We start from the raw sequence: 144,179 nt of genomic DNA, 5'->3' as shown, positions 1-144,179 counted from the left end.
GGACCACCGATGAGGTAGTTAGAATGTTGATTGGAAGAAGACTTCGTGAAGCTAGGGTTGCAAGGACACTAAGGGAGAGGAAGGAGTGTCAACAAGCAGGCTAGAGGGTCCTTGGCGCAGCTATTCCGACTCTCAACTTAGAGATGTGGAGGAAATGGGTTTGAAAAGTAGTAGAAACAAATAGGTTTTTCACTATGAGGAAGCATACCCGCGCCTAGGGGACGGGACCCTTTTATAACACTTTGTAATTCCCGTATTAAATAAATGACATGATTAAATGTCATATCAAAGGAAGATATTTTATCTATGTACTTTTGCATATTGAGCAATGACATCGCCCACATATTACCATTATTTTGTATCTATATCAATACATTATCCCGCATACTTCCAACAACATCACGTGCAACATTAATTTTAGAATTGGGCCGTAATCTACAAAGCCCTTTTGGGTTATAATCTACGGCCCGATCGGGGTCAAACTTGTTGACCCTTATGGACTTTGACCTCCACATCAACTGAAGATTTCAACCGTTTTATCCGACATTGGAGGTTGCCCTATATTCGTCGTATCACATGCCTCCCCTTCGAGTCTAATCGAAGGAGATGCAAGCCCGATTGAGAAAGCATCCATGTTTGCGGACTGGGTGATTCCCTTAGAGTCAATGCCTTCTTGCTAATTTTTCCGTCATTGGACAACCCTGCCTTGAAAGAATGCGCGTAAGGCGCTATTAATGCAAGACTCTTTTTATGTGAGTGATACGTGTGATGGCGTATCTGGGAGATGATTGGTTGTCACATCCGCCATAAATGCAAGCTAACGGGGAATTGTCATGTGTCGCTACTTTGTGCAATTGTCTTTTTCGAGACGACCGTTGGGATTTTGTTGATTTGACTTATGATTAAATGGTGGCGATGGAGATCCTGACCCTTCATCTTCTAGATCGGATGGCTGTGATCAGAGGACGATAGGGTTTATGAGAGCTAAGGTGGGGGTGGAGAACAAATGTGTTTGTCTTTGCTTAACAACTTTCGACGACAGTGATTTTTTAGTGATAGTGATTTCAACGACCCTTTTTCCAAGCCTTCCTCAGGCCCCTCTTTTTTCCGTAAGTCTCTCGCTTTCCTTTCTTCTACCTTCTCTAGCATGTTTCCTTCTTTTCCAATCAATGCACAAGAAGCTCTTGTATCCATTCCCATCCCGTGGTGTTTGTTAACTAACTCCAATATCAATGGTGGGGCATAGATCTTCTGCGACTGACTTTTGAAATTCCTAAAAAGCATCATATCATCATTCTGAATGGGCTAGATCGACCTCATCTCTCTCCATATGATTTCATTACCTTTTTCAAGGATCTTGGGTGGTCTTCAATTTCCCCTCCCTTCTTTTTTCTCAAAAATTTCACAATATTTTCACATTTCCCTACAGTAATTAGCATTCAACTCCTTCAGACTGCTATCCGAAGTATTTATTCTTTTTCGTCGATATAAAATCCCTCTCAACCTCGGCGCCTTCCATTATTTCTACTACCCTAAAAAAATATAACCGGGGTTTTTCATGTTCTAATCCCGCCTTAAAGTGCCTTTTTTTACGAGATGTCTACTTCTAATAAGGAGTGGAAATCTCACTATGTATATATCCGACTATTTCCTCCGGTGATTTAGTCGACTAGCTGGCAGATGGAATTGCCGAAGGCTCCTGATCTACGTAACTTTCATTGGAGACTACATTCGTGTTTGTTGTTGAAACCTTAGCCGGTCTAAAGTTTGACATCACTAAACTGCTTCAGGAGGGCCTTCTATACTTCAAGAGGGCCTTCTCTATATGTTCGAGACACAAGCCCTATCAAGGTTGGGCTACAGTTTCCTTTTGGTAAGAAGTTTGACTTAAGCTCCTCTGTTAGCTAATTATGATTCTTTTTCTTCATTTTACAACTCGGACAATGTGGAAAGCTTTAATAACCCATGTCCTAAAGTTGGATAATGCAGAGTTGAATAGTCATAGCGAGGCCATTTTGTAGAGACAGATATTCAACCGGTCAGCTCAGCAAGCAACACGGTTAAGGGAGCAGCGGCTGGCGGGGACGGCTGGTAGTGACACGGCAACGAGTGCAAGGGAGATGCCACTGCCATGGCCTTCTATGGTACTGGTGTGGGTTTCGTCAGAATTAGTGGCCTCTGACGAAGAAGCACTGCTAAGGATCTCCCGAAAGAGACGACGACCGGCCACTCCTGTACCTGCTCTTCCTACAAGCCACCTCCTGTTGGTTGCTACTCGGAAAACCTAATGGTTCCACTGTACAAAAATTTTGTACAAAGGTCTGAACCTTTTCCTAGCTACCATGTGTTCTTTTAAATTAAACTTGGATCGCCTGCGGAATTTAACACGTTTGATCCAAAGTTTAATCTATTTGTTCTTTTAGGTTTAGACTTGGAACTCCTGCGGAACTTAACACGTTCGATCCAAATCACCTAGGTTATTAATTTCATCAAATATTAGTTTCCAAAATTGGCTTCCAGGACTGCATGGCGAGGCACATGGCCTTCTTGGATATGGGAACAACCACCACCGCCTAGACAAAGCCTTTTAAGGAAAGTTAATATTTAATTTCCTTAAATAACTTTAGGTCAACCGAAAAGAACAATCAAATCACAAGGAAAAGAAAAAAAAAAGAACACAATATCGAAAACAAATTCGAAATACTAGAATCGCATGCCTCTTGTATTTGATATTTCTACATAAAGATAAAACTAGTATGATGCGGAAATTAAATACTAGTATACCTTTTATTTTGCAAGCAAAAACCTCTAGGTCTTCTACCGTATTCCTCTTCTAACCTCGGATGTTGTGTGGGCAACGATCTTCCGAGACGAGAAACCACCAAAGCACCTTCTTCTCCTCCTTGCAAGGTTTGGCCAAATCAAGTGCACCTCCAAGGAAGAAGAAAAACCACCACCAATGCTCCAAGGGATGAAAGCTTTCTCTCCTTCTTCTCCAAGCTAGAATCCGACCACCACTTGAACTCCAAGAAGATGATAGGTTCGGCCACAAGGATGGAGAGAAGAGAAAAGAGAAGGGTCGGCCACTCCAAGGAAGAAAAGAGGGAGAAAATAATAGAGGTTGTTCACCATGAAGGCTCCCAAAACCCCCTCTTTTATAATCCTTAGCTTTGGCAAATAAGGAAATTTAATTATAATAAAATTTCTTTAACTTTCCTTGACATGAATTAATTAATAAAAATAAAATAAAATTTCCCAATTAAACATGTAATGGCCGGCCACCTCATGGAGAGCAAACAAGACAATTTTCAATCAATAATTAAAAATTTCTTATTTGCCTTCGGAAATTTTAAAAAATAAAATTTCCCTTTAAAATCCCTTCATGGTTGATAAAAAGAAATTTCTATAATTTTAATTTTTCAACATGTGAATAATTTACAAAGAAGAAAAATAAAATATCTTTCCAATCTACAAATAAGGAAAGAGATCTAATCTCTTTCTTTAATCTTTTGTAGATCCTTTTAAAAGAGATATTTTAATTTTTAATCTCTCCAATAAATTATATCTATCACATAAGAAAATTTTAAAATTAAAATTCTTTTTAATTTAATGGGAGCCGACCACCTAAGCTTGGGTTCAAGCTAGGCCCGGCCACCCATGAATCAAGGCTTGGCCGGCCCTAGCTTGATCCACAAGCTAGCTTGGCCGACCCCTACATCATGGGTATAAAGGTGGGTATAGGTGGGTATAATACTCTATAGATAAGAGGCTACGATAGGGACCGAGAGGAGGAATTGATTTTTGGTCTCTCGATAAAATTAAGCATCCCGTGTTCACCCCGAACACACAACTTAATTTTATCAATAATAATTCATTCCACTAGAGAACTATTATTGAACTATCACACCAATCCCAAATTATATTTTTGGGCTCCTTCTTATTATGAGTGTGTTAGTCTTCCTGTGTTTAAGATATCGAATGTCCACTAATTAAGTCAGTTACTGACAACTCATTTAATTAATATCTTAGTCCAAGAGTAGTACCACTCAACCTTATCATCATGTCAGACTAAGTCCACCTGCAGGGTTTAACATGACAATCCTTATGAGCTCCTCTTGGGGACATTATCAACCTAGATCTTTAGGACACAGTTTCCTTCTATAATCAACGATACACACTATAAGTGATATCGTTTCCCAACTTATCGGACTTATTGATTTATCGAACTAAATCTCATCCATTGATAAATTAAAGAAATAAATATCAAATATATGTGCTTGTTATTATATTAGGATTAAGAGCACACACTTCCATAATAACTGAGGTCTTTGTTCCTTTATAAAGTCAGTATAAAAAAAACGACCTCTAATGGTCCTACTCAATACACTCTAAGTGTACTAGTGTAATTATATAGTCAAGATAAACTAATATCGAATTACACTACGACCTTCCAATGGTTTGTTCCTTTCCATTTTGGTCGTGAGCTACTATTTATAATTTATAAGGTACTGATAACATTATCTTCTGTATCTGACACCACATACTATGTTATCTACAATATAAATTAATTGAACAACTACAAATAAATGTAGACAATTTGACCAAATGTGATTTTTTATTCAAAATAAATGTTTACAAAAGCTTAGGCTTTCAGTATACACTCTAACACCCCCGACCGACCAAGAGCTCTCTCTCTAGCTTGTCGATTGCTCAAGGCCTCTCTACAACAATTCTGCCCTCATCTGATTTCATTTCCACTGAATTCCCGACTCGCCCCAGCTCTTCTTGTGCTCATATCAAGCTAAGCGCGATGGTCAGGGTTCCATCTCGCAAAGGGATCCGTATGCCGATCATTGACCCCTAGCCAATAGAAACCTAGTATACAGGCATGGACAAGCCCCAGGGTCGATTGTCAATAGGTTTGGTGGATGGCTTTTCACAAGACCTAACATCAGTAAGGATCTAGTTTCAAACATTAACATTTCTCTTTTGGAGATAATCATGATTTTCTGTTTTTTCTTAGTTTTGAACCACAAGCATGGTTGTTTGTCATACCTTCGTGGGCTTTCTTACTGCTAATTAAAGCCTAGAGAAGCGCATTGAGGAACTAGAGTCTTCTCGTGCTCTACCGAGTTCGGCTTTAGAGGCAGCTCGCTCGGAGAATGCCAAGCTGCTATCGGAAGTTACAGCCTAGATGGAGCTTCCGATTAAGGCTGTTGTGGAGGAGAAGAAAAAAGGTGCTGACCACGCACTGCAAAACCGTCTATCCTCAACTGATTCCAAGCTCCAACTAGCGCAAAAAAGGAAGCAACGAACGCTAGCCAATCTAGACAAGAAAACGGTGGAGGCTAAGATGCTTTCCAATGAATTGAATGAGAAGGAGAAGACCCATGAGGGCATAGTGAGGGGAATGAAGGTACAATTAGTGGTTAAGGAGGCGGTGATCCAAAATCAACAGAGTGCATTGGAGACTCAAAAGGCTGAGCTGGAAGATTTGAACGTTGAATTGGAAAGCTATAAGGCCGGCGAAAGTCGAACGTTGGGAGGCTAAAAGAGTAGAATATTTGCAATCGGCGGAATTTAACCATCTTCGGGGTACCCGCACTATAAAAATATTTTCCTATGGGGTTGAAAGAATGATAAAGAAACTCCGCGAGGCAAGACACCTAACTACCGATCTGCCTCAAGATTTCATAGGCCTCCAGAAGATCTATATAAATATCCCTATCAACGTCTTCCCCAACTTTGCTTAACTTGTAATTTTCGCTATGTTGGCGGGTTTCTTTTGTATTGCCTTCCAGTTGTTACTTTTCAATGAAGATCTATTTTTCTACTATATTTGGTGCCATACTAGCGATTTGGTTGTGTTGAGCTGGCAGTTTTGTTTGGATGCCGAGGAGCATTTGTGTTTTGCCGAGTGGGCAGTTGTGTTTTTTGTCAAGCGAGCGGTTGTGTTTTGCCGAGTGAGCGACTATGCTTTTTGTCAAGCGAGCAACTGTGTTTTACAGAGCAAGCTGCTATTTATTTTGATTGCCTGGAAACACGTTTATAACTCATAGTAGATGCAAGAGAGTTTGGTCATGTGAAAACACGCTTATAACTCGTAGTGGATGCGAGTCTGAATTTTTCGACCGGAGGGTCGCTGGGCATGTGGAAACACGCTTATTATAACTCGTAATAAATGTGAAAGTCTAGATTTTTTGACGGGAAGGTCATTGGACATGTGGGAACACACTTATAACTTGCAATAGATGCGAGAATTTGGATTTTCTGACCGAAAGGTTGTTGAGTACATTATTGTCAAGTTTCTCCTTTACTTTCACTGGCTCTATTTCTACAAGCAAGGACATCCTTCTGGCAGTCTATGCATACCAGTTCAACTTCTAAAGCATGTAGAGATTCTATAATTATTTCTTGATATGACGTCTCTTTATGTCCTTGATCTGACTAAACCTCATCCAAGTTAATGATCCTTGAGAGATCATGTCACGCCCCGGGTGTATAGTTTCTAGTACCCCACTCGGTGACAGTATAATAAGGAAATACTAAAAATCATATTTTTCGTAGACAACGACACTACACAGGTAACATGACATATGAAACAAAACCTAAATACAACGAAACCAAAGTAAAACAAAGCGAATCAGCACATAGAGATCTATGAGCAACTATATATAAAGTTGAGACCAACTATAATATCAAAAAGATCCCTATGCCTGCAAAACTAGAGGCCAAGGAATACATATAGTAAGTCAAATAGTTAAGTGGATAACCGAGAAAGATGTGTATGAATTTAATCTTATTTAATAAGTCAAGAAGTAGATTAAATCACAATTTCTAATTACAACTTTAAGTTCTTAAAATTTGCCATGTATACATAAATACATATGTATAATCATCTTCACTTTATCACCATTTGTTATCATCAATTAAAATCAATTTTTAAGTCTTATTATTTAATACAGATCATCATAGTATAATATCAACATGGGTAAATGCCATAAATAAGATGAATATCAACATGTATATCAATTGTTTAAATCTAATAAATTAACTAAAAAGTGTATCACCATAACCAATATCGTCAGAGTTTAATGTCATATATATAGGCTAAAAGCTTCCTTAGAGTATAATATTGTCGCATACGCCATCTAATGTATAGGCTACAAGCCCTCACCGTGGAAGACATAATAAGCATTGACTACGAGCGAACACACTACCACTAGTGTTGTTAGAGGCGCGAGGCGCACCGAGGCGCAAAGGGCTCCTAGAGCCCGAGGCGCGAGGAGCGCCTGCGGCGTGCGTCTCTAAACATGAGATTGATTACTACTAAACTACTGACACACTCATATAATATGTCAAATATGATAACTATTAATATTCCACACACACAAATATCAAATATGATAAGCAAAATAACACCGTGATAAATTTAATAAAAGTTTCAAGTTTTTAATCTAAACTAACAAAGTTCATCAAAACAAGCGCAGTCAAATTAACCATCAAACTCAAGATCATCCTCATGTATTCTTTTTCTTCTTTATCTTCATCTTCTTCAAATTCAATTTCTTCTTCTTCTTCTTCTTCTTCTTCATCTCTAAGTCTTAGAGATGAGTGTCTCATAGAGGAAGATGTATTTCCCTTCTCGACTTGTTTAGGCCTAGCATGTGAACTAGAGGTCATGGATACAATGTTTTTTCCTCTAGTGCAATATTCATGTTTTTCAACTCCACTAGCCCTAGCAATGACATCCCATGTCAAGTCATCACCTTCAAAAACTAACTCATCTTATTCATTATCACTTTCTACATCCATTCTACCCATCAACCATTCATTACTGTCATCAATATCTATCAAAGAGATGAGGTCAATCTTATCAAGTGCATCATACCGAAGTTTTAAGGCACGATTGTATTTCATAAATACCAAATCAATTAAGCGTTGCTGAGCTAGCCTATTCCTTTTTTTTGCTGTGAATCTACAAAATATCAAAAATCACAGTAAGTGTAATAAAATAGCAAAGAATATTTTCTACTTATAAAAGTAACATACTAATTGTCACGCCATGGGGGAGTCCCTGTCCGAAGAAATTTCGGCAACACCTCCCCTGTACGGGTGACAATCTGAAGTATTTATACAAAGCCCTCAGAGCCACATATACCTCGGCCAACACGGTCGGAACAATAACAGTAATAGAAATATCACACAAAATCATCCACGCAGTTTATATCATCAGCCCACTCGGCTGGAACACAAAAATCCAAAACACAGCAGAAAAATGATAGAAAACCAAATTACAAGACATGCTAGCTGGCTAGGCTTACACCACACCACAAAACAACACTCCGGACACAAAACCGAAACACAAAGCTAAGTACACAAATACATATACCAAAAATAACACTAAACAAAGGCAGAGACAGGTCTTCTGATGTGACGTGGGGACCGGCAAGCAGGATACTCCAAGCGACTCCATAAATAACCTGGTACCTGAAAAAGAGAGTGTCCACGGGGTGAGTTCAACAACTCAGCAGATACCTAATTGACATGTATAGTAAACTATAACAAATAGTAATAACTACGGAGTACAGTCTCCTGAACAAAAGAAGGTAATGCATAATAGAAAAGGCTGAAGAGTACTGTACTCACCAGGGCCACCTATCAGAATAATCAGGTCGTCAGACCGGAAGTGTCATAAATCCTGTATACATGTCAAACATACGATCATCCAAATGCAGATATAAGTGCAAGAAACATAAGCGATAAATGCGTATGATGCGATGATGCGTCTGGTCACCCCCGACGCTACCATCATCTCACACATGGTGAGACCGAGCGGGAGCTGTGACAACCGTGCACTCTACCATCACCATACGATGAGTGTCCGAGTGGACGGGATCTTTGTCGAGTACTCCTCCTCGACCCCAAATCATAAATGGGAGCTCGATGCTCTCATCTCCTAAGACGACGACGGAGAGTATCTCACGGCTACCACGTGAGTCACGACCAACGGAGCAAACGAGTCCACGTCTGCCGGCTACCACCTGCTACACTAAATGTCGAGCTAAACAGGCGGGCGCCGGCTACCACGTTGAGTCCTCGGACTGGAGCTAAACAAGAACCGCCACACACTGTCGATATACCACTAACCCGAGCGGTGGTGGTGTATGCGATACGTATGGCGATGTGCTCAATCATAGTGGAGCCGACAATCGCGCAGCATGCAATCATGATGCATGACACTAAGCATATCAATAACTGATCAGTATAACCATATCCATATATATAAAATGAGTACCGTAATATCGATGGTCAAATACGAAGATCTAAAGTACACAGGTCAGATAGGATATCAAAAACCTAGGTCCTGAACATAACAAGCATGGTATGTCACTACCTCACTGAGCATATATATAACCATATGGATACTAGCATAAAATACATAACAGGTGAGCAAACAAGCATGTAACGAGTATTCGGTAGTGACGTACCGAAACAAAGACGAACATAATTATTACTAAAGACAATAACCTACTAGACCTATCAACAAGACATATCAAAAAGATAAGTCAAGGTACCCGCCTCCGATATAGATCGAATCGAACCAATCCGATGTCGAGACGCCCGTCTCGAATCACAGTCCTGTAACAACACGATATACAGATTTAGCTAATTACATATTAATTAATTATATAAATCAAATTTCCGAGAAGCTAACCTAAATCCAAATCTAATTTTAAACCTTAATTGAATCATCAACTCCTCAATCATTACATAACTAATTTATACAAATTAGAACTTGCAACAATTATAATCCCTCACAACAACGTAATCATATAATCTAGATTACATCATGATCTATAACTAAAATCAAAACCCTATTCCTTACCTCAACACAAAAGTCTCTTCTGTTGGTCCACAACAGGTGGTTCCTGTCGGAATAAGGGCAGCCGCTGAAACCAAATACACCACCGTCGCAATGAATCTATAATTAGAAACCATAATCCGTAGTTAGCATAACCTTCCACCCAACCCAAGTGCTGCTCACGGCAAGACAAGAATCAGAGTACCAAATTTGAAAACCCAAACCTTAAGCCTTCACCTTCAACCCCTCTACCAGATGCACCTGCTGTTGGCGTCGGAGCTCTATGGCCAGCGGCTCTGAAGAGGGGCGGCACCAGGAACTAGGGCACGACCTGGAGGCTAGGGCAGAGGGGAAGAGAGGAAAGGAAAGTATGCGACGGTGGAGAGGCTAGGGCACGCGACAACTTGAGTGTCGGCGAGAAGAGGAGCGATCGGCTCCGGGGTTCCTATGGTCGGCGGTGGATCTAGGGCACACGAAAGGAGTGGCCGGAGAGGGCAGCGGCAGTGGCGTCGGTTGTTGGTTTTGGTGGCAGCACAAAGGAAAGAATAGCGTCGGCAATGGCAGTCTCCACAGCGAGGGTAATGGGCAGAGGAGTAAGGAAGAAGGGGGAAGAGATGAGGAATTCTGCGGCGGTTAGGGCAGATGATCGGGAGAATAAAACTTGGCTTGGCGCATGGATTCGGCGGGGAGGAAGGAAATAAGAAAAAAGAAAAGAAAATGTCTTTATAAATAAAACATTTCCTCACTTAAATGGATAACCTAAATAGGCTTCCCCAGGACCCATAATTGGTCCTCGTGAAACTCGTCATACGTGCTCCGAAAAATTCCGGAAAAATTTCCAAAAATCCCGAAAAATTCCCTTATCATTATTCGTCATTTTTCCGGTATTTTACACTAATAGTATTATACATTTATATTTATTACATACCTGCTCAAATACACTCCAATTGCGCTCACAACCAGAAGCACTACAAGTGAGGTTAAGCACTTTAATTGTAAGCTTTCGTAATTATGGGGTATTTGCTTCGTAGCATTCCCACCATTCTGTTGGAGATAATGCTCTTCTATGTCTAATTGCCACATTCCTCCCAATTAGCCCTTCCACCTTTCGATATATAGAGAGCTGGGTAGTGATTTTATCTTGCTCAGTAGCGCTTGAAACCAATCTCTCCATAGTTTCAAAGAAACCACTTGTGTATGAATAAAAATATCTGGATTCAAATAATGTCCTGCAACATTAGAGCCCGATGAAGTTGGTATTCTCATCTCGTATCAATGATCTCAAACACTTCTTTATATCTCTTCTTTCTCCTTAAAGATCTTCATAATTGTTTCTTTTGCCCTATCCATAGCCTCATAAATATAGCCCATTGCAGGTTTTTTTTCGCCATTAATCAGTCTCAGAACACGAACTAAAGGGCCATATGTCTTTAAAATATGCATAATACTACTTCAAAATCTAAGTGTCATGATGATTTTAGCTCACTTCTTCCCTGCCGTTTCTTTTGCTCATTTACTCTCTGTCCAATCCTTTGAAATGAACATTTTTCTTAAATTTTACTGTTGTAGGTGCATCCTTTAAAGAGTGAGAAAAGTAATAGCAAATCTTGTGACACTTGCCCGACAAAGCTCTTTTTTATCTTGTGAACTGTCTCAACATATTTACCATGCTGGGGCGAACAAAAATGTAAGCATTCACACTCATTGCCTTCTTTAATGTTGCTTTAAAATCAGGCAATTTCCCAATATCTTCTAAGATCAAGTCGACGCGGTGAGCAGCACATGGAGTCTAATACAAGTGTGGCCTTTTTGCTTCTAATAATTTTCTTACAAAAGAAGTTAGAAAACTAGATAAGCTTAACATATATAAGAAAAAAATATATTGATAAGAAAGAATTAAATATATTTAACTAGCAAGCATATTGTTACTTGCACTATCTGTAATAACTTGAACAACATTCCTTCTCCTACACACTCCACAAATCGATCAAGCAACTGAAATATTTTCTCTTCAGTCTTTGCATAATCAGAAGCATCAACCAATTCGATAAAAACTGAACCTTTAGGAGAATTCACTAAAAAAATTAATCAATGTCCTTTGCCTTTTGTCTGTCCACCCATCTGCCATCAAACTACAATCATACTTGGCACATTCCGTTTCACACGACTTAATGTAATCATTTATCACACTATCAACAACCTTTTTTAGAAAAGGAATCCACACCTCATGATAACTAGGTCCTTTTAGACCATACCATATTGGCCAACCAAGTCCAACATCTTTTTGAAGCTTGAATAGTTAACAGCATTAAAAGGAATTATCGCATCATACATCCACTCAGTTATGGTCATACAAGTTTTTTCCCTCGATTCTTTCTTGTATGCTGCATTTATCATAATTTGCCTCTCTTTACCCTTTCTACTTTCAACATTTTTTTGCACATTAGGAGCAAAATACATATCCATTGAATCTATTTGTCTTGTCATTTTTTGTATTGATCCTGTCCGAACCAGGGGTCAACGAACGCTGGGGACGTGGCGCTCCCTGCTGAATCCTCGAGTGCTCCGGCGAACCTGCAACAAAACCGAGCCGGGAGGGGTGTCCCGGCGACGGCCCTCCGACGCTCAAGTCAGACGAGGGAATAGATGAAGGAAGTGGCTCAAAGATGAAGACTCGTGTACCTCCGGTTGAAGAAGTGGAGGCCTTATATAGACTTCTGAGGAGGCTGATGTACATATACCGAGGCACACACACGTGTCCTCAACCCATACCCAGTATGGGCTTGTCAGAGGAGCTTGTCTGACTCCTTACTGCTACAGTACGAGCACGTCTTTGATGGGACAGTGAGCCCATGTCCTTGATGGGACAGTGAGCCTGTCTTTGATGGGACAGTGAGCCCATGTCCTTGATGGGACAGTGAGCCCATGTCCTAGGATCCTGCATATCATCTGCTGTCAGAAGATGTTTCTATCCTTGCCTTTTCTTACTCCCCGTCGATCGTCCGACCGGTCGGCAGTTTCCTCGCGTCCGGCCGATCGGGTGTTCTGATCCGCGCGGGAGTTTCCTGGTCATGTGCTCTGGACTGTTCGCAGCGTTGATGCTTTATTCCTTCTGCCGAGCAGGCCCTCTGCTCGACCTTTCCTACTGTTCATCATGAGCGTCGGAACCCCGACTCCGGCGAGGTGTATTGCTTCCGCTCGGAAGCTTCAGCTGGTCGTCGCCCTCCTTATCGGCTCGGCCAAGGCCTTTGGCCCTCCTCGCGGCGTTGACTCTGCTAAACGGGGTCCCCCATTCTTACTGCCGGATCACTTGCCTCCTCTTCAAGTCTAGTCGAAGGAGGCAGTGAGTCCGACTGACTGGACTATGTGTCCGAACGGGCGGTCGTCGTCTTACCGCCGCTTATGATATACCTAGAGCCGTTCGACCCTCATAACTCATCATCCGCTCGGCTCTTCGTTCTGAATGTCTTGGCCTCCAGCGTGGATGTTTGCTTGTCTAAATCTTCTCGAAAATCGCACAAATCTTTTCCATTAAGTCGAAGCATGCGCGGTATGGGCGCATTAATTGCGCCTGGTGACAGAGTGTCACGTGGCTCTTCTCGCGTGGCGGTGATGATCCGTACGATGGGACGCGATTACTTTGAAATGGACGGTTAGATGATAACCTCGTCTCTCGTGACCTGCATCCGACGGACGAGGTCGATCAGCCTCGTTCGCATAAAGCCTTCGTCTCCACCCTTACGCCGCATTTCTCTGTTTCATCGCTCGTCCTCCGTCGAAGGTGCCCGCGGCTGCTTCATTCCGGTTGTCCTAGCTTTCGCCTCTTGGTGGTTTTCGGCTTTCTGGTGATCTTCTCCGTTCACCTTTCCTTAGTAAGCTTCTCCCTTCCTTTCGTTCGGCCTTTCCTTTTCGCGTGGAACTCCTTTCGTTCCCCTACTTGCGAACTCTTGTCTGTCCTCCGTTTCCGAGTTTCCTTCGGCTTCCTTCTTTCTTTTTCTTGATACTTCAGTCATGGCAAGTACTTCCGTACCCACTGTGGATGTTCATGGCCCTTGGTATATGACCATGGAGAGTCGGTTTGATGAAGAGGGTGCTCGGCGTCTTGTTCGGACGTATGGGATCCCTGATGACCATAAAATAATTATAGCCGACCCGGCCGATCGGCCCCATAACCCGCCGATCGGTACCATTTGCTTTTTTCTGGACCAATTTCAGGGCGGCCTTAGATTTCCTACCCATCCCTTTATTTTGGAGGTTTGTAATTATTTCCGCATCCCGCTCGGCCAACTTGTGCCGAACTCCTTTAGGTTGCTGAGCGGGATGGTTGTCCTCTTTAAGCTGCACAGTATCCCACTTGACCCCAAAATATTCCACTTCTTCTTCTACCCCAAACAATCCGAGCTGGGCACTTTCATTTTCCAAAGTAGAATAGGCTTTAAATTTTTTGATAATATGCCAACTTCCAACAAGCACTGGAAGGAGTTTTTCTTCTATATCCGACTTCGGGCGGCCAGATTCGAACCAAATGGCAGACCGCTGGAGCTCGGCAAATTCAGAAGCAATCTGGCCTACCTTCATGCGGCGAACTGGTTGTCTGGTCAGCGGTACAAAATCGACCAGTTGCTTCTCAAGGGGGTGTTATACATTTTCGGATTATCTCCCGTTCGGGCAAATCTCCCCTACCGCATGAGTAAGGACTTTTTACTCTCTTTACCTTTTTTGTCTAACTGATTTTAATTTCTTCCATTGCAGCTGAAGTCATGTGGCGCTCCAAGGCCACCGATCATCTGAAGTTGAAGGCCGTGGAAATTGAGGCGGCGACTAAAAAAGAACTCGCCGAGCGGGGTCTTATTCCCAGCCGCCCGGCAGCTACCGGAGAGGGGGGGACGCAGTCCGCCCCTGAAACAGAAGTTACCCCGTCCGCTTCAACGGAAGTTGAGGCGGACCCTGTTTCCTCTGCCCCAGCCGAGCTGGGGGTCCCCCAGGTCGGGGATCCCCCACTGGAAGTTCGGCGAAAACGTCAAAGAGACTCCAGCCTTCCTCCGACCCAAGAGGGCGGACCACAGGCGCCGATCGGGGTAGCTTCGCCAGATCGCACGCCGTCGTAGATCGGGACTCCAGTGGCCTCGCCCACCGCACAGCCCTCTGGTTCTCCTCCACGAACTCGCCGTCGCTTACGACGGTTGGGCGAAACCTCTACCATAGGGGAGTCCTCGGGCAAGGCGAGTGCGGCCGAGGAAACGCCGTCCGGCCACCCGACCATCAAGACTACCCTCCGATTTCCATCGGAGGAATATTTGCTGTCCGCCGATCGGCCATCAAGCCCCGTACCTGAAATAACCCTGACGGGTCCGCTTGCCAAGCTCTTCGAGGATGCCCAGATTCAAGTGGCCCTCATGACGCCTAAGCAGCTCGGCGATAACAACATGCAGCAGGCCACTCAGGTGAATTCATTTTTCTTTCTGTGCCATGCTACTGTCCGGTTCCTCATTTTATTATTTTCCTTACAGCGCTGGGCTGAGGAAATCGCCACTAGCCATCGGCTAGCCGAGCTGGAGGATCTCCTGGAGAAACTCCAAAGTGTCGGGGGGTCCATCGGCCGAGCGGGAGAAACAAGCCCGCGAGGCCGAACAGAAGAAGGCCGCCGACCTGTCTACAGAGGTGGCTCGGCTAGAGGGCCAAATCAAGAAGCGCGAAGCGGATGCCAAACGCGCTACTGCCCGGAAGAAGCGAGCGATAGCTGATCTGGACAAGATGAAAGTAGATGTCCGTGCGGTAGATCAGCGATCCAAGGATCTGGAGGCCCAGCTGAACGCCGAACGGGAAGACCGTTCGGCAGAACGCACAAAGGCTGAAATGGACTTGAAGGCAGTCCAAGATTCCTTAACTGCTTCCCGGGCGGTACTCAGAAAATATAAGGAGGGAGAGCCGAGCCGCCTAGTAGCAGCGCGCCAAGACTACCTCCGCTCGGAACGATTCGGCGCAAAATTCGGCGGCAACGTCTCATCAACCTTCGCCGAGGCGGTCAAGGTCACCGTGGCGTACTTGAAGAAGGGTGGCCACCTTCCTGCGGGAATGCACATTCCCGCCTCCGACCTGGCGGCCATGATTGACGATATCCCGGATGCCTTTTTCAATTTTGAGGACCCGGAGTGAGGCGAGTTCTTCCAAGTACTTACTGTATTTCATCCGCTCGGCGGATGTAAAATTTTTGTACGTGCCGTTCGGCCTAATTGTATTCCTTTGCTTCCATTTTTGTCGGTCCTTTATTGCCCTCTTCTGTCTGTTTGGTGCTCATTTGTAGAGTCAGTTAAGCTATACGTGTCTCCCACTAGACAACCGATCAGGTTAATCAATTAACTCGTTTTCCTCGAAATCGTTTAGCGCTTGGCTATACTGTTTGCATTCAGTGAATGCTAAGTATTAACAAACCGACGGCCGATCGGACTTAAACAATTTAGTTTTTGCGAATGCTCGTTGCGCGGATGTTTATAGACAATCGGCGCGGTTCTCAATTTTTAACGACGGAGCTCGTTGGCCTTCCGCTCGGGGATTTATAGACGCCGGCTCGTCTCTCGATATTTAACGTCGGTGCTCGACGGCGCGGATATTTATAGCCGGTCGGCACGGCTCTCGATTTTTAACGACGGGGCTCGTCGATCTTCCGCTCGGGGGGTTTATAGACGCCGGCTCGTCTCTCGATATTTAACGACGGAGCTGGTCGGTCTCCCGCTCGGAGGGTTTATAGACGCCGCCTGCCTCGATCTTAAACGACTGGCTCGTCGGTAGCGGATATTTATAGCGGTCGTGGCTCTCGATGTTTAACGACGGGCTCGTCGGTCTTCCGCTCGGAGGGTTTATAGGCGTCGGCTTGTCTCTTCTCGTCGGCTCGGATATTTATAGCTGGTCGGTGCGGCTCTCGATGTTTAACGACGGGCTCGTCGGTCTTCCGCTCGGGGTTTATAAGCGGCTCGTCTCGATATTTAACGACGAGCTCGTCGGTCTTGACTCGAGGATTTATAGGCCTCGTCTCGATATTTAACGCTCGGTGCTCGACGGCGCGGATATTATAGCCGGTCGGGCGCGGCTCTCGATGTTTAACGACGAGGCTCGTCGGTCTTCCTTCGGGGTTTATACGGCCTCGTCTCGATATTTAACGACTGAGCTCGTCGGTCTCCCGTTCGGAGGGTTTATAGACGCCTCGTCTCGATCTTTAACGTCGGTAGCGGATATTTATAGCGGTCGGCGTCTCGATGTTTAATGACGGGGCTCGTCGGTCTTCCGCCGGAGGGTTTATAGACGCCGGCTCTCGATCTTTAACGACTGAGCTCGTCGGATATTTATAGCTGGTCGGCGCGACTCTCGATGTTTAACGACGGGGCTCGTCGGTCTTCCGCCGGGGTTTATCGACGCCGGCTCGTCTCGATATTTAACGTCGGTGTTGTCGGCGCGGATATTTATAGTCGGTCGGCGCGGCTCGATGTTTAACGGGCCTCGTCGGTCTTCCGCTTTAGACGCCGGCTCGTCTCGATCTTTAACAACGGAGCTCGTCGGCGCGGATATTTATCGGGGCGGCTCTCGATGTTTAACGACGGGCTCGTCGGTCTTCCGCTCGGGTTATATGCCGGCTCGTCTCGATCTTTAACGACGGAGCTGCGCGGATATTTATAGCCGGTCGGGCGGCTCTCGATGTTTAACGACGGGCTCATCGGTCTTCCGCTCGGGGGTTTATAGACGTCGGCTCGTCTCGATATTTAACGACGGAGCTCGTCGGCGCGGATATTTATAGTCGGTCGGCCTCTCGATTTTAACGACGGGGCTCGTCGGTCTCCCGCTCAGGTTTATAGACGCCTCTCAATCTCGACTTGAGCTCGTCGGTCTCCCGCCGAGGGTTTATAGACGCCGTCTCGATCTTTAACGACGGAGCTCGTCGGCGCGGATATTTATAGCCGCCCACGGCTCTCGATTTTTAACGACGGGCTCGTCGATCTTCCGCCGAGGATTTATAGGCGCCGTCCTCGATATTTAACGACGAGCTCGTCGGTCTCCCGCCTGAGGGTTTATGACGCCCTGCCTCGATCTTTAACGAGCTCGTCGGCGCGAATATTTATACGGCTCGGCTCTCGATGTTTAACGACCGGACTCGTCGGTCTTGGTAGCGGATATTTATAGCCTCGGCCTACTCTGATTAACGTCTGGCTAGACTGGCCTTGACGGATATTTATAGCCCATCGGTTACTCTGGTTTAACGTCCGGATAAAGCGGTCTTGGGATATTTATAGCCTGGCGGCTCTGATTTAACGTCTGGCTAGAACGGTCTTGGTATATTTATAGCCGGTCGGCGGCTCTACGGCTTAACGTCTGGGCTAGACGGTCTTGGCGGATATTTATAGTCCTGACGGGCCTACTCTGCTTAACGTCTGGCTAGACGGCCTTTAGGTTAACTCCTTACCAAGTCGAGCGACCTGGCCTTCATAACTTATCTAGCGCTTGAGCTCTTTGTGCTACCGAACGACACGTCATTTGCTTCAGCATCCAATCTACCGAGGCCTTCACTATTCGGGCACTTGGCTTGATAATCCATATGCCTTTCACCCACTGAGAACGACTCCCGCCAAACGGCTCAGTGCCGCCCGTCGAGCATTTTGGCTCGGATAATTTACCTCCGTCCGGAAGGTACTGGGTCTTCGATCCTCGAGCGCTTGGCTCGACCCATTTACCTCCGGCCAAGCGGCTCGGGGCCTTCGTCGTCGAGCCTCTGGCTGGCTAGTATATCAACTTCCCGGCCGAGCGGCTCGGGGGCCTTCAATCGGAAAATTACGATGAATTCTACGCCCGAAAGAAACTATATCTGAAAAACTAACCTGCCGATCAGCATAAGATCTAACGCAATTTCTCAACTCCCAAATACCCGTGGAGTGAGGTGGATACAATGTACTTCGTCGAAATTCATCCAAGGCCAGGAGGATGGCGAAACTTCCCGGTCGGTCCTCCATGGTCGTTCGGCCTACCAGAGGTGGAGGCGTCCTGCTGCATTATCCTTTTACTTGAGCCTTCTGCTCCCATTGCTCCATGAGCCTTCGTCAGCGAGCGCCTGGCTCGGATACTATACCTCCAGTCGAACGGCTCGAGGCCTTCTTCATCGATCCAAGAGCGCTTGGCTCGTATCTTATACACCATGAAGATAGGCCGCTCGGCCAATAATTTCAATTGCGCACATTATAATATTTTGCCTTCTACATTTCAAATATACAACCAAACGGAAAATATACAGCACATATTCTATTGGTGCACCTCTCGCCCTGCCCCGGACAGGCTAGAGATAACTTGTGCTTCATGGTGGATCCAAGTGTCAATCCCTCTTCATCCGCTCGGCGGCTCGTCCACCCAACTTCCTCGTATGCGGACGATTCATCGCCTGACATCAAACTCCCGCTCTTGAGGTTCCAGAAGGAGGGGCTTGCTATAAGTCGACGGAGATGAAGTATCCGCTGAGGAAATGGAATGGCATGGCAGGGCTTCCGCCGGGAGAAGCGCCCGGGAGGATTTTGCCTTTCCTATGATCCCGCACGGAGGCTCATCGATGAAGATCCTTGCCTCCGTGAGCGCGATTGGGAGTACTAAGAGTGCCCGAGGAACCCTCCGTTGAAACATATTCGGCGCGCCGCCTTACCGCTAAAGCCGAGGTTTATTGCGCCGCCACCGTGCTTTCTCCTTTGCGCCACTATCTGGTCGCTCTCATCTCGACCGAGCGCCGAGTTCTTCCGCGAAAGCGCCACCGCGTGTTGTCGCCCGGCCTCGCCCATCGCTCCGTCGGATGCGGAGCTGCCCCACAAACGCGCAAATTGATCCGTCCGAACCGGGGTCAATGAACGCTGGGACGTGGCGCCTCGCTGAATCTCGAGTGCTCTAACTGCAGCAATAAACCGAGCTGAGGGTGTCCTGCGACGGCCTCCGACGCCAAGTCGACGAGGAATAGATGAAGGAAGTGGCTCAAAGATGAAGACTCGTGTACCTCCGGTGAAGACTTATATAGACTTCGAGGAGGCCGATGTACATATACCGAGGCACACATGTGTCCTCAACCCATACCCAGTATGGGCTTATCGAGGAGCTTATCTGACTTCATCGCTAAAGACGAGCACGTCTTTGATGGGACAGTGAGCACATGTCCTTGATGGGACAGTGAGCCTGTCTTTGATGGGACAGTGAGCCCATGTCCTTGATGGGACAGTGAGCCCATGTCCTAGGATCCTGCATATCATCTGCTGTCAGAAGATGTTCCTATCCTTGCCTTTTCTTACTCCCCGTCAATCGTCCGACCGGTCGGCCGTTTCCTCGCGTCCGGCCGATCGGATGTTCTGATCCGCGCGGGAGCTTCCGGGTCATGTGCTCTGGACTGTTCGCAGCGTTGATGTTTTATTCCTTCGGCCGAGCAGGCCCTCTGCTTGGCCTTTCCTACTGTTCATCATGAGCGTCGGAACCCCGCCTCCGGCGGGGTATATTGCTTCCGCTCGGAAGCCTCAGCTGGTCGTCGCCCTCCTTATCCGCTCGGCCAAGGCCTTTGGCCCTCCTCGCGGCGTTGACTCTGCTAAATGGGGTCCCCCATTCTTACTGCCGGATCATGTATATTCACTGATTTATAACTTGTACTTGTACTCATAGTCGGTATAGCTTAAGCTCCAATATCATCTATATCAATATCATTACCAAGAGGGTCTACATCCTCAAAGTCCAATGTTGCATAGAAAGATTACTTTTCTCCATATTTTTCTCCGTGAAATTTTTAATTTCTTCACGTACATGAGGCGGACATCTTTTGCAAATTGTAGTATTCGAAACCCCCCAACAAGATGTTTCGTACGATAGATAACCCCTTTTGTAAATTTTTGACGAAAGTTACAAATCATTTATATTATCCGGATTAACTCTTTGAAAATAATTCCATGTCAGATCTTTTGATACATATGTTGGAGTATCACTACTAAGTTTCATGATAATTGAACAAGAAAATAATCTAAAAAATTAAAACAAAATAAAATAATATTGTACCAGTAATAGAAAAGTATTGTATCAATAATAGAAAATAGGAAAAAAGAAAAATAAAAATAGAATTAAAAATGGAAAAACAGGGAAAAAACAAAGCAGCACGAACGGACAACACAACATGAGGCAGCATAGCAAAAAAAAATTTTAAAAAAAAGGAGAAAAAAACAAAGCAGCACGAACCGACAGCACACAACATGAGGCTGCACGAACGACCAGCACAGCATGAGGCAGCACAACAAAAAAATTAAAAAAAAATAAGAGAAAAAAAATAAAGCAGCACGAACGAACAACACAGCAGGCAGCACAACAAAAAAATGGAAAAATATGGCCAAAAATACAGCAAAAATGGACAGCACGGCAAGAACAAAACCTGTGAAAATGAAAAATAGGGAAAAAAATAAAATTGGACAGTGTGTTCTACACGAACCAACAACTCAAAAAGAAGAAGAAGAAGAAGAAGAATAGAAAAAAAAAAAAAAAAAAGGAAAAAAGCACATACCTGGGTGACGGCGCGACTCAGCAACGGTGGCGACGGATGGAATTGGCTTGGGTTCAGGTTTCTTCTTGTTCTTGCGTTCTTTTCTTTCTTCCCTTTTATCCTTTTCTTCGTCTTCTTTTTGCATTCTCTTCTTGTGTTGTTTTCTTCTCCGTGCCCTAATTGCAAACCAATTTGGTTTGAAGTGGATTTTTTTGGGTTTAAAATCCAGAAATTATTCATGATCACGCCCGCGATCGCGCCTCAGTTGAGGTGCAAAGGTGAAAAGGTGCAAAGGCGCCCTAGGGGCGCTTAGGCGCGCGCCTGACGAACAACGCCTGCCTCGCGTAGGAAAAGGCATTTTTTTCGGCACCTTGTGTGCCTGACGCCTCGGGCGCGCGCCTTTAACAACACAGGCTACCACATATCATGTAGGCGATAAGGTACTCTGGACTACGAATGAACATGTACCACATATCATATAGGCAGTCTAATACTCTGGTATAAACTTAGACTCATTTTTTACTTTTTAGAATTTTCCATTTACCATCTTTGTTATTTCACTTTTAAAATTCCATTTTGTCCATTTATCATGAATGTTCTCTTTTCATATCAAATAATCACGCAAGTTACCATTTTCAGTATGGAAGGTCAAGTAATATAAAGACATGTATCAACGGAAGAGTAAGTCAGAATATCCATTTATTTTATAAAACGACTCTTCCCATCTTAATTCCCATATGAACTCACATGTGAATAGAAAATAACATCAATTATTTACCCTCTAACGATTTTATTATTTAAACCCATTGTGCTATTTGTAATATCATTTTAATCCCCTTTTTGAAAATGATTATACAAGTATATATAATCTCATTTATCTCTTAATTCATGCATAACGATAAATGTGTAAGAGTCCAAGGATAGATGTACCTATTTTATATACAGCAAAATCTTCAAGTGTCTAATCCCCTTTTTGAAAATGATTATACAAGTATATATAATCTCATTTATCTCTTAATTCATGCATAAGGATAAATGTGTAAGAGTCCAATGATAGATGTACCTATTTTATATACAACAAAATCTTCAAGTGTCTATAGATCATTGTGCTCCACTCGAGCTCATATCTACAAACATAATATAAAAACAACTCAAATAATCAAAATGATACTCAATAAAACTCAAAAATCTAGACATTATTGACTCGAAGCTAATAGATCATTATTTTTTATCTTTCTATCTCGTACCACTTCGCATTCCTAAATGAGACCTCCATTACTATCTAATTATTTACCTATCCTAATCACAAATACATTAAAATGAAATATACCTCAATGAACTGAGGCCGCTGTTAGTGGCACCAAAAGGGGTTGTTGCTATTGGTAGCTGTTGGCTAGAAAAGAAAACAAAAGGGCAACAATGATGATAATGCTCTTGCTGGAAGAAAAGAAGACTTATTGCTCTTGGAGACATAAGGGAGAAGAGATTACCTTTTGTAGTGGTTGGACAAGGGGAAAAAGGGTTGCTGGTGTTGGAACCCCAAGGTTGTTTTGGTGTGATCAACAAGTTAAATTAGGTCCTGTGTGTTTCTAATCTTGTGTCTAAGTATGCAGGAGCTTAGGAGCACAGGTTGTCGAGCGGAAGACGCAGCTAGCGAGAAGGACGGCATGCAGTGCGTTCGAGGTACGAGACGCTGCGGAAGAGTACACCGACGGACGAGAAGGAAGCGTGCGGTGGTTCAGAGGGACGAAAGCCGGAGTGGAAGATTGCTCGAGGAGCAAGAGACGCAGCTAGCGAGAAGGTCGGCATGGGGTGCGACCGAGGGACGAAGACTGCGGATGAGTACGCTGGCAGACGAGAAGGAAGCACGCAGCGATTCCGAGGGATAAGAAGCCAGAGCGGAAGCCTGCTTGAGAAGACCGGAACTTGAGTTCGGGTGAGCCCTTTTTCGGATGGTCGAGATCATCCAAGCGAGCGGAGCCGGAACAGAAGGACCCGGACCGAGGCAAGCTGAACCGGAGCAGAGGGTCCAGACCAAAAGTCAACTGGAGTTGACTTAGGGGTCCGGGCGCCTGGATTCATTCCGGGCGCTCGGAACCATTCCGAGCGCTCGAAAGTCAATATTTAACTGGATCACCTTTTACACGATCTAAACGTTGGGGGATAAAGTTTTATCCCCGCAGGGTGCCCGGAACCCTTCCAAGCGCCCCGACCAAGGCTATAAATATAGCCTTGGTCCAGAAGCTTTATAACGAACTCAGAAATTCTCTTCCAACGCTTGTGTGCTGTAATTTAGAGTTAAGCTTCTGTTTCCTGCGCTTCAACGTTGTAAGATGCTTCTCCGCCTGAAGGAGTATCTAGTGCTTCAACTTCCTTGGATTAACAATCACATCGGTTATAACCAAGTAAATACTTGTGCCTCTTATTTTAATACTCTATTTACTTTCTGCTTATTTCTTTATGCAAGTGTTAGTTTAAGAGTTCGAGAAGGGTTGTTTGTTTTGGTGTTTACAGTGCTATCCAAACCCCCTTTTAGCCGGTCGCAACAGTCTCACAGCTGGCTGCTCACTCCATTAGCAACCTTGGCTAGCCCCGATAAGCTCGACCACAACACTGAGAGAGCGAGGAGAGGAGAAAGGGTTGCCTACTCTTGTTGTTGGGAGAGGGCAGCAACTAGGTTGCATTTTCGTTCTCCGTTGGCGGCTTCGGCGACCGCTGCCCGGAAGAAGGGCTGGAAAAATAATGAGAGAAGGGCTTAGACTTCTCGAGATCTAGAAAGGTTCCAATCTGCTTGAGGACCTTGATGGTAGTCGCGATCTTCTCTACGCCTTCACTAGAGTGGGAGACAATGAGGGTGGTCTCGAGAACCGACTCAATGTGGTGTCCCCGAGCCAAGACGAAGGACGGGACTACAGATCTTAGTGGGGGCATACTGAAAGAAGAAGAAAAGGAAGAAGGAAAGAATACGAGAACAATAATAGAACTTATTATTTTCTATTGATGATTGTCCTAAACATAATACAATGTATAATGGTTAAAAAGGGCTCAGTCAATTAACTAATTAATAAATTACAGAATAATTCTAAGAATTATTCTGAGAATTATTCTAATAATTATAACAGAATTATTAGAATAATCCTAATATTATTTTAATTGAATTTGGTGATTTGATCCGGTCAATCTCGGAAATTCTCTTTTATCTCTTTTACCCCCCGACAAATTCAACGGGAGATCTCTGACGTTGAGTTTGCTTACCAACTTGTTGAAACGGTGTTTGGATAATGGCTTAGTAAAGATATCAGCAATTTGATTCTCCATAAAAACATAAGAAACTGATAATTGTTGAGTTGCCACACGTTCTCAAATAAAATGAAAATCAATTTCCACATGTTTTGTACGAGCATGAAAGATCGGATTTGCTGTGAGATATGTTGCTCCAATATTATCACACCAAATTTTGGGTGTGATATTTGATGCAAGATGAAGTTCAGATAGAAGTGATTGAAGCCAAATAATTTCAGACGTTGTATTTACTATAGCTTTCTATTCTGCCTCAGTGTTTGAACGAGAGACAGTAGGTTGCTTTTTCGAATTCCATGAGATAAGGTTTTGTCCAAGAAATATTGCATATCCACTCGTAGAGCATCTATCTTCAAGAGAACTTACACAATCCGCATCACTATAGGCATATAAATCTCGAGACGATTGCCGATATAAAAGAAGACCATGTAGAATAATACCTTTGAGATAGCGAAGTATTCTTTTTACATTATCCCAATTTTGTTCAGTTAGAGCATGCATGAATTGACAAGCATGATTTACTGCAAAGGTAATATCAGGGCGTGTGATAGTGACATATTGTAAGGCTCCAACAATACTTCGATAAATTTGTGGATCAGACAAAGCAGGAGAGGATGTAGTTGCAGAATTTCTTATAGTAATTGGTGTAGAGACCGGACGTGCTCCATCCATTTTAGCTCTTTGAAGAAACCCAGTTGATCCGACGGTGAGAATGGGGGACCCACTTCCTGAAGGGTCCCAGCCTGAGGACAGATAGAGGGCTGACTAAGCGGGTAAGGGCCGCGTCGAGCAGTTGAGCAGGTCCAAGCGGAGCCAGATATAACCCAGCCATAGGCTTGGGTTTCCGACGCCAAGGCGGGTGTCTGCCCGGCTGGAACCGAAGGGCCGAGCAGGTGTCTGCCCGGCTGGAACCGAAGGGCCGAGCGGGTGGTCCGTTCGGCCAGGATAAGGGCGAGGATACAAAGGTTAGCCGAACGGCCTATTCGTTCGGCTCGGGATATGGGATGTCAGCAAAGGCATGCCTAATGATTATGCCGTACACAAGATTTCACGATAGAGGATCTAGCCGTCACATCATGGAGAGGTTGATACAGTAGCGGTATGGCCTTATGGATGCCCTTCTGACAGACCCATACCTGGGCATGGTCGAAAGCAGGTGATTGCTTTGATTGGCGTGCCCAGGATCCTTCGAGAGGTCTATATAAGGTCTCCATTTCTTCACCGGAGGTACACGAGTCTTCTGTTTCTAAGCCACCTCTTTGTTATTCCTCGCCTGACTTGAGCGTCGGAGGGCCGTCGCCGGGACACCCCTCCCGGCTCGGTTTTGTTGCAGGTTCGCCGGAGCACTCGAGGATCTAGCAGGGAGCGCCACATCCCCAGCGTTCGTTGACCCCTAGTTCGGATAGGATCAATTTGGCGCCGTCTGTGGGAACGCACCTGCATCTGAGCAGAGGCAATGGACGAGGCTGGAAGACTACATACCGTGGTACTCTCACAAAAGGAGTTGGACGCTATAGTCGAGGCGAGGGCAGCCAAGATAGTGGCGCAGCAAAAGGAGAAAGCACAAGCTGAGCGAGCGCAACAGCAAATAACCTCGGCTTCAGCAGGCCGGGCGGCGCAAGCAAACCGCCCGGAATATGTTTCAACAGGAGGGTTCCCTCAAGCACTCTTCCGTACTCCCCCAGAAATCGCGCCCGCTCATGGGGAGCAAGGATCTTCATCTGATGAGCCTCCCGTTCGGGATCATAGGAAGGGCAAAACCCTCCGAGCGGACGCTTCTCCCGAGCGGAAGCACCGACTGCCACAGTTCCATTTCCCTCAAAAGTAGATACTTCATCTCCCGAATTCGACTTATAGCAAGCCCCTCCCTCTGGAACCTCAAGAGCGGGAGTTTGATGTCAGGCGATGAATCGACCGCATAAGAGGAAGTTGGGTGGACGAGCCGCCGAGCGGATGAAGAGGGATTGGCACTTGGATCCACCATGAAGCACAAATTATCTCCAGCCTGTCCGGGGCAGGGCGAGAGGTGCACCAATAGAATATGTGCTGTATATTTTCCGTTTGGTTGTATATTTGAAATGTAGAAGGCAAAATGTTATAATGTGCGCAATTGGAATTATTGGCCGAGCGGCCTATCTTCATGGTGTATAAGATACGAGCCAAGCGCTCTTGGCTCGACAAATGAAGCCCCGAGCCATTCGGCCGGAGGTATAATAACCGAGCCAAGCGCTCGACCAATGAAGGCCCCGAGCCGTTCGGCCGGAGGTATAATAACCGAGCCAAGCGCTCGACCAATGAAGGCCCCCGAGCCGCTCGGCCGGGAGGTTGATATACGAGCCAGCCAGAGGCTCGAAGACGAAGGCCCCCGAGCCGTACGGCCGGAGGTAAATGGGTCGAGCCAAGCGCTCGAGGATCGAAGACCCAGTACCTTCCGGACGGAGGTAAATTATCCGAGCCAAAATGCTCGACGAAGCAGACCCTGAGCCATTCGGCCAGGAGTACGTTCTCCAAGCTGGGTGAAAGGGGCATATGGATTATCCGAGCCAAGTGCCCGAATAGCGAAGGCCTCCTAGCCGATTGGATTCGCAAGCAAATGACCCGTGATGTTCGGCCGGGCACAAAGACTGTTCAAGCGCGAGATAAGTTATGAAGGCCAAGGTCGCTCGACCTGGTAAGGAGTTAGCCTTGAAGGCCGACGAGCCCCGTCGTTAAAAATCGAGAGCCACCGACCGCTATAATAACCGCGCCACGAGCACCGACGTTAAAGATCGAGAGACGAGCCGCCGTCTATAACCCCGAGCGGAAGACCGACGAGCCCCGACGTTAAAATCGAGAGCCGGCTATAATAACCGCGCCGTCGAGCACCGACGTTAAAGATCGAGAGACGAGCCGGCGCCTCTAGACGCCCGAGCGAAGACCGACGAGCCCCGTCGTTAAAAATCAAGAGCCGCACGACCAGCTATAAATAACCGCGCCTTAGCACCGACGTTAAAGATCGAGACGAGCCGACGCCTATAAACGCCCGAGCGTAAGACCGACGAGCCCCGTCGTTAAAAGCCGCACCGACCGGCTATAAATAACCGCGCCGCCGAGCACCGACGTTAAAGATCGAGACGAGCCGGCGTCTAAACGCCGAGCCCCGCCGTTAAAATCGAGAGCCGCGCCGACCGGCTATAATAACCGCGCCGACGAGCACCGACGTTAAAGATCGGGAGACGAGCCGTGTCTATAAACGTCCGAGCGAAGACCGACGAGCCCTCGCTGTAAAATCGAGAGCCGCTACCGACCGCTATAATAATCGCGCTACGAGCACCGACATTAAAGATCGAGAGACGAGCCGCCGTCTATACGACCGGAAGACCGACGAGCCCCGCCGTTAAAAATCGAGAGCCGCCGACCGGCTATAAATAACCGCGCCGTCGAGCACCGACGTTAAATATCGAGAGACGAGCCGACGCCTATAAACGTCCGAGTAGAAGACCGACGAGCCCCGCTTAAAAATCGAGCCGCTACCGACCGCTATAATAACCGCTACCGAGCACCGACGTTAAAGATCGAGAGCGAGCCGCCGTATAAACGCCCGAGCGTAAGATCGACGAGCCCCGCTGTAAAAATCGAGAGCCGCTACCGACCGGCTATAATAACCGCTGGCCGAGCACCGACGTTAAAGATCGAGAGACGAGCCGGCATCTATAAACGTCCGAGCGGAAGACCGACGAGCCCCGTTGTTAAAAATCGAGAGTCGCGCCGACCGGCTATAAATAACCGCGCCGTCGAGATCCGACGTTAAAGATCGAGAGTCAAACCCGCGACTGTGAGCTTACTGGACGAAACTAAGGACGCCAAATAACGAGCGTTCGCAAGTACTAAATTGATTAAGTCCGATCGGCCATCACTGAATGCAAAAAGCATAGCCAAGCGCTAAACGATTTCGAGGAAAACAAGTCAACTGATTAACCCGATCGGTCGTCTAGTGTGGAACACGTGGAGCTTAACTGATTCTACGAATAAGCACCAAACAGACAAAAAAGGGCAATGAAGGGCAAGCAAAAATAGAGACAAAAGAAGACAATTACGCCGATCGGCACATGCAAAAATTTTACATCAGCAGATGAAATACAGAAAGTACTGGGAAGAACTTGCTTCACTCCGGGTCCTCAAAATTAAAAAGGCGCCGGGATATCGCCAATCATAGCCGCCAGATCCGAAGAGGGAATGCTCAGTCCCGCAGGAAGGTGCCCCCCCTTCTTCAAATACGCCATGGTGACCTTGACCGCCTCGGCGAAAGTTGAGGAGACGTTGCCACCGAACTTTTCGCCGAACCGCTCCGAGCGGAGGTATTCTTGGCGCGCTGCTGCTAGGCAACTCGGCTCCCCTTCCTTGTACTTTCTGAAAGCCGCTCGGGAGGCAATTAGCGAGTCCTGAGAACTTTCTGGTCCACCTCCGCTTTAGTGCGTTCAGCGGAGCGCCCATCCTGTTCGGCAGCTAGCTGGGCTTCCAGATTCTTAGATTGCTGATCTAGGGCTCGGACTTCAACTTTCATCTTGTCCAGATCAGCAATCGCCCGCTTCTTCCGGCTACTGGCGCGCTTCACGTCTGCGTCGCGTTTCTTCACCAGGCCTTCAAGTCGAGCCACCTCTGTAGCCAGGTCGGCGGCCTTCTTCTGTTCGGCCTCACGGGCTTGTTTCTCCCGCTCGGCCGATGGACCCCCCGAGACTTGGAGTTTTTCCATGAGATCCTCCAGCTCGGCCAGCCGATGGCTAGTGGCGATTTGCTCTACCCAATGTCGTAAGGGAAACAATAAAATCGAAACCAAACAAAGAGCAGGACACAAGAAGAAAATGAACCTACCGAGTGGCTCACGCATGTGGTTATCACCAAGTCGCTTGGCGCCATGAGGGCCACCCTAACTGAAAGGCCCTCAAAAGCTCATGAGCGGACCCTCAAGGTTATCTCATGAACGGGCTTGAAGGCGACAGACAATAAATATTCCTCCGATGGGAATCAAGGGTAGTCTTGACGGCCGGTGGTCCGGCAAGACTTCCGCCTCACCGCCCGAGGACTCCCAATAGTCAAGCCACCAACCGTCAAGCGACGACGTTGAGAGGAGAGGGCTGTGCGGTGGGCGAGGCCACCGAGGTCCCGATCTGCGATGGCGGCGATCCGGCGAGCGACTCGATCGGCGCTCGTGGTTCGCGGTCGGCGGAAGGCTGGGGTCTCTTGACGCTTCCACGAACTTCCGTGGTGAATCCTACTGGGGACTCCCTACCACCGGGCAGAGACAGATCCGCCCAACCTCCGCTGGCGGATGGAGTAACTGCTTGCATGGCGATCCGCCCCTCTCCTCAGAGGCCGCCGGCGGGATTAGACCCGCCGACGAAGTTCTTTCGTAGCCAATTTCCACGGCCAATTTCGTATGATCAAGAGCTCTGAGCGCACATGACTTCAAATGCAGAGAGAAAAATTAAAACCGCTTAGACAAAAAGGCTAAGTGAGTAAAGAGTCCTTACTCATGCGGAGGAAGATTGGCCCGAACGGGAGATAATCCAAAATGTACAACACCCCTCGAGAAGCAATGGTCGATTTTGTACCACTGACCGGACAACCAGTTTGCCGCATGAAGGTAGGTCGGATTGCTTCGAATTTGCCGAGCTTCGGCACGACAGTCCGCCATTTGGTTCGGAATGCTGGCCACTCGGGGAGCCGTTTATAGAAGAAAAACTCCTTCCAGTGCTTGTTGGAGGTCGGCATATTATCAAAAAATTTGAAGCCTATTCTACTTTGGAAAATAAAAGTGCCCAACTCGGATTGTTTGGGGTAGAAGAAGAAGTGAAATATTTTGGGGTCAAGTGGAATACTATGCAGCCTAAAGAGGACGACCACCCCACTCAGCAGCCTAAAGGAATTCGGCACAAGTTGGCCGAGCGGAATGCGGAAATAATTACAAACTTCCAAAATAAATGGATGGGTAGGAAATCTAAGGCCGCCCTGGAATTGGTCTAGAAAAAAGCAAATGATACCGATCGGTCGGGTCGGCTATAACTATTTCATGGTCGTCCGGGATCCCGTACGTCCGAACAAGACGCCGAGCGCCCTCCTCGTCAAATTTACTTTCCATACTCATACACCATGGACCGTGAACATGGGTAGCGGGTTCGGAAGAGCTTGCCATCTCGAAGAGACAAAAGGATAGCAACGAAAGAGAGGTGAAACGATTAGGAAAGACCTGGTAAGCGAGGAAAGAAGGCTCACTAAGAAGGAGATGGGCGGAGAAGATCGCCGGTGAGATGATAGCCGCCGAAAAACGGGAACTGGATCGTCGAAGGCCGCAGCAACAGAGGAGTCAGAAGGACAAAGCACGAGCAAAGATGCGGCAGAGGAGGAGGACTAAGGCTTTATACGGCCGAAGTCGATTGGCCTCCATCGTCCGATCCAGGTCACGAGAAACAAGGACATCATCGGGCCGTCCATTTCAAAACAATCGACGTCCCATCGTACGGATCATCACCGCCACGCGAGAAGAGCCACGTGGCGTTATGTCACCGGGCGCAATTAATGCGCCCATACCGCGCATGCTTCGACTTAATGAAAAGGATTTGCGTGATTTTCGAGAAGATTTAGACAAGCAAACATCTACGTGGAGCGCCAAGACATTCAAAACGAAGAGTCGAGCGGCTGAATTTGGCATAAGGGCCGAATGGCTCAAGGGATATTATAAGCGACGGTAAGGCGACGACCGCCCGCTCGGACACATAGTCCAGTCAGTCGGACTCACTGCCTCCTTCGACTAGACTTGAAGGGGAGGCAAGTGATCCGGCGGTGAGAATGGGGGACCCACTCAAGGGTCCCACCGAGGATGTATGGAGGGACTAAGGTGCAGGGTTTCCGAAGCCAAGGCAGGAGGATTGAATGGCCGAGCGGGGCGTCTGCCCGGCTAGAACCGAGGGGCCGAGCGAGTGGTCCATTCGGCCAGGATAAGGGCGAGGATACAAAGGTTAGCCGAACGGCCTATTCGTTCGGCTCGGGATATGGGATGTCAGCAAAGGCATGCCTAATGATTATGCCGTACACAAGATTTCACGATAGAGGATCTAGCCGTCACATCATGGAGAGGTTGATACAGTAGCGGTATGGCCTTATGGATGCCCTTCTGACAGACCCATACCTGGGCATGGTCGAAAGCAGGTGATTGCTTTGATTGGCGTGCCCAGGCTCCTTCGAGAGGTCTATATAAGGTCTCCATTTCTTCACCGGAGGTACACGAGTCTTCTGTTTCTAAGCCACCTCTTTGTTATTCCTCGCCTGACTTGAGCGTCGGAGGGCCGTCGCCGGGACACCCCTCCCGGCTCGGTTTTGTTGCAGGTTCGCCGGAGCACTCGAGGATCTAGCAGGGAGCGCCACATCCCCAGCGTTCGTTGACCCCTAGTTCGGACAGGATCACCAGTAATATATTTGCTTTGAGAGAAAAGATAGCCTTCCTCATGTGGAATAAGTTCAATACCGAGAAAAAAACAAGCAATACCCAAATCTCAAGTAGGAAACTCTTGATTGAGAAGACTTAATAAAGTTGTGATACCCTTGTAATCATTACTGGTTATTAGGATATCATCCACATAAATAAGAAAAAATATCATATATCCATCATTATATTTGTGGAATAGAGATGAGTCAGTCTTTGATTCAGAAAATCCTTGAGCTTATAACCAACTAGATAATCGATGAAACCATGCACGAGGAGCTTGTTGAAGACCATATAAGGATTTCTTGAGTTGACAAACATGAGATGGAAATTGTGGATGAATGAACCCGGGCGGTTGCTCCATAAATACAGTTTTCTTAAGATGACCGTGAAGAAATGCATTTGAAATGTCTAATTGTCGTACAGGTCAATTATAACTAACAGCTACTGATAATAATAATCTGATGAACGTAATTTGACGATTGGGCTAAAGGTGTCATTAAAATCAATACCTGGTTGTTGACTAAATCCTTTAGCTACAAGTCGAGCTTTGTATCGTTCAAGAGAACCATCAGCTCGATGCTTAAGACGGAACACCCACTTAGAGCCTACAACATTCATGGAGAGAGTGCGCGGAACTAGACTCCATGTTTCATTGCGGAGAAGTGCATCAAATTCTGTAGCCATAGCACTACACCAATTTGGATCTTTGTTCGCTTGTGTAAAACAAGTTGGTTCAATAGATTTTGAAGAAACTACTAAAGCTCGTGGAAGGGGATGTCGAGTTGTTATTGGTGGGCAATGTGCATAGATGTCACTTAAGGGAAGCATGCGACGAGGAGCATTATCATTTGAATCACTTGTTGATGGCGACGAGGAAGTAGGCTGACATGGTGTTTTAGATGATGGATTTGTATTATCTGAGGATCCAGAACTAGAGAGCATATTATCTTCGATCGGCGATGCTTCCAAGGTTGGACACAGAATAGGTTTCATAACATCATTCCTTTTATCATTATGCACTGCTCTCGATGGAGTAGCCATTTGGGTTGATTCTGATGACCTAGGAGAATTTGTGGAAAGTTCTGGAGCAGTACCTTGGATGTCATCTCCTCTTTCACCTCCGATGGGTTTAATTGGATAAGCAACTTGTGGTAATTCAGATGGCATATTAGGTGGTGTCAAGAAGGTACCATCGTTTGAAGATGGAGTTGTCGTGGATGCTGCAAAAGGAAATAGAGATTCATCAAAAATAACGTGCCGAGAAATATATATGCGTCCTGTCGGTATATGTAGACAACGGTACCCATGGTGAGAATTACTATAACCAAGGAAAACACATTATTGGGAACGGGGATTTAGTTTATGCTTAGAGTAGGGTCGTAGCCATGGATAACATGCACAACCAAAGATACGTAAGAAGGTTTAATTAAGAGACTGATTATGGAGTTTTTCCATGGGACTTTTATGGTAAAGTAATGGAGTAGGTAAACGATTAATAAGATAAATTGCAGTTTGAACTGTGTCATCCCAAAATTTAAGTGGAACAGATGCATGATTGAGAAGAGCTAAGGTAGTTTCGATTATATGACAATGTTTCCTTTCTGCAGAGCCATTTTGTTCGGAAGTATGAGGACATGAGACTCGATGGAGATTGCCCAAAGAGCCTAGATGACGATGAAGTACTTGATATTCTCCATCCCAATCAGAGTGGAGAGAGAGTATTTTACGATCAAAGAAACGTTTTATGTGTCTTTGAACTTGACAAAAGATATCGAAAAGATCAAACTTTCGTTTCATGAGAAATACCCAAGTAAACTTACTAAAGTCATCAATAAAAATCACATAATAAAGGAAAGCTTAATTTGATAAAACAGGAGCAGGACCCCAAACATCAGAGTGAATTATTTCTAAAGGAAAACTAGGCATATGAGAAGAAGAAACAAAGGGCAATTTATGACTTTTTGCTTTCAAACATGTTTCACAAGAATGAGATGAGGATGACAGAGATGTCGGTAAATCAAACTGATTAATGATTCCTTAAACAAGACGTTGAGATGGATAATCAAGTCGTGCATGCTAAGAGGTTTTATCTGTGCGTTCTCCAATTAGAGCTTTGGCGGATGTAGGTTGAAGGTAGTAAAGACCATCTCTAATTTCTCCTCTGAGCAGGGTGGTTCTGGTTGTCGGATCCTTCAAAAGACAATAATGAGGGTGAAATTCAAAAAATACATTATTATCAAGAGCAAATTGACGGACTGAGAGTAAATTTTTAGTGATGGAAGGAACATGAAGTGTATTACGCATAGAAAAGAGTCGACCCGATGAATGTAAAAATGTGTTTCCAAGGTGAGCAATTTGCAAACCTGAACTGTTGCCTACTTGTATAGTGTCAGGACCATGATAGGAGGATGCCTCTGTAAGAATGTCATAATCTGATGTAACATGATGAGTTGCTCCAGAATCTGGATGTCATCCTGAGATTGTAGAATTTGTCATAGGTATATAAGGATTGCTTGCAAGAGAAAATGCTCCTGGGTGATACGATGGAGTTGAGGTTGATGCTTGAGTTGTGGATGCAAAACCTCCAGTAAAATTTAAATCATATCTCTTATAACATTGATGAGGAAAGTGACCATTCTTGAAACAAATCTGACAATGTCCTCGCCCTCGACCTTGTCCTTGACCTCATCCTCGACCTTGTCCTCGGCCTCGTCCACGCCCTCGTCCACTTTGATTTCCTTGATGGGTAATACTATTAATCTTGTGTGCCGAAAGAGCAAGAGAATCTGGTGTTGGTTGCTACTCGGAAAACCTAGAGGTTCCACTGTACAAAAATTTTGTATAAAGGTCTGAACCTTTTCATAGCTACCATGTGTTCTTTTAAATTAAATTTTGGATCGCCTGTGGAACTTAACACGTTTGATCCAAAACTTAATTTATTTGTTCCTTTTGATTTTGACTTGGATCTCCTATGGAACTTAACACGTTCGACCCAAATCACCTTAAGTTATTAATTCCATTAAATATTAATTTCCATAATTGGTTCCCAGTACTGACGTGGCGAGGCACATGACCTTCTTGGATATGGGAGCAACCACCACCGACTAGACAAAAACTTTTATGGAAAGCTAATATTTAATTTCCTAAAATAACTTTAGGTTAACCGAAAGGAACAATCAAATCACAATGAAAAGAAATAAACATAAGAACACTACATCGAAAATAAATTCGAAATACTAGAATCGTAAGCCTCTTGTATTTGGTATTATTTCTAAAAATAACTAGTATGATGCAGAAGGGAAAAATTACTAGTTATACCTTCTAGAAAGACCTCTTGATCTTCTACCGTATTCCTCTTCTAACCTCGGACATTGTGTGGGCAACAATCTTCCAAGATGAGAAACCACCAATGCACCTTCTTCTTCTTCTTCTCCAAGTAGTATCCGGCCACCACAAGAGCTCCAAGCCAAGGAGAGTTTCGGCCACCACAAAGAGGAAGAGGGGAAGAGAGGATGGCCGGCCACACCAAGGAATAAGAGAGGGAGAAAAATAATAGAGGTTGTACCTCTTGAAGGCACCCGAACCCCCTCTTTTATATTCCTTAGCCTTGGTAAATTAGGAAATTTAATTACAATAAAATTTCCTTAATTTTCCTTGACATGAATTAATTAAGAAAAATTAAACAAAATTTCTTAAAACTCCATGTCTTGGCCGGCCACATCAAAAGGGGCAAATTAGGAGAGTTTCAATCAACAAATTAAAACTTCCTAATTTATTTTCGAAAATTTTAAAATAAAATTTCTCTTCAAAAATCCCTTCATGGTTGATAAAAAAAAATTTCTATAATTTTATTTTTCAATATGTGAATAATTTACAAAGAGAAAAAATAAAATATCTTTCCAATCTACAAATAAGGAAAGAGATCTAATCTCTTTCTTTTAATCTTTTGTAGAAGAGATATTTTAATTTTAATTCTCTCCAATAAATTATATCTTCCACATAATAAAAAGTTAAAATTAAATTTTTTATTTCATTAGGCACCCCTTCTAGCTCGGGTTCAAGCTAGGCCGACCACCCATAAACCATGCTTAGCCGACCCTAGCTCGATTCCCAAGCTAGCTCGGCCCCTTTAGATGGGTATGTATGGTGGGTATAGGATAAGACTTATAAATAAGAGGCTAGATAGGATCAGAGGAGGAATTGTTTTGTCTCCGATAAAATTACATCCCGTGTTCGCCTAACACACAACTTAATTTTATCAATAATAATTCATTCCACTGAAGAACTATTATTGAACCACCGCACCAATCCCAAATTATATTTTGGCCTCCTTATTATGAGTGTCTCTCTGTTTAAGATATCGAATGTCCACTAATTAAATGAGTTACTGACAACTTATTTAATTAATATCTTAGTCCAAGAGTAGTACCACTCAACCTTATCATCATGTCGGACTTAGTCCACCTGCAGGGTTTAACATGACAATCCTTATGAGCTCCTCTTGGGGACATTATCAACCTAGTATCTCTAGGACACAGTTTCCTTCTATAATCAACAACACACACTATAAGTGATATCATTTCCCAACTTATCGGGCTTATTGATTCATCGAACTAAATCTCACCCATTGATAAATTAAAGAAATAAATATCAAATATATGTGCTTGTTATTATATTAGGATTAAGAGCACACACTTCCATAATAACTGAGGTCTTTGTTTCTTTATAAAGTCAGTATAAAAGAAACGACCTCTATCGGTCCTACTCAATACACCCTAAGTGTACTAGTGTAATTATATAGTTAAGATAAACTAATTCCTAATTACACTACGACTTTCCAATGGTTTGTTCCTTTCCATTTTGGTCGTGAGCTACTGTTTATAATTTATAAAGTACTGATAACATCATCTTCTGTATGTGACACCACATACTATGTTATCTACAATATAAATTATTTAAACAACTACAAACAAATGTAGATAATTTGACCAAATGTGATTCTTTATTCAAAACAAATGTTTACAAAAGCTTAGGCTTTCAGTATACACTCCAACAATCTCCCACTTATACTAATGACTAAGCGGCCATATCTTCTACCATACATCTGATTTCCATTCCCTCCACATGCCGATCGAAAGCTTTCACCGGAAGGGCCTTAGTGAAAGGATCTGCCAGGTTATCCGCTGATGCAATTTTGGCGATGACAACTTCTCCTCGCTTCACGATATCTCGTATCAGGTGGTACTTGCGCTCTATATGTTTACTTGCCTTATGAGCTCGTGATTCCTTCGAGTTTGCAACTGCACCGCTATTATCACAATAAATTGTGATGATTTTGGGCAAACCAGGAATCACATCTAAGTCCATTAGAAAGTTCTTGAGCCATTCTGCTTCTTTAGCTGCCTTAGAGGCTGCTACATACTCAGCTTCCATGGTTGAGTCTGAAACGCATTTCTGCTTAACACCCCTCCATGAAATGACTCCACCTCCTAAAGTAAACACATAGCCTGATGTAGACCTACTGTTGTCCCTATCTGATTGGAAATCTGAATCCGTATAACCCACCACTACAAGAAAAAAGCTAATAGACAACGCTTTTAAAGCGTTGTCTTTGTGCCTGAAAAAGCGTTGTTAAAGGCACTGCTGTTAAAAGTCTGCTCAACGACAACGCTTTTAAAGCGTTGTCGTTTGTAGCGAAGACAACACTTTTGCAACACTATTACAATGCTTAAAAAGCGTTGTTGTTTTTTTTACAAAGACAACACTTTTTGCAACGCTGTAAAAGCGTTGTCGTTTTAAAAAAAAAATAAAAAAAATATTTAAAAATCATTATTTTTTTATTTATGAAACTATTATTTTTCTTTTACCATGTCTAGATTCGAATTTTACATATAATCAACTCAGCTAATGATTTCAAACTCATACCAAAATAATAGAATTCTGACATTATAAAAGTATTCCTAAACGAAGTGTATAAATACAACACTACTTGCTTTTACAAAATGCTAATAGTAGTACACTGCAAAGTTTGAGGAGAAATATAGGCATTAAACAGCAAGAACAATCATTTGATAGCCAACCGATAATGGTTACATGTTTAGAAACACTCGATTTGAAGCCTTTTAAAGCTCTTTTATACTCGGCCTCATAGTTGGATCAAGTACCTAAAAGAACTCAAACATCAAAAATCAGTACATAAGCTGAAAAATAGTACCATGAATAAAAAACCATCAACTTGAATTGAGTCCATAAATGACACATGGAGTACTGAGAATTTCTTAATTTCATGGAATAAATTCATCACATCAATAGGAAACTAAGCAAGATAAGCTACAGAGATTAAACTCTTAGTTGTGATAATTCTACTTTGTCTTCCTCTTTGATCACTCCACTCTCATAACTTCAGAATCAACCTAAAATGGAGCCATTGTTAATGTGATACCAAACAGTAATTTCAGGACCATCATAAATTATTAATTGAACTTGAACTGGATTATATAAAGCATTGCATCATGTTAGGATCGATGGTCGCGGCTAGAGAGGGGGTGTGAATAGCCGACCCCAAATTCTTCGCGTTTCTTCCTACGATTAGGGTTAGCGCAACGGAAATAACTAAATAGAAACGCAAAAAGGAAAGATCAAACCTCAAACTCGAACTCGACGATGCAACGAGGTTCGGAGATGAAACTCCTACTCCTCGGCGTGTCCGTAAGGTGGACGAAGCCTATCAATCCGTCGGTGGATGAGTCCCCGGAAAACCGGCTAATAAGAACTCCTTCTGGGTGGAGAAACCTCACCACAAACTCTTGCAACAGCAAGATCAGAGTACAAGTACAAGAAGCACAGCAAGATACAAATATAAAGATGAATGTAACAACTCTTGCTTGCCTTCTCGTCGTCGACTGAAATCTGTAGATGAAGCACCAACTTACACATATAAAGATGAATGTAAGAAGTCGAGCTTGCCTTCTCGACGTCGCTCAATCAGCCTTGGTGATCGGAAGATCACGAAGAGCGTATTCCTAAGAAGAAACAAACAAACTCGAGCTCCTCACTCTCTCGTGATTCCAAGCTGATCGAAGAGCTTATGAGCCTGATTCTCAAGACGGACAGGACTCACTGAAGCTCTGATCCCCCTCCGATCAGCCCAACCCGATCGGACAGGTTATGGGACCGACAGGGCTGCGACCGATCCAAAAAAGTCTACCGTCGGTCCAGAGGAGTCCGATCGGTCCCGGATCGATTAGCCTTTCTCCTTCTTCTTCTTATTTCTCGACGGCCTGCACCGATCGATAATCCATGTACATTCTGTTGTTACCGATCGGCCACCGCACCGATCAACCGAACTACCGAGCTACCGAGCCCTCTAACCTAGTCCCGAGAACGAGCCGAGCCCTCTCCGACTCGTCCGGCCCAGAACGAGCACCGAGCTACCGAGCTACGAGTTACCGAGCCCTCTCGGACTCCATGCCCGAGAACGAGCCATCGAGCCCTCTCCGACCTAGTCCGGAGAGCGAGCTCGAGCCACGAGCTACCGAGCCACCGAGCTACCGAGCTACCAAGCCCTCTCCGACTCCATCCGGCCCGAGAACGAGCTACCGAGCCCTCTCCGACCTAGTCCCGAGAGCGAGCCCGAGCTACGAGCCACCGAGCCACCGAGCCCTCTCGACTTCCCATGCCAAGCTTCCATACTTGATTCTCCTGCCAAGCTCCTTGATTTCCGTGCCAAGTCTCCATACTTGACTTTTCTCGCAAGCTCCTCGCTGACTTTTCACTGATGTCCGTCAACCTCGACCTATCTCGATTTCCTCGCCTCGCTTCACTCACCAGACTTTTCCAACCGCCTGGCTTCACTCACCAGACTTTTCCAACCGCCTCGCTTCACTCACCAGACTTTTCCATCTGCCTGGCTTCACTCACCAGGACTTCCAAACTGCCTAGCTTCACTCACTAGGTCTTTCTCCTGCCTGGCTTCACTCACCATGACTTTCACTTTCACCTAGCTTCACTCACTAGGATTTTCACCTGGCTTTACTCACCAGGATTTCCCGACTGCCTGGCTTCACTCACCAGGACTTTCCGAACTGCCTGGCTTCACTCACCAGGACTTTCCGAACTGCCTGGTTTCACTCACCAGGACTTTCCGAACTGCCTAACATCCCAGTTAGGACTTCCCAGTCAAGTATCAGGTCAACGTTGACCTACTTGACTCTTCTTCATCCAACCTGATCAGACCCTGATCAGTATCTCTCCGTATGGACAACTGCACCTGCATTGTCCATGTCTACATGTCTTTCTATATTATCAAACATCGAAACCATGACCAAGGTTTACGCTTGGTCAACTAGGTCAACCTTGACCTACTGGAAATTGCACCAACACATCACAGAAATAGGATGAAACTCGTAGGAATTCTTAGTAGTTAATATAATGGAAGAGACATTTAATCAAACACTTGATGGGCATGAGTCAATAAAATCATAATGTGTGCAAATTGAAACATAGGATGTCAAATTAATACAAGCACTTAATATTCACATAAAACATTACTCAATATAAAAGACAACATGAAGAAAAACATAGAACGAAACGTAAGGCATGAAATGAAATCTACATGAAGCTCTAAAATAGCAAAGACTCAATCAGCTAACCTATCAACATCTAAAGGGTTTTCCTATGAACGATAGCAATTACAGCAACAAGTAGGAAGAGGAAAATGCTTCCTTCGGTGAAATGAAGAACATTACATTGTATGGTGTTTTGGAACATTTTATGGTGTTTTGGAACATTTTTTCTTGCAGAAGAACAGGGAGATGAAATGAATAAAAAGAATAGCAATCTTATTAATTGGCACAACTTGAACTCTTGGTTTTGGGAATGTTCCTAGTGCAACAATTTCTTATCTTGTGATCATATTGTTGGAATTTGTGTTATCGCATACTCATTGTTAGTTGCATAGCTAGAGTTCTCTTCTGTTTGCATTTATGTTCTGATATATCAAGATTAGGTCGATGCATGTTTTTAAATTTCAAGAAACATGATAGGTATGAACATTACTTACTTCATGTTCAATGTTGTCCTCTCCTGTTCAGTGATTCGATGCAGATCCACATAATCTTTTCGATGCTTAGTGATGAAGTGTTCCAATTCTGAAATACTTTCAAGCTAAAAATAAGAAAATTGTCAAAACATTTATCAAATATGATAGAGATATCACGTATCCAGAGAATATCAAAGCAAGAGACTCTACAGCTGATGTACCATCTTAATTGCAGCTTTTTCAAATGGAGGTTTCTCCAAGGGTTTGCGCAAAATGAAGGATGCCAAGAGCGCAGCCAATTTGGCCTGTCAAAGACAATGACAAGACAAAAAAATGTACTGTTATAACATGGTGCCATTAAAATCTTATGAATTACATGTATCATTGTAGCAGTTTCTAGCGTATGTTGAATTGTTCTCAATTGAAACAAACTCACAAACTGTAAAACTATGAAACAGAACAAACTTGGAATTCTTTACTGTTGAGAAATATCAATTACAATTTAAGATATGCATAGCCCAGAGTGAAGCAAGAAGAAAAACTCCCATGAATATTCAAATGAATGCAAGGAACACTAACACGTCAATAGGAAGAAGAAAATTAAGATACTTTCAATCCAATAACCAACCTCGTCGTAGCCAAAAGAGAGAGCTGTCGCACGGGTAGCTTCCCTAAAATCTTCGGTTCTGTCCCTACTCTTAGCCATCACATAACCTTATACCACCTAATCTCTACCTGCTCATCAACGGTTGGAAGCGGTTCGCAGGAGAAACGCTGCTTGCTGGGCTTCTGCTCAACCCGAATGGAGAGGAGGCCTACGGTGATGCTTCGACCTTTGATCAGCCCAAGACAAGAGCAGGTTGTAGATTGATGTGGCTTCTGCTCAACCCGAGAGGGGAGGAGACCGCAGGCGCTATCCTTGTACAAAACAGGGAAGATCCCGGAAGTAGATCCAGGTTGCAGTGTGCCGACCATAGTGAGCAGAAGCGTCGGTGATCAGCAGGGAGGAGGCCGCAGGCGCTTGCTTAGATCCTTGTGCCGAACTAGGAGAGATCGAGGAAAGAGATTGTCACTGACCTGGGATGCGCCGGAGACCGAGTCCGTAGGCAGTGTGAAAGGCTGCGGCGGGCGGCGGTGATCGGCCAGGGTCAATCTCATCTATGCTGCGTCAGAGAAGTGACGCCGCGGGTGGGGACAACATTCCCCCTTTCTCACGTGAGGCCGGAGGCGTCTATACGACAAGTGATCGAATTCCCCTTTCTGGCGTGAGGCTGCACTGGGGCGCCGGTCGGACAACCGCAGCACGGTGGAGGAGCGGTGTCCGATCGCAATCGAAACGTAGACCGAGGAAAGGAGGGGCATAAAAGAAAATGAGCGATCGCTAAAACATCACATTGAGCGCCGTCGAGGTAGCAGCAGCAACCCTTGAAGGAGGCGGCGGAGGAAGAGGAGGAGGAAGGGGTGGCGATGGGCGGGCCAAGGTAGTGGCACTGCCTCCTAGGGTCGGGCGGAGGGTGTGGGCGCTGGTGGTGGCCGTCGTTGGGAAGGTTGTTGGGCGTCGTCATCGACGGCGAAATCCACCACCGCACTTCCCGATTCTTGAGAGGGGTCTGTGCGGCAGTGAAGAGAAGAAAGAGCTGCCGGCCGATGGTGAGGAAGAAGAGATGGTCGGCGGTGGGAGGTCGCGTGCCCTAGCCGCGCGAGAGGAGATGTCGCGAACTGAAAGGAATCACCAGTACTGTGTTCGTCCCATGGGTAAAAGGAAACGAAGTTTTCTCATCCTTAAATCTGGGCCGTCCATATTGTGATGAAGATGGATGAAGATCCAGCCGTCAGATCTTGAGATAAGCGGTCTAGATCACTTAAGATTGAGATGATAACTTGACAGTAGACAACGCTTTTTAAAAATTGTTGTCGTAGACACTAAAAAAAAGGCTAATAGACAACGCTTTTTACGAAGCGTTGTCTTTGACCCGTAAAAATCACTAATAGACAACGCTTTTTTAAAAAGCGTTGTCTATTAATAAGAAAATAATGAAATAGACAACGCTTTTCACTAAAAGCGTTATTAAAAAAAAATAGACAACGTTTTTTATAAAAAGCGTTGTCGTTTAAGTGTTGTAGAATCCCAATTTTCTTGTAGTGCACAGGGAGCAAATCGTCTGCTTGGTAAACTAGCATATAATCTCTAGTCCTTCTCAGGTACTTTAATATATGCTTTACCGCAGTCCAATGTCCTTGTCCAGGGTTACTCTGATATCTGCTGACCATGCCCACGGCAAAGCAAATATTAGGTCTCGTACATAGCATTGCATACATAAGGCTTCCTACAGCCAAAGCATAAGGAACTGCTTTCATGTCTTCTATCTTCTTTGATGTCTTTAGAGACATCTCTTTTGATAGAGCTATTCCATGCCTAAAAGGTAAGAATCCTTTCTTGGAATCCTGCATGCTAAAACGAGTAAGGACTGTATCTATATATGAAGCTTGGGACAGACATAACATTCTTTTCTTGCGATCCCTTATAACTTTGATCCCAAGAATGTGTGCACAATCTCCTAAGTCCTTCATATCAAATTGTTTAGACAACTATACTCTTACGTCTGATAATACCTTGACATTGTTGTCAATTAACAAAATATCATCTACGTATAGTACAAGAAATACCACCACATTTCCGTTAAACTTCTTATATACACAAGACTCATCCGGACTCTGAATAAATCCATATGACTGGATTACTTCATTAAACCTGATGTTCCAAGACCTTGAAGCTTGCTTCAATCCATAAATGGACCGATTGAGCTTGCATACTAGATGCTCTTTGCCTTTTTCAATTAACCCTTCTGGTTGTTTCATATGGATGTTCTCTTCAAGACTTCCATTTAGGAAAGCTGTCTTGACATCCATTTGCCAAATCTCATAATACATATGAGCAGCAATGGATAAGAGTATCCGGATAGACTTAAGCATGTTCATCGGTGAAAGGTTCCTCATAATCGATTCCCTCTTTCCGAGTATACCCTTTCGCAACAAGCCTAGCTTCAAGGTTTCTACCTTCCCGCCCGTCCCTCTTTTCCTTTGTAGATCCACTTGCATCCAACGCCACACCATTAGGTGGTTCTACAAGCTCCTGGACCTTATTAGAGTACATAGACTCTATTTCGTAATTCATTGCCTTTTGTCAAGACGCTGCATCTATATCTTGGAGTGTTCCGTCATATGTCCGGGGATCATGTTTATCTGGGATCAAGTCCAAGACTCTCCCAAAAACATGAATCTATCAGCCTCACAACCTCCCACTACGACGAGGCATCGTCTGTGGTTGTGTATCATGTGTGACACGTGTTGCGGTCTCTTGTGGAACTTCATCTTGTACTGTTGTACTAAAGTAGACGTGTCCTCTTAGTTCTTCTAAAACAACTTTATTACTGGGTTGTGATCCATTATATAGTCTTATTCTAAAAACTGCATTGGTGCTAACAATGACCTTCTGCCTTTAGACTATAAAATAAATCACCTTTCATTCCTCTAGGATATCCCACAAACACGCGAACTTCAGACGAGATTCTAACTTATCAAGATCGTTTCAGACATGTGATGGACTACCCCAACCGAATATGTCTTAGACTGGGTTTCGCCATTCCACAATTCTATGGGAGTAGAAGAAACTGATTTAGAAGGTACTAAGTTCAAAACGATACTGCTGTTTCCAGAGCATATCCCCAAAACGAATTTGGTAATTCAATAACTCATCATCGATCTAACCATCTCCATAAGAGTTCTCGCTGGGTGTTCTGTGCATAATCGGGATTGAATCCCACCGATAAGTAATTCCTAAACTCTCCTAAGAGGTATTCGCCACCACGATCGCATCATAGTGTCTTGATACTTTTACCTAGTCGTTTCTCCACATCAGCCTTGTATTCTTTGAACTTATCAAAGCACTCGGACTTGCGGCGCATTAGGTAAATGTATCCGTATCTTGAATAATCATCTATAAAAGAGATAAAATATTCAAAACCACCTCTTGCCTGGACAGACATAGGACCACACAAATCAGAATGAACTAATTCTAACACTTCTTTGGCTCTACACCCCTTGGCCTTGAACGACCTCTTGGTCATTTTACCTTCCAAGCAAGATTCACAAGTTGGAAAATTTTCAAACTCTAATGAATCCAAAAGTCCATCGGCTATAAGCCTCTGAATCCTACTTAAGTTAATATGACCAAGCCTTAGATGCCAAAGATATGCTTGGTTCATTTCCGAAGGTTCTTTTCTCTTATTTGAGTTAGAAGATAAGTTATAAATTTCCATGTTTTGCTTTGTGGGAGAAATTGGATTTAAAGTATACAAATTGTCAACTAATGTACCAGAACAGATAATCACTTTATTTCTCTTAATAACTACATTGTTACTAAAGGAAACTGAATATCCATCTAAAAACAGTTTAGAAACTGAAATTAAATTCTTTCTAAAACTGGGTACATAAAGACAATTTTTTAAAACCAAATTTCTATTTCTACTAAAAGATAAGTAGACGTCTCCCACTGCAACAGCTGCCACCTTAGTAGCATTGCCCATGTAGACGGTAATCTCTCCTTCAGATAGTCGTCGGGTTTCCTAGAACCCCTGCAAGGAATTGCAGACATGATCAGTGGCTCCCATATCTACACACCAGGTGCTGGTAGATAACACCGCTAAACATGTTTCAACAACTAGAGCATGAGATATACCTTTGTTTTAGTTCCTACGAGGACAGCCCGCCTTCCAATGTCCTGACTGCTTGCAGATGAAGCACTTGCCCTTCGGCTTCTACTCTGAGTTTTATTCACTTTCTTTGCTGAGCCAGCTTGTTTCTTCTTCTTCTTTCCTCTCGATTTAGAAGTAGAACCATTTTCAGCATAGTGAATTTGAGAATTGTAACGAAATAATCCTTCTGCTGCTTGAAGTTCTGTCAGTAGTTCCGCTAATGAATATATCCTCTTATTCATATTATAGTTCAGGCGGAACTGCTCAAAACTTTTAGGTAGCGTTTGGAGGATCATATCAATCTGGGTTTCCCCATCAATTTCTCCTCCAAGGATCTGTATCTCGTTCAGATAAGCCATCATCTTTAGGATATGATCCCTCACAAGAGTACCCTCTTGCATGGTGGCTGTCATTATCTTTCTCATGGCTTCTTGCCTAGAAGCTCTATCCTGATGACCAAAGAGTTCCTTGAGATTGTTCATAATATCATAGGCTATTGGTAAATCTTGATGCTGATGTTGCAATACATTTGATATTGAAGCCAAAATGTAACACCGCGCCATCTCATCTGCTTTTACCCATTTCCTATGATATTCAATCTCCTCTTGGGTAGATTCACCAGTGGGTGCTTCAGGGCAAGGCTCAGTCAGTACAAATTTATAACTTTCAGCAGTAAGAACAATGTCCAGGTTCCTCTTCCAATCTATGTAATTAGGTCCAGTAAGTGTATTCTGTTGAAGTATGATGGACAGTGGGTTGAAAATCATCCTAAGAATCACAAATAACTTTTGGTCAGAACTCTAAATTTAGAATAATATTGATTCCTCAAACAATACTATTTTAAATTAACCAACACCTCAAAACACCGTGAATTTTGTATGCCACGATAGTGTGGACGTATACAAATTCAACATTTGTAAAAGGAGGGTTTTAACCCATTAATTTTATTATCTTGTCAACCTAACTTTTTGACAAATAAAATTAATAGTTGGTGTCTTTTGGTCACACAAATAACAGCAGTGACTCCGATGGGGAGGATACTATTAGATGTGCCTAAGTGTATACCATTACTTGACACTAAGTCCATTAATAAGATTATGCCCCTTCTGATGGGGAAGATCACACGCTCTTAATTAACTTCCTATAGTCATCCAAAATGGAAGTCTGTTCTAGTGATCCACAAACAAGCTCATCCGATATGGAGGAAGGCACTCAGAGCCAACGCGCAAGCTTGTTTGCATCACTTACAAACCAGTAATAGAGACCATGGGATTTACTTAAAAAATCCCTCTCCCACTTAGTTATTTATAAATGAGGAATTTTAACTATGCTAGCCTACTAAACATGTATACTAACATGCACACACAGCATAATATAAAAGCAATAAATAGAAAATCTAATTTTCAACTATTATGACTTTTATCTATAGTTGTCCTCCGTGTGTTGTCATCCCAAGCTACTGCCATATTTGGCCACCGCCACCAGATCTAGCTGTCGCATCCATCTTGCTCCTTGTTTCGCTGCGCCTTTGGTCCTCAGAAGGTTCCACGCTTTGCAAGATTCGATCCGCGACAAAAATAGAATTTTACATTTTTGATCCTATATTCCATAAAAGGAATGTACATGTATCTAGATCAAAAATAAAATCCTAATAAAACTAAATACAGCTCCTGCTATATTTTATAATACAATCATGCACACACTTATAAATGCCCTTGACATGTCCAAGGGTCCAATCACACACATAAAACTATAAGCCATAATAGTTGGATCCTGCATCCATAAAGTTAGCACATCCTACTATTATCCTGCCTAAATTATGTATGACATGTGCATAATTAAACTAATACCAAATACACAGAGGCAAAACCCTAGCTCTGATACCAATTGTTGGTTGCTACTTGGAAAACCTAGAGGTTCCACTGTACAAAAATTTTGTACAAAGGTCTGAACCTTTTCCTAGGTACCATGTGTTCTTTTAAATTAAATTTTGGATCGCCTGCGGAACTTAACACGTTTGATCCAAAACTTAATTTATTTGTTTCTTTTGGTTTTGACTTGGATCTCCTGCGGAACTTAACACGTTCGACCCAAATCACCTTAAGTTATTAATTCCATTAAATATTAATTTCCATAATTGGTTCCCAGTACTGACGTGGCGAGGCACATGGCCTTCTTGGATATGGAAGCAACCACCACCGACTAGACAAAACCTTTTATGGAAAGATAATATTTAATTTCCTAAAATAACTTTAGGTTAACCGAAAGGAACAATCAAATCACAAGGAAAAGAAATAAACATAAGAATACTACATCAAAAATAAATTTGAAATACTAGAATCGTAAGCCTCTTGTATTTGGTATTATTTCCAAAAGTAACTAGTATGATGCGGAAGGAAAAAATTACTAGTTATACCTTCTAGAAAGACCTCTTGATCTTCTACCGTATTCCTCTTCTAACCTCGGACGTTGTGTGGGCAACGATCTTCCGAGATGAGAAACCACCAATGCACCTTCTTCTCCTCCTAGCTAGGTTCGGCCAAAACAAAAGAGCTTCACCAAGGATGAAGAGAAAACCACCAACCAAGCTCCAAGGGATGCAAGCTTTCTCTCCTCCTTCTTCTTCTTCTCCAAGTAGTATCCGGCCACCACAAGAGTGATGGATCGAAAGCACTAGAGGGGGGGTGAATAGCGCTCGTGGCTATTTTAATGATTTTAAAACACAAAGTAGAAACGCAACGGAAAGTAAAAGCAAACACAACAGACGCAGATGTTTTACTTCGTTCGGAACCTATGGCGACTCCTACTCGAAGGCCCGCGGTCCTTGACCACTTTCGGTGGGCAACAACTATAATATCGGAAAGATTACAATTTGAATTACAATTAATGCAATAATTAAACTAATACCGACAACAAAAGATCGAAGAGTCTAAGCTTCGGGTCGTCGACGTCGAGTAGTAGCACTTCAAGGTCGTCTTCTTGGCAGCACTTCATAGAAGAAAGCTTAGAATATGTTGTTCTTTAGCTGCTCCCTCGACCCTCTTTTTATATGACATTCCGGGGGCCTGGATCCCTTCCGGGCGCCTGGAGTGTGACGTGGCCAACCAACCAGGATGCTCCACGTGGCGAAGGCCCGGACCTGTTCCGGGCGCCTGAACCTCCGGGCGCCCGGATCCATCCCGGGCGCCTGGACCACCTTTTTCCAGCAAGTTCCTTTCCTACAAAACAAGGTTAGTCCGAGCAAATACCCTGCAAGACAGTGTTAGAATTTGATAAATCATAGTAAAGAAGAACTGACAGTCTTCGGACTGTCCGAGTCTGACTTCGGATTTCCAACCGGAAACCCTAGGTCGGATTTCCAACCAGAAACCCTAGGTCGACCCGACGCCTACTCCCCTTTTTCCAGCAGGTCCTCCACGGGGACTGGACTTTCCGCCTAGGGTTACCACCCCTAAGACCTAGGGTTACCTCCCCCTAGGGTTTTTCTCCACCTAGGGTTACCACCCCCTAGGACCTAAGGTTGCCGCCCCTTAGGGTTTTCCTCCACCTAGGGTTACCGCCCCCTAGGACCTAAGGTCACCACCCCTTAGGATTTTCACCTGCCTAACCGCAGCTACGACTTTCCTGAAACACTCATTCAACATGTTAGATCACAAACTAACTTAACTTTGAATCCTTTGTCATTATCAAAACTAAGGTTCGATCGTCGGATGCTTCCCGCACCAACAATCTCCCCCTTTTTGATAATGGCAACCGAAATTCAACGTTAAGTAAAAAATATGCAATTACGTATAATCACAAGATAAGCATGATAGCAAGATAAGCATAAACATAGCTCCCCCTTAATATAAGCTCCCCCTTAATATAAGCTCCCCTTTTAAGTTTAAATTATTCTCTTTGAATTTCTAAATTATTCTCTTTGAATTTCTCTACTAATAAACATAGCTCCCCCATAATATAAGCTCCCCTTTTAAGTTTAAATTATTCTCTTTGAATTTCTCTACTCTCCCCCTTTGCCATATATCAAAAATAAGTTAGTTTTGAAAAAACTTAAATTTTCAAAACAAAATTTAGTAGAGTTTGTTTGAAAAACTTAGGTAAGAGGCAAAAAGGGGTAAGAATTCAACTTAACTAACAACTTAGTGATATTTGAGGAGTTTCCAAAAAAAATCTTCAAACAACTTCAGAAATTTTCCGATTTCAAAAATTTTCCAGCTTAAAAAAAAAATTTTCAAGGAAAATTTTCAACTTAAAGAAGTTAATTGCAGCTTAAAGAGTTTTCAAAAAAAATTCCAACTTAAAGAATTTTCTAACTTAAAGAATTTTCAAAAAAAATTTCAACTTAATGAATTTTCGAAAAAGTTTCAACTTAAATAATTTTCTAACAAAATTCCAAAAAAAAAATTTTCAAATAGAAGAGACTTGAAAGTTTTAAGTTTGAAAAAGTTTTTGAAAAGCTGCTTAAGAGAAATGAATTGCAAAGATACTTAAGGTAAAGGGAGAAGCATTAAATAACTTGAAAGTTTTAAGTTTGAAAAAGTTTTTGAAAAGTTGCTTAAGAGAAATGAATTGCAAAGATACTTAAGGTAAAGGGAGAAGCGTTAACCTTAGTGTTTAATAGTTTACAAATTTTGTTTTAGTAAGGTATCAGAGCCCTAAGATCCAAGCATGAGTTAAGATTTGTTTTGATCAGGTATCAGATCCCTTAAGTACAAGGATTCTTGAACTTATTATTTCCTTCACCAACTGTCTAACCTTTAGCTACTTGCTGATTGCCTAGACAACAACAGTGTTCACTTGGTTAGTCAAGTCAAGTCAATTGATCCAGTTAGATTTGACTAGGGCTGGAAGACTTGATTTGATTACTGTTAATAAAGTCTTTAACGCCCAGACTCATATTGATGCACAGAAATAAGCATTCTTGAGTCCAGGCTGTACCCTATGCATCTCATGCTGGTTGCTACTCGGAAAACCTAGAGGTTCCACTGTACAAAAGTTTTGTACAAAGGTCTGAACCTTTTCCTAGCTACCATGTGTTCTTTTAAATTAAATTTTGGATCGCCTGCGGAACTTAACACGTTTGATCCAAAACTTAATCTATTCGTTCTTTTAGGTTTTGACTTGGGTCTCCTGCGGAACTTAACACGTTCGACCCAAATCACCTTAAGTTATTAATTTCATTAAATATTAATTTCCATAATTTGTTCCCAGTACTGACGTGGCGAGGCACATGGCCTTCTTGGATATGGGAGCAACCACCACCGACTAGACAAAACCTTTTATAGAAAGCTAATATTTAATTTCCTAAAATAACTTTAGGTTAACCGAAAAGAACAATCAAATCACAAGGAAAAATAAAACAAAAGAACACTGTTAGGATCGATGATCGCGGCTAGAGAGGGGGGGTGTGAATAGCCGACCCCAAATTCTCGTTTCTTTCTACAATTAGAGTTAGCGCAGCGGAAATAAAACGAATAGAAACGAAAGCGGAAAGATCAAACCTCAAACTCGTCGATGTAACGAGGTTCGGAGATAAACTCCTACTCCTCGGCGTGTCCGTAAGGTGGACGAAGCCTATCAATCCGTCGGTGGATGAGTCCCCGGAAAACCGGCTAATAAGAACTCCTTCTGGGTGGAGAAACCTCACCACAATATCTCTTGCAACAGCAAGAATGAAGTACAGAAATACAGCAAGAAATACAGACAATATGAATGTAAAACACCTTGCTTGCCTTTGACTGGTTTCCGTTTACGAAGCAGCAACTTCACGGAAGAACAGCAGCAGCTGACCAGCCGGGGAAGCTCACACGAAGCTTCAGAAACAAAGAGCTCAGCAAAGCTCAGATCACAGCAGTGAAGAAGAAGAAGCAGTAGCTTCGAACCAGAAGTAGAAGAAGAAGAAAACTGACGCCTAGAAGCCCTCGATCTCCTTTTATAACCTGCACTGCAAAGAGGACATCGAAGAAGACGGAGATAGCCGTTGTCACTCACAACGGATAGTTCTGGACCGATCAGACTCCATCCAGATCGGTCCACAGAGCTCCTGATCGGTCATGGGGACCGATTAGGCTAAGCCCTCCTGGACCTTTCTGGACTTAAGGTCTGGACCGATCAGGCATGCTCCTGATCGGTCCAGCTTCATCCTGATCGGCCCCCAGGACCGATCAGATCTTTCTCTGATCGGTCCAGGGACCGATCCCCTTCCTTTTCTCCCGAGCTTCTTGCCTTCTGATCGTTGTTTCCTGATCGGTCTGCAGACCGATCAGATAACACTCAGTAGGCTACTGTTTGATTACTGATCGGTCACCAGACCGATCCAGATACCCAGTGTATCACTGGATCGATCCACTGATCGATCCAGAGCTTGGTTTTTGCCCAAACCAAGTCCCAAGCCTTCCAAACTAATATCCGGTCAACCTTGACCTATTGGTATCTCATGCTTAGCATCTGGTCACTCCCTTGACCTGCTAAGACTCCCTACCAAGTGTCCGGCCAACCTTGACCCACTTGGTCTTTCCACAGATGTCCGATCATCCTCGATCCATCTGGATTTTCCTGCCCGGCTTCACTCACCGGACTTTCACCTAGCTTCACTCACTAGGACTTTTACCGCCTTCACTCACTGTGTCTAGCTTCACTCACTGGGACTTCCCCGCCCAGCTTCACTCACTCACTAGGTCTTTCCCCTGCCTGGCTTCACTCACTGGGTCTTTCACTTTCACCTAGCTTCACTCACTAGGATTTTCTATCTGCCTTCCTGGTCTAGAGAACGAGCTACCGAGCCCTCTCTGACCTAGTCCGGAGAACGAGCTACCGAGCCCTCTCCGACTTCGTCCGGTCCAGAGAACGAGCTACCGAGCCCTCTCTGACCTAGTCCGGAGAACGAGCTGCCGAGCCCTCTCCGACTTCCACATGCCAAGCTCCCATACTTGGACTTCTCCGTGCCAAGTCTCCATACTTGGACTTTTCCCGTGCCAAGCTCCCTGCTTGGACCTTTCCGTGCCAAGTCTCCATACTTGGACTTTTCCCGTGCCAAGCTCCCTGCTTGGACTTTTCCGTGCCAAGTCTCCATACTTGGACTTTTCCCGTGCCAAGCTCCCTGCTTGGACTTTTCCGTGCCAAGTCTCCATACTTGGACTTTTCCCGTGCCAAGCTCCCTGCTTGGACTTCTCGAAATAGATCAACTCAAGTCGGGTCAACCAGGTCAACCTTGACCAAGGGTTGCACCCACAACCTCCCAAGTTTCTGTTCTTGTCAAACATCAAGATACAACTTGAGTCAGGTCAACCAGGTCAACCTTGACCTAATGTTGCACCAACAATCTCCCATCAAAGTACAACTCTCTTCTGTTCTCGTCAAACATCAAAATACAACTCGAGTCAGGTCAACTCGAGTCGGGTCAACCAGGTCAACCTTGACCTAAGGTTGCACCAACAATCTCCCCCTTTTTGATGTTTGACAAAACCATCACCCAACTTAGGTTTTCTAATGTTCTTCCTTGAACATTCTCCCCAAACCTACACTCTCCCCCTTTTTGACACACATCAAAAAGAGTGAATCAAGGTCAAGAGTTTCTTCCTAATAAAAGTCCCATATCTTTCATTGAAACCCTTAATTTCCCCCTTGATACTAAGGTCAACAATTAACTTAGTGATAATCTCATATCACTCAAGTCTTTAGGAGTAAAAACTCCCCCTAAAAGTCAACTCCCCTTGACTAATAGGTAAAATTCCCCCTAAAGGTCAACTCCCCCTTGACCATTGCACCAACAATGTCTTGGAGAGTTTCAACCCTTTAGAAATCCAAAACACCAACTTCATTGCTGAAATTTGGCACACCCTGATCGGTCACCAGACCGATCAGGTCTTCCTCTGGATCGGTCACAGTGACCGATCCAGGCTCCCCTGGACCGATCAGAAACCCTTCTGATCGGTCCACAAACCTAATAAAGGTCTGATAAGTTCTGATTTCTCTCCACGAAATTCAGAAACCTCTAGAAAATTACAGAAAATTTCAAAAATTGTGAAATTTTGAGGATACATTCCTCATAACATATACTATCAAGGAAAAATAGTTTTCTATGAAAATAACTTCCATTTTTCAATCTTGATACAAAGTTCACAAGTCTTTGAAATAGCTCAAAGTTAACTCATCTTTGTATCAACTTGTTCAATGATGAATGCTCTCACTAGAAAAGCTTTATCAAGGTTTTTCAAATCAATTTTGAAATGATTTTAAACCCTTTAATTTGGGATCACAATCTTAGGGCAAAATGTACATGACTCGTACACAAGCTTTCCCTATGATCCCCCAATTTCGAATTAGGCTCATCTAGGTACAAGAACTATGCACCTTGATCCTAACTCATAATCCTAATATCTCACACACATCTAAGGTGTATCAAACACATCCAAGTCAATTTTGATGTGAGATACGGGTTTAGGTTAGCTTAGGCTAAGTTCTCATGCATTTTCTAAACAACAATTTGATCTCCATATCAAATTGTGTTTTTGTCCTTAAATCAAATTAATTGATTTTAAATGCAAAAGATGATGACATGACATATAATGATATCATAAGTAAAAACATGTGCCGATGTCATGATGTCATGGCATAAAATGTGAAACTTAAACAAAGCATGACATTTAAACTAACCTAAGCATTATCATGACATTTTAAATGATCATAAAATAAGTATGATGTCATGACATGGCATATGGCAAGCAATATATGGCGAATAACACGTACAGGTATAGAAAATACCTAACTCTAGCCTTAGTTGCCATTTTTGATCATTTTGCCATAAAATCCATATTCCTAAGTGTATTAGACCTAAAATCATATACTAAGGATTTTTAGATCACTATGTGCCAATTAGATTGACCCTAGAAAACTCTTCAATTGTGATTGGCACATCCTAAACACCTTAGGAATGATTTTCCATTTCATTTCCAAGGCTTGATTACACCTTGAAAATTCCTAAAGTGCCACCTTTTGCCATGATTAGGTTAACTACCTATTCAAGTAAGGTTGGCACACTCTAACTCATCTAGCGTGATGAAATCACGCTCCTAGGAACCCAATACCTATTGGAGCTCATTGGGTTCACTAAATATTCACTAGGGATGACTTCCCTAGCAACCCTCCTAATGACCCTCCTAGGCTTTAAAGCCTTAGTCATTTGGGACTCATCAAGATCCACTCTAGGGGTGACTCCCCTTGTGACCTTGGTGATGGTCTTCCTAGCCCTAGATTTTGTTCCATAATCGAATGGAACATTATGATAAGTGGGCTTGACCACTTGGGACTTAGGTTTGTGACCCAAACCTTTCTTGTCCTTGGACTTGGGTTTTTGTCCCCTAGACCTTAGAGTCAAATCCTCAAGAGCCTTTTCTAGAGAGTCAAGTCTTGACCTCAAGACTTGATTTTCTTTCTCTAATACCTCAAGCTTTAATTTATCATTTTTCTTTGAGGTATTCCTAGACATATGTCTAGAAGTTTTGGGATTTCTACCTAGGTTCTCCTTAGCCTTAGATGAGTTAATTCTAGGGTTAGCATTTCTAGAATTGTCCTTATCTAGGTTAACATGTTTGGCTCCTAAGCTCATGTATTGATTTCTAAGGTTAACATGTTTATCATTATTGGCAATTGCAATAAGGCTACTAGCATATGTCTTATTATAATTGCAAAAATGAGCCTTAGAGGGTACCTTAGGGTTTGCCTTAGCTCCCCCTATTGATGTGCTTGATCTCTTGTCCTTGTGAGATTGCCTCCCCCTCGGACATTGGCTCCTATAGTGTCCCTTTCGCTTGCATTGGAAGCACACCACGTGCTCCTTGCCCTTGCGTATCGGGACTCCGGCTTCCTTGACCTTTGGCACCGGTGGAGTCTTCCTAATCCTCCTTGGACACTTACTCTTGTAGTGCCCAAATTCCCTACACTCAAAGCACATTATGTGTAATTTGCTAGAAGAGGATGGCCGGCCACTCCAAGGAATAAAAGAGGGAGAGAAAATAATAGAGGTTGTATCTCATGAAGGCACCCTCACCCCTTCTTTTATATTCCTTGGCCTAGGCAAATTAGGAAATTTAATTACAATAAAATTTTCTTAATTCCCTTGACATGATTTAATTGAGAAAAATAAAATAAAATTTCCCCAATTAATCTCTAATGGTCGGCCACATCAAAAGAGGTAAATTAGACAAGTTTTAATCAATAATTAAAACTTCCTAATTTGTTTCCGGAAATTTTAAAAATTAAAATTTCTCTTTAAAAATCTCTTCATGGTTGATAAAAAGAAATTTCTATAATTTTAATTTTATCAACATGTGGATAATTTTAAAGAGAAAATAAAATATCTCACCAATCTACAAATAAGGAAAGAGATCTAATCTCTTTCTTAAGTCTTTTATAGATCTTCAATAAGAGAGATATTTTAATTTTAATTCTCTTTAATAAATTATTTCTTCCACATAATAAAAATTAAAATTAAAATTTCTTTTTAATTTAATTTGGTCGGCCCCCACTAGCTTGGGTTCAAGCTAGGGCCAGCCACCCCAATTTTGAACCACAAGCTAGATTGGCCGACCCCTACATCATGGATATGAATGTGGGTATAGGTGGGTATAGTACTCTATAAATAAGAGGCTACGATAGGGACCGAGAGGAGGAATTGGTTTTGGTCTCCCGATAAAATTAAGCATCCCGTGTTCGCCCCGAACACACAACTTAATTTTATCAATAATAATTCATTCCACTAGAGAACTATTATTGAACTACCGCACCAATCCCAAATTACATTTTTGGGCTCCTTCTTATTATGAGTGTGTTAGTCTCCCTGTGTTTAAGATATCGAATGTCCACTAATTAAGTGAGTTACTGACAACTCATTTAATTAATATCTTAGTCCAAGAGTAGTACCACTCAACCTTATCATCATGTCGGACTAAGTCCACCTGCAGGGTTTAACATGACAATCCTTATGAGCTCCTCTTGGGGACATTATCAACCTAGTATCTCTAGGACATAGTTTCCTTCTATAATCAACAACACACACTATAAGTGATACCATTTCCCAACTTATCGGGCTTATTGATTCATCGAACTAAATCTCACCCATTGATAAATTAAAGAAATAAATATCAAATATATGTGCTTGTTATTATATTAGGATTAAGAGCACACACTTCCATAATAACCGAGGTCTTTGTTTCTTTATAAAATTAGTATAAAAGAAACGACCTCAAATGGTCCTACTCAATACACTCTAAGTGTACTAGTGTAATTATACAGTCAAGATAAACTGATACCTAATTACACTACGACCTTCTAATGGTTTGTTCCTTTCCATTTTGGTCGTGAGCTACTGTTTATAATTTATAAGGTATTGATAACATCATCTTCTGCATGTGACACCACATACTATGTTATCTACAGTATAAATTAATTGAACAACTACAACTAAATGTAGACAATTTGACCAAATGTGATTCTTTATTCATAATGAATGTTTACAAAGCTTAGGCTTTCAGTATACACTCCAACATCTCACACCGTTCTATGTTTTACAAACACAACCAAGGTAAACCTAGGTGTTTGTGAGATGCTCTGGCTGAGTCCTAGGGGAACATGATTTCTAGGGAAAAACCTAGGCTAAGTCCAAATTTAGAAAGTCTAGTAAAGTAGGGATTTTGAAAAATTAGAATTTTGCCTAGAATTTTAGAAATGTAATTTTAAACCAAAAAACATTAAAAGGACTGATTTGAAGATACCTATTCTTCCCTGATCTATTAACTTAAGGCAAAATCAATCAAGTCTGAAGTAATAGTCAACATAGATAAAAGGTGCTGCTATATGCTGTCATAATAGAGCTATAGTCGAGCTACTGAGATGATGAGGGAGGTGGTTCGGAACCCAGCGACCGGAGTAGTGTCAGGAGCTCAGTGTGACGAGCCCGATCATCCTCTCGTAGATCTCGGTGCAGGTCGGAGATCTCCTGCCATACGTCTCGTCGTAAGTCAGAGACCTCCTGTCGTACCTCTCATCGTAGATCGGAGACCTCTCGCCGTATGTCATGATGAAACTCGGAGCTCTCGTGCTGGAGGCTCGACAAAGCCCTCTCTAGTCCAGATACTCGCTCGGCTAGAGTGCGGGGAGCTGGGCGTGGTGCTCGAGCTGGTGGTGGGACAGGAGCGACGTCCTCAGGAAATAGTGCCAACATGAACTCATCCTGCTCTGCCTCCTCCTCCTGCTGGTGCTGTGCCCCCCTCTGCCAGGACATGGTACCCTCATCGTCTATATGGATACTAGCTAGGGAGAAGTTCCTGGCTCCTATAATGTCAAACTCGGTCATGTAGCGGATGTCACCTCTGGTAACATCAATGTGCAAGGAGGACATGTAAGCTGTCAGAATGTGACAGTAGGGCATATGAATCCGTCCACTGGTCACGTATCCAGCTGCGTAGATAATAGTGGAAAAGATGTGTAGGCTGATGTCTATGTCTAACCTATGACACAGGGCATAAAGAAGAAAGGAGTGGAATGGACGCATTACCGCAATGTCGCGGGTGGTTAGCGGTAGAATGCAACACACTAGGACCCTATAAAGGGCGTAGTCCTGAACTCTAAGGGTAACTGACCTAAACTGGGTCACAGTGGGATCACGCTGGTCCTCAAAAAAATACGAGTAGATTGTATCAAGGGTAATATGTGAGTAGGGATCTCCAAAAGGTAGCTCCCTGGGAGGATAGCACAAAAAGGTGCAGGGTGACTCTCGTAAACCTAGAAACTCACGAATGGTAGTGGGGGGTAGTGGGATATCCATCCCAGCTGCCCTAGTGGTATAAGTAAAGTCGTCTATTTTTACTAGGTTGTTGTAAAATTCGGCACACAAATTTATGTTTACCGAGCTGGTACACTCAACAAGGTTTCGCAACCTATAGTGGTTTATAGCCTTGACGGCTGGAACACAAGAGCGTAGAAAGAACACTCTATCTATACATTTAGTTCTAATGGTCATGTAAATTGTTGACTCAAACTTAAGCCTAAGTTCGTCGGTGGGAAACCTAGGGTCAATGTTAGGTGTAGAGGGCCCAGCACCAGATTTAGAACGCTTCCTAAATTTCAAACTAATATTATACTAAGAAATAAACAAGCATTATAAGTTTTGGAATAAAATTTAAGAAGGGATAGAAATTTTACCGAGGAGTCATCATAAGAAATTTTAGAACTGACGACCTCGGTTGAGTCGCGACTTCGTATCAACCGCGGAAAATTTTAATTTTGAAAGTTTTCGCAGTGAAGCCTGAAAAGCTTAAGGAAAACTTGGAGGTGCAAGGGTAGGGGGCGCCCCCTGCTCCCTATTTATAAGGGAGTCCGGGCGCCCGGACCTGTTCCGGGCGCCCGGGGTCGTGTTAGGCGGGGCGCCCGGGTCCTCTGCGGACGCCCCGGGTTCGTATACCGGGGGCGCCCGCCCCTGGTTTTTGACCCCTGTTTTGGTCGGTTTTTTTTTTTAAGGAGTTTAATTTTAAGAATAAATTTCTAAGTTACTTAATTAAGTTAATTAATTTGGAAAAATATTTAAATTTTAATTTGCTTAGTCATCTCACCCGATGTATGTTTTCAATCAGGGGATCCTATCATTTTGTGAGATGAATTAGTTCAATTTTTAGAGTTTAGTTTAACTTTATGTCACGCCCCAGAGGAGTCCCTGTCCGAGAAAATTTCGGCAGCATCTCCCCTGTACGGTGGACAATCTGAAACTTTTCTACATCTCACAAATACCTCAGCCACAGGCGGCTGGAATAATAACAACAAAATAAAACATCACCACGCAGTTATATATAATCAAACAAAGTAGTAATACTCTGACTCAAAAACCACCCTACTCAACTGTTGGTGCAATATCCCTCAGGTCAAGGTTGACCTGGGTAACCAAGCTGAGTCTTGGTTTGGGTTTAGATGTTTGACAATAAGATATTGATTGAAGAAGAGTCAAGTAGGTCAAGGTTGACTGGATACTTGACTGGGAAGTCCTAACTGGGATGTTAGGCAAAATGAAAGTCCTGGTGAGTGAAGCCAGGCAGAAGAAAAGTCCTGGTGAGTGAAGCCAGGCAGAAGGAAGTCCTGGTGAGTGAAGCCAGGCAGAAGGAAGTCCTGGTGAGTGAAGCCAGGCAGAAGGAAGTCCTAGTGAGTGAAGCTAGGCAGATGGAAATCCTGGTGAGTGAAGCCAGGTGAAAGTCCTAGTGAGTGAAGCTAGGCAGATGGAAGTCCTAGTGAGTGAAGCTAGGCAGATGGAAAACCCTAGTGAGTGAAGCTAGGTGAAAGTCCTGGTGAGTGAAGCCAGGCAAGGGAAAATCCAGATGGATCAAGGATGATCGGACATCTGGTGTTGGGAAGTCCAAGTAGGTCAAAGGATTGACTGGATACTTGGCATGAAAGAAAAGTCCAAGTAGGTCAAAGGATTGATACTTGGCACAGAGAAAAGTCCAAGTGGGTCAAAGGATTGACCGGACACTTGGTAAGGGAGTCCTAGCGGTCAAGGGAGTGACTAGATGCTAGGCATGACATACCAACAGTCAAGGTTGACCGGATGTTGGTTTGGGAGGTTTAGGACTTGGTTTTGGACAAAACCAACTCCGGATCGATCGATGGATCGATCCGGCGCTGATCGATCGATGGATCGATCCGGACATTCCAACCAAAAGATCCCGGATCGATCCGTGGATCGATCAGAGGTCCCAATCGATCGCTGGATCGATTGGGACGCCAGCGCGATAAGCGCCGGATCGATCCGTGGATCGATCCAGCGCTTTCGCAGAGGCGCTCTGGATCGATCCATGGATCGATCCAAAGCCTCCCCGATCGATTGGGAACATTCGAATCGATCGGGATCCGACCGTTGGCGTCGTTTATAGCTGCAGGCGTTCGATGGCTGCAGTATCTCTTCTCCGATTCACTCCAGACTACTCGCCAGCTCCTCCACAGCGCTCTCAAAGATCAGATCGCCAGTTCTTGAAGGATCTTGGAAGCTTTCCAAGTCAAGAGGCGGATCAAAGGCAAGAAGAGAAGCTAGGGTTAGGGTTTTATACTCATTGTAAGCTTGTAAGCTTGTATTTTGTTTCCCTTTCCTTTCTTCTTGTACTGAGAGTCTTGTAGGGCTTCTCCGCCCTCGGTAGTTACCGAAAAGGAGTGTTTCCATAGTGGAGGGTGCGTGCGTGGTGTGGATCCTTGGACTAGTCACCTCTTGTGAGGTGGATACCAAGTAAAACCAACCGTGTTAGCGTTGTGTGTTTGTTTCTGTATTTTTCGCTGCACATCTTTGAAGGAACAAGCAACGCCGAGCACCGAGCGAGCGCGACGAGCTATTCACCCCCCCCCCCCTCTAGCTACTTTTGGTCCTAACAAGTGGTATCAGAGCGAGGCCGCTCTTCACCGGAATCATCGCCGGAAGGGTCAAGCATAACAAGAAAAGCTAGAGGGTGAAGAAGTTGGAGCAAATTCTTCAAGTTCAAGATTTTATCAAGCTCAACTTCAAGATGCAATTCCAAGATGGACTTGGATTTGACACAAGGATGGCTCCACCATATTCATCTACAAGCTTCGATTCTTGGAAATCAAGAATCGAAAATTTTCTTATGATGGAGATAGAGCAATGGTTTGCTCTCATGGAAGGTTTTGAAGCTCCCACAAATTCCAAGGGCAAAGTACTCAAAAGGAGCAAGTGGAGCAAAGACCAAATCCAAAGATGTGAGGCAAATGACAAAGTGACCAAGCTTTTGGTCAATTTATTGCCAAGCAACATCTTGGAACAAATTGGAGAGTTTGAAGATGCCAAGGAGCTTTGGAGCAAATTGGCAAGAATTCATGAGATCCCCTCCACTGTATCAAATCAAGGAGAATCCAAAGAGGGCAACTCATTGGATCAAGACCAAGAGGAGGACTCCGAGGTTGAGAGATGCTCAACCTCCGAAGAAGAGGAAATCCAAGAAGCTTCATCCTCAAGGGAATGCACTGAAGGGAACAATGAGGGAGCATACTCCTTGTTTCATATTCGAGATGATGAAGCCTCCACCTCTAGGATTGAGGGGGAGCAATCCTTGGTGACATCGGATCAAGAAGAAGCTTCTACCTCCACAAGTCAAGAAAAATCAAATGGAGGAGAATCAAGGTCCGATCAAGAGGAAGCTTCTACCTCCGGATCCAAAGAAAAAGATGCCACCCCTGCAAGCAAAGGTATAAATATTTCAATTATTAATAAAAATCATATAATATGTTTTGAGTGTAGGGAACATGGGCACTATAAGAGCAAGTGTCCCAACTTGGCCAAGAAGAAGGGCCAAGTGGCACAAAAGGGCAAGGAGAAGCCAAAGGAGACCACCCCCGGGACAAAGAAGAGCAAGGAGCACATTGTGTGCTTCTTGTGTCAACAAAAAGGGCATTACCGAAGTCAATGCCCCAAGGGAAAGAAGATGATCAAGGCTCATGGAGGAAGCTCTAGTCAAGGGGGAGCCTCTAAGGTAAAGAAGAAGGTAACATTTATTGAGCCTACTCCTCTACATTATGGTAAAAAGCATGATAGTTCAAATTTATATCATTTTAATGCTATTTACCATGAAAATAGAAAGCATGATAGTGTTAAAGAAAAACATATAGCTTTTCATGCTAAAACTACTACACCTAAGGCTAGGATTGTAGGTAAAAATCTAGGCGAAAACTCTAAGGATTTTAGATACAAGCCTAGAAACAAAAATGCTCATGGGTCAAATGCTAAGGACTTAGTGAGAGAAAATCAAGTCTTGAGGTCAAGACTTGATAAAATGGAAAAGACCCTAAAAAGGATGGAAAATATCCTATTAGGGCAAAATGAGCATAACCTAGGTCTAGGAGCACAAAGGTCATCTAATGGCCATAGAGGTTTGGGATACAAACCAAAGGCTAAGAAGGATGTGCCCTCTTACCATAGAGTTCCATATAGTTATGGAACAAACCCTAGGTCTAGTGGTCAAGCCAAAAATGCTAGGGAAGTCATCCCTAAGAGTATTTTTGCAATAAATGTGACTAAGACTTCTAAGAAGTCTAAGAAAGTCACAAACAAGGTCACAAGGGAGGTTATCCCTAGAGTTGACCTAGAAAATGTGACCAAGGCTTCTAAGAAGCCCAACAAGGTCACTAGGAAGGTATCTAGGGAAGTTATCCCTAGTGAGTACCTAGAGCATCCAAGGAGCACCAATAGGTGTTGGGTTCCTAGGAGCATCTTCTCTACCCCATAGATGGGTTAGAGAGTGTCAACTCCGATTAGAAGGGTAGTTAACCCAACTTTGAGGAAATTGACACTCAAGGAGCATTTTCAAGGTTTTTGTTAACCTTTGAAAATGAAATGGAATTATTGATTACTCCTTGAAAGAGTAAAATGTGCCTAATGGTGGAAGAATTGATTTTAATCTTAAATGGCACATATTGGAAAATTAATAAGAACTATCAAGTTGGGTTTTTGGTATGTTCTTAGGCAATTTAAGGCAATCCGGGCCTTAAATTTAAAAGTGCTACTCTTGAGGAAAAATGGAATATGCCAACATTTGAGGACATGTTTATTTTAATTGGCATAAATTAATCAAGGGAATAAGAAATGCAAACTTAGGCTTTGGCATTTTCTTGAAGCACTTTAGGGCAATCTAGGTTTAAGGTGTGAGTTTAGCTAAGACTTTAAGGATACTTAGATAGTTAATCTAGGTATATTTTATTTATGCTAAATCTTGCCATGATTGTTTGCCCATCATATGCCATGACATCATGTCTATTTTTGCATTCATGTGTTATTATGAAAAATCCAAAAATACCATGTCATGACATTCATACATCATGTAGCAATAGGATATTTTCTTTTGAAAATTATTTTCTTTTGATGTATGCCATAACATAATCATGCATTAAGTTTAATTCCTAGTAATTAAGGACAAATGACATCTAATGACACTTATTGATAAGTGACATCCTGGGTGGATGTCTAATATCTCTAAAATGCCTAGATAGATATGCATGATCCCTAGAATAGGGCAAAACCAAATTTTACATCTCACAAAGAACTATAAGGTGACTTGTATGTGTTTTAGTGCATATTATATACAAGTGAGATGTTAGGATGATGAACAAAACTCAAGATGTTGATTCAGTGCATTCTTTTGAGTTTTAGGTTCATCAAAACACATAGTTATGTGTTTTCCCATCATTGGGAAAGCTAATGTACAAGTCATGTGCATTAAGCCCAAGGAATGTGATGGGATATTGGTTTTGAAAATGGTTTTAAAATGTTTTTGGAAAACCTTGGTGAAGGCTATCTTTTGATAGTAATCACCATTGAATAGTTAGACACAAACTCAAGAAAACACTAAAGTTTTTGCAAGTTTTCAAGTTTGTGTCAATCTTTGAAAATATGATGTATTTTCATAGAAAACTATTTTTCCAAGATTAAGTATGCCCTAAATAATGTCTACACGAAATTTCATAATTTTTGGATTTTTATAGAATTTTCTAGGGGTTTCTGAAGTTGACTGAAATGAAATTTCAGCAACTATCAGAGCTCCGATCGATCCATGGATCGATTGGAGTTCCATGAATCGATCCATGGATCGATTCAAACGGCAATTCCCGCGAGCTCACTGGATCGATCAGCCGATCGATCCAGGGAGTCTGAATCGATCCGTGGATCGATTCAGAAAGGTTCAATCGATTGGAACCCAACTCCAATCGATCCAAGTTGCTGATTTTGGCTGGGAAGGCCTGATTTCAGCATCTTTGAACCTCTTTGAGTCTAGGTAACCATTCCAAACCCCTTAAATACATTTGTATACATACAAAGGGTGTTTTCATGTTGAAAACAAGGATGGATTGGTTAACGAAGACTAAGTAGAAGTTTAGGTTGAGGTTGCTTCAAATTTTGAATAATTGAACCTCAAAACTTCTAAATTTGGGTTTCCTAATGGTTCAGGGATTCCAAGTCATTGTTGGTGCAATGACAGAAGTTACCACCATGTCTTTAGGGGGAGGGACTCTTTAAAGACATGAAAATTATTTTTCATGAACCTTGGAAGGTGGTTAACCTTCTGTTGTAAATTTGCTCAAGGTTGAGCATTTAAACTTGAAATGGGGAGAAATGGGGAGTGGATATCCTCATTATTTCAAGTGGACACTCAAGTAGTAGATAATGCTCAAGGTTGGGTAGTTGTCTACATTGAGGGAGAAGTTAAGGATAAATGAAGGGTATGAGACCTTCATTATCGTGTTGATCACAACGAGTGATGTTGTGAACAACGATGAGCAACTCTTCAGGGGGAGAGTCTTCAACAAATGGATTTGTTGAAGTGTGCCCAGGAGCATGGGTTGATGTGTGTCCAACGATGGGTTGATGTGTGCCAATAGGGGGAGAATGTATGGTTAAGCTTAGTCCTTCATTACCTATGGGAAGGTCATAGGGGGAGAATGAAAGGACTCATGAAAGGGAGTAAGTTAGGCTTTCATTACCTAGAGGGAGTTTGCCCTCTTAGGGGAGAATGAAGAGCTTAATTTATGCTTTCATTACCTAGTGGCATGAAGAAGGAGGCTATGGGATTAGCCTAACTTACATATGGGATTGTAAGTGCTATTGTGGTATTGTCAAACATCAAAGGGGAGATTGTTGGTGCAATATCCCTCAGGTCAAGGTTGACACAGGAACCAAGCTGAGTCTTGGTTTGGGTTTAGATGTTTGACAATAAGATATTGATTGAAGAAGAGTCAAGTAGGTCAAGGTTGACTGGATACTTGAGAAGTCCTAACTGGATGTTAGGCAAAATGAAAGTCCCGTGAGTGAAGCCGGAAGAAAAGTCCGTGAGTGAAGCCGAGGCGGAAGTCCGGTGAGTGAAGCCAGAGGAAGTCCCGTGAGTGAAGCCAGGTAAGGAAGTCCTAGTGAGTGAAGCTAGGCGGATGGAAATCGGTGAGTGAAGCCGGTGAAAGTCCTAGTGAGTGAAGCTAGGCGGATGGAAGTCCTAGTGAGTGAAGCTAGGCGGATGGAAAACCCTAGTGAGTGAAGCTAGGTGAAAGTCCCGGTGAGCCAGGCAAGGGAAAATCCAGATGGATCAAGGATGATCGGACATCCGGTGTTGGGAAGTCCAAGTAGGTCAAAGGATTGACTGGATACTTGGCATGAAAGAAAAGTCCAAGTAGGTCAAAGGGATTGACCGGATACTTGGCACAGAGAAAAGTCCAAGTGGGTCAAAGGGATTGACCTGACACTTGGTAAGGGAGTCCTAGCAGTCAAGGGAGTGACTAGATGCTAGGCATGACATACCAACAGTCAAGGTTGACCGGATGTTGGTTTGGGAGGTTTAGGACTTGGTTTTGGACAAAAACCGCGCGGATCGATCGCTGATCGATTCAGGGATCGATCGCGATCGATCCGCACTGTCAGAAGCTCGGATCGATCCGTGGATCGATCAGAGGTCCCAATCGATCGCTGGATCGATTGGGACGCCATCGCGATAAGCGCCGGATCGATCCGTGGATCGATCCAGCGCTTTCGAGCAAACGGCTTCGGATCGATCCATGGATCGATCCAAAGCCTCCCCGATCGATTGGGAACATTCGAATCGATCGGGATCCGACCGTTGGCGTCGTTTATAGCTGCAGGCGTTCGATGGCTGCAGTATCTCTTCTCCGATTCACTCCAGACTACTCGCCAGCTCCTCCACAGCGCTCTCAAAGATCAAATCGCCAGTTCTTGAAGGATCTTGGAAGCTTTCCAAGTCAAGAGGTGGATCAAAGGCAAGAAGAGAAGCTAGGGTTAGGGTTTTGTACTCATTGTAAGCTTGTAAGCTCGTATTTTGTTTCCCTTTCCTTTTTTTCTTGTACTGAGAGTCTTGTAGGGCTTCTCCGCCCTCGGTAGTTACCGAAAAGGAGTGTTTCCATAGTGGAGGGTGCGTGCGTGGTGTGGATCCTTGGACTAGTCACCTCTTGTGAGGTGGATACCAAGTAAAATCAACCGTGTTAGCGTTGTGTGTTTGTTTCTGTATTTTCCGCTGCACATCTTTGAAGGAACAAGCAACGCCGAGCACCGAGCGAGCGCGACGAGCTATTCACCCCCCTTCTAGCTACTTTTGGTCCTAACATTACACTCGTAAAGCTCAAAACCGACGAACTCACCTCTTCTGCCGTCCAGGCAGGCACGTAGTAAAAATACACATCAAATAAAAATCCATCATCATCACAAAAATCCATACAACAACCAAGTATCCAAACAAACCAAGTCCACACATAATCAATAAATGCAAAACAAAACTAAACGATATATAAACCATCGAGGTCTGCAGAGATCTAGCACTACGTGCTGTGGGGACTAGCGACTGGAACTCTCTCCTGACAGCATCAACCTGAAAATAACAACAATGGAGGCGGGGTGAGTCCAACACTCAGCAGGTACAGTTGATATGCAAAGTAAAGAAATAACACCTAGCACTAATCATGCGTACAGTCTCCTGATAAAGATAAAGGTAAATGCAAACCGAAGAAGACAGGAGAGAATCTGTACTAACCAGGACCCGGTATAAGGACAAACAGTCTGAAAGGTATAGAAGACATGTATACATAGGTATCCAAACAATATGCAGCATATAAATGCAGCAATCACAATCACAAACAATAAATGCATCATGCATATGATGCCAATGTCATGGTCACCCCGGCCGACTCACAACAAAAGTGGGACCAAGTGGGTAGGGTGACGACCGTGCACTCTGCAACACTACTCCGATGAGTGATCGAGTGGACGGGATGTTGAGTACACGCATACTCCTACCCCAAATCATAAATGGGGAGCGTAATGCTCTCATCTCCCGTACACTATGACGGGGAGGAATCTCTAACGTGCTACACGTCACACTACCCCCGAGGCGGATCAACGAGCACCGAAGAGTCAAATCAGGCGTACTTACTGTCACGCTACCCATGAAGCGTCACAACGGAGCACCGAATAGTTGGCAAAGTGCTCAACAATAATGGAGCAATCTATCGCACAGCATGCGATCATACAAATGATGCATGTCACTAAGCATGGTAATATACTAAACCAACCTCTGGACATATAACAATGGGCACCATAGTGAATAAATCATATCAAGGTATACTGATCAAATAAGGTATCAAACCTAGGTCCTGACATGGTAAAACATGGTTATATCACTACCCATGAGCATGATAGATCGATACAAGATCAATACGAAATGAAATCAAACAATCAATCAAACAGGTAACATGTGTTGGGCAGTGATTAACCGAAACAAATAGGAAACACAATTAATGCAACATATTATTTTCATTACTAAGCATATCAAAGACAATAAGTCAAAAGTACCCGCCTCCGATAAAATGGTCCAAATCTGACTCCGAGATACTCGTCTCGCGTCAAAGTCCTGTGATATCAAACATACATTTTTATTTAGCTACAAATTAAATGAATAGCTAAATAAAAATCCTTAAGAACAATTTTAGGGAAAAACCTTAAACCATAATCTCGACCTTCCTAAATTAAATCCAACAATTAACTAGGGTTAATTTCCTTTAACCCTAATCATAACATTAGATTAAAAGTCTAAAGCTAATCCAATCACCCTATTCCAAATATAAACATAATCAATCTACTCGAAGTTCAAAACCCTATAATATCACACATATACGGATTTTAGCTAATTCCCTTGTCTATTTAATTAGCTGACCAACCATTAATCCAAAGCCAACTAGGTTTAACCTAACCCATTTCACAATTACAATGGATTAGGTATCCCCAATTATTTACAATCAAATTGTGTCAGATTAATACATGAACTTGATACCTAACCACGTAATCTATCTTTATTCTAATAACAATGCTCTTACCTCAATCCAAAACTCACCCAAATTGAGGGATTTCACCGCTGATCGTTGTCGGAGGTACACGCTGCAATACCACTCAGATTTAGCAGCTCCAAAAGTTCTTACTCACTGTCGGAATAGAACTTAAACAGTGGGACAGTGTTGATTCCAGCAGCAAGCTACAGTTTTTTTTTTCCTCGGATCTGACCGGAAGTGACGAGATCCCTGCACAACTCAGTTTGGTTGGCAGATTTAGCAAGGATAACACCCTACTACTAAATCCAAATACAAGAGGAAAACATACCTCCAATCCGACCACCAGAAACTCTAAATCAGCACTATCACAGAAAACTTACGTGACTGAATCGAGAAAAGGGGAGAGATGTGCCACCGAACTCGAGCCCTAGGTCAAATCTGCACTGCTCGGAAGGAAAGATGCGCCGGAAAGGGGCGTCGGCGGCTAGCTAGGGCACGAGCACAGCGGAGAAGAAACTCGTCGTCAGTGCTGCTCCGTGCGGCGCCGGCGGTTGTGAACCCACAACTAGGGCACGGAAATCAGCCGGATGGGGCGGCGATGGTGGAGACGACTAGGAGGCGATCAGCGGCTTCACAGAGGTGCGGCCTCAAGTGGCGGCAGTGACGTCACAGAGGAGTTGAAGCTTGGCCGACGGTGAGCAGCGATTGTGCGGCTCGGAAGGGAAAGAAGGAGAGGCAAGGGGGAATAAGGAATCGTCGGGCCGGCGCCGGTTAGGGCAAGGAGAGTCGGGCGATGAAACGGGCACGCGCGGAGAAGAAAAATCGGTGAGGGAAAAAAGAAAAAAAATGAATTTAAAAAGGAAAAGGAAAAAAAATCAACTTTTCCTCACTTAAATGGGGTAGCCTAAACAGGCTTTTCCGGGCCCCGTTTTTGTCCCTGTTAACTCGTCCATACGAGCTCCGAAAAATTCTCGAAAAATTTCCAAAAATTCCGGAAAATTCCCTTATTAATATTCGCCTATTTTCCTATATTTTACACTTTATGTTAGATTCGGGTTTAGCTTTGGGTTCAACAAGTAAGCATTCTTTGGATAAACTTCTGGGCTATGGTGAGTCACAAGGAGCTCATTAAAGTAACCATGCCTTTGAGGTTTTCCAAATAGTCCTACCCATTGAACTTAATACTGAATCTTGGTCTAACTAGTTAGGATCCATTTAAGGGTAGCTTCGGTTAGTTCCACTTGGCCAAATGCACCAGGTCGAAGCCATATCTTCCTAGACATGCGATGCCCAAGCTTCCCCAACGTACTATCATCCAAAAACTTCACCAGTACTGTGTTTCAAGTTAAATCTAACCCTTTTTAATCTATCCTTACTTACCCTGTCGGGTAATCTATTCTTGCTTATCCATTTTGGGTATATTAAGTTCGGTTACCCAGTCGGGTAAATAGATTTCGGAGTTGCCAGCTATTCTTGACCCTCCTTCTATTTTGTTTTTGGGATTTTGAATAATTAATTTCAAGTTTGAATTTTGAATTTTAAGTTTAATAATTAATTTCGAATTTTAATAATTTTGAATTTTAATGATTAATTTTGAATTTTGATAATTTTGAATTTTAGGTTTAATAATTAATTTCGAATTTTGATAATTTTGAATTTTAAGTTTAATAATTAATTTCGAATTTTAATAATTTTGAATTTTAAGTTTAATAATTAATTTTGAATTTTAATAATTTTGAATTTTAAGTTGAATTTAATTTCGAATTTTAATAATTTTAAATTTTAAGTTGAATTTAATTTCGAATTTTAATAATTTTAATGATTAATTAATTAATTTCGAATTTTAATAATTTTGAATTTTAATGATTAATTTCGAATTTTGATAATTTTGAATTTTAGGTTTAATAATTAATTTCGAATTTTGATAATTTTGAATTTTAAGTTTAATAATTAATTTCGAATTTTAATAATTTTGAATTTTAAGTTTCATAATTAATTTCAAATTTTAATAATTTTGGCTCCCCCTGGATCATAGCCTCGATAAGGTCTATTGAGGTAATGTATTTGATCCTTAGGGACCCAATACTGTCCAAGTCCAACTTGATTGATCAGGTTGGACTTGGCAACTCATGCTTGGACCATTTTTCTATTGGTTCTTTGTATGAGAGATAGGTATGACCTATATTTGTTTTTCGTTTTGTATCCTAGTCCAGTTCGATTGTAGATTGCCCTTTGTGTTCCAAGAATTAAGTTAAGATTCTTGGACCCCAAGGAAAATCGTTCTAAGGTTGTCTTCAAATCTTTGACTTGACTTTTTAGGTTGGAATTCTCTTCCTCAAGTTTTTGAACTTGAGTTGAGGTTCCAATCTGAACTGGATCAGTCAAGGATTCGTTATTAGTCGTCTCTTTAAGGAGTGTCACCTCCTTTAGAAGCGACTTGATTCGAATTTTGGACTTAGCTACTTTATGCATTAAATAATTAATTATGCAATATAACCTATTTTGACTTACAGAGGGGTTTGGCCCTTCGGAAACGGATGCGGATCCGTAGCTTCTCTCGGACTCGGCTTCCGATTCGTCCTCGCTTCCGGATTCGTTGGTGTAGTCCCGGGCTGTCAATGCGAGAAGGTTAGTCTGCTCTAGTTCTTCGTCGTCGGATTCCTCGGAAGAAGACTCGTCCCATGTTGCCTTCAATGCCTTCTTTCTTTTTGGTTTCTTTGGATCCTTCTAGTTCGGGCAGTTTGCCTTGATGTGCCCCTTCTGATTGCACCCGTAGCAGGTCACTTCGAATTTAATCTTCGAGCTTGGTTGGGTTTCTTTCGACTGAATGGCCTTTCTGACATCCTTTCTGTTGAAGCCCTTCTTTTTGCAGAGCTTCTTTACCAAGTTAACTATTTCGATTGTAAGTTCATCGTCGTCTTCCGAATCTGGTTCTTCTTCTGACTCAGGTTCGGTTCTGCGCTTGATTTTTGATTCGCGCGTTCTCCCTGTTCCTGCAACCAAAGCCAACCCTTTCTCGGTCAGGCGTGCATTAGTCTGTTCGTGAAGTTCAAATTCTGCAAAAAGTTCATCTAACTTAATGGTAGATAAGTCCTTGGAGACCTTGTAGGCATCTACCATGGATGCCCACAAGGTGTTCCTTGGAAAAGCATTTAAAGAATACCTTATGATGTCCCGGTTGTCTACCTTCTGTCCAATTGCATGTCTACCTTCTCTCCACGAAATTCAGAAACCTCTAGAAAATTACAGAAAATTTCAAAAATTGTGAAATTTTGAGGATACATTCCTCATAACATATACTATCAAGGAAAAATAGTTTTATATGAAAATAACTTCCATTTTTCAATCTTGATACAAAGTTCACAAGTCTTTGAAATAGCTCAAAGTTAACTCATCTTTGTATCACTTTGCTCAATGATGAATGCTATCACTAGAAAAGCTTCATCAAGGTTTTTCAAATCAATTTTGAAATGATTTTAAACCCTTTAATTTGGGACCACAATCTTAGGGCTAAATGTACATGACCTGTACATAAGCTTTCCCTATGATCCCCAATTTAGAATTAGGCTCATCTAGGTACAAGAACTATGCACCTTGATCCTAACTCATCATCCTAATATCTCACACACATCTAAGGTGTATCAAACACATTCAAGTCAATTTTGATGTGAGATAGGGGTTTAGGTCATCTTAGGCTAAGTTCTCATGCATTTTCTAAACATCAATTTGATCTCCATATCAAATTGTGTTTTTAACCTTAAATCAATTTCATTAATTATAAATGCAAGAAATGATGACATGGCATAAAATGATATCATACATAATAACATGTGCCAATGTCATGATGTCATGGCATAAAGTATGAAACTTAAATAAAGCATGACATATAAATAACCTAAGCATTATCATGACGTTTTAAATGATCATAAGATAAATATGATGTCATGACATGGCATATGACAAACAATATATGGCAAATAGCACATAAAGGTATAGAAAATACCTAATTCTAGCCTTAGTTGCCATTTTTGATAATTTTGATCATTTTGTCATAAATTCTATATTCCTAAGTGTAATAGACCTAAAATCATATCCTCAAGACTTTTAGATCACTATGTGCCAACTAGATTGACTCTAGAAAAATTCCTCAAATGTGGTTGGCACATCCTAATTATCTTAGGAATAACTTTTCATTTCATTTTCAAGGCTTGATTACACCTTGAGAATTTCTAAAGTGCCACCTTTTGCCATGATTAGGTTAACTACCTATTCAAGTAAGGTTGGCACTCCCTAACTAATCTAGCGTGATGAAATCACGCTCCTAGGAACCCAATACCTATTGGAGCTCATTGGGTTCACTAAATATTCACTAGGGATGTCTTCCCTAGCAACCCTCCTAATGACCCTCCTAGGCTTTAAAGCCTTGGTCATTTGGGACTCATCAAGATCCACTCTAGGGGTGACTCCCCTTGTGACCTTGGTGATGGTCTTCCTTGCCCTAGATTTTGTTCCATAATCTAATGGAACATTGTGATAAGTGGGCTTGACCACTTGGGACTTAGGTTTGTGACCCAAACCTTTCATGTCCTTGGGCTTTGGTTTTTGCCCCTTAGACCCTATATTTGACTTTTCCAAATTTTTAAGGGTCTTTTCTAACATGTCAAGTCTTGACCTCAATACTTGATTTTCCTTCTTTAATACCTCAAGACTTGATTTGTCATTTTTCTTTGAGGCATTCCTAGGCATGTGTCTAGTTGCTTTGGGATTCCTACCTAGGTTTTCCTTAGCCTTAGATGGGTTAATTCTAGGGTTGGCTTTCCTAGTGTTATCATTATCTAGGCTCACATGTTTGGCACCTAAGCATGTGTATCGATTTCTAATGTTATCATGCTTACAATTATTAACAATAGCAATAAGGCTACTAGCATTTGTCTTATTATTATTGCAATAATGTGCCTTAGAGATTACCTTAGGGTTTGCCTTAGCTCCCCCTATCGATGTGCTCGTCTTCTTGTCCTTGTGAGGTTGCCTCCCCCTCGGACATTGGCTCCGATAATGTCCCCTTCGCTTGCATTGGAAGCACACCACGTGCTCCTTACTCTTGCGTATCGGGACTCCGGCTTCCTTGATCTTTGGCGCCGGTGGAGTCTTCCTAACCCTCTTTGGACACTTACTCTTGTAATGCCCAAATTCCCTACACTCAAAGCACATTATGTGTAATTTATTTGAAATTAAATGGCTTGAGTTACCTAGGGTTGAGGATGGATGTGAGCTCTCTTCTTCATCCCTTCCGGAGATAGAAGCTTCTTCTTCTTGCTCCGATCTTGAAGAGGAACTCTCCTCCTCTTCTTCCTTAGATGTTGAGTAGCCCTCAACCTCTAAATCCATGCCTCCATGATGTGAGCTACTTGGCTCACATGACTCCTCTTCATGACTTGAAGTGGGGTTCTCCTCATGGAACTTTGCCAAGTTATTCCACAACTCCTTGGCATCGTTATATCCACCTATCCTACACAAAACATCATTAGGTAAAGAAAATTCAATGATTTTCGTTACCTCATCATTGATGGTTGATTGGTGGATTTGCTCCTTCGTCCACTTATTCTTCTCTAGGGTTTTTCCGTCTTTATCCACCGGATGGGTAAACCCTACTTGCACACAACTCCAATGAACTAGGTTAGTCATAAGAAAGTACTTCATCCTTACCTTCCAAAACGCGAAGTCGTCGCGATCGTAGAAGGGTGGAATCGTGACGTCTTCTCCAAGTTGATCCATTCTCTAGCTTGTGCTCCCCCGGGTGTTAATCCGACGAAGAGCAACCTCGCTCTGATACCACTTGTTAGGATCGATGGTCGCGGCTAGAGAGGGGGTGTGAATAGCCGACCCCAAATTCTTCGCGTTTCTTCCTACGATTAGGGTTAGCGCAGCAGAAATAACTAAATAGAAACACAAAAAGGAAAGATCAAACCTCAAACTCGAACTCGAACTCGACGATGTAACGAGGTTCGGAGATGAAACTCCTACTCCTCGGCGTGTCCGTAAGGTGGACGAAGCCTATCAATCCGTCGGTGGATGAGTCCCCGGAAAACCGGCTAATAAGAACTCCTTCTGGGTGGAGAAACCTCACCACAAACTCTTGCAACAGCAAGATCAGAGTACAAGTACAAGAAGCACAGCAAGATACAAATATAAAGATGAATGTAATAACTCTTGCTTGCCTTCTCGTCGTCGACTGAAATCTGTAGATGAAGCACCAACTTCACAGAATCACAGCAGCAGCTGAAACCAGTCGAGGAAGCTCACGCGAAGCTTCGGAAGCGAGCTTAACAAAGCTCTAGAACAGCAGAAGCAATAACTTGCAGAAGCAAGAAGAAGATCAAGAAGAAGCAGAAGCTTCGGAGAAGAAGAAACAAACTGTAGCAGCCCTCGATCTCCTTTTATAACCTGCATCCACCTGTGAAGAAGAAGACAGAAGACCGTTGTGAGCCAACGGATAGTTCTGGACCGATCAGGCTCCAACCTGATCGGTCCACACTGTCCCTGATCGGTCTTGGGGACCGATCAGGCTATGTCCTGATCGGTCCAGGAGGAGTCTGATCGGTCCCTGGACCGATCAGCCTTTCTCCTTCTTCTTCTTCTGTTTGCTTTCTGATCGGTCTCCAGACCGATCAGATAATCCACAGAAGCATTCTGTTTGGTTACTGATCGGTCACCAGACCGATTAGCCGAGCTACCGAGCTACCGAGCCCTCTCTGACCTAGTCCGGAGAACGAGCTGCCGAGCCCTCTCCGACTTCGTCCGGTCTAGAGAATGAGCTACCGAGCTACCGAGCTACGAGCTACCGAGCCCTCTCCGACTCCATCCGGTCCAGAGAACGAGCTACCGAGCCCTCTCTGACCTAGTCCGGAGAGCGAGCTGCCGAGCTACGAGCTACCGAGCTACCGAGCTACCGAGCTACCGAGCCCTCTCCGACTCCATCCGGTCCAGAGAACGAGCTACCGAGCCCTCTCTGACCTAGTCTGGAGAGCGAGCTGCCGAGCTACGAGCTACCTAGCTACCGAGCTACCGAGCTACCGAGCTACCAAGCTACCGAGCCCTCTCTGACTTCCTATGCCAAGCTTCCATACTTGGACTTCTCCCGTGCCAAGCTCCCTGCTTGGACTTTTCCGTGCCAAGTCTCCATACTTGGACTTTTCTCGTGCCAAGCTCCCTGCTTGGACTTTTCCGTGCCAAGTCTCCATACTTGGACTTTTCTCGTGCCAAGCTCCCTGCTTGGACTTTTCACCAGATGTCTGGTCAACCTTGACCTATTTGGATTTCCCTTGCCTGGCTTCACTCACCAGGACTTTCCAACTGCCTGGCTTCACTCACCAGGACTTTCCAACTGCCTGGCTTCACTCATCAGGACTTTCCATCTGTCTGGCTTCACTCACCAGGACTTTCCAACTGCCTGGTTTCACTCACCAGGACTTTCCAACTGCCTGGCTTCACTCACCAGGACTTTCCATCTGCCTGGCTTCACTCACCAGGACTTCCAAACTGCCTAGCTTCACTCACTAGGTCTTTCCCCTGCCTGGCTTCACTCACCAGGACTTTCACTTTCACCTAGCTTCACTCACTAGGATTTTCACCTGGCTTTACTCACCAGGATTTCCCGACTGCCTGGCTTCACTCACCAGGACTTTCCGAACTGCCTGGTTTCACTCACCAGGACTTTCCGAACTGCCTAACATCCCAGTTAGGACTTCCCAGTCAAGTATCCGGTCAACCTTGACCTACTTGACTCTTATTCATCCAACCTGATCAGACCCTGATCAGTATCTCCCCGCATGGACAACTGCACCTGCATTGTCCATGTCTACATATCTTTCTGTATTGTCAAACATCGAAACCATGACCAAGGTTTACGCTTGGTCAACTAGGTCAACCTTGACCTACTGGAAATTGCACCAACACTCCAGACCGACTGGACTTTCCGCCTAGGGTTACCACCCCCTAAGACCTAGGGTTACCTCCCCCTAGGGTTTTTCTCCACCTAGGGTTACCACCCCCTTGGACCTAAGGTTGCCGCCCCTTAGGGTTTTCCTCCACCTAGGGTTACCGCCCGCTTGGACATAAGGTTACCACCCCTTAGGATTTTCACCTGCCTAACCGCAGCTAGGACTTTCCTGAAGCACTCATTCAACATGTTAGATCACAAACTAACTTAACTTTGAATCCTTTGCCATTATCAAAACTAAGTTTCAATCGTCGGATGCTTCCCGCACCAACAAAGAGCTCCAAGCCAAGGAGAGTTTCGGCCACCACAAAGAGGAAGAGGGGAAGAGAGGATGGCCGGCCACACCAAGGAATAAGAGAGGGAGAAAAATAATAGAGGTTGTACCTCTTGAAGGCACTCCAACCCCCTCTTTTATATTCCTTAGCCTTGGTAAATTAGGAAATTTAATTACAATAAAATTTTCTTAATTTTCCTTGACATGAATTAATTAAGAAAAATTAAACAAAATTTCTTAAAACTCCATGTCTTGGCCGGCCACATCAAAAGGGGCAAATTAGGAGAGTTTCAATCAACAAATTAAAACTTCCTAATTTGTTTCCGGAAATTTTAAAATAAAATTTCTTTTCAAAAATCCCTTCATGATTGATAAAAAAAAATTCTATAATTTTATTTTTCAATATGTGAATAATTTACAAAGAGAAAAAATAAAATATCTTTCCAATCTACAAATAAGGAAAGAGATCTAATCTCTTTCTTTTAATCTTTTGTAGAAGAGATATTTTAATTTTAATTCTCTCCAATAAATTATATCTTCCACATAATAAAAAGTTAAAATTAAATTTTTTTTTATTTCATTAGGGCCGGCCCCTTCTAGCTTGGGTTCAAGCTAGGGCCGACCACCCATAAACCATGCTTAGGCCGACCCTAGCTTGATTCCCAAGCTAGCTTGGCCGGCCCCCTTTAGATGGGTATAGAAGGTGGGTATAGGTGGGTATAGTACTCTATAAATAAGAGGCTAGATAGGGACCGAGAGGAGGAATTGGTTTTGGTCTCCCGATAAAATTAAGCATCCCGTGTTCGCCCCGAACACACAACTTAATTTTATCAATAATAATTCATTCCACTAGAGAACTATTATTGAACTACCGCACCAATCCCAAATTATATTTTTGGGCTCCTTCTTATTATGAGTGTGTTAGTCTCCCTGTGTTTAAGATATCGAATGTCCACTAATTAAATGAGTTACTGACAACTTATTTAATTAATATCTTAGTCCAAGAGTAGTACCACTCAACCTTATCATCATGTCGGACTTAGTCCACCTGCAGGGTTTAACATGACAATCCTTATGAGCTCCTCTTGGGGACATTATCAACCTAGTATCTTAGGACATAGTTTCCTTCTATAATCAACAACACACACTATAAGTGATATCATTTTCCAACTTATCGGGCTTATTGATTCATCGAACTAAATCTCACCCATTGATAAATTAAAGAAATAAATATCAAATATATGTGCTTGTTATTATATTAGGATTAAGAGCACACACTTCCATAATAACTGAGGTCTTTGTTTCTTTATAAAGTCAGTATAAAAGAAACGACCTCTATTGGTCCTATTCAATACACTCCAAGTGTACTAGTGTAATTATATAGTTAAGATAAACTAATTCCTAATTACACTACGACCTTCCAATGGTTTGTTCCTTTCCATTTTGGTCGTGAGCTACTGTTTATAATTTATAAGGTACTGATAACATTATCTTCTGTATGTGACACCACATACTATGTTATCTACAATATAAATTATTTGAACAACTACAAACAAATGTAGATAATTTGACCAAATGTGATTCTTTATTCAAAATAAATGTTTACAAAAGTTTAGGCTTTCAGTATACACTCCAACATTTAGGACCCTTTGAGATTGTAATTGTAGAAGTATCTCATGCGAAGAGAGCAAGCCATGAAGGGTATCAAGGGACACTTGATCCAAGCGAGTAGTTATGCTAGGAATAAAGCTGTCATATTAAGGTTCCAATCCTACAAGAACATGTATTAATAAATCTGAATCTGAAATTGGATGGCCAATCGCAGCCAAATTATTGACAATGGTCTTGATTGATTGCATATATTCATTGATAGATTTGTTTCCTCGTTGCACCGATTGTAACCGCATGCAAGGTTGAAGAACACGTGCTTGAGAGTGTGAAGCAAAGGTTTGAGCAAGAGCTTCTCATATTTGATGAGAACTAATAAGCCCTACAATTGTAGGAAGTATAGGCTCACTAATCGTTGAAATCAACCATGTCATAATTAGTTGATCCTTCTTACTCCCACTACAACAAAAACTGCAAACGACAACGGATATTATCCGTTGTCGTAGGGTAAAAAAACCGTTGTAACTGAGGGTGTTGTAGAATGTATTGTCCTACGACAACGGTTTTGAATCCGTTGTCTTTGTAGACATTTGACAACGGTTTTTATCCGTTGTTGTTTATGTGCCCAAAATTTGGCTACGAAGGATACGACAACATTTTAAAACCGTTGTGGTAGATAATTTCAACAACAGAAATAAACCGTTGTGGTAGATACGTTTTACAACAGATATAAACTGTTGTGGTAGATAATATTTGACATGTTTTGTTTTTTTTTAACAACAGTTTTAATATATTTTACAACGGATAAAACCGTTGTCTTTTATCACTTTTTACAAAAAAATTTCGTTGTGGTTTACCTAGTTTTTGCAATATTTTTAACTGTTGTCTTTAATGTTCATTAATACCAAACAACCAATCTTATTTTACTATAAGCAAACCACCAATACAAAACTAAATATTTACTATATTAAATCCAAAATAAACATCCATATATAATTCATCTTGTAGCCATATATACAAAAATATACAAAATGAGTTGTTACTCATCAAAATACACATGTTTTCCATTACTCTCCATATACACTAAATCACATGTTTTCCATTTGTTGTTCTCCATATGGCTTTTAATTTACAAAATAGCAAGGCGAGTTGCATCTAACAAAGCTCACTTCTTGCATCAAAAAAACTCAAGCCGCCTCACGAATTGGCAGACCTGCAAGAGAAAAATTTAACAAAACTTATCAAATTCCAGAATTCCAGATTATAGTATACATGACAACATGAATTCCTGGAAAACAAACAATACAACATAGAACAGATATTAGGTGTTGTTTCATGCTACACAAGTCAAACAAAATGATACAAATAAGTGTGTATCAAGAAACAGTCGGCAACATCCATTCACGCAGGACAAAATTACATTATACTCAACACAAAAGAAGGAATGATCTTTTCTTCCCTGAGAATTATACCTCCTTGTCACTCGTTTGACCAAACTAACATGCAGTATATAGAGCAAACTATTAAGAAATCAAACTACAGAATATAGATGTTTTCTATAAAACATTAAAGATGTAAACTCATCCTTACCACCTTGCATACATGGAGACTGTGAGATAGGAGGAAACACAGGATTGAGTCATGGCATATAGATGAAAACCATAAGGAGAGAACAAACAAGAAATTTGTAGAGCAACTCATAAGATACAAAAGGTCATCATCTAACAATTCATAAAGAGATAACTTCCACATTGTCAGTCCTTACATAATTCAGAAACAACTAAATAAGCTACTTACACAACCCAATCATTATTAATTTTGGACCACAAAGAAACATACCAAGAAACACTGTTCGATGCATGTTTGGCAACCATTTTTTAGGAAAAGGAAGTAGAAGTCCTGACCATAGATAACACATGGTTGCCAAACAAAATTATAAAGACACCACGACTTTACCTATAACTAAATTCATAAAATGTTGAATCAGCAAGATAACACATGGATGTATATTAGGTATTGACATATCAAAGCAAAAGATGAGAACAAAGAGAGGCAATAAATAAGGGAAATGTCAGCTAATTCTGCTCATGGTAGAAATGCAAGAATGAAGTATTGAGAAAAGGAGATAGCTATCTGTGAACAAACAAATTATTGGCATTGAGGAATCAAAATCAATACGTCATGGAGTCACAAACAAAGTGTTAAACCATCTTTTGAAGTCTAGTAATTTATACCTAGTAATGAATATAGTCTGTACGCAATCCACCCATTCAGACCACAACATCACTGAATCTGCCCATAAATCACATGTTTTCCATTAATGTTCTCCATATGTAGGTACTGCATGAACTATAACCAGAGAATAAATATTTCGCATAGCTCTAATATCTTGACATGAGAGAAGGATTTCCAGAATTTCAGGACAACACTCAATGTCTGCAAAACAGAAGAGAAAAAATTTATTCAATATAAACTTATGCAATACAAACTTATAGTCTCTAAGAAATAAAACTTATGCAATACAAATTCTTGTTGTGGCATTACTTAATTAGTCACAGTCAAGTTGTAGAATTAATCATGTTCTAGATAATAATGGTGAGGAACCTTTCTCTTCAAATAAGCAAGGTCACTGTTATAGGCTTCCAATGTAGCACCTTCATCTCCTTGTATCATATTAGGATGAGCCTCTAAAATGGAAAATGTATTTAGGAATAACATTCATGGTCAATATGAATAACTAAATAGCATTTGGATTGAGATTGTTCTAAATTGACTTGGATACCCAGCAATAGTGATACCAAAATAATCTCCATACTTAGCTCGAATATGCTGCACCTGTAAGCCAATTGCAAAATACATCCATTAACACAATAAAAAAATGTCTAAAATAAGATAAACTTTCTAGTACAAATACTTAATCGCTAAAAAAACAAGACTATTACTTTCATTGGTCATGGAGACCATAGCCCACATATTTAGTTATGTATATTTCAAAAGGACAATTTACAAAATTAGTATATCTTGATGTTCAGTGTTCAGTCAGTGAAGATAAAAGATAAAGAGGATTCTCAACAAAGGCCACTTGCGAGCTATTAAAATCCCCATAAATGAAGCCAAAAGACTTTAAAATGTATGAAAGAAGTATACCAGATCAAGGGTGCATGCAAATCCACCAGCCACTTGAACAAACTTATCTTGACCATGAGGAGGATCCCCCTTGAGTGCCAGGACATTTTGAATACCATTGGCCTTGATGGTATTCAGAGCATGGTCGATCTTCTCCACAGGCATATTCATGCATGTTAAGTGCATAATAGTTTCCATGCAGACCTGCAAAAGGAAGTCAGGAACTCACGAACAGCAAGCAAAATTGTGGTCTCAAAATATGCCTTCGAGCTTGTGGATTTGGAACTATTGGGCCATAAATTTTGTATAAGTAAATTCACGAAAATGTTCTTCCTTAGAATAAATTCACCACGAGAAATATGAAATCCCACGAAGTTAATCATTACAACGGGAAATTCAAAGTCCAGGACTGCAAGCCATCACAGTTTAAAAAGGGAAAAGTAGATGTAATATGACAATAAATTCAACCATCAGCAGTCCAGAAAACAGCAAAGATTCAAGACAAAAGAGCTACTAACGAAATGACCTTGATATTGAGCTACAAAGGAACTAGTTTACCTTTAATGCTATTGCAATAATCACATCCAAAGAGAATACACAAATCAATGAACTAATCCATAGTGAGTCTTAGCTCTTCAAGAACCTGAAAAATAAGGATGAGAATAAATACAGTAATTCAATTAGCAATAAGCAGAATAAATATACCTTTGAAACTTCAAATTTCATCACATAGATTTTGTTGGAACTAGGATCCATTAAATGACGGAAAAACCTTGGTGCCCCAAAAGTTAAAGTATCCATATATGTCTTTTGAGGCAACCGTAAACACCTAGAGATTGCTAACAAACAAATATGTTTAAGATTTTAAAGTTAAAAAAATAAAATAGATTGTGTTACATTGCATCATTTTACCTTGTCACTTTTGCAAAGAGCTGCACATTGAGCTTCTTCTTCATAGGGTGCCTTTAGATCAGAAAGATGAGTTTAGCTTCTAAAATAAGAGATACAATACTTGTATATTAAGCAATTGCATGCAGCTTTAGGAAATGTTTGCAAGAGAAAGTAAAATTGTATCATTGTTAGTTCAAATTCTTGTAGCAAGGATAAAGAATTCAATAAGTGAAAGTGGACTAGTTTACCTCAATAGTAGGCACACCTATTAGTCTTAAGAGACGTTTACAATCTTCATTATGTTGTTTGGTTACCTGTGAAAAAACTCTACAGTCAGCTACTGGAATCAAATTCTTCAAGAAAGTAATTTGAAAGTTCAAAATATATTTAAAGAAACTTTATTTAAGGAACTTCTACTGCCGACTTGTTTTAAGTATCTGATATTAGCAGCTAACAATAGCAATAAAAGAAACAATCACAAATCTACCTAGACAAGATAACATGTTATTATGATATTAATAGACATCAACTTATGCCCTTGAGAAACATAGGATCACATTATTACCTTAAAGAAAATCCAATTAGATGCACATCTTATTAAAATCTAAGTTTTTTAAAATTCAGGAGAGCTGGTTAATGGTATACATGACCATGATTAATGAATTAAAATCAGAACTTCTTATCTTAATACTGACTAAACAACAAAAGGAGTATAGAAGAGGTCACATGCTAATTTTATGGTGGAAAGCATATCAAACTTGGATCATTTGTCATCTTTTCATAATCTTCTTAATGTAAGACTGACTTTGACATCAAAGATTCTGTTGCCTTCTCTAGGCATGGAAAAATTAGCCTATTTTGAGTAAAACTTGTTGACTCTCTTTGTTAGAAAATGGACAGTCTTCTTGGAGCATATAATGTAGAAATATACATCTCTGACTCTGCTGTAGTTCTATAGACATGAACAGAAACAACAATAAACAAGGATGCCATGGCTAAAATCCATATGCCTTTGCAGTCTACTATAGACCCTGCAGAAGAAGCTTGCTTACATGCGAAATAGACGTATGTTTTCATATTCTTCTCCAATCTATGAATTATTCTGATACATCAAGGAACAACCAAAGCCTGTAGCGGCAGCAAAAGCTGCTAAATTGAACTAAAAAAGAAGAAATGGCGATTTTTTTTCAAAAGGAAAAGAAAAGAAAATACTAAATTGGAAAACTCCGTCGGCATAAAAAAAGCAACTTCTCCAAGGATATCTACATGAAAGGATGCGCACAATTTCGACAAAATCCAACAATTCTCGCCTACAATTTCCACCAAATTCCAACCACGGGAAGCAAAGCACCAGGAAAAATCAAAACTTTACCTGACCTCGATAGGCGACGCCACCGCAAGATTAGGGCCATCATCCATCGAAGCAATCGGTGCTCCATCATGGATCGATCCCAAGCCAGAGTTTTTCCAAAATGATTCGGAGTGACACAACGAAGCGAGTTGGGAGAGAGAGCAGGAAAGGAGGAGGAGGAGGAGGAGAAGGACAAAGGGAAGGCTGCAAGGCCAATCAAGATCGATTTGGTCCACCATTTATTTCTTCTCCGCCAGAGAGAGGGATCAAACAAGAGAGAGGATGAGGATCTTCTTTGCTTTAACCGCCAGCCAACCCACGTTCTACTTATTTACAAGCTCATAAACAAGCGGAGGGCGCTGACCTGGAGGAGCACGGGCTGCGGCTTCCCGCCGCTGTCCTCTTCGCCTCTTCCTAGCAGCGCGAAGAGCTTGTGCGTGCTACTATATAGGGAAACAGGTTCAAAGAACCCTCTTCCAAGGCCAGACGGCGAAGCGGCGGCTTGCGCCCTAGAGAAGGCGATGAAGACTGCGTCGTCGCTCTTGTCGATGACGAAGCTGGCGCTACCTGCATTGGCACGCAGGCAGCGGGTCCAGGCTTGCTCCAGAAGAGGGGAAGATGCAAGGAGCACACCAAGGACATGGCCTGTCTCGAACCTTTAGGAGGCAAAGGTAGACAAATCAAGAGTGAGGGTGAGAGTGAGAGAGAGAGGAGAGCACACTGTCGTGGAGGAAGATCCAGCGGTCGGCAGGATGGTGTGAAGAGATTGTATGGGGAGAGGGAAAGAAAAATGGCTTAGGGTTTAGGAACGCGAAGGGGAAAACATGGCGCCGAAAAATATTCAGAGAGAGGGAAAACAAAACTGCGCGCGAGGGGAAAAAAAGACCAAATTCAATTACAACGATTTTTTCAAAACTGTTGTCGTAGCCGCTAAAAACGCGGATAAAGACAACGGTTTATAAAACCGTTGTAAAAAGTGTTGTCGTTTTAAAAAAAATCGCTCAATAACAACAGTTTTGCTAAAACCGTTGTCTTTTATATTTAATGGGGAGTTCAAAGACAACGGTTTTGGCAAAAACCGTTGTCTTTGAGCAAATACGCAACGCTTTCTCTTAAAATCGTTGTCGTAGGGGTGTTGTCGTTTGCAGTTTTTGTTGTAGTGTCCATATAATAAAGTTTAAATCATTTTCTTGCGGTTTAAGAGAGATACCATCAACAATTCCGAGTAAATCATGAACACGAAGTAGCGAAATAAATTGTATCTTCCAAATCATATAATTATCATTGTTGAGTTTGATGTCTAAATAAGACATAACATTTAGGGATAAAGAAGAGAGTTGTGTCATAAAATTTATTTCTGTGGTAGATGATGGAGAAGAAAGTTCTGACATTATAAAAATAATAGTAGAAAATCAAAGACAAGAAGCAAAATATAAGGCAGGCCGAAGCTTCACGTTGCGCAGAAGTGCAAAAGACAAAAGAAAAGGAAATGTATGAGAGAGAAAGAAAAGCTAAGTAAACAGTGGAATAATTTCAAAAAGCATGGAGCAAATTCGAAAAAAAAAAGCACGAAACGAGAGATAAAAAACTACCTTATATAGCAAGAAACGACTATAGTGTAAGCTTAAGGTGCACAGATATAGCAAGAGAGAAGACTTTTAATCAAGAGCTTGTCTTTTATTAGATCTCTGTCTCAAAAAGTTGAGGGAAGAAAAAAAAAGAGAGATGACTCTGATATCATGAAAGAAGAAGAATAGGAAGAAGGAAAGAATACGAGAACAATAATAGAACTTATTATTTTCTATTGATGATTGTCCTAAACATAATACAATATATAATGGTTAAAAAGGTGCTCGGTCAATTAACTAATTAATAAATTACAGAATAATTCTAAGAAGTATTCTGAGAATTATTCTAATGATTATAATAGAATTATTCTAATAATTATAATAGAATTATTAGAATAATCCTAATATTATTTTGATTTAATTTAGTGATTTGATCCAATCAATCTCGGTAATTCTCTTTTACATACATACGACCACCATGGCACATGTTGCCAAATGCACCCTCGCCAGCGCAGTGGGTGCCTCCGCCAAGAACACGAGGGATACGTTAGATGTCACAGCAGGTTCCCTAGGACTCGATGGACGTCTGGTAGCCAACGCGCTTGGAGATGGTGTAGGACTGACGAGTGTTCTTCGATAAATTGGATGTCAAGTAGAGGGGCAGTGGCAGTCGAATCGGTGGTCATATCACCCTCGAGGGGTTGCACTGTGACGAGTGGTCGGGCGTAGGGTTGTAAACAAGCTGAGTCGAGTCGAGCTTTGAGATATTTAAGCTTATTTGATAAGATAATCAAGTCGAGTCGAGTCGAGCTTAAAATGATCCAAGCTTTTGAAATCTGTGTTCAAACTTGGCTTGATTTATTTTTTATGAGCTTAAGCTTGTTTGAAGTTTGGCTTGAGCTTGGTTCATTTAAAAGTTATCAAGCTCTCAATTCAAGCTTGGCTTGAGTTTGATTCAAACTTGGCTTGAGCTTGGTTCATTTAGATATTATCAAGCTCTCAATTCAAGGTTGTTTGATTATTTGAAACTTTTAGTTGTTTGATTGGTTAGCTTGATAATTTAAATTTATTTATTTATTTATTTTATTATTTATTTAGCATATTGAAAAGAGTTTTATTAAAGAATATGGTTCATGAATATTGTTCATGAACGTTGTTCACGAACATTAACAAGCTGAACACATATGTGTTCAAATTTGTTTGTTTAGCTTAACGAGTTGTGCAAGTTTGTTTGTTTAATTAATCTTATATATATTGAACGAGCATAAACAAGCTCTTACCAAGTCGAACACCAAACTTACTTACGAATACTTGGTTCATTTATAGCTCTAATCGGGCGGCGACAGACGCCATGAGGGTAGTCGAACAGTGGCGGAAATGGACGAATCTACGAACGACGAGGGACACAGATTATATAGCGAGTGAGATGGAGAGTAGGGTTTTGATCACAACTGTTGGTTGTACTTTAAACGGTCCAAAATGAAATCAGAGAAATAGTCCCAGATCCGACCGTCAAGTCAATTCGTGGTAGAGGTAATTCCATATTACAGAGGTATTAAATATGTTAATCAATAAAATATATTTGACAAAGAAAATGATAAATCATTAAAAATATCATTCCGATAATCATTGAAAGATGTCATTCAAAAACAATGTCAAATATAGCAGCTAAGAAGACTTTATCACAAAGAATTAAACAAAGATTGAAAGAGTAATAAGTGATATATAATATGTAATTAACTATATATTTTCTTTAAACATTATCAAGTTTCATGTTGTAGCTGATGGAGACTTTTGAGTGTTCAATTTGATCTCCATGCTACGTGACGTCTTTTTTATTATTATTATTATTATTATTATTATTATTATTATTATTATTATTATTATCATCATCAAAAAGTGTATATTAATCTCCTTAATCATCAGTGGACCCTAAAGGAGTGTAATTATCGCAATTTAAATAAGACATTGACCTCGTGTGCGCACGGCCGTCCATCCCAGAAATGGAAGTTATACTGGCCGTTGGATCTTTCCAGTTCTTCCAATACCAGTGGCAATGTGTCAAACTTTATAACGGTTCAAATCTCGACGCGACTGTTTCTTCCCTGCATCCATCTCTCCGAAGAAAACCCGAAGACCAAGATTTGGATTCCTTCTCCCTGCGGTTGCTATTTCCCCTCTGGCGATCTCCGAGCTGAGCAGAGGAAGCAATGCCTATCTTGTAGCCGGTGGAAATCTCTCTTCGTGCAGTTGCTATTGTAGGCTGCTCCTCGGATCTGGGACCGCGGGGGGATTTGCTTGACCGGTTCGGGATGAGAAGGTAGGAGGTGCAGAAAGATGGGGTCTTGCTTGCGGGTTGTAGCGTTCTGGCTGGTGATCTTTGGCTGGTCTTTGTCATGCGGCACTACTGATGACCCTGTCGATCTCCGTCGAACGTAAGTTTGATCTCTTTTGCTGTTTTTTTTTCTTTGCTTTTATTGTTTTTCGATTCATTGGGTTGTTCGTGCGCATGAGATTGAACGGAAGGGAAAGGTTTACAGTCGCAACTTCGATTACTTAGGACATTCTTTACTGTGCTATATGACAACGGCAATGATTGTGTCTAATTTCTAAATACATTACGTAAGGGGCCATGTGGGAGATCTCTTCTTTGGTCGATTATGTAGCCCTCCTTATTCATTTGAATCAGAAAGTTCATTCCTTCTCTTGCTAGCAAATCAAACAGAATTAGTAAAGATGACACCCTGCACCTGTGCGCTTGTTAATTGCCCATCTGGAATATAGTTCTGGCCACTCCAACATGAGAACGTCCTGCAGTTCCATTCCCAGAGGATAACTTGGCCGTATACTGTATTATCATTAGCAGTGTGTTATCTCTCTCAAAAAAGCTTAATTGTTTTGTCCTCTCATTCTCCACCCAACTTGGCTGAAGGATTTCGTTTTAGAATACCTGCATCACCCACACTCCTAAACTTTTGGTATTCTTCTTGTCTTTCTATACTTGCTAGTATAGTTCAAAGGACTAGAGTTTGATTGTTTTCAGCAACTTCCATGCAGTGCAACCCCATTGTGGGTGGGACTTATCTTCTATGGCATGTTCCTCAAGCTGTGGAATGATTTGATGACTCTCTTCATCATTTGAGTTTTTGTTTGATCCCCAGGCTTATTTTGTCTTGCAGTTTCATAGAGCTCACAGACAGATAAATATTCTATGGGACTTCTAAAAGAGATATAATATCAAGTGGCAAGCCCAACTATTTCTGGCACTTTTACCATTTGTAATAAATACTGACATACTCGATGATTTTTTTGGAAATAATTTTACAGTTTTATCGTGGTTGATTTAGTCAAAGCTTTTTCTTTATCTTTGGAGTCATAGCTTTATGTTGATTATGCAGGTTTCCTATCGTGGAACCAGATTCTGAGCATACAAAGCTTCGTATTGCAAGAGAGGGCTTGGAGGCAATTAAAAAAATTACAAATCCTATAGCTTCTGTTGTGGTTAGTTGCAACTTAAATACGAAATTGAAATGAAAATTCATAAAAAGGAAGGTAGAAACTAAGGTTCATATTATTTTTTGTTTTAACTCCTAGTTTGTGATTAATTTACTAATTCTTGGCGGCTCATATTTACCCATTCGAATCATGGATGCAATAGCTTTAATCATTGTTGCTCCATATTTAATTAATTTTGCTATTCATTATTGTCAGGAAACAAATTACATTAAGGATTTGAGTAAGTTCACGATGGAAATGAAAATGTATTAATTCTTGAAACATAATGGTGTATATTCATGTATCTTTCCTAAAAGATGGAAGATCATCCATCTGATCACATCGTGACGTGTGATTGCAGTCACTATTTTCTTCTTAAACAAACTCTGTTTTTATAGAATAATTGTTCTCTTTTCAATTTGTGTCATTTTCCCAGCTGCTTGGACTGCACCAATCTGGTCTAGCTTGTCATGTCAATATAATTTCATCTCCACTAGTTTGTACCCATCAAGTTTTGACTTTTTTGGACTATATTTCTCACTCAAGAGAATTTTGCAGTATAAGCCTATCATTTTATTCACTCTCCTAGTACGCTCCCACAATCATTTACCTTTACTGTGCCATGGATAATTCACACTCTCTGAATATGGATATGATCTTAAGAATGTAAACTCTCTCTCTCTCTCTCTCATTTCTCACATTTTTCTAACTAGAACCATCTCAGGTTATTGGTCCGTATCGTTCTGGCAAATCCTTTCTTCTCAACCAACTTCTATCTCTCTCTTGTGACGAAGGTGCATTTTCTATTGTTTCTCATTTGGTTATTTTGTTAATAACTGAAGACTAAGGTTATTTTATTCTGCAACTGTCATGTGCAGGTTTTGGTGTAGGGCATATGCGAGACACTAAAACCAAAGGTGCATAAATACTAATGGTCTTATATTTGTCTCTCAAGTGTCAGCAAGCTACTTTTTGATGTCTTATGATAGTCTCAATCACTTTATCCACATGAGTTCTCTCGTTTCTTCCAAGATATAATAATATCCCTCATTAACTATTCTTTGTAGGAATATGGGTTTGGGGTACGCCAGTTGAAATGGATTTTGATGGAAGAAAAATATCTGTCTTGTACGTTGATACAGAAGGATTTGAAAGTGTGGGGAAATCAAATGTTTATGATGATAGGTAATTAGCATATTTTCTCCGTCAAATACAAGTCATATATTTAATTATTTGTTTGATTTCTGCAGAATCTTTGCTCTGGCTACAATTATCAGCTCTGTGCTTATTTATAATCTTCCTGAGACGGTTTGTTCCCAGCCTATTGGAAATTTCATCAGTCTATAATGGGGACTAATAACTTTGCAATCTGCACTAGATTCATTTGATTCCTTTTTACATGTAATCCAGTTTCACTCTTTTGTTTTGGTGGCTCCTGTTATAGATTCGTGAGGCTGATATATCTCGGTTATCATTTGCTGTTGAAATTGCAGAAGAGTTTTACGGAAGGTCTGCTTCTGGATTATGTTAAATAGAAAATTTTAAAGTTTATTGAAAATTATTGGTTTTCCATTCCTGACTGCTGCTTCTTTTTCCAACTGGTTGATTGTTTGGAGAAAAGGGTAAAGGTACTATATTGTTACTTACTATCCTATGCTTTGGAGGAGATATTTCTTGTAGTTTTTCACGGTGGTGCCTTATAATACAGGGGCAGGATGTTGCTTTTGAGCCTGCTAAACTCTTGTGGCTTATCCAACGAGATTTCTTGCGTAAGTTTTCTTTATATATCCTTCCATACTACTAATAAAAAAAAAAATGTGAAGTTATACTTATCCTTCCATACTACTAATGATAATATATTAAGTTGTTCACATAATGTTTGCATAATCATACTTATCCTACTTGCAGCTTTGTGCTGATTATGATTTTAGAAGAGAGCAAAGTGAGGTTTCCTGCATTAATTGGAAATACAAATATGATGAATAGTTGGCCATAGTTTATGGTTTATTTCTTATTTTAGTATTTAATGTGAAGTTAATCATTGACTATTGTATTGTCATTGCACTACCATATATGTCAACTTTGTCATAATTTTTCCCTTTTATGTCTGTATTATAATTTTTCCTTTCTTTAACTTCCACAGCTGTGGCAATGTCTCTTATATCATTCAATATTTTAGCAAACATGTTTTTATTTCAATTATACAGAAGGAAAGTCAGTACAAGAAATGGTGAATGAAGCCCTCCAGCATGTACCAAATAGCAGTGGTCAGTCAATTCTTACTTGTGACTTCATTGGTGTGTGTTTGATATTCAAATGAAACTACAAGTTATCTTAATAATTTATCTTCGAGTTATTTCTTGATTTTCAGGTAACAGAAATATTGATCAGGTATTGTAATTCAAAGGATGAAGTCAAATTTACATGAACGAGCATGTTTTGTCTCCTTTTACCTCAGTTTTCCATGTTTCTGGCTTTTCTGTTGGCACTTTCTTTCCCCTAATCAAGTGGTTGATGGACTCATTCATCTTTACCCTCCATTTTCATGTGGTCAATCAGGTAAATCAAATTCGAGAATCGTTGAAGATAATGGGTGATAATAACACTGCTTTTAGCTTACCACAGGTAATCTATTATTAAGTTTCCATGACCTATCACTGGCACAACTGTTTTTTATATGAATGGTGAACATATCCAAGTTTACACTTTTCTTTGCCGTGTCAACATAGTTCTTCATTTTTACATGAAATATCATGCGCATTACACTTGGTTTGGCTATGGATTAATGCGAAGTTTGTTTTATTGCAATCACCTATTTGTTTGGCTTGATCTTGCCGTTGTTGACATATTAAACAATAAAAAACACCTCTTTCAAATGTGCTTAAATCTGTGTTCATCAGAGTGGCCAATCACATGAGGATTGGCAATACGATTTATTGAAATATCATATTTTTTCCAATTTTCCTTTTGTAGCTGTGTAAGCGATGAGTCATCTAACTTAGTAGTGTATTGTTGGTCAGAACTGAACTCAGAATTTCATTTTTGCAATAAGGTAACTTTGATAAATATGTTTCCCGATTCACATACCTGCTGCTATCAATCTCATTTTCAAAATTCATTTTTATGTTTGCAACTACTTATTTCTAACTTACTAGAAAGATTTGAATTTTTCAACACAAATTAGGTAGTATCTTCTAGCTGAAGGTGTACTCTCTGTTATATCTGATGCATTATGAAATTTTCATGATCATGTTGTGTTTCCATAATAGTTTGGACCTGTGTGGTTATTCGCTGGTTGATTAATTGATTGAGAGTTCAAAATATTGAGCTGATTTTGTGTTATTTTATTTGTATTGCTCATCTCGTAACTATATCATGCTCTCAACACTGGGTTATAAAAGTATGTGCATCTAAGTCAAATCATGTTATATTTCAATTTCATGGTTATAAAGGTTATGAAATTGTTGGCAGCCTCATCTCCAAAGGACTAAACTTTGCGATTTGAAGGACAATGAATTGGATCAATTGTATGTGAAAAAGAGGGAGCAGTTGAAACAACTTGTTGCATCAATCATTCGCCCAAAGCTTGTCCAGGGAAAATTTCTAAATGGAAATGATTTTGTAGATTTCCTGGAGCAGGTGGTTTTTCAGGAACTTATTATATGTATGATACTGTTTTTATGATTGGATAATTTGTGTTGGCTAAACTGCGATGCTTTTTGAAACACAAGCAAAGTCATGTTTGAAAAATTCTAATACCTTGGTTTCTTGACAGATTCTTGAAGCATTGAATAAGGGAGAAATTCCATCCACAGGTTCTATTGTTGAAGCATTCAATAAGGTAATTCTAGAACGTTGCTTGAAACTGTACGGTAGGCATATGGACAGTTTGCAACTACCGGTAGAAGAAAAAAGGCTGCAGGAGGTTCATGAAGAATCAAAGTTCGAAGCAAAAAAGTTGTTTGATCATCAACATTTTGGTCGGAATCACGCTGAACAATCAATTTTGAAACTCGACGATGAAATAAACAAGGTAAACATATAACAAAATTATGGCAATTCTATGGGCCTAGTGATCTAGTTCAATTCAAACAGACAGTTCAAAAGAAGTGTCAGTTAACAGTCACTAGAAGCCCAGAATCACAAATCTTTTTGCTTGAATTTGCCCTAATTAGGTAAAACATATACAACAAAATCATGACAATTTTATGGGCCTCCTGATCTAGTTCATTTCAAATAGACAGTTCAAAAGAAGTGTCAATTAACAGTCACTAGAAGCCTAGAATCACAAATCTTTTTGCTTGAATTTTGCCCTAATTAGTCATTCGATAGGAGTTGATGACGTATTTCAGTATATGGTTCTATCTATTCATGTAGTAACCTGTTGAATTTATTTTAGTGCAAACATATACATTGGTCTTCTGGACAATCCTGTCTGATGGCTGCGTGTTAGCATGTCAACTAGCCAACTAAAAAAAAAAACTTAAGCATGCTACTAGCGAACTTAGCCAATGGGTAAGTTGCCTAGCATGCATTTAGTGTGAAGTAAATTTTCACTTAATAAGATAGATTATGATACTGCTCTCCATTTTTTGTTTTCTGGTGGCCGATATTGGTTATGCATAGAAAATTGATTATCGTGAAATGTCTCTCCTACGCATATTGAAATTTAATCTTGATGTTTCTCATGTTTACTATAATAATTTTTTATATTCACTTTTGTAATGGCCATTACCAGGTTTTGAGAACATTGATTCTTATAAATGAACATCGGTCATCAAAATTGTGTGAAGCTCAATACACAAAGTGTGAGGATAAAATGGACAGTCTTCAAGTTATGAGACTCCCTTCCATGGCAAAATTTAACAATGGTTTCCTTCGCTGCAATCAAACTTTTGAAAGAGAGTGCATTGGACCTTCGAAAGAAATGTATAAGAAGAAGATGACAAAGGTTAGATTTCAACCCATCAATTTTTATTGAAGTTTACAATAAAATTTGAGACGCATTAGTTGCAATTAGTAACTTGTTTCACTGCAAAAAGTTTAAAAAGAAAAAAAAAAGACAAATCAGTTGGTATATCATTACTCTTTCTTGGTCCTATCCCCTTCAGATGACAAAGTTATCAGTGATTCCATTGAATATATTTTTCTCAACTTGTCGACTTTTCTTCAGATGCTAAGCAAAGCTCAATCCCTCTTCATCAAAGATTACAATCAGAGACTTTGTAACTTGTTGGTGGCTTTCTCACTCATTGTGGCGATAGTGGGCCGGTTCATCGTCAAGTTTATATTGTTCGAGCTTGCTGGTTGGATAATGTTTATTTTCTTAGAAACATACACAAGGTTGTTCTGGTCATCAGAATCACTATACTACAACCCTGCTTGGCACGCCATTATCTCTACATGGGAGACTATAGTCTATAGTCCTATTCTCGACTTGGACAGGCAAGTTTCAGGCATTTCTATTCGATACCGTCTCAACAAACATGAATCATTTGCCTGTTAAATCAAATGCAACCTTTTTAATCGATCATTTTCAGATGGGCAATTCCAATTGGTGTATTGCTTCTGGCACTGCTCCTATACTGGCGCTGTTTTGGTAGGATGAAGCATGGCTCTGGTTGGGTGTTGCCATTGTACAATAGCCGCGATGAAAGTGGCTCCAACCATCGAAGATCGGACTAAATGCACACTCCAAATGGACTGAGCTTGCTTAACCAGACGAATCTGGTACATTCATCAAGGAGGGGACATTGTTTCTGGAGATGCAATTTAGAGATACAATCTTAAAGCTTCATAGTGTTCTATAGATGTTCCTCAGTGTGGTGCAAATTGCTTGTCATATGGGTGTTTGAGTTGTCATTTTAATCCTTAATTGTACCAAATAAACTAGAAGAACATGTTCACCGAAACAATGATGCTTTGTAATCTTAATTATTCATTAACTACCCATAATTAATGTCTGAAGTATTATATTTAGTGTCTTTTGAGACTCAAATAATGGATACGAGTGATAAAGCATTCAGCGTAGCAGTAAGAGAATAAGAGTTCAAATTTCAGATAAGATGAATATTTTAGAGATTAATTTTTAAATGTGTATAAGTTGTATTATTGCAAACAGTAATGTTTGATTATCAAACATAAGAATAATTTTGTAAGGTAAATGGGAACGTTGCATTATGTTGCTATGTGAAAACAAAATTATTTGAACATTTGTATATAAAATTATATTTTAGCACAATATGAATATACTGGATAAAGAAAAAAAGTCATAATTAAAAAAATAAGAATTTTTAACTCGGTTATCTTAATTTGTTAATTTTGATTAAAATTATCTCCAATTTTATGTCCATTTATATTCTTAAAAAATTGTCAAACTCAAAATTTATAATATTTCTATATTGCTTTACATTTAAATATATATTTTTAAAAATTAATATTATATATTTTAAATTTTATATAATATATATTTTTTTTATCAAAATTACTTTATTTATTACCTGATGTATCTATTTATTTTTATTTTTTAATAATCTAAATATTCAATTTTAATTCTAGAGGCAGTTGATTCGAGGAAATTAGGTTGGTATATATTTAAAAATAAATAAGTAAAATGATAAACTCATCCTTTGGTTGTGCACTGTGTTTAGAGGAAAATTTTTTATAAATTCATCATAATTGGAGATTGAATTATGGGTACCTAGGTAACATCCTAGATATCATGTCGTTGTACCATATCCCGAGGGCTGGTATATATTTAAGCACTTTGAAATGTTTACTTTTTCATTTTTTTTTATCGAACCGAATAGATAAGTTTCTAAAATATCCAAATCATGTACCATAGTTTTAAAATTATCAAATCATGTACCCACTTTCCATTTTACCCTCGTTCTCAAATCAATTCAATTGGAAAAAAAAATCAGTCGACTAATTTTGTCAGTCAAATCAATTTCTTTCTATTCAAAAAATCTATAGTCAATTTTGGTCAAAATTAGTTGATGGGTCTAGAGATCTCAGAATGATATAAAATCAATTCTTATATGTTCGTCTAGTTCTTTTTATTGTAAAAATACTATTAAATACCAATTTGAGTCGATATATTGATAGTACTGATTTTTTAAACATGAATTAGTTTTTCAAATATATTCGTGTTTAAAAAAACATTGCTCTCAATATATTTGATCAAATTGATATTTAATATCATTTTAAATGAACTGATGAAACTAAATTCTACGAGTTCTTATAGTTATTATAATTATATCTATGACATCAAACATCAATTTAACAAAATATATTAAGAGCGGTAATTTTTTAAACATGAATATGTTCAAAAAATTAATTCGTGTTCAAAAAATCACTACTCTCAATATATTAGTTTAAATTGATGTTTGATATTATTTTTACAATAAGAAGAACTAGATAAACATATATGAACTGGTTTATGTAATTTCGAGGTCTCTATATCTATCAACTAATTTTGGTCAAAATCGATTGATAGACCTAGAGAGCTCAAAATGACATGAAATCAGTTCCTATGTGTTTGTCTAATTCTTCTTATTGTAAAAATAATATAAAATATTAATTTAACCTAATATATTGAGAGCAGTGATTTTTTGAATATGAATTATTTTTTCAAATATATTTATGTTTAAAAATTTATTGCTCTCAATATATTTTTGTCAAATTGATATTTGATATATAGAAATTAATTTCATATCATTTTAAGGTCTCTATGTAAATAAATAGGAAGAAATTAATTTTAAAAAGTCAATCGATTTTTTTTTAATTAAATTAATTTGAGGACGAGGTAAAATAAAAAATGGATATAAAAGTTGATAATTTTAAAATTATAATATATAATTTAGATATTTTAAAAACTTATCTACGTCGACTATGTGCAATGCTGTATAGACAGCTAATAAATTTTAATGTTTTTAAAGGAAATTTAGGGAGAAATTTAATTTTGGTATTAAATCGAAAAAGAGATTCTAGGGAGTAGTGTTTTTATTTATTTTATTTTTTTAATTCAATTTTTTTTTTAAAGAGCATTTAATTTTTATCCTCCCTTTTCTTTATCGAATGGGGTGGCCGCCGCCGTTTACCTTGGCATGCTCGTTTACATAGCCAGAATCGGTAATCCACCAGACTCCAGCTGCCAGCCGCCCAGCTCTGTTTCTCTCTGCTGTCTGAATCGTGTCGAACTCCAGACGAAGAAGCGAGGTTGGCGATCCCTTGACGGAGAGAAAGGAATGAAGTTGAGACCGTTGGTTCTACTTCTTGTAGCATCTTCCGTGGTTTTTTTGCCCGGAGTTTTTGCGGATGGAGTCACTCCCTCGGAGGCCAAAGAGCTCAGAGACGAGGTATCGCTTCGTTGTTAATTGACAGATCTGGTTTCCTTCTTCCCTTTTTCTTTGGAAGCGGTAATGGGCGTCCTTTGTCTCCGAAAAAAAATTGATCTTGGATGAAGGTTTGACTGCCCAGATCTGTACATGGAATTCATTGGTAGAAAATTGGGGGGTTTTGGTTGTTTTCCTTTAAATATGTCGTTTGCAGTGGCTTAGTGGTAAGGTTTTTGGTTTTCGTATCTTCTTAATTGGATTAGACGACCCTTCATACGTTAGCTTATGGTTTCTGATAAGATTCTCTTTCAATGGAATTTGAATTTCATGGAAATCTACGTGGCTATATTATCTACAGTTGTAAATTGTTAAATTTGAAAGGCATTGGAATATGCCATTTTTAATTTCTGATTTAAACTATTGTTGTTAGTATCTTCTTACTTCTCAGAAACTTCAATATGGATTTTCACATTCTACTATGACGTTTTAGTCTTGATGTGGTATGGCATTTCCTTCTTGATGATCCATTTTTGGTTATTGTAGCTCTTCACATGTCATTCACATTTTGAATTGGATCGTAGGCTTTTGTTTTTTTCATTTGCTGCTTTTTCTGTTAAACTGACCTACGAAAAGTTAGTAAACAGAGTGAATGCATAATGTATTTTGCTGAAGAACTTTTCTATGGTTGAAACCAACAACTTTTAGATAACACAGGAAATTGTGTTCTCTTTATCCATGCACTCGATTTAGTTGACCATTCTACTTCTGAATTAATTTAATTCTTCTCTGCTAGAGCCATTCTGCTTAGGACTTGGTTTGAGGTGGTAGTCTAAACATCAACTATTTGTTCAGGGGAAATGTATTTTCTTCAGTATGTGAATTATGTTCACTAATGTTCTAGGCATTTGTTTTTATGAACTAACTTGCACTTCATTTTTTTTGCACGTGTTGTTAAACTCAATTAAATGTATGAACAGTTTGATATGCCCTTTATAGAAGTCGAAAGAAGAAAATTTTGTTTAGCAAGGTAGAAGGAGACCAAACCAAAATGGAATGGACAACATTTGTTTTACCAGTACCAATGCTAACAAGACAGCTTTGCATAAAACTTGATGTCAGTAAGATTCATTTAGGTCACAGCAAATAGTTGGGACATGCATTGCGTTCTCTTTTGAAATAAACTCATAAAATTGATTATTTAGTAGTTATATTAGAATCAGATACTCATCAGTTTGTTTTAGCCGTGCGTATACCTCTTTCTTGACATAGGTGCGTGAGATGTTTTATCACGCTTTCAATGGATATATTCAGCATGCTTTTCCTCTTGATGAATTAAGACCCTTGAGTTGCAAAGGAGAAGACTCGCTTGGTGGTTATGCCTTAACTCTCGTAAGGGCTATTTATTTCCCACAAATACTTTGCTCTATAATCAACTTTGAAATCAGTTTCTAATGTTTGTTGTTATATTTGAGTAGATAGACTCCTTGGATACCTTGGCATTACTGGGGGATAGTGAAAGATTCGGTGAAGCTGTTGAATGGGTCTCTAAAAATGTTAACTTTGCAATTGTAATCATTGGTTCCCTTCTCTAACACTTTTGTGTTTGTAAAATATAGCATAGATGTTCAATCTCTAAAACTTACTGCATTTATGCAGAATAAAACAGTTTCAGTTTTTGAGACCACAATTAGGATTCTTGGGGGTTTGCTCTCTGCTCATCTCATTGCCAGTGACTACTCTACGGTATGTGATTCATTGTCCAAAGTATAGTTAGACATGAGCCTTTGTAAGTCGCTAATCAGAAATTGCATTTTGTTAGTGCTAGCTAGCATATTTCTCATTAGTGTTTCTAAAGGAAAAGCTTGTATTATTATTCTGAATATCATTTTTCACAGTGCCTATATGGACCTAATATTGCTACTTGCTAAAATGTTCTAAATAGTCTTATTTCATTGTTTGGATTTACAGCCTTTTTAACTTAAGTTTGCGAGGTTATGCTGCTTTATGTGTCAGGTATCTTTGAGATTTGTTTGTTCACACCAATGACTTATTTTCTGTATTGCAAGTATCACTATCGGGGCAGTTGTATGAATAATGGATAGACAATCACTTGATCATAACAATATTTAGGCAAGATTATTAGCTACCATCACATATTATATGTGAACTTATAATTTGAAGATAGGAATCACATTAATAAGATGTGAATGTTGTTGGTGGATGTACAAAAGTTCATAGGAGTCAAGGACTCTTAGCTTTTGACCTGTGGTCATCACCCTTAGTTACCCATGGGATAATATCTCGAGGTGGGTTTATTCAGTTATTCTCTCTGATATGATTTGTTTCATAAAAAAATTGGACAATGAATTCTAGATAAAAACAAGTTAACAACACTAGCAGAAAGTATATTTTCTAGGTTAGAGTTCCACTATGCATGCTCATGTGAAAATTTCTTCATATTTCTTGTGCATTCAACAGATTCAGTAAACTTTATTGCAAAATTTCAAATAGGAACTCATAGAGAAGATATCTCACAGGGTATGAAGATTCAATCCTATGATGATCAATTACTTCATTTGTCTGCGGATTTGGCACAAAGATTACTGCCTGCCTTTGACACTCCCACAGGTTCTAACTTTTGTGTCTACATTATACACATATTATCTTCTAATTAATGTATCTGGTTATTGTCTATGTGCCTACTGGTCAACTATGTTGTTGTTTCATCCCCAAATTACATTGTAACCATTCTATTATTCATCTTCTTCAGTAGAGTTTCTATAAAATGAAAAGAAAAAGACAGTCAGTTGCAGTTTTTCCTTCTTTTTTTCTGTTGGAGAATGCCTTGTGTTCAGACTGAGCCTACTAATTCCATATTAGTTATGTTGATCTTTGGATTATTTCAACTTCCTTTTTCTCACAGGAATCCCATTTGGATCTGTCAATTTGTTACATGGAGTTGATGAAAACGAAAGCAAGGCAAGTTGTTAGTTTTGGATGATGAAGAATTTAAGAATGAACAGATGAATATGGATCAAACTGTATAATTTGTGGCATTGTCTCCCTTTATGATTTTCTAATTGTGATAATATGTTAGCATGAACAATCAGGATTTTGTTTTGCGTGCACATGTCAAAACAATCTTGAACATTGCTCTGTTTTGCCAGATTGATTCATCACTAAAAGGGGTCATTCACACCATTTATTTGAACCATGAGGCTTTTCTCTTTCTGTGCTTTTCTGATTATTGTTATTACAGCTTGTTTTCAAATCCACAAGGGATTGCAAACTGTTTAGCTTTGATAATGTCTTATTTTTATATCATCGCACTTGACTTTTGGCATGTATTTTATCTCCCATCTTAAGCCTGATCCAATTTTACATCAAATTTAAAATCAATTTACCTCTGGTCATTCTCAAGAGTTGACTTCACTGAGTTGACTTCTCTGAACAAGTTTGTTGCTTCCAGACTCAAACTTCATCTACCTTAAATTTCATGATGTCTTATAGTTGTTTTCTAGGATTAATTTATTTATTTCTGTCATATTTTCACCTAATAGCACCTTTAGAAACTAAAGGATTTGAGGTAAGTAGGAAAAAAATGAATACATGTAATGCACTTTCAGTAATAAGAGAAGAAGCAAGAGGATAGTCCAGATGGGTGGACATAGAATTGTTGTAAGTTAAAGTTTAGTTTCTTAGATCTATTGTCCTATGAGAAGTACACATTAATGAGGATATCATTAATAAAGATAGAGGAGAATTGAAATGGTGGGAAGCTTTTAGATTCCTTTGTGACCATCATGTGCCTCTTAGGCTAAAAGAAAAATCTGTAAGACTAGGGTACAACCTGCCTTACATTATGAATTGGAGTGTTTGATCGTTAGGAAGCAACACTTAGAAAAAAATTAAGGTTGTAGAGATGATAATGTTAAATGAATTCATGACATTACTAGAAAGGATCGGACAAGAAAATTAATATTTGAAACCAAATAGGTGTAGCTCGAAGAGATGGTAAAATAAAGGAAGATAGGGTGAGAATCAGTGTAATAGAATATCTGAAGGGTAGAGGGAGGCCAAAAAAAAATTCAATTGATGTAATAAAAAATAATTTAATTCATTTGAATATTTTATTCTTGTTAAGTCAGTCTATAGTCCTGGTGACATAAAATACTCTTTCCTATAGCCAAACCTAGTAGATTTACTGATGTACCTGTTTCTGATTCTGTTAGAACATTTAGGACATGCCTCTCCAAAATCTCCTTATATTGTTTGTTAAAATTCATGGCTGTATATTTACCTAGTGATATATGAGTATAATAGTTAAAAATTTTGTATACTTCCATTTAACTCATCCTGGAGAATATGAATTGTTGAGTTTTACGACTTTCATTTTTTTTTTTTAAAGTTTGGAGCTTAGTTATAATATGGTTATAATTTGTCAATTCTGCAAATTTTGAAGCTTAGGCTATTCAATGATATGTTTTCTGGTTACAGATAACATCAACAGCAGGTGGTGGCACTCTGACATTGGAATTTGGGGTGCTTAGTCGTTTAACTGGCAACCCAGGTTAGTTCAATATTTGATGTTTGAAGTAAGAAATTTTTTTTGTTCCATCAGTAACACCAACTCATTGCATAATTATACACTTCCAGATTATGATGCTTTCTTGGAAAATTTAGTTTAAGATGCACCTACTTTCTCAGTAACCAGAATGATCAATTGAGTTCCACTCTATGATAAAAATTCTGCCTCTTTACCACTACCTGTTGTAGAAACATGTTAATGCATAAAACATGGCACCTTGTTGTTTGCTAGAAAATTAGGTAATCTTCCCTCCTTGGGTGATTACAGATGAAGATAGAAGCATGGAAATAGTGAACCCTTAAATAGAAAGCAAAGCTCGCATGGACTCCAGATCCAACTGTTACATGTAGGAATTTTATATTTCTAATGAGGGGGACCAAATTTTGTTGATCTATTTAATTCATCAAATGATAAGGATCTCATGTTGAAAATTTGATTTTTCTGAAGTTGTCAAGTGTTTATTTGATACTTTGTTTGGTCGTGGGATACTGTATTCTACATCACCATTTAACTCGTCAAATGATAATGTCCTCATGTTGAAAATTCAATTTTCTTTACTGTATTCACCATGTCTTTCTTAGGATTTATTATGTCCGCTTCATGTAGTTGAGAAGACTTTGTATTTTTTCCCCCTAAAGTAAATGAAAGAGGAGCTGCTTTTTCCATCATATATGATTGATCATCAGTGCTTTTGCCATATAAGCAGGGCGAGCTGCTTTCCTCTTGCTTCAATAAACTGGATAAAAAGGGCAAATAACATGTGCTGTAATGTTATTGCTAAATGGTGTCAGATTAGTTGAAAATTACTCTGGTGTTTTGACACTGGAAATGCATAATGTTAATTCTTCTAGATTCAATTAATATTGGATTATTCCATGACTTTGTTGCATATATTGTGATCCTGCAGTTTTTGAGCAAGTTACAAAGAATGCTGTGCGGGGAATATGGGCTCGCAAATCAAAGATCAACCTTGTTGGAGCTCATATCAACATTTTCACTGGTGAGTGGACTCAAAAGGTAATGTCTCTCTTGTCTTTATTTTCATAATAATGGATTTAGATTTATATTGTTATGAGCAGTACATGATTGTAAGTTTTATGTTCGAAGACATGATAACCTTTTTTCATATGTCATTCCCTGGACACCAAGCACAGATAATATGGACTCTGTTGTAAATGGAAGGATGTGAACCAACCTGCAACCCATCAACAGCTTGCAACTGCTGAGAGTACATGAGAACCTTAGACTCATATCAAGTGCTTTTAAGTGCTGATCCTTATGATTCATTGTTTCAAGACTTTCCTACTTTTTTTGTACTTAAAACATGCTTGTTTGCAATTTTTGTATGGGACTTTTTCAATTAAGGCATGGAAATATTATGCTTTAATCTTATGAGTGGTTATCCCAATATTTTGAATTACAATGCTCCCATTTGTCTCCATGCAGGATGCTGGGATAGGAACGAGCATTGATTCTTTCTATGAATACCTTCTGAAGGCATGTTTGCTTACTTAATTCACATACATTAATTAATCTTCTAGCCTCTATCACCTTCATCTTTGCTAGGGCTTTACTTCTGCCTAGTCTGATACAATAAGGCCCCAATAGGCCTTGCCCAGGGGAACTATGCATGTTCATACAATTCAATTTGCTATAAGCTTGTCTCATTCCCTTGGGCCTTTGAGGGTTGTTTAAACAAAACAGCTCTATCAAGCCTAGAAGGGAAGATAAAATGGTATATATTCTCACTAGGATGCCACTAAGAAAGTGTTCTACACAAAGGACAACCAAAATTCACATTATTTTTTGAATTTGAAAATTGTATAGCTTCCAATCCATTGTCAATATGGAGTTAAGCAGACCATTCTTTTTTGCTTGACAATAGCCCTTTTTCTGTTGTGAATTGAAATTTCATTGTATATATTCATTTACACCTGTTGGTCCTTTAACAGGCATATTTGTTGTTTGGAGATGAGGAGTACTTATTTATGTTTCAAGAAGCTTACAAGGCAGCTATGCGTTACCTCCACCACGATCCTTGGTGTGTCATCATTTCTTCCTCTTCTATTAAACTTTAATTTCAATTTTTATGTTCTTTGAGTATTCCTTGATTTCTGATTCCTTATTTTGCGAGCTTCTAATATTTTCCATGCTTTCACAATCATTCTTTTAACTGATGCAGTCAAATGCATTTCTCTGGATTGTTTGTCCTTTATAACAACTTACAGGTATGTGGAGGTGAATATGAACTCTGCTGCTACAGTCTGGCCATTGTTTAACAGTTTACAAGCATTCTGGCCAGGGCTTCAGGTTTTAAACATTTACTTTTGTAAAAAAAATTATTGTAGGTTTAACAGTTAATATTCCTGCTTTGCTGATTATATTAATTGTAAGGTTTTAGCTGGAGATATTGATCCTGCTATTCGCACACATGCTGCTTTCTTCAGTGTCTGGAAAAGATATGGATTTACTCCAGAGGGCTTTAATCTTGCAACTATGAATGTTCAGGTACTTCAATTAAGTTATATTTTTTCTGTTTACCCCATAGTTTTCTTAACATAGCTTGTTTCTTCAATTTCAGCTTGGTCAAAAGAGTTATCCCTTGAGACCAGAATTGATTGAGAGTAATTACTGGCTATTTAAAGCTACCAGAGATCCCAGGTATGCTCTTTGAACTGTGAATCAGAAGTTTCTTAATCATCATCATCATCGTCATCAAGTATTTCTCCCAACTATTTGTGTTTTGGCTAGATGGTTCTTTTCCAAACTCTATGAAAGGCAAGCAGTTAAAATATCAAATCTATTCTAGAAATCCTTGACTTGCACAAGGCTCTCTTGTATAGAGAGATAAAATGGCATGAACTTCTTGCTAACAATAGTGGTACTTGTTTTAGAAGCTGTATCCAGAAAATCTTGCTATACGCTAGGTGTTTTAGAATTGTAGCAACTTTCATCTGTGAGCTTGCTGTCTGAGAAGTGAACAAGGAATATGAAAAACAATCTTTTCTGTTTCTGCTTAGAATAAATTGCACAACACTAATAACCAATTGTTGATGTGTCTGGTTCATGTTCTACTTAGACTGACATGACTCATGGTACTTCCCCTGAGCTAAAAGTTAGGATTTTAACATTTCTTGCATCCACTCAATTGTGATTCTCATTCCATGTTTACCTCTTTATGTATTATTTCATTTTACATGCCATCTGAGTTTAAGGTAATCTGTGTACTTGTTCACATGATGCTTGCACAATAGTTTGATATTTGTTTACATCTTTTGTCTCTAATGAAATACACCTTATACTCGTACAATCAAATATTATCTGTGGGCATTACATATATGCAAATGTTCATATGTCAACCAGGTACCTTAATGTTGGAAGGGACATGGTGGCAAGTCTTCAATATGGAGCTAGGTGCCCATGTGGATATTGTCACATAGCAGATGTAGAGACTCACGAGCAGGATGATCATATGGAAAGTTTTTTCCTTGCTGAAACAGTAAGGATGAGTTACATTTTGTATTAACATGAAGTTCGGCTAACTCATTTCAACTATAGGTGAAATACTGAATCATAATGTGAAAGCCAAATTCCATCCATATGGTTTAAGAATAGCCTGCATCATTCATTGTTAAACTAATTCTTCTTTGGACCTGATATGTATTCACTTTCATAAATCTGCAAGGAGCTGCAGTTTTTTCCCTCATAATTTAACTCTATCTGCACTGAACAAGTAGCTTCTTATATCATACCTAACTTATAAAACATTGCAGGTTAAATATCTTTGGTTGCTTTTTGATTTAGCTGTGGGTCCAGATAATATTGTTGAGAATGGGCCATACAAGTAAGTATCATTAGATATAGCTTGAATATTCTACTACAAGTAAAGCTTTTTAACTGATCTCTTTAACTGCAGGTACATATTTAGTACAGAGGGTCACCTTTTGCCTATTACTCCGGAAATATCTTTTATCAATGAGCACTGCTCGTATTTTGGAGCATTTTGCAAAGATGAAGCTAAACATGGATATGATGGCTATGAGACAACACTTAAACATCAGGAAACAAATAATACTCATCCTCATAGAACCCAAGTTCATCAGTTCAATACCCAGAATTCATTTTCAACTTCAGGTTTCATGAAGGTATGAATAACATCCTCTTCTTTTTTTTTTTTTGGTGAATCTCTTACAATCCAAAAAGTGACCGGCAGTCAACCCCCTCCCCCCTGTCTGAGGATGTATTGAACTCTATGTTATGGGATACCAATACAATGTCTCTTTAACAGCAGGATACTTAGCAAATATTACGGGCCAACTAGAACAAATCCCATTCTATTCCCTAATTTTAAAACAAGTATATTCCGATGTTTGATTGCATAAAAGAGCTTGGATTATCCATTCCCATGAAATTGTGATAACACAAAGAATAGCTATTTCTTTGTTCCATTCTCTAAAAAATACATATTCTTACTCCATAAGCTTAAAAAGTCAAAACTATATATTATAATGAGCAAACCAGGCTTAGGTAGTATGGACAAATGCAAGTGCAATTGTTCATTTGGGGAGATTGTTTGGTGCAATTCCCCTCTGATCAGGGTCTGATCAGTTTGGTTGTAGAAGAGTCGAGTAGGTCAAGGTTGACCGGATACTTGACTGAGAAAGTCCTAACTGGGATGTTAGGCAGAAGGGAAATCCTGGTGAGTGAAGCCAGGTGAAAGACCTAGTGAGTGAAGATAGGCAGTTTGGAAGTCCTGGTGAGTGAAGCCAGGCAGAAGGAAAATCCTGGTGAGTGAAGCCACGTGAAAGACCTAGTGAGTGAAGCTAGGCGGTAAGAAAATCCTAGTGAGTAAAGCTAGGTGAAAGTCCTGGTGAGTGAAGTCAGGCAGAGGAAAATCCTGGTGAGTGAAGCCAGGTGAAAATCCTAGTGAGTGAAGCTAGGTGAAAGTCCTGGTGAGTGAAGCCAGGAAGAAGAGAAGTCCTAGTAAGTGAAGCTAGACAGAAGGGAAGTCCTGGTGAGTGAAGCCAGGCACGGGAGAAATCCAGATGGGTCAAGGTTGACCAGACATCTGGTCAAAGTCCAAGTAGGTCAAGGGAGTGACCAGATACTTGGCATGATGAAGAAAAGTCCAAGTGGGTCAAAGGGATTGACCGGACACTTGGTGAGGGAGTCCTAGCAGGTCAAGGGTGACCGGATGCTAGGCATGATGAACCAACAGGTCATGGATTGACCGAATGTTGGTTTGGGGGCTTGGGACTTGGTTTTGGGCAAAAACTAAGTCTGGATCGATTGGCTGATGCCCAATCGATCGGCCGATCGATTGGGAAGGTCCCCGCGACAAGCCTTGAGTGGGCAAGTCGCAGAGCACACAGAACGCCTCTGGATCGATCAGTGGATCGATCCAGAGACCCCAATCGATCAGTGGATCGATTGGGGTAGCGCGTTTTGTCGCGATAAGCCCTGGATCGATCAACCGATCGATCCAGGCAAATTCCGCAGAGCACAAAGGCGCTCTGGATCAATCCACTGATCGATCCAAAGCTTCCCCGATCAATTGGGAGCAATCCAATCGATCGGGATCCGACCGTTGGCGTCGTATTAAGCTGCAGGCGCTCGATTCCTTCGGTAGAACTTTAAGAGAACTCTCGAGCACATCTTCCGATCTTCACCAGCGATCACAGAGCTTTTCAAGGTTCTCACCGCCAGTTCTTGAAGCTCTTGGAGGTTCTTCCAAGTCAAGAGGCGGATCTACTGCAAGAGGAAGAAAGCTAGGGTTAGGGTTTTCTTGTACTCATTGTAAGCTTTGTGCTTGTATTTTATATCCCTTTCCTTTTCCCTTGTAGTGTGAACTTGTAGGGCTTCTCCGCCTTTGGTAGTTACCATAAAGGAGTGTTATTCATAGTGGAGGGTGCGTGAGTAGGTGTGGATTCTTGGACTAGTCACCTCTTGTGAGGTGGATACCAAGTAAACCATCCTTGTTAGCATTGTGTAGTTTGTTTCTGTCTTTTCCGCTGCGTATTTCTGAAGAAACAAGCTACAACGAGCATTTAGCACGCGACGAGCTATTCCCCCCCCCCCCCCCCCTAGCTACATATTTGGCCCCACAAGTGGTATCAGAGCGAGGTCGCTCTTCACCGGAATCATCGCCGGAAGGGGCAAACAAAACAAGCAAAGCTAGAGGGTGAAGAAGTTGGAGCAAGAATTATCAAAGTCAAAGAATTCAAGAAGCTCAACTTCAAGATGTAATTCCAAGATGGATTTGGATTTGACACAAGGGTGGCTCCACCGTACACATCTACAAGCTTCGATTCTTGGAGATCAAGAATTGAAAATTTCTTGATGATGGAGATAGAGCAATGGTTTGCTCTCATGGAAGGATTTGAAGCTCCAACAAACTCCAAGGGCAAGCCTCTCAAGAAAAGAAAATGGAGTCAAGAGCAAGTTCAAAGGAGCAAGGCAAACGATAAAGTGACCAAGCTTTTGGTCAACTTATTGCCAAGCAATGATATTTTGGCTCAGTTGGAGAATTCAAGGATGCCAAGGAGCTTTAGAGCAAGTTGGCATCAATTCATGAGATCCCCTCCACTGTACCGAATCAAGAGGAATCCAAAGAGGGCGACTCATTGGAGCAAGACCAAGAGAAGGACTCCGAAGTTGAAAGATGCTCAACTTCCGAAGAAGAAGTCCAAGAAGAAACTTCATCCTCAAAGGAATGCAACCAAAAGAGCAAGAAAGGAGCATATTCCTTGTTTCATGTACAAGAGGATGAAGAAGAAGATCAAGCCTCCACCTCTAGGATTGAGGGGGAGTGTAGATCATTGACCCCGGAGCAAGAAGAAGCCTTCACATCCGGGTCAAAAGAAGAAGAGGATGAAGAAGCTTCCACCTCCACAAGTCAAGCAAAATCAAATGGAGTATCATCTTCGGATCAAGAGGAAGCTTCTACCTCCGGATTAAAAGGAGAAGATGCCACTCCTACAAGCAAAGGTATAACAATTTCAATTAATAATAAAAATCATATTATATGCTTTGAATGTAGGGAAAAAGGGCATTACAAAAGTAAATGCCCTAAATTGGCCAAGAAGAAGGGTCAAGTGGCACAAAAGAGCAAGGAGAAGCCCAAGGAGACCATCCCCGGAACAAAGAAGAGCAAGGAGCACATTGTGTGCTTCTTGTGCAACCAAAAGGGGCATTACCGAAGCCAATGCCCTAAGGGGAAGAAGAAGGTGGTCAAGGCTCTTGGAGGAAGCTCAATTCAAGGGGGAGCCTCCAAGGTAAAAAGAAAGGTAACTTTTGTTGAGCCTACCCCTTTAAATTATGGTAAAGAGCATGCTAGTACTAACCTATATCATTTTAATGCTATTTACCATGAAAATAGGAGGCATGATAAAGTTAAAGAAAATCATATAGCCTTTCATGCTAAAACCACTGCACCTAGGGATAGGAATGTAGATAAAAGTCTAGGCAAGAACTCTAAGGATTTTAGCTACAAGCCTAGAAATAAAAATGCTCATGGATTTAATGGAAAACCAAAAACTAAGGACTTAGTGATGGAAAATCAAGTCTTGAGGCCGAGACTTGACAAACTAGAAAAGATCCTAAAAATGATGGAAGATATCCTTAAAGGGCAAAATGAGGTTTAGGACAACAAGGGTCATCCAAGGGCCATAGAGGTTTGGGATACAAACCTAAAATCAAAAAGAATGTACCTACTTACCATAGGGTTCCATATAGCTATGGAACCAACCCTAAGTCTAGAGGTCAAGTCAAGGATACAAGGGAAGTTATCCCTAGAAGTATCTTTGCAACAACAAACGTGACTAAGACTTCTAAGAAGTCTAAGAAAGTCACAAACAAGGTCACAAAAGAAGCAATCCCTAGAGTTGACTTAGAAAAGGTGACTAAGGCTTCTAAGAAGTCAAACAAGGTCACTAGGAAGGTATCTAGGGAAGTTATCCCTAGTAAATACCTAGAGCATCCAATGAGCACCAATAGGTTTTGGGTTCCTAGGAGCATCTTCTCTACCCATAGATGGGTTAGAGAGTGTCAACTCTAAGAAGAAGGGTAGTTAACCCAACTTTGAAGAAATTGACACTCAAGGAGCATTTTCAAGGTTATTATCAACCTTTGAAAATGAAATAGATTTATGATTTACTATTTGAAAGAGTAAAATGTGCCAAATTTGAGAAGTTTTGGTTTTATTTTAAAATGACACATATTGGAAAATCATAAGAACTACCAAGTTGAGATTTTGGTATGTTCTTAGGAAATTAAAGACAATTTGAGCCTTAATTTAAAGTGCTACTCTTGTGAAAAAATGAAATATGGCAACACTTGAGGAATATGCTTAATTTCAATTGGCATAAATTAATCAAAAGAATTAGAAATACCAATTTAGGATTTGGCACTTTCTTGAAGCACTTTGGGCAATCTAGGGTTTAAGTTTTAGGATTAGCTAAGGTTAAGGATACTTAGATAGATAATCTAGGTATATTTTGTTTATACTAAACTTTGCCATGATTGTTTGTCCATTATATGCCATGACATCATGTTTTATTGTTGCACTCATGCCTTATCATGAAAATACAAAAATACTATGTCATGTCATACATACATCATGTAGTTATAGGAAAATTTTCTTTTGAAAATTATTTCTTTTTTATGTATGCCATAACATTATCATGCATTATGTTTATTTCCTTAAAATTAAAAACAAAAGGCATTTATAAACAAGTGGAATCAACAAGTAACATCCTTGGTGGATGTTTACCACTCAAAATGTCTAGATAGATATGCATGATCCCTAGATTAGGGAAAAATCAAAATTTACATCTCACAAAGACCTATAAGATGACTTGTATGTGTTTTGTGCACAATAGATACAAGTGAGGTGTTAGGATGATGAACAAAACTCAAGATGTTAATTTAGTGCATTCTTTTGAGTTTTTAAGTTCATCAAAACACATAGTTATGTGTTTTCACATCATTGGGAAAGCTAATGTACAAGTCATGTGCATTAAGCCCAAGGAACATGGTGGGATATTGGTTTTGAAAATGTTTTTAAATGCTTTTGGAAAACCTTGGTGAAGGTTATCTTTTGATAGTAATCACCATTGAATAGTTAGACACAAACTTGAAGAAAACACTAAACCTTGTGCAAGTTTTTAAGTTTGTGTAAATCTTTGAAAATATGAATTATTTTCTTAGAAAACTATTTTTCCATGATAAAGTATACCCTAAATAATGTCTGCACAAATTTGTACGATTTTTGAAATTTTGTAGATTTTTCTACGGGTTTCTGAAATTCACTGAAAGTGAATTTCAGAAATATCAGGACCTCAATCGATCACCCGATCGATTGAAGGGTCTCAATCGATCGGGCGATCGATTGAGAGCAAGCTTCTCGCGAACAGAAGCCGTCTGGATCGATCCAGCCCTCCTGAATCGATCAGTGGATCGATTCAGCATGGTCTGATCGATTGGGACCAAACTCCAATCGATCGAAGTTGTTAATTTTGGCTGGTAAAGCCTGATTTCAGCATTTTTTAACCATGGTTAGTCTAGGTAACCATTCCAAACCCTTAAAAATACATTTGTATACATAAAAAGGGTGTTTTCGTGTTGAAAACAAGGATGGATTGGTTAAGGAAGACTAAATTGAAGTTTAGGTTGAGGTTTGTTTCAATATTAAATTTTTGAACCTCAAAACTTCTAAATTTGGGTTTCCTAAAGGTTTAGGGATTCCAAGTCATTGTTGGTGCAATGACAGAAGTTACCACCATGTCTTTAGGGGGAGGGACTCTTTAAAGACATGAAAACTATTTTTTCATGAACCTTGGAAGGTGATTAACCTTCTTTTCCGAACATGCTCAAGGTTGAGCGTTTGAACTTTAATGGGGAGTGGATATCCTCATTGTTCAAGTGGTTTAAGTTAAAAAATGCTCAAGGATGGACATTTGACTACATTAATGGGAGAATGTAGGGTTAAGGATAATGAAGGGTATGAGACTTTCATTATCGTGTTGATCACAACGAGTGAAGTTGTGAACAACGATGAGCAACTCTTCAGGGGGAGAGTCTCAAAGGGGAGAGTTTTCAACAAGTGAATTTGTTGATGTGTGCCCAAGGATGGGGCATGTTGTTGATGTGTGCCAATAGGGGGAGAATGAAGGGTTTAAGTTATGACTTCATTACCTAGAGGGAGTTTGCCCTCTAAGGAGGAGAATGAAGGGTTTAACTTATGTCTTCATTACCTAGTGGCATGAAGGAGGTTTAGACTATGGGATTAGTCTAACTTACAAGTGGTATTGTCAAACATCAAAAAGGGGGAGATTGTTGGTGCAATATCCCTCAGGTCAAGGTTGACCTGGTTGACCAAGCTTGAGTCTTGGTTAGGGTTTCGACGTTTGACAATACAAGACTTCGATGATATGGACAAATGCAGGTGTAATTGTTCATTTGGGGAGATTGTTTGGTGCAATTCCCCTCTGATCAGGGTCTGATCAGTTTGGTTGTAGAAGAGTCGAGTAGGTCAAGGTTGATCGGATACTTGAATAGGAAAGTCCTAACTGGAATGTTAGGCAGAAGGGAAATCCTGGTGAGTGAAGCCAGGTGAAAGACCTAGTGAGTGAAGATAGGCAGTTTGGAAGTCCTGGTGAATGAAGCCAGGCAGAAGGAAAATCCTGGTGAGTGAAGCCAGGTGAAAGACCTAGTGAGTGAAGGTAGGCAGTCAGAAAATCCTAGTGAGTAAAGCTAGGTGAAAGTCCTGGTGAGTGAAGTCAGGCAGAGGAAAATCCTGGTGAGTGAAGCCAGGTGAAAATCCTAGTGAGTGAAGCTAGGTGAAAGTCCTGGTGAGTGAAGCCAGGAAGAAGAGAAGTCCTAGTAAGTGAAGCTAGACAGAAGGGAAGTCCTGGTGAGTGAAGCCAGGCACGGGAGAAATCCAGATGGGTCAAGGTTAACTAGACATCTGGTGAAAGTCCAAGTAGGTCAAGGGAGTGACCAGATACTTAGCATGATGAAGAAAAGTCCAAGTGGGTCAAAGGGATTGACCGGACACTTGGTGAGGGAGTCCTAGCAGGTCAAGGGTGACCGGATGCTAGGCATAATGAACCAACAGGTCAAGTTTGGATCGATCAACCGATCGATTGGCTGATGCCCAATCGATCGGCCGATCGATTGGGAAGGTCCCCATGACAAGCCTCGAGTGGGCAAGTCGCAGAGCGCACAAAACGCCTCTGGATCGATCCAGAGACCCCAATCGATCAGTGGATCGATTGGGATGGCGCGTTTTGTCGCGATAAGCCCTGGATCGATCAGCTGATCGATCCAGGCAAATTCCGCAGAGCACAGAGGCGCTCTGGATCGATCCACTGATCGATCCAAAGCCTCCCTGATCGATTGGGAGTAATCCAATCGATCGGGATCCGACCGTTGGCGTCGTATTAAGCTGCAGGCGCTCGATTCCTTCGGTAGAACTTTAAGAGAACTCTCGAGCACATCTTCCGATCTTCACCAGCGATCACAGAGCTTCTCCACAGGGTTCTCACCGCCAGTTCTTGAAGCTCTTGGAGGTTCTTCCAAGTCAAGAGGCGGATCTACTGCAAGAGGAAGAAAGCTAGGGTTAGGGTTTTCTTGTACTCATTGTAAGCTTTGTGCTTGTATTTTGTATCCCTTTCCTTTTCCCTTGTAGTGTGAACTTGTAGGGCTTCTCCGCCTTTGGTAGTTACCATAAAGGAGTGTTATTCATAGTGGAGGGTGCGTGAGTAAGTGTGGATCCTTGGACTAGTCACCTCTTGTGAGGTGGATACCAAGTAAACCATCCTTGTTAGCATTGTGTAGTTTGTTTCTGTCTTTTCCGCTGTGTATTTCTGAAGAAACTAGCTACAACGAACATTTAGCACGCGATGAGCTATTCATCCACCCTCTAGCTACATATTTGGTCCCAACACTAAATACATATTCTTACTCCATAAGCTTAAAAAGTCAAAACTATATATTATAATGAGCAAACCAGGTTATGCAGATTTTGCCGGTTGGGCTGGCTAGTTATATCAACCAGGCTAGACATTCCAGTTGGGCATGGGTATTCTGATTAGGCCAAGCAGACTGAACTAACTGGGCCGTTAGGGTGGATAGATAGACTAGGCTGAATGGCACATTCTTGCTGGACAAAATATTTCATTTGATCCCTTTTATCACAGTGAAAATTAGTTCTTATCTATTATGGCATTCTTACAAATTGAAATATTCTACAGGGACACTGTCCAGGCTTGACCCATGCCCAGAGGTTTGGCATTTCATATACCGAATATAAAGAGGATACCTTCACTAGTGAAGCTAGTCAACTTCATGATCACTCTGTCATTGTTGTTACTGACCCAAGTTCAAAACCGACCAAGTACAGCAACGATAACGATAGCATTCAGGAACCAGAGGAGGAACTTAAACACAATGAAGGTGATACACAGCAAGAGAAGGATGTACCAGCTAAGTGAAATTTGCTTGGACGAATTCCACAGAAGACGGTAATTTACCTTTGAGCGATGATGAATGCCATTTGGGTTTTAGAACTCAGACAGCCGATACAAAGTTTTCGAATGCTTATCAAGAATTCGGTCATCTTGTTGATAAATCATTATTGATCTGCGAATTTACAAGCATTCTTTTGATTTCACCTGGCAGTTATCATCAATGACAGAACTGTTAGAACTGAGAAAACAAAGACACTTGGAACATTTATGTTTCTAGATACCTTGTGGTAAAATTGTACAATAGGGTTAAATCTATTTGGAGCCAGATTGAGATTATTTTTTTGTTTGTTTGTTTAAGAAACGACTAACATGTCAATACTACCTTTTTGTGGAATGTAAGATTATATGAAATGATTAATTTATTTCTTAATTAATTGCAGTTTAAAATTTTATTTGTTTATAGGATTCAAGGACTTGTCTGTTTGGCCCCTTCATTACTGACATTGAGTTGGTTGCTGTTCATATACTCAATGAATGCTTGCTGGCTCTTAATGTGAATTCAACAAACCAGACAGAAAGCAGCTGGCCACATGCGGCTAAGCGCAACCCTTCGCGACTAGAGGTGCCACGAGCCAAGCCGAGGGCTAACACGGATCTGTGTCGATGACACTCGACCGAGACAGTCTGTGGCCCCTCTTTGCTAACCAAACTACACCCACATTGATTCAGAGTTCCAGCGTCTTGTGCTCATGTACATTGAACAAGACATTGGACTGCCTGCCAGCGTGCACATTAGGTAGCTTGTCACAAAGATAATAAATCAGCTTGTTTCTTGCTTGATGAATCATTGACTTCTCAACCAAGAAACAAAGAAAATCTTTCTCTCATGTGTGGTGTGTTTGGGTTTGAGGAACAACTTTTGACACAATGAGTTATTATTATATCTACTGCAACTTTCCACAATGTCTCCTGGAAATATGTTTTCAGATATCTTCATCCAAACCAGTTTAATTCAAAGCAAGCATTAACTCTCTGATTTCTTCACCTTCTCTAATTGACCACATGTGCTGTCGGGAGCATCATTGCACGTCTGATTAGCCCTGTCTACTGCAACAGAGATGGTGGATTATTATTGCATGTCCATAAATATATTTTCCAATCCACCAGGACTTCGATTCAAAGAACAAGAGATGTACTCAAAACTTGATTCTTATCTTTTACACAATAGCAGGAAGGTACAAAACTTCAACCACACTATTCGACTTTGATACAAAAACAAGCAGGCAGACTTTCTATGTACAATTGCGTGAAATACAAGTAGTCCTGAAGAACTCTAATTTTTGTTCCTTTAGCATCTTTTGTGTTTCAGAAGATGCTCCAGTGACAGAGATGCAGTTTCAAGCTTTCTTTTCAGCAGGACTGTGGAGTTGTGGGCAAATCCAAGCAAAATTATCTATTTTCATAAAGAAAATACTGGATTCCTTTTGCATCTTGGTAGAGGAATTGTGGATTTCTTAGTGTCTGGATTCCAAACCTCTTGCTTCAGATCCTTTCATTATCCTTAGCCTTTTGCAAGAACATATAAACATCCTGCACACATGGAATTAAGGAGATCGCAGTCAGAGAAAGCACACTTGAATTAGTGCAAAATCAAGTTAATTACAAGGAAATCATGAGACTTACTCCCAAGGAACATCTCCGACCAGCATCAAATCTCCATCTTTGTCTTCGTAAGTTATGGCGAATTCAGATCCATTGCACGCTTCTTTTCTTGACAAGTCTCCTGAATAATAGAAGAACAGAAATTTTCATTACTAATTTGTGGTAAAACACAAAAAAGAACATATTTTTATGGAAATAGCTGTTGGATCATGCTTCTTCACCTTGAGAGAAGCAGTTGAACATGCCGTCCAAGCCCTCCCTGAGCTCCTTGTACCCTTTGTAAACCTTGAGATCAATCTTCCTCAAGTAAGGAGCTCCATCCATGCTAACCTTCACGAACAACCCAGAAGCCTCCGACTCCACCTTCATCGCCTGGAAGCTGTTCTTCCTGTACGTTCGGATCGGCGGCCAACCAACCACTTGAGCCCTAGAATTTCACCAAACACCCACCCGTCAGCAACCCACCGAAATACGCATAAAGTTGGCATTTTTCTTTATCTCAATGACCAAAACTTACTTGGCCGCCGAGCCAGATCCGCCATTTCGGCAGCTGGAGTCGTCGCCCGCAGCGTCGTCCTCCGGCAGCGACCTTTTGCTACCCCTTGTAGCCAGCGCATCGGATCCCGGCAAACCAAGGCGTAACTCGGTATCCTCGACGTAGCTCGCCATGCCAACCAGCTTCTTCTAAACCCAGGCACGAGCACAGAAAGCTACCAATCGATCCAAAACTGCAACCTCGGGATGAAATGGTCGAAGACAACGATCTGGTTGCCGACGAGACGGCCCTGTTCTGGATTTATAGCGTAATAGAAACAGGGGAAGAGGAGGAGGAGTCGACGACAAGCTTTCCGTCAGTGCGTGGAAGCCTTTTAGGGATTTAAAATCGACAACGAGGCCGGTCGGGTGGAAGGCGGACAAGGAAATGGACCATGCCGGCTCAATGCCAGGCAGGCGTCGGCAACCCCATCATGTCGCCCGGTTGGGATCCTGCCGTCCAGCTTCCTCGAGCGGCTGTGGGGACGCATCCTAGCCATTGAATCGAGAGGCAGCCCCATGGGTGTGTTTCTTGGGGAGGTCCAATGGCGCGTTTTCGGCATATAGTTGGCAACCCAATTAATTGATGAGCACGAAAATTCCATTTTACTCTTATTTATTTTGCCGATATTATTATTTTACAAATTACTTGCCCCTTCATCTCTAACTACAAACTCAATTTGTCCTCAGTCTATTCTCAGATTTTCTTTATTCTTGCTCCCTGAGGTGACATATTTATTTACTTCAACTCCTAATAGATATAAATTTACTTAATTATCTTTATTTTTAGTAAATATAAAAATTTAAAAGAAAATATAATTCATCCTAAATCTAGTACCATTTAAATTAAAATCTAGTATATTTTCTATTAAGAAGAATTCTTTTTTTGTCTAATCAATTGATTGATAATTCAATCTAAATTAATCAATTGATATCATTCAAATTGATTGGTTGGACAGAAAAAGAACCTTGCTCATAGAAAATATATTAGGTTCTAGTTTAAATAGAAAGAAATTATACTTCCTTTTAGACTATTTGTTAAACTATCAGACAGGTAAATTCATGGCGAGGGGCGGGTTGGCCTGTGGCGAGCTAATCATTTGGCGGAGCGGAGCAGGGCGGGCCAACCCGTCAACATGGTGGGTTAGGAAATTTTCAATCCAACCCAATTCAAAGCGAGTTGCGGGTTTGGTCGACCAATTCGCGGGCCCATCAAAATTTTTAAAAAAATAAAAAATATTTCATATCTTCAACGTTTTGCTTCGGAAAGATTTCATCAATTAAATATATCCAAAAATAATAATGTAAATTTGACATTAGAAAATCTAAATAATTCGGATTTCAAAGACCCAAATAATTTATATATTATTATATTACACACGCAACGCGTGTGCACGATCACACTAGTATATATAATTTATCTTAAATTTAGTACTATTTAAATTAAAATTTAATATTTTTTCTATCAAATTAAAAAAAAATATTCCGCCTCGATTGATATGGTTCAAATCGATTGGTTGGGCAGAAAAAGAACATTGCTCAATTTGATAGAAAATATGTTAGATTCTAATTTAAATGGAGAGAAGTTTAAGAGAAATTATACTTCCTTTTAGACTATTTATTAGAGCTCTCGGACGGATCAACCTGTGGCGGGGTGGGTCGACCGTGGCGAGCTAACCATTGGGGGGGGGGGGGGGGGGGGGGGTCGACCCATCAACATGGCGGGTTGGAAAATTTCCAACTCAACCCAATTCAAGGAGGGTTACGGGTTTGGCAGGTCAACCTGCGGGCCCATCAAAATTTTTAAAAAAATAAAAAATATTTCATATCTTCAACGTTTTGCTTCGGAAAGATTTCATCAATTAAATATATCCAAAAAATATGTATTTTAAATATAAATAGACACAAATAAATACTTATGTTGGATGAAAAGTACTATTTTATTACAAAATTATAACAAAGCAACATAATAAAATGGCATAAAACTTAGTTTATATGTATTTCTCAATCCGTGGGTCAACCTAAGCCCGTCGTGGGCCGACCTACACGGGTCGGCCCACGACGGACTTGAGTTGATAAAGTTTCAAACCAACCCACTTAAATTGGTATCCATTAGGGAGTTGAAGCAAGCATATATGTTTGGTCAGAAAGTGGGAATAATTTTTTTCAACCCTAGGGACAACTGGATAAAGTTTCAGTTGTGGTGAGGGATTTTAGGACAATTTGTATTTTACAAATTATTTGGTGTTTAATTTGATAAAAATTTATTTATATTTATTTAATATATACAAGATTAATTAAATAAATAAAGTTGAATAATTCATTAAAATAAATAAATAAAATTAAACACATATAATATTTCTAAATAAAAATTATGATCTCTTATCAACATTTTCATGAATCATGTTTACCCATAAAAATTTTATGATACAACGATAAAATACTTTTATAGTTAAAAAGATATTTATTGATCGATATAAATATCGATTCCTAGTTACAGTACAGAACTCTAGTTACTGAGTAACACGTCATTCATACTTTCTAATTTATCCGGATAATAAATTTATGTTATGAAACTCAATAATTAAATAAATACATTTAAAATATAAAAATTCAAATAAACACATTTCAATGATTTAATTTATTTTAGACTCAACCCGACTCATTTAGCTTATCAAATAAATTCGAGCACCACCAAATTTGACTCCATTGGACCAACCCTACATAAAATCTTACTGATGGTAATTTAGAAATTTGGAGAGGATAAAATAATGATTAAGCATGAATTATAAAAAAAAAAACACATTCAGCTTTTCTAAAAAAATCACATGCTTTATCCTCGTGGATACAGAAGAATAATTAAAATATTAATATTTAACTAAATAATGCTTAAAAAAAACCTGCCCCGTGTGACGTGTCGACACTTCACGTTAAAAGGCAAGCGGGACCACCGACGATTAAATCCAACGGCGACGCGATGTCAATGTACGTTGCATTTGTATGGATGAAATTAAGCAAGCGAGGAGACGTCGAGAACTCCGACGCGTGCGTGTGGAAATTAGGAGTCCAGATCCTCTGCGCCCGCCTCCCGTGCGCCCTCTGTGCACGTCACTACGCGACAAAAAAACCACGCGCTAAACACGTGCGTTTCTCCGCTCCAGTAATAAAACTCAGCTCCAACGCACACATATCACTTCCTGCTGATCGGTCTGTTGACCGATCAGAAAGAATACTGATCGGTCAGCAGACCGATCAGCAGGAATACTGATCGGTCTTGCTGACCGATCAGCATTCCAGCAGGATTTTACCCTTCTACCAGTAATTGGTCTTGAATTGGGACCCCAAAGCCCATTAGACCCTAAAATGGAGTGCCTAGATAAGGTTTCTTCTTTTGGATGAAGTAGGCCAAGGGATCTGTAAAGTAAGTACTAATAGATTAAGACCTTGTCATGCATATTTTTAGCACAGTATCAGTGGCAGCAGTACAAAGATAAACAAACAGCAACTTAATGCTTTAAAAACCTTTTAATAGAGAAAGATGATAAAGACTTTAAATTGATACATCTTAAATAACTTACTGAACCAATCTATAGAAAGAAGCCGTGGAAACTAAGTAAATGTTAAAGACATACTTTAGAATCCATAAAAATTCTGAAATTCCCAATAACCTACACGTCATCCAACACTATAGTCCTTAAGAACAAGCAACAGACAACTGATCAACATGCTCATTTCATGACAACAGAAGTCTGGATAATCAATCAATTCTTAAAATATGAAAGATGTAATCCCCTTATTGGACGACGGAACAAGTTCTCAAGAAGAACCTAGGTACATCTCACCAGATGGAATTCCTGTAGGCCTGTGAAGATAATATCACCAGATGGAAGCAAATATCTTCCTGCTGGAATGCTGATCGGTCAGCAAGACCGATCAGCATTCCTGCTGATCGGTCTGCTGACCGATCAGCATTCTTGCTGATCGGTCAACAGACCGATCAGCAGGAATGTGTGCGTTGGAGTTGGGTTTTATTACTGGAGCGGAGAAACGCACGTGCTTAGCGCGTGGGTTTTTTGTCGCGTAGCGCCGGGCGCAGAGGGCGCACGGGAGGCAAATTAGGCCAACAAGTCTTTTCTTGTCTTGTCTCGCCTCGTGTCATTAACTTTCACACGTGTGCGCTGGCGTCACCGCTTTGGCAGTACGTGTAGGGCTCTGGAGAGCCGGACCTAGTGTGGCCCACCGCTGCCGGACAGTACCAACGGATAGAGTTCGATTTGAGAAAACCAAAAAATAAAAATAAATATTTAAACATTTAAATTCGATTTGAAATCGGTGAAATTCAAAAATAAATATTTATTGAAACCTAATTAAGTGGTTAAGATGGACTAGTTAAGCTAATAATCATCTAATTAAATTAGTTGAATTGGTCAGGAGGGTTAAGATGAATGAGTTAATCTGGATAATTAGATTAGTTGACTGGAATTGGCTAATTGGATAGGTTAAAGTGACCTAATTAGATAAGGTCAAAGTTGACTTGACTAGTGGAACATATTATTCATATAATTAGAATTGTAAATGAATTAGCTGATAAAAATATTTATATTCATTAAAGGAGATAAGACAGACATTGGATAAATTACTACGATGTTGAGACCATCTCCCACCATAAAATTTATTTTGGTGCTCCTTCAACAGCAATTTGATATCATTTGAGCATAAAAAAAATTTTATAGAACTATGCACCAAAATATCTTAGGTTTCTATTTGTCGGTGTTGTCATTATTAACTTATATACAGCCAGAGAAAAAAAATTAAATTGACTGAGTGGAAAAATTAAATAAATTATTTTTTAAATCAATCGGATGGAATCCATCGAAGTTTTTTATTAAAATAAAAAATCAATCGAATTGTTAAAATATAGATTAATTTATTTATTTTTTACTGAATTAATTGAAATTTTAAAATTTTATTTGATTTTAATAAAATAATCAAAATTTTATTTAATTAATTATATTTTTTAAATAAAAAATAATTAAACTCCTTATTCGATTTATTCTAACTGAATTATAAAATATTATAAAATTTTAAATCGAAATCTAACTAATTAACAGAAAAAATATAAAATTGAATTTGCTCTTTGACAAAACTGAATATCGTGTTAACCAAATTGAATTTCTAAATTCGATCGGTTCAATCGGTTAACTCAATTTTATCAAACCCCTTGGACTTAGTCTCTCACTCATAAGAATGACTTTCAATCTATTCTCGATCGATTTCAGTATCGATTGAATTCCTTGGGTTCAAATATCCTTCACTCATGGGTATGACTCCCGGTTTACTTTTGATCAATCCCAGTGTCGATCAGATCCCTGAACTCAATCCCTTCTAGTCTACTTGAGATCATCCTCAATTCCTCTGGGCTCAATACCTTTGAGTTGGGCTCAGTCCCTCACTCATGGATATGACTCCTAGTCTATTCCTGATTGGTTCTAGCACCGGTCGAACCCCCGGACCCAGTCCTTCACTCATGGACACGACTCCTAGTCTACTCAGATAATCACATCATTTGTCAAAGATTAACGATTATTTATCAGGAAATATTCTAATATTCTACCATATGCATTACACGAAATCCTCTTTTGCTCGATGGAGGCTGGTTGTACATCTTCACTCGAGATATCTTGATACTAAATATTTTTTAATATTTTATTATTACGAAAGTTATGAAAAATGATAAAAAATAGGATCTTCTCTGTTGATTAAGTATTCGCTCACACACATAGCTACTAAATTCTACTATTCACTTTATTTCGGGATACAATTGTTGACAGATCTTCGGATTCTAAAGCCCTACCCTCTCTTCCTCAACGTTCTCATCCTTATCATCCACTTCCGTTTGACTCAGTTTCCCAATAGAATCACCGACTGAGGCTAGCCTACACGTCGTTCAACTCAAAAGGGTCATGTTCACTGTATTTTACATGTTCGAAGAGACTGTTTTGACAAAACTTCGAATTGTACCAATAGCTGAGACGGCGGCGGACGCCCTCGGTGTTGGTGTGTGAGCCAAGGTCGCGGCGCTGACGGCAGTCATCGAGGAAGAAACGCAGCGGGATTTTGCATTTGTTATCCCTTTCCCACATTTTGTTTCACTGGTCAAGAACACCACTCAAGAACAAAGGACTGTGTTTCACAGCAGGGGTTAAGAATCCAGCCATATAAAAAGATGAACACACGAAACCAATCTACTCATCCATAAATTAAAGTTTTTTTTTTTGTTTTACATGCACAAGGGATAGAGTCACCTTTTCCTTTTGAATTTAATAATGAATCTCTGTCAAGAGGCTTTAAAAGGTGAGCCATTCCTTGCTGCGTGCCCTCCTGTCAAAAGCAGGTTGGCTATAGTAAATACACGCTGAACTACTTCAGTGACTGTCCACGGCTTCAGTATGCTCATCACGCACCATATTCTTCAATATAATGGAGGTCACACAACTTCCGAAAAGACTGAGAAATAGAGCAAAAAGATCATCTGTGAAGCAAGAGATCATCAGTCTTCACATGGCACTACACAGTAGAGTTCTAAAGGGACCACCCTACATGGAGGTCTCCCGTTCCTTTTCCCCAGCCATCCCCGTGCTCATTTGAATCTTACACTTTTTGTATTTGTTGCAGAGTTTCTGATGCAGTTGCTTTCCGTTTGTTTTGAGCTAGAAATTAAAAGGGGCGTGTCCCGAGTTGTCTGCATATGGATTCAACTGTTGGATTGAGAAACTCGGTATGAAGTTTAAAGTAGTCTTTCGCGTTCATCCTCTAGTTCTTTGACAGCATGGATGATCTTCGAGCTGCCGGAAGAAGCACGCGAGACCAGCTGCAGTCACAGGAGGTGCAGTTCTTCAGGTCAGCTGATCCAATCGATGAGAAGAGGCAATCGATGTTCATATCTGGCCGGACTCAAGGACTCTCATTAACTCTCGGGCCGAGAAGAAGGCCTGCAGGGTCTGAATGCACTGTGTCTTCTATGTCCTCTGTGCTTCAGCAATCCAGATTCTTGAAGCCTGCTCGAGAGCTGCTCGATGAGGTCGCGTCTGTGAGCAGTGCAGTCGAGCTGAGCTTCGATGAAGACCCGAGCAAAGTGAGGCCATTCGGAGTGATCTCTCTTGAAGTTGAGCAGAGCAGCCTTGATGCTGATGTTAGAGTCGTCAAGCTTGTTGCTTTGTTGGATGAGGTACAGATTAAAACTCTACTCTCCCTAACTGTTCATTCATCTCGATGACAGATCGATCGCCGTGTTTGATTACAGCTCGAGAACAGATACCAGCAGTACTTCCATAGAATGGAGAGAGTGATATCGTCTTTCGAGATCGTTGCAGGGAGTGGAGCTGCTGGATCCTACACCGGCCTCACAATCCAAGCTATGACCCGGCATTTTGCCAACCTCAGAAATGCAATCATCACTCAGATTCACAGGCATTCTTTCAAACACTCGCCGGCGCCGGCGGATAAAAATCTGAGACTGAAGAGAGAAGCTCTTCAGAAGCTTGGGATCATCCAAAACAAACAAGCTTGGAGACCACTCAAGGGGCTCCCTGAAGACTCGGTTTTGGTCCTTCGATCTTGGCTTTTCGAGAACTTCCTTCACCCGTAAGCTCGATCGATTGCATCTTTCAGAATGTCTGAAGATTGTAGTAGTCTTGAACTTGTGTTGCATTTTGGTTTTGGCAGCTACCCTGATGACAATGAGAAACTCAAGCTGGTTTCAAAGACAGGATTGACTAGAAACCAAGTAACGTCCATGCATGTTTCTAAATCTTTTGACTGTAATTTAGGAGTAGGGATGTGGTTAATTTTCATTTCTGTCTGTGGATTCAGATCTCCAACTGGTTCATAAACGCGCGGGTGCGGATATGGAAGCCGATGATAGAGGAGATGTACAGGGAGGAGTTTTCTGAGGATTCAGGAAACATGAGCCCATGTTGCAGGAGCAATGAAGAAACATAAAGAGGCGAAGTTAGAGGATTATGGAACTGAACGAAAATGGCATAAATCCAGTTTGCAACAACATCAATGCGAGCACAAGCTTAGCTTGTAGCTTATGGAATGTTTCTTGATATTGTGTGACAACGAGTTCAAACGGTCAGATAGCGATTCTTTCATTGCAATGTTTTCAAGAGTGTTCTGTTTTTTCCTTTTTTTTTTTAGTTTTCTTGGAGGAAGCCTGCCGTAATATATCCTCAATTTTTTTGGATCTTAAGTTGCTATGATGGTTTTGTAGTAGATCATATGAATCAAGTTGCACAAACATGAGTCAAAATTCGTTGAGTTTGATTGATATGGATAATTATAATAAAAGATGATTATACTCATTCTAGATATCTTTCACAGTTCGTCTTAAGTTATATGAAAAAAAGGTAAATTATAGAATCAACTTATAGGCGACCACCTTGATTGACATGGATAATGATACAACTGAAGTTGGGTGGTTCATGTTGGATATTATCTTGCTATATACAATGGCGGGCCAAAATGATTTATCTATCTAAGCTGATCCGAGGCTATGGGATAAGATTGCCTATGTCGTCATCTTGTATTGTCTTCCTCTTTCTCTTACATTTTTCCTTTCTCCAATTGCAAATCCGAGCTACAACTCCTTCTCAATGCCGTCGCGAGCTCGAAAGCTCGAGTAATCATCTTTGGTTGACATGTTGTTTGTAACCTTAGTATTTATATCATTTTGGATCAAACTCATTAAGTGATTAAATTAAAGGTTAATTGTGGAATTGTGTTATTGGATGTGAGTTATATGTGTAGAACTTGTTAATCCATTTTTTTTTATTAATGATAGGCAGATAATGGAATCAGGTATATATAAAGTATGATCATGTAGAATTGGACATTGTCACCCAAATCTATGGAAGATCCGCGCCTTTTCTTCTTCACGAATTGCATAATTTTGAGGACGACAAAAACAATGACAATTACATTAAAACTCAATAGTCTTAATTTATGAAATTTAATTTTTGTTGTAATTTTTATTGTAATTTATGCAAAAATTTGTTGAATTCATACCATTTTAAAATTCCTATTAAGAAAATAATCCATCAAATCAAAACTACTCAACTTCCATACAATCAAAAATGGCTCGTGAAATTGTTAAAAAGTAGATTGCTGGCTTTGCTTCAATTGAAAGAAGGGTGAAATTAACTCATTAGCATTCTACAACTCATTAAATTTTATGAAATAAACTATTAATTGAATAAACGAATGAATAAGATTAGGAGGTGTTTTATGTATATTTTACAAAATAAAGTGGGTCAGATGTTATATTCTAAACTACACAGGGCAAAATGAAAAAAGTCATTATTTTAAAAAAATAAAAAAATCGGGTAGGCCCGCCGTGACCCGGCCCCAACGGCCACGCACTCTGGTGGGGCGGCCGTACCGATTGCCACGTTTACTTCTGAGTCTTCGCTTTGTCTTCCTTCGGAAGGCAGAGGGAGACCGCACTGGACACCGTTCGAAAGTTGAAACCCTCGTAGCTCTCCCTCGCTCTCCTCGCCATGGATTTGGACCCCGAGGGCATCTTCCGCGACGACTCAGATTCTGACGCCGAGTTCCATGAGGTAAAGCGATCCGTCTGTGTTCCTCGCATTTATCTGTCAGTTCGTGTGCGATTTCATGGTTTTCCATGTTTCCTTGCTGCAAATGATCTTCAGGAGAAGGAAGCCACTAAGGATCTCGCGGTCTATCTCATCGATGCGTCCCCTAAAATGTTCGCCCCTGTTACCGCTCCGGTGAGCTCCTCCCTATCATCGTCTCTTCTCTGTTTCCTGCTCGTATACTATTATACTGAATGCACGTTGTTTTTTTCCTGTACTTTTTTTTTTCGTATTTTTGAAGTTTAGGCAGAATAATTACGGAGATAAAGAAAACAAACTTTTTTTTCGATTACTAGAATAGCTTCAAAGTAAAACAATTCCTCCTTTGAGAATAGTTTTTATGAAAATGACGATAAGCGTGAAGAAGTCAAGCGATAACCCCTCGCTAAAATCTTCACCATTGAACAGTGTTTCAGTTTGTGATGTGCATTGTGCCTGTTTGGATAATTAGTTAGTTGAAACTAGATAGATAGAAATGCTTCTCATGGGTATGTATTCCATGGTAGAAAAATTTGATACTACGAATTTCTTATCTCTTATTGTATTCTTGATGATCTGGACCACTTTACTGCAGATGAAAGCCTGTTTTTGTTCCTTTGTTGGAAGATGATGTCTTAACTCATGTTACTTGCAGGATAATGCGGAAAATGGGACTTATTTCCATGTTGTAATAGACTGCATTTCTCAATCTTTGAAGTCCCAAATAATCAATAGATTAAACGATGAAGTTGCTCTTTGTTTCTTTAACACTGTAAGTGATTTTTGCTATTTTTTTTGTTCATGACTGTTTCAATCAACATTGGGACCGCAAGAACCATCTGAATACCATGCAATGACTATTTCCATCAAAATATAAACATTTGTTAATTTATCTCTTTATTACTACCTTTCAGATTGTTATTTAGACTTAATATTTTGTCTATAAATTGTTCTTTGATTGCCAAAAATGGATAATTAACTTTTCAATTAGATTTCTTTTCCGCTCATAATCTTTGATTAAGTATTATGAATCTAGAGGCTAGAAAGATCAAAATGAATCAGAAAAACATAGATACATGGGAAGAAATGTATGTTTATTATTATTATTATTATTATTAATTATGATTATTATTATTATTATTATTATTATTATTATTATTATGTATTGTCAAATAGAAGGATATAGGTGAAATGAGTCTGAATAAATTTGTATTTTCCTATCAATTTATTTAAAGTACAGCCTGCCTATACATTATAACAAATATCCTCCTTTTTTTTTTCCACTTGAGGATTTCTGTTAGATATGATATATGTTGCTCTATGTAATTATTCTTGCATCATTGATGTCCATACTAATAAACTTGATTAACATAGCCAAGCTTGAGTTATTGCTTCTTGTTATTTGGAACTTTTTGATGTTCAATCTTTTCATCACATTACTGGCTACTAACCTTGCAATCCTTCATTTGCTACTTTCTTGCAGAAAGAAAAGAAAAACCTACAAGATCTTAATGGTGTGTATGTCTTCAATGTCGAAGAGAGAGATTTCCTTGATCAACCTACTGCAAAGTTGATTAAAGAGTTTTCCAGTATAGAAAGTAGGCATTGTATTGCCTAACTACAACATGGTTGCCTATTCTAAATAATATTTGATGCATCAGTTCAAAATATTTTGGTGCATGTATGCGCTTAAGAAAACATTGAAGGGAATATTTAATGCTAATAGAGTTGTCTGTTTTAATATTTATGAGTCATGACCTGCTATAATTTTTTATCATGTACATTTGAATTCCACTTCATTTGTTATTATTATATCTTATACCTAGAAGATTATGCCGAACAGAGTTTGCTTATAGGGAAGTTGGTGAGATTGTGTAAGTGTCACATATCTAGGATGTACAAAGTGTCAATTTTTTCCTTAAACAAAAATAACATATCAGTTGTAAATCAATATATTTGATAAAATTAACATAGATGAGAATCTACTTATCTATTAAATGAAGTAAGATTTGGACAAGTGCAATTACTCTGAGTCTAACCAAATGTTCTTTGCCAAAGCATTATAGTGACAAGTTGTAAAGATGTAGATTTCATGCCAATTAAGCAAATACAATAACAACCAAGTCTTATCCCACTAGGTTGGGTCGGCTATAAAAATTCTTCTATGTTAATGAGCTCTATCCCCTACTATATCATCTATATTTAAATAAATTTTATCTTGTTTTATTGTTGCTAACTAAGTCTTTTTTAGTTTTTCTTGTTTAATATGTATATTTGTCATAGGTTCACATCGCCTAACTAAAGCATTTATTGACATGCCCCTACCATCTCCATATAACATAGAAGGTCCACACACATATTGGTCGTTTAAATGTGTGTCTCAGAGTTTTTCCTCAATATATGCAACCCTACTTTCTCCCTAATGTTTTCATTTTTTATTTTATCCATCCTTGTATGTTCACACATCCACCTTAACATCTTTATTTCAACAACTCTCATCTTTTGCTCATGTGCTCAAGTCGTAACCCAACATTCAGTTCCATATAATATAGAATGTTAAACTTTTGTAGAACTTCTCTTTAAGTTTTAAAGATACTTTACGATCACATAAAACACTTGACGCTTTCCTCCATTTCAATTGTTTGTATTTATTGGAAGACATCTCTCAATCTCTCCATCCTTTTAAAAAAGATCCTAAATACTTAAAGCTCCAAACAACTTGTCATCTTCTATCTTAAAAATTGTCTGATTACGTTTAATATTATTAAATTTAAATTTTAAATATTCTATGTTTACTCTAGTAAACCTAAAACCTTTTACTTCCAGTTTCTTGCCAAGATTTGAGTTTAACATTTACTCATTTACGTGTTTCATCTAAGAAAACAATATCATCTGTAAACAACATGCACATGGTACCGTGTCTTGGATGCGTCCAATGAGTTCGTTCATCATTAGAGTATAAAGATAGGGACTTAGAGCTACTAATTGATGTAATCTTATCTTTATAGGAAACACTTCAGAAAGTCTTCATTCTTATCGTTACATCCTCATACATATCCTTAATTAGTTCAATATATATTACGTTAACACCTATCTTTTTTAGAATTTTTCATATAATTTCGCTGAGACTCTATCATAAGATTTTTTTAGTTCAACGAATACCATGTGTAGATCTTGTTTTTGTTCCTGATACTTTTCAATTAGTTGCCTAAGAAGATGTATAACTTTTATTGTTGACGTATGAATCCAAATTATTTTTCAATCACCGTGGCCTCATTCCTTAATATTTTTCCTATTACTCTTTCCTAAAATTTCATAGTATGACTTATTAATTTAATATCAGTTTGCACAATTTTATATGTCTCCTTTGTTCTTACATAAGAGAATTAGAGTATTTACCCTTGATTGATCAGATAATTTTTTTGTTTTCAATATCAAGTTAATAATTTCTAAGCCATTCAATTCTTGTTGCCTTAGGCATTTCTATACCTCTATTGGAATATCATCTAGTTCAACTATTTCTCCATTTTGTATCCCATTTAAAGTTTGTTCAAAAGTTTGAATTCTACAATGAAAATTTAAATTTCTATACTCATTTAACCTACTTAAATTATCTAAGTTAAGCTGATCACCTAAACTTTTATTAGAAAGTTGATAAAAATACCTCAACCACCGATCTTTTATTTTTCTTCATCAATTACTAGTATCCGATTGCATTCTTTTTTAATACATTTTATTTAGATTAGATCTCTTGTCTTCCTCTCTTAAAGCTATTCTGTAAATGTTTCTTTCTTTCTTTTTTATCTAATTTTTGATATAAGCGTTCAAAAGTTTCTTTTTTGCTTCAATCCCTAGTTTCTTAACTTCTTTCTTGATCATTGTATATTTTTTAAAGTTTTCTGGTTCTTACAAGTATATAATGCCTCATAGGTGACTGTTCGTTTTTCTTCCACTTTCTCCTCTACTTTCTCATTTCACCACCAACATTTTTTACTTTGGTGGTGTACGTTTCTTTGACTCACCGAGTATACTCTTACTATTATTTTCAACTTTGATATCATCTTATCTCATGTTGTATTCTAGTTGTCGTATATTTCTTTTAATGCTTGTATTGTTATCATCTCCTTAAATATGTTTTGCTTCTTATCCTTTAATTTCCACCACTTAAGTCTAGGAGTCGTGCATATTTTATTTTTATTGATAATATGCTTAAAGCGTATATCCAATACTACTAACTTATGTTGGGTACCTCCAATCTTTATAAATCTTTCTATCTTTCTTCCTAAGAATAAGAAAGTCAATTTGTGATTTATTATTCTCACTTTTGAACTTGACCAAGTGTTTTTCTCTTTTCGTAAAAAAATATATTAGCTAGTATAAGGTTATATGCTATCGCAAAATTCAATATAAAATTTCCTTTTTCATTTCTTATTTCAAACTCATAACCCTCACGCACCTATCATATTCCTCATTTTTTCACTGACATGTTCATTTATATATCCTCCTATAAAAATTGTTTTGTTTGACAGAATGTTTTGTAATAACTCATTTAGGTCGATCCAATACTTTGATTTGATGTCTTTATCCAATCCTACTTGAGGTGCATATATGCTAATTACGTTAATAGTTTCTTTCGCCACTACTATCTTAAAAACTATAATCATATTCCCTTTCTAACTACTACAACTTCATCCTTTAACGAAGTATCTACAACAATAGCCACTTAATTTCTTATTTTACTCCTTCCTCTGTACTATAACTTAAAACCCGAGTTCTTGTATATACAAAATACTATTTTTTCTCTTAATCATCGTATCTACTACCTCCATTGCTTTACCAATTAGCGTTCTTATATTTCATGTTTCAAATCTTAGACCATTAGTTTTCATATAATATTTGTTCTTATTTAATCCACGGTGTGAGAACACTACACTCAAGTTCTCATGAAGCTGTAGCGGTCCTTGTAGATTCATTACATTCGGACCTTGCAACACGAACTCTTGTATATTTAACGCTACATTCGAGTTTTCATGGAGATGTTGAGGTCCTTGTTGAAATGTTACCGTCAGATCCTGCAACGCGTTCCTTTCGTGCAACAACTTAGCATTATCACAATAGTTTAATGGATTCATTCATTGAACATTTGCGACAACCTATTGCAACCCTCACCCTTTCTCATCCTGGCTTGGGACCGGCCATGACGGGCTTAAAATTTAGTTGTACGAACTGAGAAGGATATTTCATGAGGAAAGGTCATTCAAACCATTGTTCACCTTTTTTTTCCCCTCTTGAATTCATGGTATTGAAAGTGAAATTTGACCATAAGTTTATACTGTCCTCTGCTCAGTCCATTGTAGGTCAAAACTCAACATTTTTACTCTCCCTACTTTTATGCTACCTTATATATAAATTCCCAGTTGGATTTCGAAATACAAGAGTTGAGAGATGGTTAATTGGGTTTGGAGTTAAGTTTCTTGTATCGTGGTTTTTCTAGTATCTTTTAGTGTGGGTACAGTACAGGAGCAAATTGCTCTGTATTGGGATACTTTGACTGTAGGCAAGTTGAGGTTATTGGATGGCAAGGTAAGTTTGTGTACTTTCCACTTCATTCTTTTTAGCAAGCAATTTCTATTAAGGTACACTTTCACAGTCCAAATACTCAAGAGGCAGTTGATTGTATGTTATGCAAAAAGCAACGTTCCTTTTAGGCATAACATACCTAAGAGTAAGACCCTCAAAAGAGGAAAAGAGAGAAAAAAACTATGAGCTTATAAGTATTGCAACTTACATGTAGTTGCTATATTTAATCAAGCATAGAGCTGAAACATATAGGGTTGTGGACAATTTGAGGTTAATTTTTATTGTGGCATTTAAATCTAATAAGTTAGATATATGATAAAAAAAATCCATAAGGAATCTGATAATCTATCAGTTGATCTACAAAATGTAACTGATTATCTGTTAGAAGAGGAAGGAGATAATTGTAGACTAGTTGTCAAGATTCAAGAAGCAGACAGATGGACTTAATTATCTGTTGTTCTAAACTTTTCCTTAATACTTCTGCATTGCAATTTGTTTGATATGTTGGTTAAACCATAAAATTTCCTGAATTAATTCTAGATTGCATGGAATTTTGATTGATAACATCATCCGTAGCATTTGAGAAGTGTGGCTCTTCTGACTTATATTATGCTGACACCTCTATTATATGGCAGACATATTTATGAACAATATTGGAAGTCGGTATGGAATTTTACCTGGATCTAGAGATAATTCTTTGTATAATGCTCTTTGGGTTGCACAGGCACTGTTGCGCAAGGGGTAGGACCTACACTTAATTGACTGATTTTTCACCATAAACATCATTACTGATTATTTCTTTCAACTTCTCTGCTGACTAGTTCTTTTTTCTGCCAGCTCTGCCAAAACTGCTAGTAAGAGAATTCTTATTTTTACTAATGAAGATGATCCATTTGGAAGTATGACAGGTGCCATAAAAGCAGACATGATTAGAACAACCTTACAGCGTGCAGAAGTATTGGACATTATGTATTTGCATTTATATGTGGTTAGTTAATGGTGTATCTTTGAAAATAAATTTTGAAATAATCTTCATTATTGTTTTCCAAGGATGCAAAAGACTTAGGCATCTCACTCGAGCTTCTTCCACTGGGTAGTTTAGATGAGGAGTTCAACTTATCCAAATTTTATGCTGTATGTCAGTAATGTCAAAATAAAAACTTCTCTGTATTATTTATTATTTTTAAAGTCATTTTATGCTGGATTTATTTTTCTTATGGTAGGAAATGATTGGATTGGAGGGTGATGAACTAGTCCAGTACTTGCCATCTGCAAATGAAAAGTAAGCTCTAGAATTTACACGTAATTATCCAGTAGTTTCTGTTAGCACTTGTACGATTTTGTAGCTGTGTATCACATATTTGATTATTAATCGTAAACATCTTTTGTAAAACTTTTCTTTTTATAATCAGTCAATCTAGAATGATGAACTTGTAAGTACCAATTTTTTAGTTATCATGCCTATATGTGGAGAATACATTCTTCTTGCTTGTTTTCATTTCTGAGTTGGCTGGTACTTGTTGTCTATCCTTGCTGGTTTCAGGGTTCAAAATCTTCAATCATAATGCAGTTTCAGTCTTTGATCAGAATGGTATAATACTAGTATCGAGTTGGAGTGCTGATGTATGGTTCTAATGGCAAAATTAAAGGTGAATGGATAAAAGAGATTGAGAAAGAGAAAAAAAAGGAACAAAGGTTTAAAGTACCATTTTATGCGGATGTTTGGTCTTTGACTAGAAAGATATAGGTGCAACACTATGTTGTGCCGACATTTTGCATACATCAAAGCATGTTGAAACTTTATTCTTTAATAGTTATTCGCTTAGTTCTGTTACTTTGAAAATAAAACTATAGCAATTAGATAATTAATTGAATTTATTTATCATATGACTCCATGTCATATTCTACGTTCAAGAATGTCGGCATGCTGAGTTGAATTGAGATGATATTTACTTATTTAATCCTCTTTTACTTAGTTTTTTATTTGAATAAGATTATGTCAATTATTAATTAATTTAAAACAATTTTATTTACTTTTTATTTCAATATGTGCCAAGATAAATTCATATATGTTTCACGTGTATAATCCTATTTAATTTAACATGATTACTTGTAAGAATTAGATAATTAATTGAATTATAAATGTAGAAAAGTAAGGTAAAAGAAAGAAAATCTTGAATTTATTTTGTTATGTGTCATAACGTACAATGGCATGCTAAGTGTCTATACAACATGTACTCATAGGCACAGGGAGCACGAGAGAGATTATCATACCCTTCAGTATCGAAGTTCTGGTAAGTTACCGGAGCAATGTGTTTCGATCATATTTCTCAGCACAATCTGAGATTTCAGATCATGTTTTCAATAATCTCTCAAGCATAGATCAAACACAATTCACATCACAAGCTCTATGATGTGCATGCTTTGACTGATTGCATAGGAGTACTTCAAACGCCTATACCCAGCTTGAATTTAAACTGTCTTTACTTATCTTTGGAAATTGCATTTTTTGTTTGCTAAAGACTTTCTTTTAAAACTATATTGTGGTATATCTAATCACATGCTATTTTGTATAAGCGTGCTCGTGCAGGGAAAACATGATAATTGTAATGCTATGCACTCACCTCTCAGGTTAAACTGCATTTGAACAATTTTTTGGGTTGAACCATGTAAAGGAAAGTTCCAGTTATGTTGTTCTAACTTCTATGCTAATAATTAGTGTCGTTATTGGCTAGGTTCTAGTTTCTTCATGCTTTTTTTAATGTTTGTAATGATGTTTTATTCTGATAGGAATGCTTGGGATTTGCAGCTTTATCTATCTAGTTCCCTTGATAAATTGTCTTTTTTATTGTTTCTGACTTTTATCTTCCTTTAACTTACAAAGGCCCAGAATTGTTATTTGCTTTATGGAAGAAAGATTTTAATTGAAACACAAGGCACAGACCATTCAATTTCTGGCAGGCATCATATTCTTTTCTGTGGATGTATAATTCAGGTTGATGGATATGAAAGATCAGTTGAGAAAAAGAATTTTTAACAAGCGAAAAGTTAGAACACTTACATTTTCCATAATAAATGGAATCTCTATTCAAGTGAATACTTATGCTTTAATCCGTCCTACTTTGCCAGGTACACCATCGTCAGTTTCCTAAAATGCTCTAATATTCTTGATCACATTATAGTATTAACCATTGTCATGCTCTATGTCTTCTCACTAAGATGGATGCTACTTTCTCTTTTTAGGGGCAACTATATGGCTTGATTCTGTAACTAATCTTCCACTGAAGGTATCTAGCAAATACAGAGGTCTTTGTCATTGGTTCTTTTCATTTTTAATCAACTTTACAAGTTTACTTGTCACGGTTACAATCCTCACATTGAGGAATATAGCTGTTAAATAATTTAATCACTCAAAGTTCAGTAAGTTGTACTTGCTATATTTCTAAGTGCATTTAATTAGATAAGGGCAAATAAGTAAGGACAAAAAGAAGTCCAATTTTAATTCTTTTCCAAATTGTGATCCCATCTGTTGTTTCTTTTTGCAAGGAGACCTTTTTCTCTTCCATTCTCCTTACTATCAGCTGGTCAAAAATATATACTGCTGACTGCAACCTTTTTAGTCTAATTATAGTATTTAATCATTCTTTTCATCTTTTCATTTTTAACATTATTTTTCTTTGTCAAGGTGTTCTCAAAGTGTGCAACAAATTTACTTCTTTTTCTTTTTTTTTAAACAGTAATATATATATGATCAACATGTGTAAAAATATTAATTTGTAACAAATATTTACATATAAAACTTAAACAAAAAATATAGAACATGCAATTTTTTACTCATTAAAAGCAAGTTTTCACACTATTGATATATTTTTTGTTTACTAATTTACTTTGCCAAGTTATTTTAATCTCAGTAGTAAATTATTGATGATACTTGAATTCTACAATATATATATATATATATATATATAATGAGATTAAAATAACTTGGCAAAGTAAATTAGTATACAAAAAAATATCAATACTGTGAAAATTTGCTTTTAATGAGTAAAAAATTTCATGTTCACTTCTGGTCGCCCAGTGTGCACTCAGTCGCGCACACCGGATGCCCACGGGGTATATATATATCTATATATATATATATATATATATATATATATTCAATTATAACTCCCATAGCAGCATTTATTCATAAAATTAAATAACATTGATAAAATGTAGGTCCAATTATACTTTTTAAATGTAAACAAATATCTGAAAATAGCAATTTATGTTATTTGAAACTGTCTGTACTGTGTACATATATATTGAAATGTTTGTAGGCTACTTTATTAATATGTTTTTAATGACACTGATATCCTGAATATTATTTGAATATTTCAAATAAATTAATTAACCATTAATATTGAATCGATGAGTCAATTTTTTGTTCATTACTTACATAATTACAAAACATAAAAATCTGAATGTAATTAATTATAAAAACTAAAATATCAGACTACTGGTATAATTTATACATAAATAGAGGACAAGCTAAATCAATAATGTTCAGTGAAAAGAACAAAAGAACATTCTAGCTAATCTGACCTCTAGCCTTCTTTTATGTTAGTTGTGGTTTTTAAATGTTGCAAGTTTTAACTACATTGTAGTATATCAGGAGATGAGTTCATTAGTTAAAAATTTTCATTGTTCCCTTATGTTCTTTGTTTATTCTGAGCATTGATAGATTGTTTTATGTTTTTTCTTGTTCAAGGTTCTTTTTGTTTGTCTTTGTTCAATATGATAAGGGACCATAAATTAAATTTTGAATATGAAGTTTAATGAAGCACAATTTCTTGAGGAAATTAAAATAAGCAAATTCACTTCCTGTTAAACCAATCTCATACACTGCCCATATGTTACCTAAAGATATTCACAATGCAATTTTTGTATTTTTTTAATGATTTGTTTGTGTGATGAACTTTATACCATCCTTTTCAATCAAATGTTCTTTAGGTCATATTTTTAGTCTTAAGTACTCTGGTATTTGATGGCATAGATATTACCAAATAACTGATTTTGAAAGATGGAAATGGTGAGTTTTAAGATGTAATTGGCTAATTGACAAGTGAACGAAATCAAGTTAAATAATTGACTCCCAGATTGTTACATTGTCAATAATGCTGATTGTAATGTCCTTTGTTTCCTCATCAGCAATCAAACCGAGATTATTGAGGGACTGTAATATCATCACTCATTCATTATTGTTTTGATGAGTGACATTTAACATAAGCATATGCAGCACCACATACTATGACTGTGCTATTCACCATGCACATTTGGTACTTATATGCACCTTTTGTTCACGGCTGCTAAATGGGTTATGTTTGGGTGTTCATCGTAGAATATGCTTCATTTGATTATAAAACTTTTTTAAGGTTAATATGGATATGCATCTTATGGATATGCATCAGCTAATTTCAGTAATCAATATGCCAGATGTGATACTAGACCATTTCATTTGTTATTAGATAACTATTAAGAGATAACACTGAGAAGGAAAGCAATTGAAATGGCATTACCTTGAGAATCTAGTCCACATATATAGGAGCTTCATCATGTGAATCACCTTGTGATATAAGTAAATAGCAGTAAATTGGGTCTGAAGTAAATAATAGGATTGATTCCTAAAGGAATTTCCTTCTCTTCAGGGTTTCTGGATTGGTTCATCTCAATTTGTATGCCAGGTTCCCATCTCATAGATTGGTATTGGGCTAGTGCAATTTTGCACATCTTAATGCGGCCTAAGATCATGAAGCAGCACCATCTCTTTCTTTAAAAAAAAAGCATGTACTATTGTGTTACATCACTTTCCAAATTGAATAGCTGAACTTCAGTTTGCCCATCAAAATCAAATCCAACAAAATGACACCATTAATTATTCTAATATATATGCTTTAGCTTATATCAATTCATTTGTTTTCAAATGGGGCATGTTTGTATTCAGCATGTTACTTATTATGTGTCACATCCTGTTATTTTTGGTACAATGTTATGATGCTATAGATGCGACATAATTTGCCAGATAGAGAAGTCCTTAATCTGTGCTGACACTGGTGCTTTAATTGAGGGACGACCTAAACTTTTCCACTCTTACAAGAAGTTAGTATCATTTCTTTCCCCCTGTTTGTTAATAGAAGTGCCTTTTCTCTACTGCATGCTTACAGATCTCTTATGTATTTCCTGAGCTATTTACTTACATCATCATTTACAAAATAGATGTTGGGCTATTCTTATATGCACGTAAATTTAATAGACGACTTGTATCATTATATTATAACCTGATATGTCAAAATCCATAATAATTTTATGTAAATGGCATGCCTGGAAATGCAATTTCACATGGTAATATCATCTATCAACCAGATCCCCTTTGTAAATTTTAAGATTTGGAGATTCATGTTCAGACATGAAAATGAGTCTTCCATATTTTCATGAATAAAGTTTAGAATTTTGTAAAATTTGCAGACCTTAGATTTATTTTAGTTCTCGTTGTGCAATTCTTGTTTACATAATTGCTTGTATGTATTTGAAAGTTCTTAGAAATTATTTCTAGTGCATCTAGTTTTGTGGCCCATAACCTTGTGATAATTGCAGCCAGAGAGTTCTCTTCTCAGTGGATCAGATATCTGAAATCAAGAAGGTTTCAAATTACCACCTTCGTCTTTTGGGGTTCAAGCCTATCGATTGTTTAAAAGATTACCATAATTTGAGGCCATCTACATTTATTTTTCCAACTGATGAGGTATCATTGCACTCCATTTTTGTCAAGATTTTGTCAAACATTTATTTCCCAATTGGTGACGTGAGATTGCATTCCGGTTGCAAGTAAACTTTGTAATGTGTAAGAGGGAAGCGGATCCAATGTTATGATTTGGTTTATTGATTTCTGACATCAAATTTCATGTATATGCACTCGTTTGAGCCTGCATATGCTCACAAAAAAACTAAGATGTTTCTGTTAACTTGTTTATGAACATGCAAACTATGTCTCTAGAATTCAGGCAAAAACATATGCATATTTTTTTATCTTTTGTATACCTAATGACAATCACGCTATTGGTTTCTTACTTTCTTCCATGGGTTTTATTATTAATTGATATAGGTTGTCATGGCTGAAATTATTGTCTTCGTTTTGGTATTGACTGATACACAGTTATCTTAGTCAATATTGTCAAGACAGGATAAAGATAAGGTCATAATTTATTTTTTGATTTCATTTCCTGATAACGTTGAGTAGATGAAGCACTTTAAAAAGGTGAGGGGAGGGGAAGAGGAGATAGTGCACTAGTAGTTGTAAGGTGAGGTGATGCCAAACCAGAGAAATTGATCGCCGAGATACATTTATAGATATGTGAAAAAATAGTTCCAATACTATATGCCATAGTAACATTATTCAATTTGAGTTTTAGAATTTCAAGGGGTTGATTCATTAGGATGCTACAAAATCTATGTTATGATTCGATGCAGGATATTTGCTTTGTTATTAATAAGTCATTATCATTAGTAAAGATGATTGTTATATTTGTGGAACTTTGCTGCTTTAGAATTTCAATTTAGTTGACTTTCTAATTTCTAATTTCAATTTACTTGACTTGTTCAGGGAAATATATATTTCCTCTTTGATGAATTTAGTTGTTTTGAAATTTTCCGGTGTGAGTTCTCAAGTTGCATCACTTGTATTTGGAGTTAATAACCTAAGTGGAATTGGATTATAAGATTCGAACTCGAGTTAATTTTGGCACTGTTGGGAGTGTGCCTAATGTTGGTACTACAATTTCTGAACCACTCTGGCTAGGAATCGCTGAATCAATACTCAACCACCAAACATTTACTTGGTTTTAATATATGATGTGCACTGTTATATTTTCTTTTATATTTGAGCTAAAACAACTTGTTTTGGTCTATGTAGGAAATCATTGGGAGCACTCGCATTTTCATTGCTTTATATCGATCAATGCTACATCTTAAACGGTATGTAGCTACTTTCTAAGATACTGTTTTTCTGTAATGTGAAAATGTTTTTTTTTTTGGAAAATCATGCTTTTTATTATTCATGTTAAATTGGTTTCTGTAAATCACCCTCTTATCGTCATCCATATTTACCAAAATTGTTAAACGATCTCAATTCATTACAAATGCAAAGTCAAAATAGATACTGTGCCAGTAGGAGAAACCTTGATCTTGTGGTTTGACAAGAAAGCACTTGTACCATTCTTATACAACAAAATCTAGTATATTTTTGATGGAGTTGATCAAAATAGATTATTATTTTGTCATGCTTATTATTTTGTCCAATAGGGGCTTGACTTCGTACTTGTGCTAAAACTGTTTAATATGACATTTGCATTTGGTAATTTCTCATCGTGCTTTCAGGTTTGCTCTTGCATTCTACGGCAGCTCAAGCAGTTCTCGACTGGTTGCACTTGTTGCACAAGTAAGAATTTCCATTCACAATTGTATACCTCACAGTGTTATTTTTTTGGAAATCTGTTCTTAATAAAGATATCGAGGACTTGTTATTTCTTCTTCTGGTTGAGATCAATATGACAATATGGTTTTTCTTAAATGCTATGCATAGTTGTTAACTTGTTATGCATGTCTTGTTTTCTGCTATTTCGCCTGATTTTTAGAATGCATGTCTGTTGATAGTTAAAATAATCATCTTAAACTTTATCATAAAAGTCAGTCCGTTTAACAATGGAATTCTCAATTTAAATATCCCTTACTAATATGAATCCAACTGGGCAGGATGAGATAGTAAATTCAGGAGGTCAACTCGAACCTGCTGGAATGCACATGATATATCTACCATATTCTGATGATATTAGAGATGCTGAACAGGCAAGTAGAATTTCTGGTTGATCGATTATCACTTATCTGATTTAACTTCTATGAAATTTTCATTCTTGTAAGCTTGCAGTATCACATAAGTGTTGATGCTGCTGTACCACGTGCCTCAGATGATCAGATCCAGAAAGCATCTGCTTTGATGAAGCAAATAAACTTGGAAAATTTTTCAGTGCTACAATTTGCAAATCCTGGTACCGTGCATTAATTTTTTCCCTAAGCTTATTGATTTCTCATATTTTGCTTTGTTATATTGTCAGCAGTTCTTCACTGGGATTTGTCATTGGCATAAAAGTGGTCTGTATTTACATCAATAGTGATTAGTCTATGCGTGTCATGGTAGCTTATGATGCTAATTATATGCCCTATATTTGCCATTGTGCTGTTCTAAATTTTCCATTCTTAGGTACTTCAGTAGCTTAATAATCTGGTACCCTTTCACTTCCAAGTCTAATTCTCCTTCTCCAAACAATAAATCTTCTAATCTTCGCACGTGCCAGTTTACTTCAAGGTTTTGCTTGAAGAATCCAGGATAGTATCTGACCGAAGTGAATGGAACAATCCTGAATTCATTCCTTTATCTGTTTAATGTTTTTGTTTATTATGGTACATTATTTCTTGATAGAATAGATATTAACAAATGAACTAAGCACATCATATGCTTTTAAAACAGATGAGTAGGGCTGATTACTCTAATTGCCCCAAGGAGAGTAATCTCTCTGCCCATTGATCTGTTACATCGTTGTTGAATTTCAAGTACTAAATAACAGTTCATTCGATTCTCTTAACTGTGACTTCTGAGGAATTTTGATGCCAATTTTTCTGCCTGTAGCTTTGCAGAGACATTATGGATTACTGCAAGTCTTAGCTCTGGATGAAGATGAGATGCCAGATTTCAAGGATGAAACCCTGCCTGATGAAAAGGGATTGGCTAGGTATCTTAATTTGGTTTTGTTACTTTTCACAAGGGATGTCTTCGTGAATCTTGATTTTCTTTACTTCACATTTACGACATTAATATAATCCTAATAATATATGCAGACGTACAGTTTTCCATGCGCTGGAAGATTTCAAAGTTGCTGTCTATGGACAAAACCATGACCAGGAGGAAACTGAACACATGGCTGCCAAAGCTTCCGGCAGTGAGGCTACTCGGAAACGCAAAATGATAGCCAACAAAGCCACCGGTGAGAGTGCAAAGTATGATTGGGAGGATCTTGCAGAAAATGGGAAGGTACAAGTGGTGCCATTTTATAGTCTCATGTCAGTTTTTGTTAGAAAAGCAAACTTAACTTCTCTTTGTAACTGATTACCCATCTGTGAACCATCTCAACCAAAGGGTCCAAATCAGAGCAATGTCTCTCCATGGATTTACTCGATAAGAATAAATCATTAATTATTCGCCTTCAGTATATAGTGTAATAATTATTTATTTATTTTTATATACTTTTTGGCAGCTAAAGGATCTAACGGTGGTGGAGTTGAAGTTCTATCTGACTGCACACAACCTTCCAGTGACTGGGAAAAAAGATGCTTTGATTAGCAGGATTTTAACTCACATGGGGAAATAACAAAGGTTGGATTTGTGTTCATAATATGAAATGAGGTTCTGAAAATTGCAGTTTTCTTTCTTGTTAATCTCCCTCTTCCCTGTACTTTGTTGTTTTCTGGTGAATTCAATGAAATTTTGGACTTACAGGGTAGTGTTCTTCCAAGTTGGATTAGACTAGTTGATTCGACCATTTAGCTAGGCATAGGAGACCAAATTCTACGTGGTTGATCCGATTAAAGACAGTTGACTAAATTGGAGGAGAAAATAGTGGTTCAGTTGGTCAACTCCCTGAAACTAGATAAAGCCATAGCTTGTAGATCTAACTATTTCAATTCAAGAGGTCAAATTAGAAAGAGCTTAGAAGTTATTAAACTAAACATTGTGGATTAGACTTTTAACAGCTAATTAAAGAAATCTTTTTTTTTTCCTTAAAAAAATAGATTATAAATTAATTGAAGCCACTGTTTGAATTAAATGGAAAACATAAAGTTAAACTAAATGAGAGTATATATAGAAAGAGGTTTTCATTGTATTTAGAGTGGGAGTCTCACCCTAATTTACAATGTTTTATTTTGTCATCTTCACCATGAAGTGGCTCCATCTCATAGTAGAATATGGGATTATATTTTATTTGGAACGATAGTAACAATGTAAAACTCATCACCTATCCGATCCCCTAATCAATCTACCTTGTAAATAGCACTTATTCTTAAAAATCACTCATATTTCACTTCGTTATATTTGATCTATCTATTGCTTGATGAAATTCTTGAAGGCCCATAAGGAATTTAAGTTTCGAAATTTGTAAAGGAGCCACTTTAAGATATAGGGATGATTTTGAGGTTTTTAATTAAAAAATAATAACACCTACGGTTTTTTAAAAAAAAATCGTGAATTTCTAGAAAAAAGATTACTATTTTAGTAGAATTACAAAGTTAAATAATATTTATGTTGATAGAAGTTGAGCAAATAAGTTAAGTTGGTTCATCTATCTGTAAATTTGGAATATAATTTATGCATTGGGTATTAAAATAATATTTATTTAAACTTTGATCATTGTTTCTTTCAGTATTTTTGGTGCCCTTTGAATCCATTTACTTGCAATATACATAAAGTGAAGTAAAAGAGGTGTTGGCTATGATATTTATGCTCTGTTTACTCAGAGAGGAGCGGATCAAGGAGAAAAGAATTTATCATGAAAATATATCCCTCAAGGAAGAGAAAGGAAAATACGAAGAAATAAAAGAAAAAGTAAAAGAGAAAGGAAAGGTGGGTAGAATGTAGTGACGGCGTGACTTCTTCACAGTCAGACTTGAGGTCGGATCCTCTGTCCCTAGAATGTCTCTGTCCCCGTGTCCCATCCAGAAAACGACAAAATTAGAACGTGCAAAACACGTGCTTCTGTGCCAAAACTCATTTACCGAACACTTTTTCTCCCCGAAAGCTTTTTCTGTGCCCTAACCCAAATTCCAGCCGAACCCCACTACTTCCGCCGTCGACGGTCGCCGTCGACGCCATCTCCGCCCCCTCCTAAACTCGGCGACAGCCATCTCCGTCCCCTCCCGAACTCGACGACACCCATCAGTTTCATCTCCCGAACTCGACGGCAAGCAAACTGCTTCATCTCCCGAACTCGACGGTTGCCGACAGCTTCATCTTCGTCCAGTTGGTACCTTTCTTCCTCCCTCTTTACCATTCTTCCTCCCCCCCTCTCTCCCCTTCTCCGGCCAAGATCTAAATGTCTCTGTCATTTGATTTGGGTGAAAACGAAGCATAAGAAAATGGAACCAAAGGAATTCTGTGTTTTGATTTTGAT

At 39.7% G+C, this 144,179-nt stretch overlaps 6 protein-coding genes across 8 annotated transcripts; 4 read left to right on the top strand and 2 right to left on the bottom strand.

The window, feature by feature from the left end:
- Positions 1-38,062: 38,062 nt before the first annotated feature.
- On the bottom strand, positions 38,063-42,933 carry LOC121979395 (syntaxin-81-like). Its single transcript, XM_042531388.1, has 4 exons — positions 41,823-42,933; positions 41,416-41,499; positions 41,216-41,319; positions 38,063-38,318 (listed from the first exon to the last, which is right to left on the bottom strand). Exons 1-4 carry the CDS (start codon positions 41,898-41,900, stop codon positions 38,300-38,302), a joined length of 285 nt encoding a protein of 94 aa, XP_042387322.1. The 5' UTR covers positions 41,901-42,933; the 3' UTR covers positions 38,063-38,299.
- A 44,781-nt stretch (positions 42,934-87,714) lies between these two features.
- On the top strand, positions 87,715-95,087 carry LOC121979382 (guanylate-binding protein 4-like). Its single transcript, XM_042531377.1, has 17 exons — positions 87,715-88,054; positions 89,018-89,120; positions 89,839-89,908; positions 89,993-90,031; positions 90,182-90,299; positions 90,365-90,422; positions 90,559-90,623; positions 90,736-90,742; positions 90,823-90,883; positions 91,322-91,381; positions 91,486-91,505; positions 91,674-91,739; positions 92,586-92,753; positions 92,890-93,147; positions 93,853-94,065; positions 94,288-94,559; positions 94,655-95,087. The coding sequence occupies exons 1-17, from the start codon at positions 87,957-87,959 to the stop codon at positions 94,797-94,799; spliced, it is 1,821 nt and encodes a 606-aa protein (XP_042387311.1). The 5' UTR covers positions 87,715-87,956; the 3' UTR covers positions 94,800-95,087.
- Positions 95,088-97,194: 2,107 nt separating this feature from the next.
- Positions 97,195-114,958, top strand: LOC121979380 (alpha-mannosidase I MNS4-like). Of its 2 annotated transcripts, XM_042531373.1 has the most exons (17): positions 97,195-97,474; positions 98,723-98,842; positions 98,929-99,021; positions 99,110-99,196; positions 99,991-100,081; positions 100,377-100,432; positions 101,951-102,023; positions 102,949-103,058; positions 103,488-103,538; positions 103,994-104,082; positions 104,270-104,351; positions 104,436-104,549; positions 104,623-104,702; positions 105,405-105,540; positions 105,815-105,885; positions 105,958-106,186; positions 114,296-114,958. In XM_042531373.1, exons 1-17 carry the CDS (start codon positions 97,223-97,225, stop codon positions 114,533-114,535), a joined length of 1,974 nt encoding a protein of 657 aa, XP_042387307.1. In that variant the 5' UTR covers positions 97,195-97,222; the 3' UTR covers positions 114,536-114,958. The 2 variants fall into 2 exon arrangements, with proteins under 2 accessions (XP_042387307.1, XP_042387308.1); XM_042531374.1 differs by lacking the exons at positions 97,195-97,474; positions 98,723-98,842; positions 98,929-99,021 and adding an exon at positions 99,422-99,466 and having other exon boundaries at positions 99,108-99,196.
- A 746-nt stretch (positions 114,959-115,704) lies between these two features.
- On the bottom strand, positions 115,705-117,005 carry LOC121979379 (auxin-induced protein 22D-like). Its single transcript, XM_042531372.1, has 4 exons — positions 116,691-117,005; positions 116,395-116,600; positions 116,195-116,294; positions 115,705-116,101 (listed from the first exon to the last, which is right to left on the bottom strand). The coding sequence occupies exons 1-4, from the start codon at positions 116,840-116,842 to the stop codon at positions 116,026-116,028; spliced, it is 534 nt and encodes a 177-aa protein (XP_042387306.1). The 5' UTR covers positions 116,843-117,005; the 3' UTR covers positions 115,705-116,025.
- Positions 117,006-123,112: 6,107 nt separating this feature from the next.
- Positions 123,113-124,955, top strand: LOC121982598 (BEL1-like homeodomain protein 11). Of its 2 annotated transcripts, none has more exons than XM_042535740.1 (5): positions 123,113-123,281; positions 123,383-123,935; positions 124,011-124,351; positions 124,433-124,493; positions 124,580-124,955. In XM_042535740.1, the coding sequence occupies exons 2-5, from the start codon at positions 123,537-123,539 to the stop codon at positions 124,706-124,708; spliced, it is 930 nt and encodes a 309-aa protein (XP_042391674.1). In that variant the 5' UTR covers positions 123,113-123,281; positions 123,383-123,536; the 3' UTR covers positions 124,709-124,955. The 2 variants fall into 2 exon arrangements, with proteins under 2 accessions (XP_042391674.1, XP_042391673.1); XM_042535739.1 differs by having other exon boundaries at positions 123,113-123,313.
- A 1,220-nt stretch (positions 124,956-126,175) lies between these two features.
- On the top strand, positions 126,176-142,514 carry LOC121979377 (ATP-dependent DNA helicase 2 subunit KU70-like). Its single transcript, XM_042531371.1, has 19 exons — positions 126,176-126,330; positions 126,424-126,501; positions 127,001-127,117; positions 127,829-127,943; positions 132,561-132,666; positions 132,763-132,880; positions 132,976-133,059; positions 133,149-133,207; positions 134,921-135,054; positions 135,169-135,212; positions 137,987-138,063; positions 138,559-138,706; positions 139,874-139,935; positions 140,338-140,398; positions 140,713-140,805; positions 140,885-141,005; positions 141,644-141,746; positions 141,853-142,045; positions 142,269-142,514. The coding sequence occupies exons 1-19, from the start codon at positions 126,268-126,270 to the stop codon at positions 142,380-142,382; spliced, it is 1,890 nt and encodes a 629-aa protein (XP_042387305.1). The 5' UTR covers positions 126,176-126,267; the 3' UTR covers positions 142,383-142,514.
- The last annotated feature ends 1,665 nt before the right edge of the window (positions 142,515-144,179 follow it).

Source organism: Zingiber officinale, chromosome 5A (genome assembly GCF_018446385.1).
Source record: "Zingiber officinale cultivar Zhangliang chromosome 5A, Zo_v1.1, whole genome shotgun sequence".
Classification (NCBI taxonomy): domain Eukaryota; kingdom Viridiplantae; phylum Streptophyta; class Magnoliopsida; order Zingiberales; family Zingiberaceae; genus Zingiber; species Zingiber officinale.
The sequence above is the reverse complement of the archived record's forward strand: the minus strand, read 5'-3'. Positions and strand labels throughout refer to the sequence as shown.

Bases quoted from the DNA above. Each gene is read 5' to 3' on its own strand.
- LOC121979395 (XM_042531388.1), bottom strand. From the start codon at position 41,900: ATGGCTAAGAGTAGGGACAGAACCGAAGATTTTAGGGAAGCTACCCGT. The intron at 41,500-41,822 runs GTTGGTTATTGG...TGTCTTTGACAG, and splicing joins TCTCTTTTGGCTACGACGAG to GCCAAATTGGCTGCGCTCTT. The intron at 41,320-41,415 runs GTACATCAGCTG...TCTTATTTTTAG, and splicing joins AAAAAGCTGCAATTAAGATG to CTTGAAAGTATTTCAGAATT.
- LOC121979382 (XM_042531377.1), top strand. From the start codon at position 87,957: ATGGGGTCTTGCTTGCGGGTTGTAGCGTTCTGGCTGGTGATCTTTGGC. The intron at 88,055-89,017 runs GTAAGTTTGATC...TTGATTATGCAG, and splicing joins CCTGTCGATCTCCGTCGAAC to GTTTCCTATCGTGGAACCAG. The intron at 90,423-90,558 runs GTTTGTTCCCAG...CTCCTGTTATAG, and splicing joins TTTATAATCTTCCTGAGACG to ATTCGTGAGGCTGATATATC.
- LOC121979379 (XM_042531372.1), bottom strand. From the start codon at position 116,842: ATGGCGAGCTACGTCGAGGATACCGAGTTACGCCTTGGTTTGCCGGGA. The intron at 116,601-116,690 runs GTAAGTTTTGGT...GTGAAATTCTAG, and splicing joins GGATCTGGCTCGGCGGCCAA to GGCTCAAGTGGTTGGTTGGC. The intron at 116,102-116,194 runs GTAAGTCTCATG...CCATGTGTGCAG, and splicing joins GTCGGAGATGTTCCTTGGGA to GATGTTTATATGTTCTTGCA.
- LOC121979380 (XM_042531373.1), top strand. From the start codon at position 97,223: ATGCTCGTTTACATAGCCAGAATCGGTAATCCACCAGACTCCAGCTGC. The intron at 98,843-98,928 runs GTAAGGGCTATT...ATATTTGAGTAG, and splicing joins GTGGTTATGCCTTAACTCTC to ATAGACTCCTTGGATACCTT. The intron at 103,539-103,993 runs GCATGTTTGCTT...GTCCTTTAACAG, and splicing joins TCTATGAATACCTTCTGAAG to GCATATTTGTTGTTTGGAGA.
- LOC121979377 (XM_042531371.1), top strand. From the start codon at position 126,268: ATGGATTTGGACCCCGAGGGCATCTTCCGCGACGACTCAGATTCTGAC. The intron at 127,118-127,828 runs GTAAGTGATTTT...ACTTTCTTGCAG, and splicing joins CTCTTTGTTTCTTTAACACT to AAAGAAAAGAAAAACCTACA. The intron at 135,213-137,986 runs GTATCTAGCAAA...ATAATTTGCCAG, and splicing joins TAACTAATCTTCCACTGAAG to ATAGAGAAGTCCTTAATCTG.
- LOC121982598 (XM_042535740.1), top strand. From the start codon at position 123,537: ATGGATGATCTTCGAGCTGCCGGAAGAAGCACGCGAGACCAGCTGCAG. The intron at 124,352-124,432 runs GTAAGCTCGATC...TGGTTTTGGCAG, and splicing joins TTCGAGAACTTCCTTCACCC to CTACCCTGATGACAATGAGA. The intron at 124,494-124,579 runs GTAACGTCCATG...CTGTGGATTCAG, and splicing joins CAGGATTGACTAGAAACCAA to ATCTCCAACTGGTTCATAAA.